At 36.1% G+C, this 109,887-nt stretch overlaps 7 protein-coding genes across 9 annotated transcripts; 4 read left to right on the forward strand and 3 right to left on the reverse strand.

Annotated features, from left to right (window-relative positions):
* The first annotated feature begins 4,810 nt into the window (after positions 1 to 4,810).
* LOC147763117 (uncharacterized) lies at positions 4,811 to 8,525 on the forward strand. The gene is made up of 2 exons (XM_087008888.1): positions 4,811 to 4,997; positions 5,469 to 8,525. The coding sequence occupies exon 2, from the start codon at positions 5,501 to 5,503 to the stop codon at positions 8,030 to 8,032; it is 2,532 nt and encodes an 843-aa protein (XP_086865014.1). The 5' UTR covers positions 4,811 to 4,997; positions 5,469 to 5,500; the 3' UTR covers positions 8,033 to 8,525.
* Positions 8,526 to 9,737: 1,212 nt separating this feature from the next.
* On the forward strand, positions 9,738 to 15,428 carry LOC106174603 (uncharacterized). Its single transcript, XM_013556235.2, has 2 exons — positions 9,738 to 9,927; positions 11,067 to 15,428. Exon 2 carries the CDS (start codon positions 11,116 to 11,118, stop codon positions 13,618 to 13,620), a length of 2,505 nt encoding a protein of 834 aa, XP_013411689.2. The 5' UTR covers positions 9,738 to 9,927; positions 11,067 to 11,115; the 3' UTR covers positions 13,621 to 15,428.
* A 381-nt stretch (positions 15,429 to 15,809) lies between these two features.
* On the forward strand, positions 15,810 to 20,719 carry LOC106174602 (malignant fibrous histiocytoma-amplified sequence 1). 2 transcript variants are annotated; one of them, XM_024077570.2, is made up of 4 exons: positions 15,810 to 15,979; positions 16,225 to 18,633; positions 19,112 to 19,317; positions 19,790 to 20,719. In XM_024077570.2, exons 2-4 carry the CDS (start codon positions 18,149 to 18,151, stop codon positions 20,086 to 20,088), a joined length of 990 nt encoding a protein of 329 aa, XP_023933338.2. In that variant the 5' UTR covers positions 15,810 to 15,979; positions 16,225 to 18,148; the 3' UTR covers positions 20,089 to 20,719. The 2 variants fall into 2 exon arrangements, with proteins under 2 accessions (XP_023933338.2, XP_086865015.1); XM_087008889.1 differs by having other exon boundaries at positions 19,112 to 19,313; positions 19,790 to 19,976.
* Positions 20,670 to 24,279, reverse strand: LOC147763118 (uncharacterized). Its single transcript, XM_087008750.1, has 2 exons — positions 24,267 to 24,279; positions 20,670 to 24,014 (listed from the first exon to the last, which is right to left on the reverse strand). The coding sequence occupies exons 1-2, from the start codon at positions 24,277 to 24,279 to the stop codon at positions 20,809 to 20,811; spliced, it is 3,219 nt and encodes a 1,072-aa protein (XP_086864876.1). The 3' UTR covers positions 20,670 to 20,808.
* Positions 24,280 to 25,689: 1,410 nt separating this feature from the next.
* Positions 25,690 to 71,269, reverse strand: LOC106159289 (protein zer-1 homolog). Of its 2 annotated transcripts, none has more exons than XM_024077563.2 (17): positions 71,191 to 71,269; positions 69,045 to 70,073; positions 68,299 to 68,490; positions 56,068 to 56,176; positions 51,964 to 52,107; positions 37,356 to 37,414; positions 36,984 to 37,046; positions 35,954 to 36,008; positions 34,388 to 34,441; positions 33,657 to 33,812; positions 33,122 to 33,283; positions 32,645 to 32,692; positions 32,338 to 32,405; positions 31,800 to 31,988; positions 31,064 to 31,161; positions 30,485 to 30,617; positions 25,690 to 29,936 (listed from the first exon to the last, which is right to left on the reverse strand). In XM_024077563.2, the coding sequence occupies exons 2-17, from the start codon at positions 69,920 to 69,922 to the stop codon at positions 29,867 to 29,869; spliced, it is 2,478 nt and encodes an 825-aa protein (XP_023933331.1). In that variant the 5' UTR covers positions 69,923 to 70,073; positions 71,191 to 71,269; the 3' UTR covers positions 25,690 to 29,866. The 2 variants fall into 2 exon arrangements, with proteins under 2 accessions (XP_023933331.1, XP_013390971.1); XM_013535517.3 differs by lacking the exon at positions 71,191 to 71,269 and adding an exon at positions 71,012 to 71,183.
* A 167-nt stretch (positions 71,270 to 71,436) lies between these two features.
* Positions 71,437 to 84,499, forward strand: LOC106173206 (TBC1 domain family member 13). Its single transcript, XM_087008130.1, has 15 exons — positions 71,437 to 71,469; positions 71,571 to 71,644; positions 72,130 to 72,170; positions 72,607 to 72,668; positions 75,422 to 75,518; positions 75,778 to 75,860; positions 76,131 to 76,293; positions 77,121 to 77,249; positions 77,640 to 77,706; positions 80,368 to 80,469; positions 80,892 to 81,035; positions 81,828 to 81,909; positions 82,716 to 82,773; positions 83,143 to 83,236; positions 83,510 to 84,499. The coding sequence occupies exons 1-14, from the start codon at positions 71,450 to 71,452 to the stop codon at positions 83,203 to 83,205; spliced, it is 1,185 nt and encodes a 394-aa protein (XP_086864256.1). The 5' UTR covers positions 71,437 to 71,449; the 3' UTR covers positions 83,206 to 83,236; positions 83,510 to 84,499.
* Positions 84,500 to 93,711: 9,212 nt separating this feature from the next.
* On the reverse strand, positions 93,712 to 109,310 carry LOC106174604 (LIM/homeobox protein Awh). Its single transcript, XM_087009313.1, has 6 exons — positions 108,875 to 109,310; positions 105,982 to 106,163; positions 104,570 to 104,781; positions 101,301 to 101,441; positions 100,758 to 100,940; positions 93,712 to 94,792 (listed from the first exon to the last, which is right to left on the reverse strand). The coding sequence occupies exons 1-6, from the start codon at positions 108,989 to 108,991 to the stop codon at positions 94,704 to 94,706; spliced, it is 924 nt and encodes a 307-aa protein (XP_086865439.1). The 5' UTR covers positions 108,992 to 109,310; the 3' UTR covers positions 93,712 to 94,703.
* Between the last annotated feature and the right edge of the window lie 577 nt (positions 109,311 to 109,887).

The following is a 109,887-nucleotide window of genomic DNA, read 5'->3' on the forward strand; positions in this document are numbered from 1 at the left end:
CCCCACATACACAAAATAAGGGGTGCAGCCACCAGTCTTGTGCTTGACAAGCTGTAAAAATGCAATCAACAAGAATTTTCAAAATATGCAAAAAATATATATAACTAAAAATGGTGCAATCAAAGTTAAGTTCATTGTAAGGTAGGTCAAAGGTCAATTTCAAGGTCACAGTAAATTGCCAGTATATGACTTCCTATCCAACTTCAATAGTAACTATGGACCTATCTCTGCCAGTTTTGGAGATAAAAGGGAAGCAAAATTTGCAAAGTTCAGTTCATGGTGAAAAGTAGGTCAAAGGTCAATTTCAAGGTCACAGTAGGATTGCCAGTATATGACTTCCTATTCAACTTCAATAGTAACTATGGACCTATCTCTGCCAGTTTTGGAGATAAAAGGGAAGCAAAATTTGCAAAGTTCAGTTCATGGTGAAAAGAAGGTCAAAGGTCAATTTCAAGGTCACAGTAAAATTGCCAGTATATGACTTCCTATGCAAGTTCAATAGTAACTATGGACCTATCTCTGCCAGTTTTGGAGATAAAAGGGAAGCAAATTTTGCAAAGTTCAGTTCAAGGTGAAAAGTAGGTCAAAGGTCAATTTCAAGGTCACAGTAAAATTGCCAGTATATGACTTCCTATTCAAGTTCAATAGTAACTATGGACCTATCTCTGCCAGTTTTGGAGATAAAAGGGAAGCAAAATTTGCAAAGTTCAGTTCATGGTGATAAGTAGGTCAAAGGTCAATTTCAAGGTCACAGTAAGATTGCCAGTATATGACTTCCTATTCAACTTCAATAGTAACTATGGACCTATCTCTGCCAGTTTTGGAGATAAAAGGGAAGCAAAATTTGCAAAGTTCAGTTCATGGTGAAAAGTAGGTCAAAGGTCAATTTCAAGGTCACATTTAGATTGCCAGTATATGACTTTCCTATTCAACTTCAATAGTAACTATGGACCTATCTCTGTCAGTTTTGGAGATAAAAGGGAAGCAAAATTTGCAAAGTTCAGTTCATGGTGAAAAGAAGGTCAAAGGTCAATTTCAAGGTCACAGTAAAATTGCCAGTATATGACTTCCTATGCAAGTTCAATAGTAACTATGGACCTATCTCTGCCAGTTTTGGAGATAAAAGGGAAGCAAATTTTGCAAAGTTCAGTTCAAGGTGAAAAGTAGGTCAAAGGTCAATTTCAAGGTCACAGTAAAATTGCCAGTATATGACTTCCTATTCAAGTTCAATAGTAACTATGGACCTATCTCTGCCAGTTTTGGAGATAAAAGGGAAGCAAAATTTGCAAAGTTCAGTTCATGGTGATAAGTAGGTCAAAGGTCAATTTCAAGGTCACAGTAAGATTGCCAGTATATGACTTCCTATTCAACTTCAATAGTAACTATGGACCTATCTCTGCCAGTTTTGGAGATAAAAGGGAAGCAAAATTTGCAAAGTTCAGTTCATGGTGAAAAGTAGGTCAAAGGTCAATGTCAAGGTCACAGTAAGATTGCCAGTATATGACTTCCTATTCAACTTCAATAGTAACTATGGACCTATCTCTGCCAGTTTTGGAGATATAAGGGACTAAATGTTATAATTTTGGAGTTACCATAATGTGCCATAAATTTCCTACAGAAAAAATTAATTAAAATAAAGAAAAGGTCATTTTGGTCAAAGTTCTTGAAATGGGAGGTTCTCTGAAGTTGCAGAAGTTTAAATTTGATAAAATAATGTCATTTTTGACCACAAGTTGTCTGCTTTGCCAAGCATTATGTTTTATTTTTCCGGAGTTCAAAATTTATTATCCATTACCGTACTGCACATTTTTACGGAAGCCGACTGGTGCCATATGTTGAAAAAAAAAATTATCTCGAAATTTCGAGATAGCATTTTTTTTGTTCAAATTTCAAAATACTATCTCGAAATTTCGAGATAAATTTTTTTGCTCAAATATCAAAATGCTATCTCGAAATTTCGAGATAATTTTTTTTTTGTTCAAATTTCAAAATGCTATCTCGAAATTTCGAGATAAAAATTTTTTTTGTTCAAATTTCAAAATAGTATCTCGAAATTTCGAGATAATTTTTTTTTCTACATATGGCACCAGTCGGCTTCCGTACATTTTCCTTTCACCACCAATATGTACTTTCTGATACAGCGTAACTCGAAAACCGTATGGAATACAAAAAAACCGAGACCAACTCCAGTGTTGGGCTTTACATGCTCTACAAAATGCAAAAAAGAATGGGTCTCTAGCATTAACGGTTCCCGAATTAGAGACAGTTTTCAGTTTCGGTATCTTATGGCCGCTACTCCTGTGAAAATGCACCGATTGACCCCAAATTCACGGAGATGAAAGATGACCTGAAGGGTAACACTTTCCAATAATATTATTGGTTAAGTCTGTGTGGCGTCTGAATAACAGGGCAAAAAAATTTTTTTTCGTAAAAAATTTCATTTTTTTGAAAATTTTGACCCATTTGACCTTGAAGTAAAGGTCAAAGGTCAAATCCGAGGGTATATTTGAAATCTACACATATGACTTTTGGAAAGCCGTCTATAGAAATTTTTCCCGTAACTCCTTCTGTAGGGTAGATAATTAGCATTTAATTTTGCCATTTTTAGACAAGGGTGCATTGCAATGAGTGCCACACCCAGACCCCAATACCGACAAAGCCCAAATTTTACGTGGAACGAGTTGAGATTATAGGTGACCTAAATCCATGAGATGGGTACGGGGGCCCTTACCGTCTAGGAGGAGAAGCGGTAACGGTAACATGGCGGCGGAGCCGGCGGAACGGACCGGACGGGACCGAAACCATGTGTACCGCCAGCACTAACGCTGGTGGTAAATTTTTTTGTTCAAATTTCAAAATAGTATCTCGAAATTTCGAGATAATTTTTTTTCTACATATGGCACCAGTGGGCTTCCGTACATTTTCCTTTCACCACCAATATGTACTTTTTGATACAGCGTAACTCGAAAACCGTATGGAATACAAAAAAACCGAGACCACCTCCAGTGTTGGGCTTTACATGCTCTACAAAATGCAAAAAAGAATGGGTCTCTAGCATTAACGGTTCCCGAATTAGAGACAGTTTTCAGTTTCGGTATCTTATGGCCGCTACTCCTGTGAAAATGCACCGATTGACCCCAAATTCACGGAGATGAAAGATGACCTGAAGGGTAACACTTTCCAATAATATTATTGGTTAAGTCTGTGTGGTGTCTGAATAACAGGGCAAAAAATTTTTTTTTCGTAAAAAATTTCATTTTTTTGAAAATTTTGGCCCATTTGACCTTGAAGTAAAGGTCAAAGGTCAAATCCGAGGGTATATTTGAAATCTACACATATGACTTTTGGAAAGCCGTCTGTAGAAATTTTTCCCGTAACTCCTTCCGTAGGGTAGATAATTAGCATTTAATTTTGCCATTTTTGGACAAGGGTGCATTGCAATGAGTGCCACACCCAGACCCCAATACCGACAAAGCCCAAATTTTACGTGGAACGAGTTGAGATTATAGGTGACCTAAATCCATGAGATGGGTATGGGGGGCCTTACCGTCTAGGAGGAGAAGCGGTAACGGTAGCCGTCCGGCGGAGCCAACGGAGCCGGCGGAGCCGGCGGAGCCGGCGGAGCCGGCGGAACGATCCGGACGAGACCGAAACCATGTGTACCGCCAGCGCTAACGCTGGTGGTACAATTATACTACTTGAAACTATATGCTGGCGTTTGGTTGGATTTTGTGGCCAAAAATTCACTTCACATGCATCTCTAACGGGTTACGGGGCTCGGTATTTTAGGATTTTCCTGTCCGCTTGGATAATGCGAATTCAAATATTGTCATGCTATGAGATTATGCTAAAATATATCAAGGAGAATTTGCTAATTCGAGCTGGTGACCCAATTGCAGAGTTCTGGGGTGAAAACATTAATATTGCTTTCAAACAGATCTCCCTCCCTTGAACTACTTTTATGAAGGCCTACATTTAGGAAAGTAACCTTTTTCCTATTTTCTTCTTTTTTATGAAATACCCATCTTGATTTGCAAAAAAAAAAAAAATAATAATAATAATAATAAATAAACACTTTTAGGGCACAGACTCCCTTTTTGTCGCTTTATTCATCACCCAAGTAGATTAAAGGGATAATAACTCTTCGTATGAGATCTATATTTTATAATCAAAACATCATGAACAACTCATAGAATTATAATATATTGCAGTTATAGCTATTATAAACTGCAGTTATAGCTATTATTCTGATATCTGAGCTTGTCTTTAGACCACATGACCTGCATTGATGGCTATATTCTGTTATAATCTCTTAAGAGATTATAACAAAAAAAAAACAAACTTTTTAGAAAAAAAACCAGGGACTAACTTTGAATGTAAAAATGGATTAATTAACCATTGGTAAGTATGGGAAAATTGTTGTTTACTCCAGGAAAATTCATTTTTTGGCCATAACGAAGTTATTATCCCTTTAAATGCATAGGTCGCCAGGCGTAAATCGCCAATTTTGCTGTTTTGTAAAACTTGAGATAGCGAACTGTTTCCGACGTAACTTTGTCACTGTAAGTCTGTCTTGTCCGAGCTCGTCAGAAGCTTACCTTTTCTTTTTTTTAGAGTCTAGACAAATACCGCAGGTGACGAAAAATGTTTATTGTAGCCATTACCACCCACTCACCCACGCGCGCACACACACACGCACACACACACACACCACAACCACCTCCACCATTCATTTTTATCAGCTTTCGCCAAATGGGAAGTACATGTAGGTCCTCATCTGTCACGTCATAGGGGTACTCCGCCTGCATTGCTCCACATGTTTCAGTTCTTTTAATGTGTATTATAAATGGATGTTTGGAGGTGAGCTACACGCATCTAGCAATTTACGAGAAAATATATAGTGTATATTGTTTAAAGATTTACAACACATGCAAGAGACATGATACACTGCGAGAGATAGGAGCTACTATTATAAAGAGACGAGCTTAAAACTGAAGGTAAGATTGCTTGATCTCTCTCTCTGTCTCACTCTCTCTCTCGCTCTCTCTCTGTGGGGCCGTATTCTGCTAGGAGGGGGAGGCAGTTGTCTCCTAAAAGGTTTTTGAAAACAAAGGTCTTTATAAAGTGGTATAGTATGTTCCTTTTCCTTAAGTTAGTATCTACCACAGGCAGTATCGATAACCTGCTTAGATGGCATGTATTGTAGGCCTTCAAGCAGTGTTAACAGCTGACCACCATAAAATCTGCTCTAACCCCCCCCCCCCCCCCCGCCCCGTACGAGTTTTATGTTAAGTCGACGTCGTCATAATTAGTGGTTTAACTTGTTCCAAACTACTTAAATTACTTTGTTTCGACTTCTTAACGGTTTTTAAATACTTGAGCAAGTGATGATTATATCAACTGCTTAAATACCTTAAAGTGTAGTTATGGTTTTAATGTGACCATGAGTGTATCTAATTTTGTTACAGGATCTAATAAAACTGACAAACCAACATTAAAGATGGATCTGGCAGATGATATATTTAGTGACGTGTTTCCGGAAATGGAAGTCGATTGCGCGTCCGCTTTTCATCACAAGAAACGCGATGAAATGTGGTCCGCTTCAAAACTCTTTGAGGAGGCACTCCGATCTGGAATCAAATTGCCTTCAGACGAAGTTGTGATTTTATATGAACTTGCGACTCTAGACATCTTTTCGGCAGATTTCGAACTCGGTTTGAGCAGGTATGAAGATGCTCTCTTGAAGGCGAGAGAAGTTCAGAATCCCTATCTTGAATGCGCAGTGTTGTTTGGCTGTGGTCATTGCTACAATAGCCTCAAGCGCCACGCCGACGCGACACGCAGCTTTCAAGCACTTGGCGACATAGCTAATGTCCTTGGAAACGATTTATTTCAGGTGGTCTCACATTGCTGTTTGGCTAAAAACTATTTCGATGAAAAATTGAACTGGGTAGATAATGCTGCGAAGCAAATAGATTTTGCAGAAATTATACTAAAAAATACATCTCATGACTCCAAATCACGCCCTATCATGGCGTTATTATGTGCCCGTGGACGGCTGCACTTAGCAAAAGGCAGTACCGATCTTGCGCTTCAAGCACAGCATCTGGAAACAGCCAGGAAATATTTAGATTTTGAAACTCATTTATCAACCCACTTGACCAACAATGATCGCGCGAAGCTATTCAGCTGTCAAGCGGTAATTTATTCTCTAATGTCATCGTATACCACTGCTCTTAAATTTGCGCAACAAGCCCTGGACGTGGCTGAGGGTTATTCTGCCGTTGGAGAGTCAAACGCCGTCTTAAGTTCTATTCACTTCAAGCTCAACAGCTCAGAAAATGGTTTCAGATGTGGTGATGCGGCTCTGGCTAGTTTCAGAAGAGCGGATAACAACATGAGAGATTTCGAGGTTAGCTTGCAGATAGTAAACTCCTACTTAAGTTTCAAGGGTTTCGATCCCACACAAATGTTCCAACTAACAATGGACGAAGTTTCCAAATTGTCTGCAAGATATGTAATGCCAGCTACGACCTTCATCAAAACGTTGCAAATGAGACTTACAAGCGATGTTCACAAACTTGCTTTTGCAGAGCTCAGCAACGAACTGAGTGAGCTCATTCAACTCATGTTCGTAAACATCGATGATCTTAACACCGCCTTGGGTTGTGCTGAGAGTACGCGAACAATGTCTTTGATCAGTGGCATGGAGAGAAGGTTTAAGGATACTTCTTCGGATTTTGACATTCTTCAATTATTGGAGTCAAGCATCGCCTCTCCAGGAATGCTCAAAGTAGTCAGTTCTTGTTCTGACAATGCTGTATTTTTTTCTTTTATGAGAAACCGTTTCTTTGAAGGCTTTGTGGCCTGGATCTTTAAAGCCAATCAAGCAGTTGACTACCATAACTTTACAAAGTACATCTCGACAAAAGTCATCCCTTGCTCTAACCAAGTTTTGGAAGATACTATAACGATGCTACAAAGAAATATTGCCACAATGAGTCGTGAAGCTGGGGTTGCAAGTAGGGATGCACGATTTGATGAGAGAAACGCTTTAAAAGAAGAGGACCTAGAAATTGGAGAGCGTTACCGAAGGGGTTCTGCAGACATCTTGCAAGAACTGTATAGGATTTTATTCTTACCTATAGAGAATGAATTGCCTGTCTTAAGATCGTATAGTAGCACCTCTGAAATTATCTATAAAAGACTTTTGATTATACCCAACGCACATCTTCTCCTTCTACCCTTCCCAGCTCTAATGAATGAAAAAGGACACCATTTGTGTGACTTCGTAAACGTGACCGTCGCCCCTTCTCTGAAACTCCTTGCCCACTTGAATGACCTTGCCCAGTTGAACAGAGGTCCAAGCAGATTCCTGGTAATTGGTAACCCCCTAACTCCACCAGGGGCGAGGCTTTGCACGCTCCCTGGGGCCGAGAGGGAGGCGAGGAACGTCGCAGCGCTGTTTCCAGATACTGAGCTGCTAATTGGGAAGTCGGCGAGAAAGTACTATGTTATGGAAAAAATGGTGTCAGCAGAAGTCATCCATTTTGCATGCCATGGATCATGGTCAGAAAACTTTTTGGCTCTCGCTTCAAATAACCCCAGTTATGATTCTCAGAACGTCACTCCAAGAAATGCTGACTACAGATTGACTGCTGACGAAGTTGCCCAATTGCCCCTCACAGCCAGATTAGTTGTCCTGAGTGCTTGCAATAGCGGTAGAGGAAAGGTAACAGGAGAGGGTATCATAGGCCTAGCGCGGTCATTTATTGCAGCAGGTGCACGTGCCGTGCTTGTTGCCCTTTGGCAGCTGCCAGACGACGCCACTGAGCTGATAATGACGACATTCTACTCCAAGTTTAAGGCTGGCGAGTCAGCGTCATCCGCTCTGAGATTGGCCATGGAAGACGGTCGTCAGAGGAAGAGAAATCCATTCTACTGGGCAGCATTTTATCTTATAGGGGTTGATGTGCATTACAGTGGGGCAGTTTCAGAGAAAATTCAGATGTACATGTATGAGTCCGATTGATACATGTAGTACCAAAATGGACACTGATACATTTCTTTGGGCGTAAAAAAACTAGACACATGGAATTGGGTTCTTTTAAAGTGAAGGGAATCTTGTGGTTTTCTTGAACTTCAAATGAATAAAATGAATACTGTATATATAAAAATGCAACTGGTAACTCATGTGCGAAGTCTGTATGCATGAGGTTGAGATCAATCGGTACATTTCGAAAGGTTAGTAGCTGTAAAGTGCCTTATGCAAAATAAATAAATAAATAAATAAATAAATAAATAAATATAGATAAATAAATAAATGAATAAATTTTAAGGAAGGTAATAGTCAAATTATCCTCTGCGGATATTTCAGTATTGCGCGAATGATTGTTATCTCAGAATACTACAAGGGCATTTTTAAGTGATTTTTTCCATCTTTCTACTTTATAAATGCATTTACCCAGGAAAGCGGTGTCGGTCAGTGGTACCCGATTAAAGATGTAATAAATTCTACAAGCAGAGATGATTGTTATCCATGATATACGGTAATGCAAAATTGCCATATCAACAGTTCATGAGGAGTAATTCCAATTCCAATGAAAAACTCTGCATGTCTTGTCTTGCATACTTCCTGCAATTCCCGTACTTACCGAAAAGCCTCTGCAGAAGGCACCAGCTATTCTTAATTGCTATATAGGTCTACATGACAGATATTCCAGATATGCAGAGTCACGTTTATATTCCTCTGTGAGGCTTTATTGACGATATATTATTTATTTCTTGAAGGAAGAGTACAAGTAGTATCAAGAATAATTTGCACGCTATTTATGATATACAATGGAACGCTAAATGATTATTTAGAAACGTGTCGTACAAGGTAGTCAGCAAGAGACCTTCTAGGACGTTTCATACTAAAATAAGTTCATTGGCGAGAGGGCTCCTATTGCTTTCAACCATGAAAATAAGAAAATAAGAGCGCTTTAGGATTCAAACATCGCACCAGCTGGATTGCTCCAACTGTGGGAAGGATTCTTGCTTCAGTGTATTCAGCTTAATAATCTGATACGCCTCCTTGATGGCTAGTGGATAATAAACTTTCTTGTGTGACGAAGAGTGACAGATTGCACTGAGGAAGAATCTTCCGCAGAGTTCGATCGATCCAGCTAGTACGATGGGCTTATCTGAACGTTCCCTAAGATAACGATTTATATTGTAGTCCCACGGCTACACACAGCCTTCGTTATCATATTGATAGAGCTTCTGCGAATTGCTTCTGCTTCTGCTGTATAATTTATCTGTGACTGAAATACAGACGTATTTCGCTAATCGTTTGTACGGAAATATTGTGCGATTACTTGTTAAGGCACCCTTAGCCCCTTCCCAGTTGGTGAGTGATACGTACGTATTTGATTTGAAGAAGATGTATTTAATTAGACATAAAGGATGTAAGGTGTCGTCAGACATAAACGCAAGATATTCCATAACAAATAAACGTTAAAAATTAGATTCCCGATAAACAGAGTCCCCTATGCTCTCTTTAGCTATATCTAAAGCTACGTACGCTTTGAAGATGGGGTTGATATAGAACTTATCACAGCATTTTATTAATTTTTTTATCATTTTTAGGTCACAAGAAATCCGTTTCTTGCTTGCACTTTGAAAAAGCAACAGAAACTGGATCACTGAACAAAAGTGTTTGCTTTTACGTCATCAATGTACTCTGCTTCCTTCCTGTATGTCTGCGATTAGCATAATGGGGTCAATGATATTGGATGTGAGGTTGGCACGCATATACTAGAGTATACTGGTATATAGGCCTATTACCTAGGTAGTATTCATTTGTTAGCTACCGGTACCTTGCGTTAGAACATATATGTTTGTTCGGGCACTTAGAAGTGGCCTTAGGTAACTGGCATTGTATATGTAAGTATTAAAAGATGAATTTTTTTTGTTTTCCATCCCAATACCGTACAGACTGCTCCGATTCCTTAACATCCGGTTACTAATTTTAACTGCAAGCAGACTCAGAGCACAGTGCTTAGCCTTGCTTTGAGTCGTGCTTACGCCGTTTATCTGTCGTCACAGGAATGATATTTTGGTTCCTCCAGGAGGCGAGATGGAGTCCGTGCAGTGAAGTACCGTTGCGGTCAAGCTCTCTTGTGGCAGTTTCTATTTTTGTGTTAAAGATCGCGACCCTAGGTGTGCGGATACTAAGCACTAGGCCTATATTGAAATGGTCTTGTTATGCTATACTGTATATATATGTTTTATTACTACAAAATAAAAAAGCTACGCACAGAAACAGCGTGTATATCCGCAGTAGCTATCCATGTTTTGTCTGATTTTATTGTTGATAAATGGTCTCTCATATCCGAAAGACGCCATAAAACGCCATGTCTGGGGGATTTTTCTGAATTTTTCCACCTCCTGTGTTTGAAGAGTTTCTCGAGCGCGTGAGCCTAGTGAACTTTCGTATGTCAACTAAGATTTGGGAACAAGGAAGCTAGAATTTTTGATGCTTTGAAAAACACTCGTAGTCGGCTACAGCGTAATTGGCTTCTGTAGGTCGACTATGACTTAGTGTAGTCAACTAAGAATATTACATTCAATGTTGAACAGGGGCTAGTTCCGAGACTGACAGTAGGCTACAAAAATGCGAATGCTTGGCTTAAAACATCCAGTTACATCAACGGTGTTTGTGACAATATTGATAGGTCATTGAATCTGTTTTATGTTTGGGAGCCTGAAATAAAAGTTTTTATAAGTAAGTTTGCATTTACACCCTGAATGCCTGTTACATGTTTCAGCAACAGCATTGAAAAGAATTTAACATTCAGAGTTAGAAGTAAAAGCAACACTTTCTAGTATATCACTTTACTAAAGATGAAGCCAGCTTAGCTTAAATGACACAGTGTTTGCGTTGTCAAAGTGTAATTGTTAAAACTTCAAAATTATTCATTGATTTAACTATTTAACCCATTGTCCTAATTTTTTAAAAGCCTCATAAAAAGTCGTGTTTATCGTTATCCACATTTTGCAACTAATTATAATTAATTTTTTAGGTGGAAACACTGCACAAGGGATATACTTCCTCAAAACCCATAGATAAACATGGAACTGATGGAGGACCTGTTAAGCCATGTTTTCCAAGACATCGATGCAAATCATCTACATGAGCCAACAGTGCAGTTTTATGAGGAAGGATGTACGTCTACGATCTCAAAGAAATATGAGAGGCTTCTTCGTTCTTATTCCAATTCACCTATGTTAGAGAGTGTGTTGTTATGTAAACTCGCCCGGATTGATTTTATGGCGACGGAATACGAACTTAGCTTAGACAGGTTTGAATCAGCGCTTGACAAGGCAAGAGACCTAAAACATTCGCAATTGGAATGCTCCATTTTGTACGGTTTTGGCAACTGTTATCTTCAGCTAAAACGCTACAAAGACGCAATACAAAAGTTTCAAATAATGGGTGAGATAGCAAGTAGAAATGATGACCAGTTTTACCAGGCAGTTTCTCACTGTTCTTTGGCTAAAAGCTACGCGAGTCAAAACGAAACTGAGCTTGAAAAAGCTTCACACCAAATTGAACATTGCGTCAAAATACTCAAAGGTACCCCAAAGAACTCGGAACATTTTTCAACTATTTCTCTTCTTTGTGCACAAGTACGACTCCACGTTGCCAAATCTGCCATAAATCGCACCGCAGCTGAACGCCAACTTCATCTTGCAAAACAGGATTTGCTTCAATCGCAGATGGACAGTATCACTGTAGAAAAGCAGGCTGCTATATGGCTGTGTCTTGCACAGATTCATTTAGCCCTGTGTGACCATGTGACCGCTCTACAAAATGGCATCCAAGCGGCGGACAATGCGGTTTCAAACACAATGAAGGGAGACTGTTTTGCATTGTTGAGTATCATTTACTTCAGATTAGGATGTCGGGATTTGGGGTTTCGTTGTGCCGACCTGGCAGTGGAGATCTTCAAAATGCTTAACTATCAAATGAAAGTGTTTGACATCAATCTTAATATCTCCTACGCGTTTTTGGAATTCAAAGAATTTGACGTAACACATCGATACCAACTAGAAGCAGAAGATGTGTCGAAAATTACTGGATACTTGCAAGGCGCCACTGTTTTTACAAAGTCTCTCCAGATTAGACTTTCCAGTGATAAACACAAGCTTGCCTTCTCTGAACAGAGCAGAGAGGCCAGTGAGATTCTTCAGATGATTCACATCAACAGGGATGAAGCCGACGAAGCCCTTTTTTGCGCTGAGAGCACCAGATCGAACTCCTTGATAAGTTGGATTGAAACCAGGTTTGAAGACGACCCTGATAAGCGGCAAATTTTGAAGTTCTTTGCAGTAAGCGTTTCGACGCTTGGCATGATGAAAGTGATTGAAGAGGTCTGCGACACAGGGATTATGTATTCCTATATCTCCAACAGGCTTTTTAATGGATTTATTGTATGGATCTTTCATACTGGAGATAATGAAAAAAGGAACAACATACTAACCAAAGTCATCCCTTGCTCTTACCACAAACTTCAATCTACTATCAAGATGCTGCAAATGACCATTGCATCCAAGAGTCGTGAAATTGGAATTGTGGGCCGGGACGCATTCGTAAGAGATCGAAACGCCTTAAAAGAAGATGACATTGAGGGAGGAAGTGAACACAGTTTGCAAGGGTCGTGCGCCATTTTGCGAGAACTCTACACAATATTATTAGAACCCATTGAAAAGGAAGCTCGTATTATTCGAGAGGAACACAAGAGCAACGGAGCTATGTGGCGCCTTTTGATTATCCCGAACTCGGAATTATTTCTTGTCCCTTTCCCTGCTCTTGTGAACTCTTGGGGTCAATATCTATGCAGAATTTGGAAAGTTTCTGTTGTCTCTTCTCTTAAACTTCTGTCGCATCTTCGCGGTCTAGCATTAAAGGAGGACAGTCAGAAAACCTTTCTAGTGATAGGTAATCCTCTTACCCCTACAGGAGCAGGTCTTTGTTTCCTCCCTGGAGCAGAGAGGGAGGCGAAAAATGTCGCAGCGTTGTTTCCACACGCCAAATTGCTTGTTGGAAAGATGGCAAGAAAGAACATTGTCATGGAACAGATGAAAGATGCGCAAGCCATACACTTTGCGTGTCATGGATGTTGGACAGAAAGTTATTTGGCGTTGGCATCGAATTCAGACGATCTTGAAGAATGTGCGCAACCCAAACACTACAGACTGACCGCCGATGAAATAGCACATCTTACGCTAAAAGCCGGGCTAGTTGTACTGAGTGCATGCAATAGTGGCAGAGGAAGGGTAACGGGGGAAGGCATCGACGGTCTTGCGCGTGCGTTCTTCCTTGCTGGCGCACGCGCAGTACTTGTAGCTCTATGGCAGCTACCAGATGCCGCCACTGTGTCAATAATGACATCATTTTACTCTAACTTTAAATCAGGACAATCTGCGTCATCGGCGCTTCGCCAGGCCATGGAAGACTGCCAACAAGATTTCAAAGACCCATTTTACTGGGCAGCTTTTTACCTTATGGGTGACGACGTGTACTATAGTAATGCAGTCCCCGAATGGCTTTTATTAGGCCACTTCCCGTATTGATGACGACTTATTACAAAGACGTTGAAGGCACAAGTACATGTACATGTACATTCTGATGGTTTTGTGCACATAAACATTTTTGTACCGTAATTCTTTGATAGTGCAGAAGCGCTTAGCAAACTCTGTGCAGCAACTTTAATGTAGAGAATTCTTCGTTAAGTATTTATTTACTTCCGTGTGCTGTCAGGCTCTTGATTTTCTGTGTGTGTGGCGTCACGTTCAGTGATGAGTTCCCTTTTGTAATGTTTGCGTTTGGAGAACCCTTTGCCAACAATTATGTTTGCTCCTACAGGCAACGCAAAAATGATATTTATTATTGAAAATAGCACACTTCAAGGTCACGTTGAAAGTCATTGTAACTTTGCTGGCCACGAATAAACTGAGACTGATATAGCGGTCCCTATGCACGGTGAAAAATATTGCTACATATGTATATGCACTTTAACATTGTGTGTGTTCTACTTTTTCTAACCTTTTTGTCATTTCTATATGCCTTCAAGTATTTTATTAATTTTTCGTTAATTTTTTCCATTTAATATATTGTTTGATTTACTGTGGCAGCTTGACCCCCCTCCCCCCCCCCCCCCACCCCCGGACCGGCCTGGTGCCCTAATAACGTACGTGTTTAGTCTGCTTATTTACAAGATTCCCACTCTATACTATGATGTTGTAAAACAGGCACAGAGACACAGCGCCAGGCTAAAACAACTGCCTTCCAGCAAACTGGTTAAGGTTTTTGTTACCCTTTGTTATCCAAATACAGGAAATTAGTATTTTCATGCATCTCATTATTTAATAATACCTCTATCTTTGTGCTGATTTAAAACAATAAAAAACCTTGAAAATATAAAATATAGGCGTTAATATTTTTTTCGTTGCAATGTATAAGTATAGGCAACTCAAAGCTTCAATCATCACTTCAACACCTTTCTATTTTGAGGTGAGGTAGCAATCACATAGGGGCGTATCTTCATCCCTAAGAAAGATTTTGTCATGAAAATTGACAGATTGGACCATGAACGTGTGAGCTACAGGTGCCGTCGTTTTTGTTATGGAGGAATCAGTCACTAATTACAGATTTTCATTAAACGAAGGGATTATTTGGCTTTATCAACGATATGAACTAAGCCTTTTAAGAAAAATCGCTGGCAGGGTTTTGGAGTAATAAATGGTGTCATTAAATTTGCGTTTGAACGGTGATCGTGGGTGCTCAGGAAAAAAGAGAAATTTGAAAAAAAAAAACGGGTTTTCAGTTTTTTTTTTATTCTCAAAATCGCAATTATGACGTCACCCGTAAGATAACATAAAATATTAATATATAGTCACTGAACACTGAAGATTTATTTATTACCCAAAAGAATGTATGTAAGGCAGTAAATAAAATATTATTATCCTGTCAGGCCCTGCGCTGTCATGTTAAATTAGAGATAAGTTTAAACGGAATTTGATAGCCTTTAGAGATTTCACAGAAAATGAATAAATATGATGAATAAAAGTATCACTCTACTTCATATAGACCCTACATTGGTTGTGCCGTAATAATCAGGAGACCATTGCAAACACGAAAGCATCCACTTCAAGAGGACGCACAAACCAAAACAAAATTCCCTAAGTCTATTTCTGTGTAAATGACCTATTTTAGTGTGCAATGCAAACTTTGTACACTGTTATCGTTACTTTTCGGAAGTAGGTCAGTATTATGCGCTGCAGTCTCACAGAAGCCATGATTAGGTGTAGTAGGGGATCGTAGACGTTACACACTGAACGTGAACTCAAACCTTAACACGTCAACTTTAATTAAACGGTAGGTACACGAACAAAGTATCGAGACTCGTGGTGACAATAGACATGTAGTACTCCTGGTGAGTGGGTGAGAACGAAAACTAGTAGTAGTAGGATTGTTAAAGGGGTCAAACGCTACATTTTATAGTAGGCCTACAAATGTCTGACCGAAAGGTTCGAAAGGTGGACTCAACCCATCTCTCAACTTTATGTTATGTCAGTTATGTAGGCCTATGTTGGTCGATCCAAGTAAAATTATCGGTCAGTTGTAGGCCTACCCAAATTATTAACATAGTAAAAAGGTTTGACGGTATTTAAATATAAGTGTGAACCCCTGTACGAAAGGCCCAGAATAAATGTCATGTAGGCCTATATGTCAAAATACTCTGTCTTATCAACACAGGAAGAAAAAGATTGCGCATGCGGTACACAGTCAAGTTATGCAGACGATAGCTGGTGGTTGGGAGGCTATAAATTTCCGGGACCACTATTTCACTGCCCAACTCCTTGCTGAATGCAACCAACTGGACTGAATGGCACGCCTCCTCCTGGAGTTAAGTAGAATACAGAAAATCAGGTGATTATATGAGTCCGTTGCCATTCAGTTTAGCTGATCGGACTCGGCGAGAGTCCCCTCAAAGTTGGGTCGGTCTACGTAGACCGATGGTTATGGGAACGGTGCCTTAGAATCATCTAGTCAAATAGAAGGATCTCAGAGGTGCGGTGTGCCCATTTTATGTCCCGTAAAATACTGTAAAATTAAGTCCTGTAAAATGTTTAACACATCATTAACATATGTACCTATGTTTCTATCTATTGCAGCTGCATGACATCAATATCGCTTTGAATAGGGCTTTTGCAAGAATGTCCAACAGACTTGTCAATTCCGAAAAATTGAAGGTACTCGAGTTGCTTTGGAGTGATCCACAGAGCGAAGCTTTACTGTTGGAGGTCGCAAAATGGGACATGCTTCGTATTGGAGACAAATTGGGGTTTCCGGAGTATCTAACACGATGTGCCAATCTTAAGACATTATGTGTTTGGGTTCATGATTTTGGCATCAGCATCCCTGAGACGGTTTTTGATTTGAATACTTTACAAGCACTCTTGATTTCTGCAGTGGACTTAACAGAGATCCCTCGTGAAATACGCCAACTTGCCGATCTGAAAACGCTATATATACAGAACGGTAAAATTACCAACATTTCAGATTTTATTGGTGATTTGGTTAATTTGAAAAGACTGTCATTCATGAAGAACAGAATAAACCTCGTTTCAATTGAATTGGGGAAGTTGAAACAATTAACATATCTCAGTTTTTCTGACAATAGTTTGGCTGATTTTCCCCTTTGTATATGTGAACTGTACAAGCTAAAGCACTTGGTGTTGACTGAAAATAAACTAAATATAATTCCGTCGGAAATAAGAAAATTGACAAACCTGGAAGGTCTCTTCGCCTCACATAATGAAATAACCGTTATTTCCCCTGACATTGGTAGCTTAACGAAACTCAAGTTTCTTGACCTTCGGTATAACCAGGTAGAAGTTGTACCGTTCGAAATTGGCTACCTTGATGCCCTTAAGCAATTCTGGATCACAAAAAATCCGACGAAGCAACCACCTCAAAATGTATGTTCCCAAGGCACGCAAGCTATCATGCGTTATTTAGAAGATCTCCGCCGCTCGGCAGCGATAGAGACCGCTAGACTTAAGATAAACGTTTTGGGCGAAACCTGCGCGGGAAAAAGTAGTTTTGTGCGATCTTTAGCAGCAGGAGAATCGCGCATGACGCCCATGGCGGATCGAACCCATGTGATCGATCAAGCGGCATGGCAACCAGAGAAAGGGATTCTGATAAGAATCAATGATTTTGGTGGTCATGACATCTACAAGTTAGCTCACAGTATATTCATGGACAAAAACTCACCCGTTTTCCTCGTCTTTGACATCAATGAAATAAATGAATCGAATAGCAATATCCTCCTTGGAACGTGGATTAACGTAGTCCTTTCTAAATCACCAAAAACGAAGATAATACTGATAGGTACGCAAGCCGACAGGTGCAACGACACCGCAATCCAGGTTAAATCTAAAGAAGTATCAGCTTATGTAGAAGATTTGCTTGTGAGGAGAGAGCTAAGCTTGAAATCGCAACTTGAAGCAGTGCGACAACGAATGGAAGAGGATCTGCCCTTTCAAGAGGCCTTTAAGGCGAAAAACGCTGTGATCAGTTCTAGTCTCAGCGAAACACCCGACATAGTTAGGTCCATCAAGGTCGTCAGTTCCAACTCGCTGAGTGGTTTCCAAGCGATACAAAAGTTGGCGGTTTCCATGGCAAGAGAAAAAGCAGTCATTTTACCGGAATCATGGTTCATCGTTACTGATTACGTGGAGAGGGAGAAGGTTCGTAAGACCGAGCCTTACCTGAAGAAGAGCAAACTCATAATCTACCTAGACTCTCTGGAAACCGAGAGCATCGAAAAAAGAGAGGCAGTGAAAGAAGTCCTTCCTGAGATTCTCCGGTACCTTCACGGTTCTGGTGAAATAATTTGGTTTGAACAGAGCCCTGTGCTTAGTGAGGTAATATTCCACAGACATGAGATCGTCGCCGGTTTACTGAAAGCCGTTTTGAGACACGACATGGAGGACTTGTTGGTCCATAGCCGCCCAGAATTCGTCCACCAGTTTTCCCAAAACCAAGTTTGGTTTTGCCCTCGCCCGGGAGGATATTCTGCACAGGGGTATCATGACTTACAAGATGCTGCAATGCCTCTGGAGGCCTTTTAATATTGGAGACATCGGGGCCAATGCAGTGATCGAGCTGATGAAGAACTTCGAGATGTGCTACTCAGTGGTGGTCAACAAGGTGGAATACCTGCATATACCATGGCTGCTAAATGAAACAGCACCTTCTTCGATCTCTAACAGGTGGCACCACCGTATAGAAGATCCAGACAACCAGGACCAACTAACTCTAGAACTGCACTTCGTCAACCAACCCCCGATAGGGTTCTACGAACAAGAGGCCGTCAGGCTGAACAAGTTCATAGAGCATAAAACTACCCGCGTTGACTGGAAAGACGGAGTATTTGTCGAGATGGACCAAAATACTCGATGTCTGCTGCAAAGAAAGGCCAACCATGACACCGGTGACGTGATTACTTTCGCGCTGCGAGGTTCTCACCTTCGAGATATTTGGAAGACTTTTTTGGAAGTCCATAGGGACATCAGGTAAATGAAATGCCTGAATGAAGCACACGACGACATAATTATTTATCAAGCATGAGTTTGTAAAAACAGAGATCTGTTGGATAAACAGGATTTGTTGACGGTAATGTGACTAGATGTTCATTTAATTTTGGTAATGATTTTCATGTGACCGAGTACAGTATGCATTAAGGGACCATTTCCAGACTATAACTGTACTAACTGTGGATCGATCTATCTCCAAGGGAATTCTCTCTAAATTGCAATCAACTTAAGCGGCTTAGATGTATGTCACGCCTTCTAGAGCTGCTAGGTGGTAATACATGATCGTTTAGCAGCTTCAGTTGGCGTGTCAGACATCTAAGCCGCTTTAGCTGAAAGCAATTTAGAGAGAAGCTGCTTGGAGATGGATTGGTCCTTTTAGATCGATCTAGGTATGGGAGCACAGTCTAAGATCCCACCATATATCAAACTAAAATGCTAATTTATATTTTCAAATTAGACTCCTACTCATCGAGGAATACCCCGGAGCTCAGTGCGACATGTTCTCGTTGTGTCCTCACTGCGTTAAGGAAGGTGTCCCAGATCCAACAAAGTTTCCGGCAGAGGTTCTGCGTGATCCGCCTTCTCAAGACATCACGAGTATCCCGTGTAGGCATTCCAAAACAGGAAGCGTGCCTGTATACCTCGTTTACCCGCAGAATGTATGTAAGTATTTTGTTTAGCTTTTATGATGTCGTATGGGAATAAGTAATTTCGAACTTTTTTGGATTGAAATATGTTTTAGATTATAAGTATAGAGTTTTAACTTTTAGAGTCGTACATGGCCAAAATGATAATTTTAGCTAATAAAAAGTAAAATCGCAGACAAATATGCTTAACGATGAGAACAGCATGCTTTGAGAATAACCTTTCTTATTATTACTACAGTTATTGTGTGTTTTATCATTTATTATCTGCTTATTTATTTTGTTTACTTATTCATTTTGTGCTTAACCATAATTTCTAATCGTAACCCCAGCCCCTAATGGTAACTCAAACCTGTAATTATACCAACATCAACTCTAATTCTAGTTATGAATAATGCTTATCAGCCAGAAACTCTCCTGAATTACTTTCTTATAACTTTAATTTAAATTAAATTTTCATTATTCAAATGATTTTTTTCTTCATCTTTAAGATCTTGGTCGCCGGATGACCATGCTTCACAAGAAGGCCTTAAGGTCAAACCGCTTGCAACTTGTGGACGACATATCTGACCCCTCCATGGAGGACATTGTGGCGCATCTTGGCTCACACGCCATCCTAACCGTGAGAGAACAGGAGTACGTGCGACAAAAACCTATCAGAGATGAAAAAGTCGAGGCCCTGTTAGACGTTCTGAGAGGGAAATCGGATGATGCTTTCTTTGAATTCTGCAACGGCTTGGACAACTGTGGACTCCGGCATTTGACAATCGCTCTTAAAAATCACGCTTGAGGATATGAGGAGCGACAAACTTTAAACTGTACTCTTCATTTCGATATCCCAAATTAACTGGTGCATATGCAAGGTGGGCAGTGTTGCTGTTGAAAGTAATCAGACACATGTAGGGCAACAAACAGCGAACTTATAAGGTTACGCTGTATGGCTAAACTTTTTTCTTGCAAAGCTGTTTTTAATCAATGGCATTGGCTTTTCGTGTCCATGTAATGAAAGGTACATATACTGCAATGATTCCGTTGTTATTTCACTTTTATTTTCCTTTTTCAAGTCTTGCTAACTGCTTGTTGAATGGCCACAATATCTATCAAACTGAAGATAATAATATTAAGAAATGTTTTTATATTATTCGGCGTCGGCTAAGACTGGACTAGATCAGAAAACAGCTTACGGCAAATCCTTTAGGAGTCCAATTTCTCTTTCTAATTTTGTCTTACCAGAGTTTCCTTACCACCTTTTACATTGTTAAATAAAGTTACGAAGTTACTTCAAATGTTGTTCAAAGGGTGCTTATATTACTCTGGTACCACAGAAGTTAATTTATTTAATATTAATGATGACAAATATATAACCATAAATAGTGTGACTGTACTTTATTAGCAAGGAATAAAACGAACTTATCCGTTTCTTCAGTTCTTTTTAATTATGTTTACCAAAAATGTCTTCATCGGTATCAAGTATATATAAGAAAACCAACTTCGATCAGTCAAAAAAGTTTTAGGTAGAACCTCTGAATTTATCGGAGTACAACTTAAATACAGATTTCCTGGCAATGTAGGCAAATGAAATGAAAACGCCCTGCAATGAGCTCAATATGACAAAGGGGTAACCAACTTCTGGGATATTTAAGTACGCATTGATGTATCCAAACAACCACGTGCATCCCATGAGTGTTGTCATACGAACATAAACACCAAGCAAGTTTCCGTCTTTTGGACTTCCTAATCTAGCGGATAACTTGGTGGTTGTTCGGTGTATGCTACAGGCAGTTACGATGAAAAGCACTGTGTTAAGTAAGCATATGATTCCCACGGGTACAGCAAACCCAAACAAAATGCCAAAAGGATTCCCGATCCAGCATGCTTCACCTTGGCCATAGCCGACTTTGAACGAAACGCATTCGCAGTTGTCGAGGGCCGCCATGGTCAAGACGGCCAGCAACGAAAAACCCCAGCCATACAGTACATAGGCACGATAACGCCTTCTCTTCTGAGCGTCGGTTGTGATTGTTGTGGCAGACCGGAAAGTAAAGAGGAGATCCCAAGTCATGCAGTTCATCCAGCAAAATGTGGCCAGCCAAAAATAATGATTGAACATTGCGGTTACTTTGCAAACGATGCTGTTGATCGTCACGTACCCGGCAATTATGAACAGAAGCTGGGCAAAGAATAATGAGGCAACCAAGTTCATCAGTGATTTGCCTGGGACAGTACGAAGTTCTGGGAATATGCAATAAGTTATAAACGTTATGATGAGGCATATCAGTGACAGAACACTACAAACAAAGGTCAGAACAGCCTGAATGTGATAATGAATAGAATGTTGAACGTGGTGGCGGTGTCTTTCGGTGGATGTATCCCAAGCACTCCTGCATAAATACAAGGTACCATTCGCAATGCTGTAGGTATCCCTTCCGAATGCCTTATCCTCGGAAATAATCAACGCATGGTCTGAGGTGTTCGACAGAATGTATTCCTCGGGGCTGAATAGTATAAAAGATGTGCAGTTTAAAGGAAGTATGGCGCTGCAAACACTAACTGTTGATACAATTGCCGGCAATGGCCGTGATAAACTATTGATGCCTAGGGGATGTTTTCCCGACTGGAGTTCAATATCAGTGTTATTAATGTTTCTACGCCATGAAAGCAAAATATTCACTGCCGTGTCTTTAAAACTTTCGTCGGCGACAGTACCGTTTGCGTTGAAGAAGGTTTGGTTCCAAAGCGCCATAAGTTTGCCTTCCTCGGCAGTTAGATTGTCACTAAACAACGAACAACAGGCATCGGGTATTTCTGGCCTATTCATTAATTGTACAGAGTAGAACCACTCACTCAAGAAGGCTTCGCTTATACTGCCGAACATGCTTTTATATACTGATTCATATATCTGTGGAAGAGTAGCTGTTTCATTGTAAATCAACAGCTCCGCCACTGTTAATGACGGTGCAGTTTCATTTTGATTGACAGAGCATCGATCCCATGGAATGGACCGGTGTCTCAAAACGTCGGGAATTATAGTCCCTACGAAAATATGACAAATTTCCTGACAGTCGGTTTGCGTACGGTTCCGAAGTGCATACCCAGAAATGTCGTTCTGAGAGGGTATTTTGCACGTGCATGTAAGGTACAGATAGCTCGTGTTAGTGACGTTTTTTATGGACGGGAGCGAGGCTGCACACATTTCAAGTGAACACGGCTTAGGCGCAGGGTTCCATTGTTCCTTGCACTCATGCTCCAGGGAGAGTTCCACCTGATCTGGTCGGCATTTGTATTTCCACACTTCATGCGGAGCACCTGTCAGAGATCTGAAGGAAAACAATACTGACAGACTTATCAAGCCATGTAGAGTCTCTCGATGAAAGTCTCTTAATAGGATCCGAGAAAGGCAGCTGATGGAATTGAAAGGAAATCCATTGCAGAGGGCACAGAAAGAATTTTTAAAGAATGTTGTACGCCATCGATTTGAAACATAAACAGCATTCCTGTACAATTGGCAGTGTTTTGCCCATTGAACCGCTCTTTCGTCATTCCCTCTTACACGTTCGCAGATGCTGATTACGTTTTCCGGGTTATGAAAAGGCTGGGTGGCGCATTTACGGGCAGTGACATTCTGCAGTACATTTGGAAGTTTACTTTTATCTGGACTGGTGTAGGTGATCCAGCAACCTGGACTGCGGTACGCGTAATCAAATAAAAACATATGTCCAAATGGTCGTATACGGCTCAGGACAGAAGAGCCTGCTTTGGAACAACTGACATTAACTTCCCACAGATATATGTCTTTTTGTGTCAAACCGTGACATAGTGCGCAATGGATGTTTTTGTACAACAACCCATCTGTCCCATACGCCGGCGGGGAGAACACTTGGTCATTGTCTTCGGTACAGAGTGTACTCAGTTCTCGATTGGTATAAGCGGGACATCTTGCGACCGCCTTGTAGAAACTATTCTCATCTGCAAACTTAACACATTTCATGAACATATACTTATCGGTTAGCAGCGATTCGTTTTGATTTTCAAGTTTAAATCTTGTGTATTGGAAATCATACCAAGGATGTGCATCCTCTGCATTTATTCTGTTGATCCCAGTGGTGGGTTGAGTGGTAAACACTGACATAGGCGCAGGCAGTCGTGCTTTGGCTGACAGTGAGCGTGACGAAACATTGGGAAACAAGGTTGTAACGCTCTGGTCTTTTTCATTTAACGGAAGTGGGTTGGTAGTAATATTGATTTGCCTATCTTGGTAACTTCTTCCTTGATAAATTCGCTTCTCAGTAATATCGGTGTCTATCAGAGCGGAACTCGCTGCTGTAATATCACTCCCATACACGTTGTCTTGCTCATAAAGCATTGGGTCTGTCACACTCCTTACAGAAGTTGCCTCACTCCTGCGCAAGGCTTTTGATGTAGAAACAGATGGAGTCTCTCCCCCGCGAATGTTGCGGATATTGCTTTGGCGGGAAAGAGTATCTAAATCACTTTCTTCGTCCTCGTTTTCTTCTGTCACAGACTGACTGCTGCAGTAGTCGTAATAGTCTACACAACAGTCCCCATAGGAAACACATGTTTTGTCGCAAGCGCATGCGCTGATACCGGCGCCTCTCCCACAGGAATCCTCACAGGAGGAAGAAAAAGCCTTCGGAAAGCTAATACCACAGATAAGGGCGTCTTCGTTAAAAAGAAGAGTATGGAACCCGTCTCTTTCTGAAAATATCAAATGGGAATTAGCGTCATGAAGTTCCTACTTTGGGTCCAGAGCAACCTGGTTAAAATGTCTAAATTATTAATGGGAATCAGAAAGTAACATACATACATGTAGTGTATGTAAAATATTAAAATGGAAACTCCATGTCTATAAAAGACGTCAAAATCGTGGAAAAGCAAAAAAAAACACGAGAAATTGTAATTATTCCCTTAAAAAGTGTAATGTGATTTGAACTGAGCAGGTTAACTTACTTATTAAATTCATTACGTTATATTTCACATTACACATGTGCAAATGAATAGCAATATTTATATAATACTATAAAGTTGTTTTGATAATTAACGTAAAAAGAAAGGTTTTATTTTGTAAAAAAATTAACCACGTTGGCTATTCGATATAATTATCAGCCTAATTTTGATATTGTGCCTGAGTAAATATCTAAACAATAAGAAACTGAGAGGCAATAATCCGTCAACTTCTTAATGAAGCTTTTCTTCTGTTTTTGAAATAATAACTCCCGACTTTACTTGCTGCTGCCTTTTTTAAAAATCATTATGAAACTGTATTTATCGTTGTGCCTGTATTGTGCGCTGCACCTACACAACTTTTCTAGGTCAATTCTAAAATTGTACATTGAATTGTTTTGTTTTTTTAATGACTAACTTTAGATATGCCACAAATATAAAAAATGAATGAAATTGGTCGACTGTTTAATATTTTGCCATCCAAATTTCTGATCAGATCCCATGACCAGGTGACAACAATAATACCCTTACCTTCTTCACCAGATACATGTACTGGCAGCAAAATACGGAAAAGCAAGCCGCAAAGAAAAACCAAGTGCATCGTTCTTTTCGCAAAAGAATTTCAGCTTATTTAACTCACCGAAGAAATGGTGTGATTTATATACCCTCACAACAGCTATTTCATCACAACTCTCCACACGCACCCCGAGTTTCAGAGACCATTGGACCCTCACGACATAATTTCCATTAATGAAAAAATTCTTCTTCCGTTTCCAGTAAATGACAGAGGCCTATACATTATTTTACCTCTGACAGTCAGGGTACTGCAATTATGATTTTGCAGATATCTCTTACATCTTAATATAAATCATGTGCGCTGGCTTTGTGACATGAACACCGACATAACACTTAGCTGTGCTTTATTAATCGAATCATCATTTTGATAACTTGGTTTTACACATTTGATAGTACGTATGTTTCACGCTGATTGAGTTTACGCTACTTAACGACGTGCGTCTGGCGTAACTAGATCTGGTCAGTCTTTATCTCGCGTTCACAGGCTGGACGTCATAGTCACTGGACAAACACTATTATGCAATACAAATGCGATGCCAATGTTTTAATTTTAATTAAAAATGCTTCTCTGTCTCTTTTTCAATTGAATCTCATTGATACCAAGGATCACTTTCGAGGGTACGGGGTGGGGGGTGGGGGTGGGGGTGGGGTCCCGGTCCCCGCAATCCAGCCGCCCCTTCTATTTACGGTTCCTAAAATTTTCCGCGCGGAAACTTGTCAAATAACTATCAAATACAGCTTTGATAGTCTTTTTTTCATTTTTTTTTTTTTTTGCTCTACTTACACGCAAACAGGTTTAACTTACAGGTACATGCAGACAAGAGAACAAACATAAATCTTAGTTAACAATTGCTTTCAGTAATGCACATGCCTTTATTGATACATGCGTGCAAAAGAAATAAAATCTTTCGATTGCGATATTCCTCTACATAATCTACGTGTATATCACAATAAAACTTTCAACTGACTTTTTCAAAAACTCCAAGATTTCTCCTTATACACTGTAACAAATGGGGGAAGAAAAGAGCCAAATTTGAAAAATATTTTGAATATCGTCATATTCTTTACGTGGATAGTTCCATATATATCTACATGAATACAGAAACAATCAAAATGACTTTTAAAATCTTAACATTCCATACATATACATGTACAGTACTAGTAGGCCTTTGTTACCACATGTATTTGTACATATGCACAGGATGACTGCAAATCAAGGAAAACTTGACTAAACCTCATTATACTGTTACAGTAACAGTTTGCTATGTAAAAGCAGGCAAAGATAAAATAGCACACCAATATCATGAACTGGCCACAGGGTGGGCTTAGCCTAGTAGTATGTAACAAAATTATTGAATTGTCTACTATTTTAGATGCCCCTTATACCAGGGGTAAATATAACGTAACATAGCTACACATTCGTTTACAAGCATCAGTGTCTCATGTCTGAATTAACTGTATACTAACTGCATGTTAATCATACAAGAAAAAAAAAATTATGGATACACAATTATCACTTTCACATCATGTCCACAATGTTGCCAACTGAACACATTCAAGAGACACCCACCCATACATTTCATTATAAAGTCCATCTGCTGCAGAGATATTAGATCATGGGACATGACCAAAACAGAATGTTTTCCAAATAAGTTTTATAACTAGAGGATCAGAGAGGCGGTACCGCCTCCGGATATTGTACCACCAGCTGGAGTAAGCGCATTCGTATGGAAAACCAAAAAAAAAAAGGGACACCACCTCCAGTCTTGTGCTTAACAAGCTCTATAAAATGCAATCAACAAGAGTTCTCAAAATATGTAAAAAAAAAAAAAAAAAAAAAAAAAAAAAAAAAAAAAAAAACCATAACTAAAAATGGTCCAATCATGCAGATTTTGGAATTGACCTGTATTTTCCTAACATTGATCACTCCTGTGATTTTCTAGACAATAGACCTATTGGTTTTCCTTGAAATGTGTTATCATTGTTGCATCTGTAGTATGCTGACAAAAGAGTAAACCTTGGGCAACACTATGGGCATATCTCTGCTAGTTTTGAAGATATGAGGGGCAAGAAAATATGCAAAGTTAAGTTCTTGGTGAAAAAGTAGGTCAAAGGTCAATTTCAAAGTCACAGTATATGACTTCCTATTCAAGTTCAATAGTAACCATGGGAATTTCTTTGCCAATTTTGAAGATATAAATGCCAGAAAACATGCAAGGTGCAGTTCATCATAAAAAGTAGGTCAAAGGTCAATTTCAAGGTCATAGTTAGATTGCCAGTATATGACTTCCTATTCAAGTTCAACAGTAACTTTGTGTGTATCTCTGCCGTTTTCGAGATATAAAGGATAGAAAATTTGCAAAGTTCAGTTGATGGTGAAAATTAGGTCAAAGGTCAATTTCAGGGTCACAGTTAGATTGCAAGTATATGACTTCCTAATCAAGTTCAATAGTAACTATGGTCGTATCTTTGCCAGTTTTGGAAATATGAAGATCAGAAAAATTGCAAAGTGCAGTTCATAATGAAAAGTAGGTCAAGGGTCAATTTCAAGGTCACAGTTAGATTGCCAGTATATGACTTCCAGTTCAAGTTCAATAGGAACTATGGGCATATCTCTGCTAATTTTGCAGTAATTCACATTTTATTTTCACCACTGAATATTGCGTTATACTTTTTTATATAGAGCAACGCCTAAACCGTATCGAAAACAAAAACGTGGACACCACCTCCAGTATTGTGCTTGACAAGTCCTACGAATTGCAAAATTCAAAACGTCTCTGGCATTTACGGTTCCAGAATTTGAGTTTTCAGTTTCATATCTAATGGCCGCTTCTCCCATGAAAATGCACCTATTGACCCCAAACTCTCAAAGATGAAAGGAGACCCTGATTGTAACCCCTCACTATAATATGAGAGCATAGGTCTGTGTAGTTTCTGAAAATTGGTACAAACAAATATTTTTTTGCAGAAAAGTCCCATTTTTAGAAAATTTTGGCCCGTTTGACCTTGAAATAAAGGTCAAAAGTCAAATCTCAGGGCATATTTGGAATCTCCATATATGACTTTCGGTCAGACTTCTGTAGTAATTTTTCCCATAATTCCTTCGGTTTGGGAGATATTTAGCATTGAATTTTCCAAAATTTTGACAAGGGTGCGTTTCAACGAGCGTCACGCCCAGGCCAAAGCACCGACTGAGACAAAAATACCAGGGGGTTCAAGTTGAGATTATATGTGACCTAAATCCAAGAGATGGGGACACAGGTCCTTGCGGTCTAGGAGGAGAAGCGGTAACGGTGACTTGTATCCCACGACACCCTGCGGAGCCAACGGAGCCGGCGGAGCTCACGGAGCCGGCGGAGCCGGCGGAGCTTACGGAGCCGTACGAGACGGGTCGAGACTAAAACCATGAGTACCGCCAGCGTACACGCTGGTGGTACTAATAATTATTTAAACTTACAATAACAGGTATCAAATCCTCTTTCTTTGTTTGTTTTGAATAGTATTTTGAATATCATAATATTAATTCAACACCCTTCTGTTAAAATCTGCCAAAACAATCTTCCATGTGGAGAATCCATTCTTACTTTCATTCTGACTAGACTGAACAACTCAACTATCAACAGTTAAACATAAATACTCATAAAATACACTGTTATTCTGCAGTAAAGCTACACTGTACATAATATACTATGCAGAAATACAAGTGGGAAATCCATGCCAATAACATTTTACCTCAAATTCCCACTGAATACAATAGGCTAGATACAGACTCATATTAGAGAAACCACAGTATATGGGTCAGTTTCTTTGATACATGAAGTATACTGTGGGAGTAAGTTTGGCGTGGGACTCCAACAATAAGGCCAGCATATGACATCAAATAAACTTGCAATGACACAGGCGTTTTCCTGTGGTCATTCAAAAATCAAACCACTTTTCTTCACATTCACACAAAAGATTTTCCATTGCCTAAGATGTGAAATCTGGCTTTACCAATATGTAAACATACAAGTGTTAATAAGTCTTGTCTATGTGTAGTGGGCAGGTATTTTTAGGGATGACACACAAGAACAATTTAACTGCTCATACAGTGGTATTTTTGACTGCATTCTTGGTGCCCCATTTTGAAAAAAAAAATTTAGCCCAAGGACTGCCCTGTACATTTTAAAAGACCAAAATCTTATTCCACTTTGACCTAAATTAAATCAATGGTAGTCCAATTAATTAAACAATATTGCACGTTTCATGAAAAGAAAGGCAAGGCTAAATAATGGCTCAGACCAAAACTTACTTTCTGTGAATTAGAACATTTTAGGTCTTAGAGTTTAGACTACTTTTCAAATTCTTTTGTGGTTTAAAATAGAGGTGTGTGAATGTAAGATATGTTGGTTTAAATTTGGATATAATAATGACTCGAGATAATTAGTTTCTAGAATTATCCAATGCACTATAATACACATACGAAGGAAAGGTGTACAAAAAAGTCTTGTTGTACTCTAGTAATACAATCTTCACATATGACATATGAAAAAACCATTTGTCTTTATCATGACTCTGTCATCAAAGGATCATTTTGCTTGATAGCAACCAACTCAATATCCAAGAAATAGCATAACACAGCAAGCTAACAGTCAGGCCATTTTTGTATGGAAAAAAGTCCTCTCTGGACACAATATCCTTAGGTACTCAAAGGTTCCACTTTTTTCAGGAAAAGAACCTTCCTTGTGAAATTGCAGGCTACAGGCCTGTACAGTGTCCTGCTATTCCAGCCACAGTTAGAGTTACTGATTTCTTCATTTTGTTTCCCAACATCTTTTGGTTAGGGACAAGCTGAACCATCTTGACTTTCAGTTTTCATCCACAGCTGCAAACCATTTCATCTTGCTAGAACGTAGTCTGATTATCACACTCTAAGTCAATTTTAAGCAAAACTGAACTGAAATGACCAATTTCAAAGCCATGGCTACTATTAATGATTCCTCAAGCCAAGGCTGAAATCTAAAAAAACCAAGCCAGGTGTCCATGTTGCATCAGTCCATATCTCCATCAGAAGAGACGGCCTCCTCCCCAGCACATTCCATGTCCTGGCCATGCCTGTTCCTGAAGATACAAGACGGAATTTAAAATGTAATACCTGTAAATCATTATGAATATTGGTGGACCCGAAATTGTAAGAATCTAGGACTAACTTCAGGAGGGGGACAGCAAGGCCTGTTTGCATTAATTGCTCATACAAACTATTTATTTGGAGGGGGGATACGTCTTAAACTGCCTGAATCCCTCTCATGAATACTAATATCAATCGATCCGACTGCTCTAAGTCAAACTGTTCAAAATATTCCAGCATGCAAAAACAGATACTACATATTATGATATATTACATTTGTATAATGTTATTTATAACTTGACCTGGTATACATTTTTTTCAAATTCTCAAAAATTCATTTTGGCAGTGTAAATAAATCTTCTTTAAAACTTGTATTGCCACAAAACTGTATTTTAACTGAACTTTTCTAAAGTGAGCACTTCATTTAAGTCTCTTCAGTTGCAGAATTAGAAATATGCTCAACCCATACAATATTTTTTTTCTATTTTTGCTTTATTTTTGAAAAATCTAGCTTAAGAAAATTCACATAAATGAGACTTACTTATATTCCTTACACCTGGCTATGACATCAGAAGCCAGCGACTTAATACTGTCATAAAGCTGAGGAGTGGACATCAAACTTTCCAACAACTCAAGACCTTTCTCCTTCTCAACAAGTTTGCAATACTTTTCAGCTGAAAAAGAATCCAGATAAAATGTAACGTTTAATCATGTTGCTATACAAGAATGAAATAACTTCTAAACACTTTCTAATTCATTCACAATGCAGGTCATTACAAGCCCAGAGTTTCAGAGACCTCTAGAAACTCGACTCTCTAGTCTCGACATCCTCAGCAGTTTTCAGGAATGTATGAAACCTATCATGGTGTTCATCAATCAGATGGACTTTTATACATAGCTGACACCAATGACACTTTAATGAAAAATTTCCAAAGCTGCAAATAGTATCTTACAACATCTCGCACTATTTCTGCTGTCATGAATTTTGACCACAAAAAGTAGTCTAAAGAAATCACCAGACTGAAATACAGCTTGTCAGCACGTGTGTTTCTATTATTCGGTTAACTTTTTTCAAAGTTCATCCTACATCAGTGTTAACTAAATTGTAAAAGTTACTCACGATAAACTTTAGTGAGGTTGGCCAAAGCCCAGACGGCCCAGTGCATTGCCTCTGGAGTATGCCGGCACTTCAAAAGGCGTAGAATTGGCTCAAAAGATCTGAAATAGTACAAAGTTTTCACTTACACTCTGAAGATTATAACTCCACAATTACTTCTTAAAAATTGAGTTTAAGTGTAGCTTAATTACTCTGAGCAATGCCCACATTTGAAGCTTATACATTTCATTATTTAAGCTCAATTTAAAACATATAAGGTGAATAGGTTATTCATTTAGTGCCTAACTTTTAAAAACAGTAAGTAACTGTACCTCTATAACATATTTCAGTGTTTTATCATTTAAATTCATATGTTTTTCTTTTTTCTTTTTCATTTACCACTTAGGTATTTTCTTCCTCATCCACTGTGTGAAAACATTTTTAAAATATTCACATACCAACAAAGAAAAGTTTTAATGAAAATTTGATGCATGCTTATTTTTGAGAATCCTGTTGTCAATTCATCTAAATCCCATCAAGAATAGTTCAAGACTGAAGCTATCAGCAATGTCCCCTTGATTTGTGAGTAAAGTGAGGTGGGGACTTTTGATGTAAATGATAATGCCTCCCCCCCCCCCTTTCCCCCCAAGGCTGTATGAATTTAACTTTCATGAACATTTTTCAACATAGATGTTTACAGATTTAATTCGCATTTACAAATCCCTTTAATACCTATATAAACTGAGCTTAATCCCCTCACCTATAATTGATGTTCCTGTTTGTGTTCAGGTCCCACCTCTGGATTGCATTCACCATGGCTCGGAGCACCTGGCTACGGGGAAGATCCGTCAAGGTCCACGCCTCCGCTCCATCTGATGCCATGTGGGACAGTACACCCGCTGCGTTGTAACTTACTTCAATACCATCGCTGTCAGAATCCAGGAGAGCTCTGAAACAAATCAAATATGGTATTGATCTTTCCAATGGATAATCTTGATTTCTGTAGTTCAGAAAATATGCCAGCATTCAATAAAAAAACCAAAAAAACATCAGTTATTTATACAAAAGCACATTTACACAAACATACAAAATATATTGAACTCGTAAATCAAGAAACATTTAGACTAATATCTTTAACATTTGCTAGATAAGTCATGTCTTTATAAATTTATAGCATAAAACTGCTCCCCAAGTTCAAAATAAAAATGTGAAATCCTAGTGGGAGCCTTTGAAATGCCAAATACACTGTTCCATTTTTTCCTTCAATATTTCAAGTTGAATCTTTGTTTCGTACTTACTTGAACACTGACACATATTCATACTGCATCAGTTTTGGGCGAAGATAGTGAACTTCAGCCACATTACCCTGAAGATACAATTAAAACATACTAACTATATTCCACTTTATTTAATCAAATTAACCATCATACAAATAAATTCACTATTTAATTTCCAAATTCACCATTAACAATTACACAGCAGTTGATACACTTTCACAAAAAACTGGAATATAAAAGCTGAAATAACTACTGAAACATTTAATTATTATTGTATATATGTGCCTCCCACATATAGTTTGAATCCACTGAAACCTACTGTACTTACTATTAATCCCATCATGTTTCTCAGAAGACCAGATTTGTCCGGAAATGTCTGCAAAGATTAAGTTAAAAAACACTGAAAATTAAGTGTTTAAGACAAAAAGAATGCACACACATACACAAAAAATCAGTGACAATTTCTTTATACTCATAATTTTCAATTAATGTCTAGATCATAAAAACAATAATAAGAATAAAAGTATGACTATTTTATTGTTCAATACAATTCCAATAAAATGATTTTTCATATTTTTCTTGTCTCAACTGCTGGGCAACAAAAACTACAGTCAGATATTTAAGACTAGTTCAGGAAATCCATCCATTTCTCATAAAAAGGAAAGTCATCAATGGGCAAAGAATGCTTCAAGGCATACTCTACTATGAGTGACATAGCCAATTTGTTTACATGAATCTAAAAACACTGAAGATAAAGATATTTCTGAGGGACCAAAGACACTTAATTATCATACACTTCCCTTACCCTCAAACACTCCAAAAAGAGATTCATGCCATCTTTCTCGATGAAACGCTCACTGTTCTTCGCTGTCTCGTCTGTGACATTCCACATCATGCTCCACGAGATCTCCATCACCTCGTCGCAGACTTTGCGCCGCAGTCTGTCGCGTATGATGTCAAGCATGGTCTGCAACCACAGAGTAATAAAATTAATTTTTGCACTGAGAAAATGCAAAGAAGTGTTTAATGTTAGATATTTGGGAATTCTCACATACTGACTGAAATTATATATATTATATACTAGCTATCCAGTCACAGACACTGTTTTGTGGAATCTTTAATTGTCTAAAACAAATAAACTTTAAGAAATAATTTTAAATATTCATAGAGCAACTCTTATTTTTCGTTTCAATTTTGTTTTATACATAAATTGACACATATCTAGTTCTTCATCATAATATTGTAAGTCTTTAAATGGAGTCTAAAAAGGATGTCAGATTTTTCTATATATAATATTTCTATTCATATATATTTTATATATAATCAAACTACAGACATACAGTGATGGCTCCCAAGTCTCCCACTAACAGTTTCTCCTTGTCGTCCACTTTGCAGGCCAGACTGTTCAGAAGGTAAATACTGATCCTCTGGATGAACTCCTCGTGGTCACCCACTATGTTCAGAAGCAAGTTGACCACTCTCTCATAGGCAAACACCTAAAGAGGCATTTGTCAAATGATATTAGTGAAAAAATAAATGAGAATGATATACAAGCTGAGAATGTGGTAGGGAGATGGATTGTCTGTGGACACCAAGGGAAGGGGGAATGCTTTTTTTTTTTTTTTTTTTTTTTTTTTTTTTTTTTTTTTTTTTTTGGGGGGGGGGTATGGGGTGTCACGTTGAGTAAAATTGTCCTAAAAACAACTTATGAATTCAATATATTTAATATTTAAAAAATTTGTAGGATACCTATGAAAAGATTTTTTTTAAACTACAATTTATGACGAGTTTGGTTGTTTGTAAGTACACAGCTCTTAATGTCAAACAGCAAACTGTTGTAAGATGTAATTATAGTCATACTGAAAAATATGAAAATATAAAACTAATCTTGCTGGTTGCAGAGATGATAGAACCAGATAGAATTTATTGTGGTAGGTGTGATCCTATAAAGCATTTAACTCTTATCCATCCCCATTGCCTCCAACATGGTACAAGATGTCCCCCCTCATTTATTTAATTAATCATTTATTGGTTTTTGATCATATCATCATTTTCACAGAGAGGCACTTACCACATCCTGTGGGATGTTGAAATGACAAAGGGTAAGACAACCATTTCTCAGCATCTGAAAAATGTTAAAATAAAGGCTCGTAAGTTTTGATATACATGTATCAGTTAAGTCAAAAAGGAGCAAATGATATAATTATAAAAGAACAAATCTCATCAACACTGACAATTTTTGTTTAATTCTGAAAACTTTTCATGGAACCAAACATTCAGGCACCATTAGAACTGAACTGAAATGGCAATTTCTAAATTATGTGATATTGTGGAAAAAAGCTCATTATCTGTTAATGAACAAAGATTGATGCTTTTATGTGTCATACCATTCATGCCACTTCAATTTGTATGTAATGGTTTTTACATCATGGTTAAACATAATCTACAATGACATCAATAATTTGTTGTAAAACCTGTAAAAAGGTCCTCAGAAGTGAGAAGGTCATGTTGAACTTTGTGACAAGTTAACCTCATCCAAACTGACAATAAGAGAGACTGACAATTGCAATAAGTCAATACAAGTGTGATGCAAAATCAATACACCATTGTTGGAGATCAACAACCTTGATTTAGCCTGCCAAATTATGCTGAAGTTGGTAATTTCCAGGCTAAAAAATAAGGGATAAAACCCACACAGGTAGTGGACAAAATTGTTCCAAATCAAAACCGTTTACCAGAACCTTACAGATCTGCTGACCTAGCTAAGTTAATACTACGTCTGGAAAAACAGCAGAACTTTTCATCACATGCCCTAACAAGTTTCCTTAATGGAACTATTCATTCTAGTATAATGTAGCAAGCATTAGACAGTTAATGGATTGAGTGCTTTTAACAGTGCGTACCTAATTACACCTGCTAAATACATCTGAAGGCGCCATTAAAAAATTACGGAATTTGCCTTTGGTGATAAATGCATTGACGAGGAAATGACCATGTAATTTGCAACGGTGTAGTGTCAACGAGGCGCCTGAATGGACACATGTACGAGTGGACTACTGGAAGTCATTTTCTGAAATGTTTCTACAACTAACAGCCTTTACACTGCCAAGATAAACAGGAACTTTTAATCTTTCCACATTTTTATCTCCAATTGTTAGTGATTTTCCTTTAATGTCTGCAATAAATGTAGTAATTACACACAAGTTATGAGCACCTCAGCCATTCTAAATACCAGCTGTTTCAGTATTGCAAGATTTATTACTTTCAGGTTCAAAAAAGTCCGAGTTTACACAACTCATCACTGACAATATTGAACATAGAATGTTTTCATATATTACATACAAACTTCAACATGCAGCTTAAATTTCACCAATCAAATTCTCTCCAATTTGGTGAGTGATTAAATATTTGCCATGGTGTTATCAGCGTTCAAGCATCCAATAAAAGAGCTTGTTTGTGTCATTTTACACAGTAAACTAACAAAATGACAGTAGCATATTGAAACACAGTCAAGCAGTCAGCCAGTCTTCTCCCTCCTTCTCTCTCTCTCTCTCTCCCTCTCTCTCTCTCTCTCTCTCTCTCCTTGCACAACAAAAAGTATGCAGGTGAAATATGACAGACTTAATAAACAACTCACAGTGTCCTCATCCACATGATACTCCATTGCATCTAACAATGCCATCACTAGACGTCTGAAAAAATAACAAAGTTAGGAAAACAGGGTGAAAACTAATGAAAAATTGGTAAATTTTATATTCAGTGTTTCTCCTGGTTTTAATATGGGTTGGTTATTAAAGATTGTGAGCCAACTTTCATTAGAAGAGGTAATGCTGCTCAAAGTAAACAGGTCATTGTTTAGCAAAACGTTGTACACGTTAGCACCTGCAATCATTTCCTTTTAAACCAAGATTTCCAAGACTTCAGGCAAGCTGAACAATATTCTTGTAACCAATAGTTATTCATTTATGGGCAAAAGAAATATTGTAACACAGGGGGCATTACAATCACAGTTTTAACATGGCAGTCAAAAGACCCTTTCACATAAGACATGCAATCTTTCGTGTTCCAGCTCCATTTTGCTTTGAGATATTGACAGCTTATAAGAACGGTTATTAAGTACAAAAATTACCTAGTAAAATGGGGGTCCCACACTCAACTGACCATATGACTTTTAAAATAGATATAGTTTCCGCTCAATGCCACTTTGCTCAATATCTACTATACTTTTTTGGTCAGGCCCGTAGCCAGCAATTTCAAAAGGGGGGGTTCTTTTTCTGAAAAAGTGGACCTTTTCCCATAAAATCGTAATATACCTAAATAAATTTTTACCCAGAGTGGACCTTTTCCCAGCAAAAGGGGCGGTTCTTTCTAACCCCCCCTGGCTATGGGCCTGTTGGTGTTAAAAAGCAAACTCTGTGAAAATGAGTGCCATCTTCTAGATCTGTAGCATTTATTACACTGCATGACTCTTTAAACTAAATGATTAATGTGGAATGCGACAGATAGAACAATTGATGTAAAAAGGTCTACAAAAAATCAGCCATGGATTTCAACCGTTACTGTTTTTGAGCAGGGACTTGACTGGGCACAATCACATCCTTTTAAATCTGGGAATCCCCCACGTCTCTGTGGAATTGCAATAAATGACTTTTTTTTTTTTTACTTACCTTCTGTTTTTCACATTCAGGTACCCCTTTTCACTTCCTTTTACAATGTAAAACAGGGAAGCACTAAAATTTAAAATATAAAAATTTTAAAAATGACAAAATTACTTTTGTTCTTAATTCTTTTTCTACCTTTGTTTATTGGAGAAGGTGGAATGAGGTTCGTGATTCACAAAAAAAAAAAAAAAAAAAAAAAAAAGCAAACCTTTAAATCAATATTATCATAAAATAACATACACTGATGGCAAGTTTGTTTCAAGTAACAAGTGACTTAATTAAGCATTCTTATATATAATTATTTTTTTAAATAAAATTTATATAATATTCACTTCAAAATATATTAGCCAAATTAAAAAAAAAAATTGCTTTCCACACCTTCCTGAGATCTGTATGCTCCTGTCATGGGGCTGTCTCTCCATTGCATCCAATATTGCCTAAAATACAGGTAAATGGCACATTTTAAATAATGCCAAGAGTACACATAATCACAGTGAAAAAAAATTGATAGTAAATTGGAAAAAGAGAACTACAAAAAAAAATATACTGCATTTAAGCAGTCTGGCAATATTCATAATATCTTACTCCTAGATGTGACCAAGTGACAGAAGTTAAATGCTAACTGAACTCAATTATTGATTTTCAATAAAGCAAAAGAATGGTAACTGTTAAAAAAAATTAAACTTCAGAAGTTTTTTAAACTGCCATCAGGTGGTATTAAAATTAAAATGGGAAAACTGATAAAAAGATTACATCATTTTTTTGAAATTATCATTTTCATAGTAAACCCTTTCCTTTCATCATTATTTTCCTCACGAACACATGGGTGTCTATACTAAATGGCTGATTTGAGAACCAAAATGTGCAGACAAGTGTGACATGTTCCGATCTTGGCACAGCATATCAATTGGCTGTAAATGTCAGATGTAGTAACAATTTGTACACCTTGTTGCATTTGAAAAGAGAAAATTCTATCCGATATTTTAATTCCCTGGATTGCACATAAATAATACAGGACTAAGATCATGGAGAGCCATTCATTTGCAAGTTCACATAATGTAATTAAACCTCTAGGAGTATGTTTGCATATCACAATTTTTCCCTAATGCTTATATTAAGATATTCCATCAACTTTCAATAGCTTCCGTATTGTATAATTACAAAACCAGATTACAGAACAATTCAATTGCCCTTTATGTAATCTGGTTGCCTCATATGAATATTCCATGCACGTTTCCAGGGCAAATCAATCCTTGTCTTAACTCACCATATTAGTATCATAATGTCGTGTTTCGTTTTCAAGAGATCAGTATATCTATTCACTTGACAGACTAACTAACTCATACATTTACTGCTCTGGCAGAGATCTCAACTGTCCTAATATAAACAGCCGGAGCCATCCAGATAGCACTGCGACTGACCAAACTCTTCTTGATAAAACACACAGTCCTTGGGTATATATACTATATACAAGATAAAGCAAAAAAATAAAAAATTAAATTAAAAAAGTAATAATAAAATATATATATATTTATCAAAAGTGAATCCTGTAGTCAGAAATATTGAAGTCAATTAAGATACATTTGCTGTGAACCTCACTATGATTATAACTCGGCCACCTAAATGATTTTACTAAACTATGATATATAACTTGATTATAATTAAAAAGATAAGGAGTTTCAGAAATATAACTTGGCCATAAAACAGCATTATGATTTATTTATTAATTACAGTCTAGATGCAATGAAATCATGCTATAAATTGAACATCCGTGGCTTTCGATGCAAATCATGCACTGTGCTGGACAATTCTGAGATTGGCTGGCAAGATGCAATTCATTGAATTGGGATGCATTTCATTGAATTGGACCATTGGTGGCTTCCCAGTAGCTATAGGAGGACAAGTGGCCATGGGCCAGTAATGGTCCCACAGAGTGATGACCAGCCGGAGTCAAATATGGGTCATTTGAGCATGAGACACCAACAGATAGGGCCGTCAGATTGATTAACATGGCTGAAGGGTGTTCTTTCATAAATCTTAAAATTGTCCACAATAAAATGATTGCAGGAGGAGCCACTTTTGCTCACTTAAACCAACAATTTACTGTACCTAGACTAATAGTCACTATATCCAAAGACATTCTAAGGAATTTGGAAGACATGAGTAGAAAGATCACAATGTAGAAAGTCAGTGCATAAACACCTCTAAAACTAGAGGATCAGAGAGGCAATACCGCCTCCGAATATTGTACCACCAGCTGGAGTAAGCGCATTCGTATGGAACCCCCCCCCCAAAAAAAGGGATACTATCACCAGTCTTGTGCTTGACAAGCTCTATAAAATGCAATCAACAAGAGTTCTCAAAATATGCAAAAAATATAACTAAAAATGGTACAATCAAGCAGATTTTCGAATTGACCTGCATTTTCCTACCATTGATCACTCATGTGATTCTCTAGACAAAAAGCCTATTGGTTTTCCTTGAAATGTGTTGTCAGTGGTGCATATATGCTGACAAAAGAGAAAACCTAGGGGCAACACCGAGCACATCTCTCCTAGTTTTGAAGATATGAGGGGCAAGAAAATATACAAACCTCAGTTCATGGTGAAAAAGTAGGTCAAAGGTAAATTTCAATATCATTGTATATAAATTTCTATTCAAGTTCAATAGTAACCATGGGCATTTCTTTGCCAATTTTGCAGATTTAAAAGCCAGAAAAAAAGGAAAAAGCAGTTCATCATAAAAAGTAGGTCAAAGGTCAATTTCAAGGTCACAGTAAAATTACCAGTATAAAACTTCCTATTCAACTTCGATAGTAACTATAGACCTATCTCTGCCAGTTTTGAAGATAAAAGGGAACGGACATTTGCAAAGTTCAGTTAATGGTGAAAAGTAGGTCAAAGGTCAATTGTAAGGTCATAGTAAATTGCCTCTAATGACTTTCTATTCAAATTCAATAGTAACCATGGGCGTAGCTTTGCCAGTTTTGAAAGTATAAGCATTAAAAAAGTTGCAAAGTTCAGTTTATGGTGTAAAGTAGGTCAAAGGTCAATTTCAAGGTCACAGTAAGATTGCCAGTATATGACTTCCTATTCAACTTCAATAGTAACTATGGACCTATCTCTGCCAGTTTTGGAGATATAAGGGACTAAATGTTATAATTTTGGAGTTACCTTAATGTGCCATAAATTTCCTACAGAAAAAATTAATTAAAATAAAAAAAAGGTCATTTTGGTCACTATTCTTGAAATGGGAGGTGCTCAGAAGTTCCAGATGTTCAAATTTCATGAAATAATGTCATTTTTGACCAGAAGTTGTCTGCCTCGCTAAGCCTTAAGTTTTATTTTCCCGAAGTTCAAAATTTGTTATCCATTACCGTATTGCACATTTTGCTTTCACCACCACAATGTACTTTTTGATACAGCATAACTCGAAAACCGTATGGAATACATAAAAACGGAGACCACCTCCAGTGTTGGGCTTTACATGCTCTACAAAATGCAAAAAAGAATGGGTCTCTAGCATTAACGGTTCCTGAATTAGAGACAGTTTTCAGTTTCGTTATATTATGGCCGCTACTCCTGGGAAAATGCAGCGGTTGACCCCAAATTCACAGAGATGAAAGATGACCCGAAGGGTAGCACCTTCCAATAATATTATAGGTTAGGTCTGTGTAGTTTCTGAATATCAGCGCAAATAATTTTTTTTTTGAAAAAAAATTCTTTTTTTTGAAAATTTTGGCTCGTTTGACCTTGAAATAAAGGTCAAAGGTCAAATCCAAGGGCATATTTGAAATCTCCACATATGACTTTTGGATAGCCGTCTGTAGAAATTTTTCCCATAATTCCTTCCGTAGGGTAGATAATTAGCATTTAATTTTGCCATTTTTGGACAAGGGTGTATTGCAATGAGTGCCACACCTAGACCCCAGCACCGACAAAGCCCAAATTTTACGTGGAACGAGTTGAGATTATAGGTGACCTAAATCCAAGAGATGGGTATTGAGGCCCTTACCGTCTAGGAGGAGAAGCGGTAACGGTGAGATGGCGGCGGAGCCAGAGGAGCCGGCGGAGCCGCAGGAGCCGGCGGAACATGCGGGTCGGGACTAAAGCCATGTGTACCGCCAGCGCCTACGCTGGTGGTACAATAATCACATAGCGTATAACAAAACCACAGAAAATATCTAAACACCCAAAAGACCAACAAATTATCAAAAAACGATCACACTGATGGATTGCTTTGCATTGTTTTATATTGATTCTTTTGAACGTTACAAACAAAATCATATATTATCCCCCTGCTGAAAGTGCCAAAGCTTCACCTCATGGGATCTTCATTTAAGTGCAGCAAGCATGCAGTTCCTTCAATTTGCTGTCATTTTCATTCAAAACCCAGTACTACCCTGTTTGACCTGTACTAGCTGGAGTAGTTTTGAAATTTGTGAAATCACTCCCTCTACCTCCCCCCCCCCCCCCCCTTGGCTATCACAGCCCAGCTCCCAGAGATTGGCCAACACAAGGAATTAAACCACTGACAACAGTACCTTGACTTGGTTGTAGACATACCATTATAACCTGTTGCTTATGTATGCATTGCTTGGTGCATATCAGTGTCATACTTGACAACGTTAAATATCATAAAACTTGACACATTAATAAGATTTCAGTAAAGCTTTCTAAAAACATTGGATTGACGAAAATCGATGGATATACATGTATTAGACTGTGTGCTTCTGAAATGCAATGAGTTTCAGGGTCGGATTTAGGGGGTCTTCTGGGTCTTCCAGAAGACGGTCAGATTTTCAAGTTTACATTGACAGGTATCTAATTTTTTTCTGTCGGAAGACGGTCAAAAATGAAGGTCCAATCAATACAGACAATTTGGAAGACTGTCAGAAAATGTCTCTGGATCCACCCCCGAGTTTGACAAAGGTACATATATTAATGTTTGTGTTTAGCCAGAGTCCATGAAGTGATCAGTAACTGGCCAAGGCCATCTTACATTAGCGATCAGCGAACCATATATACAAAACATTGCTTGGTCTGTTAGAAGACTAGATATTCTAAGATCGCATTCACAACGAGTTGAGCCATGGCTTTACAAATCCTGGAACTAAATATGGCGGACGTACATGAAAGAAAAACCGCCTAATCTTTTAATAGTCTCTCCCCCTCTCACACGCCTTCCCATGCGTCGTCCCTGCGGGGGGACAGTCATTAAATCTCGACTCCATTGGGACGACACATGGGGAGGCGTGTGAGAGGCGGAGAGACTATTAAAAGATTAGGCGGCTTTTCTTTCATGTACATCTGCCATATTTCGTTCCAGGATTTGTAAAGCCATGGCTCAACTTGTTGTGAATGCGATCTAAACGTGCTAACACTAAAACTGCAGGGTGGAGTTTCTGTGTATTGGACCACACTCAAATGCTACACTAATCTTCTCCCTCAAGCACAGTGGCGATATCTTAAATGTCAATTCATCAAAAGGTTACTGCTGCAATAAATCTCCTATCCACATTTTCCATGTAACTGTTAGAACAGAAGAGATCTTCTTGTTGCCGTGACCATAGAGGAAGCTATAAACAGGATAGAGTCACAACATTCTTTGGCAACAAAAAAATTGTTGTCATAAAGATGCCAGGGATTTAAATTACACGTAACTTGGGAATAGGTCTAAAAATATGCTCTCCCCAGCAATTTATTTAAAGATTATTGATTCCTTCATTTCAAGTGAATGAGGTATGCATGTTTAACTGCATCAATAAATAAAAATAAATGAATAAATAAATCATAAAAGAGAATAATTACTTAATTAAAGAAATCCTGCTATTAAGACATAATACACATTGAATGCAAACTTCAGCCACTCCCAAACTATTCCAAACACTGAATTTATTACAGCCTATGATTAATCTCAAATATGATTAACAGATATTTTCTGAGACATAATTTGATGTTGAGCATGAATATGACAACAATTTTTATTAAAAACAATTATGTAGTCAGTAAAATGAAGACTTGTCAGAAAAAAAAACAGTCTACCATAATTTTTATTATTGACAATCTCAAGTGCCAAATATAGTGTGTACTACAACTATGTCTTTTCTCATGTTTTTGGAAGGTTATATAATCCATTTCAAATATAAGAACTCAGATCACTACATTTCGAAGTGAAAGAGTAAAATCATAGCTAGGATGGTTACCATGTGTGATAATGATTCACTACGGAGTTTGACCAAAGGAAACCTAGCTTCAAGAACAGGACTGAGACACTGAACTATCCACATCAGTACAAACTAGAAATAAGATCTGCCAACTTCTGCTGGATGTAAATGACAAGAATGTACTATGTATTAAAGGGTAAATATTTATAATTAGTAGTACATGCACAGTTCATACAGCAAGCCAAGAACAAATTCAAGAGTTTTCAAAGGAACCATTCAGAGTAGATGATCCGAGTACTAACTGACCTGCCGACTAAATATGATCGACCACATGTCAAAAGCAGTGCTGTTGATTCCCGATGGTCTCCCCGCCTCCACATGTGCCATTAAATAGATTAAATCTTAGCTCGGAGGTTTAATTGCTAGGCCCATGCAGCGACGACATGGGTGGGGGCCATCATGGAATTAGCAGCATCGCTTTTGTAGTGTGGTCAGCCAAATTTATACAGCGGATTAGTTAGTACTTGGATCCTCTATGGCCGCATTCACATCGAGTTGAACCATGGCTCTACAAAGCTACGACCTAAATATGGCAGATATACATGAAAGGAAAACGGCCTAATCTTTTAATAGTCTCTCTGCTTCTCACATGCCTCCCCATGTGTCGTCCCAATGGAGCCGAGATTTAATGACTGTATCCCCACAGGGACGATGCATGGGGAGGCGTGTGAAAGGCGGGGAGACTATTAAAAGATTAGGCGGTTTTCCTTTCATGTACGTCTGCCATATTTAGGTTGTGGCTTTGTAGAGCCATGGCTCAACCCGATGGCAATGCGGCATATTCTGAATGGCCCCAATGACTTTTGAGGCTCTAAACTGAAAATGCAAGTACTTTATAAGGAATTCTTGAATATGAACGAAGGATCTTAATGTCATTTATAAGTACACACACCAAAAAAAAAAAGATTTATTATCTTCATATCTTTACATGCTGATGCTGAAATACAGTTTATAAGCTACCATGAAACATGAAAAGAATCAAGCAGTTTTCAAGTCGGCATGAACCCTTGATGGATGATATATCTATGTTTTAATTGTATATATACGAAGCCAAGGAAGATTCTCTGCCACAAACTGAGGCTAACAAATAAAGCATTTGCCAAAGAAGTATCCAACGACTAAAAAATAAATCTCCAAGAATGGCAAGCCTTGCTGTGAAAAGAACAGTGCCGGCCCAACACTGTCAATGGAGTACAGAAAAAAGTGTTGGATGGCATATGAGGGTGAAAGAGTTCTATTTAAACATGATACAGAATGCTTATGATATAAGTTATAACATAATATCATGTAGCAATTACATCACAAGTATTCTTTATCATGTAAGAGTTCAATTTAAACATTACAGAGAATGCTTGTGTTGTAGATCAATACTCCTTTTGTTCTGGTGGATTTAAAGTCATAATAACTCTTCGTTTTGGCCAAAAATTGGATTTTCCTGGAAAAAACGGCAATTTTCCCGTACTTACCAATGGCCAACGACCCCATTCCTGCATTCAAAGTTAATCCAGGGTTTTTTTCCTAAACGTACGGTTTTTTGTTAAAATCTCTTAAGAGATTTTAACTGACGGAGCTCTCTCTGAATTTGCAAAGTCACTGGTGACCTACTTAAAACCGCGGGAAAAGCAGACAACAACAACACTATATAAGATTCATGAGATATATTCGTCTTTTTGTTAAAAATGCATTTATATCTACAATGTGTGCCATTCTGGGCTTTTCGTTATCCGACGCACTGTACAAAAACTCGCAACTTACGTCTGAGGGTTGCCCGCCATGTTATTTTGGTCTCGAATGAACGCGAGAATCCGCTCGACACCATTACGTCATTAGCAACGAATGCACTTGTCGACCGGAAAAAAGGGATCGAAAGCCCTATTGACAAGCACAGATTTTAGTTTTCCTACAATAACGGCCGTTTTAGTGGTAAAATACAATAGAATATATTTCCATGCGTTGTTTACAATGTATTTCGTGCGGATTTTTGAATCTCAAAGGAAGAGTTATTATTGCTTTAATTACCAACATTATTAATATTTCTAATTTCTCACCAGAAATGGTCTCTTTGACCCATTTTGCCTATAAAAACACATTCCTCTATTTTCTAAATTGAAGTTATCATTTACCCTCCCCCTATATGTTTATGTGTAAACTTAAGCCATAAAAAACTTTCCAGAAAGAAAAAAAAAACCCTGCCAGTAAATGATTTATTTCTTAATGCGACCATCCAGGGTATAATTCATCACTGAATGCAATGGGGATCAATTTCTTTTATCAATCATCTAACTCTCAGCCATCCATCAAATTATGATTTATCTCCTTAATCGTAGAGCCGTGTAATTAACCACTATAAAGCCAAAGCAAAATTAGACAGCAAAGCTGGTAAAAGGACAGTAACACTCTTTGTTAACAGTAATCATCCATAATCATTATCTTTTATGTTAAATGTAGTTAAATGTAATGTGACCAAACAAATGTATCAAATGTATGATTTCTTATTATTATTATGAGTATCAAGACAAAACAATCAACTGACAGTACATGGGAATGTTTAATTATAACAATTAGATTGGAAAGATGCTGATAATACAGAAATACTCCAAGTGAAAAAGAGAAAATATATAGTAGAGATAATATTGTTGAGTAAAAATAGACAGCTAGGCTGTTGCTGGACATTTAATTATAATGTGAACATATTAAAAAAAAATAATGTCAGTTTTGTGTGGCATCATATGAAACGAGAAAATGTGTAAGAAATCTGCCTTTCAGGGATAAAGATGATTGAAAGTTATGTGCCATGAATAAATCCTTAGCAATATAAAACAAGTGAATCCACAGTGTTGAGCAACTGACTAATTCAACAGAACTTACAAGAAAGCAAGAAACTCTCTATGAAAATTTCCAAATATCCATGGAAAAAATTGTCAACTTTAATCCTCTACCACAACATAATCATTACCCTGTCATAGTTTCAGGTCCTACTATGCTCTAAATCTTGCAAAACCCATTAGTTTTATGCTAAGACTGGGTTCCCATACCTAGATCGATCTAACTGGATTGATCTATCTCCAAGGGGTTTCTCACTAAATTGCTTTCAGCTTAAGCAGCTTTTATGTCTGGCACGCCTACTGAAACTGCTAAACGATCATAATTAATTACCCCTTAACAGCTTCAGTAAGCGTGCCAGACATCAGAATCGCTTAAGCTGAAAGCAATTTAGCAAGAAACCCCCTTGGAGATGGATCGATCCACAGTTAGTACGATAGGGTCTGGGAATGGTCCCTAAGACACGAAACTTGGTGCCATCTTGGATGGTTCTTCTTGCAGTAATTCAATGAGGGAGGAGCTGCCCCTGCCCAAAAAATCTGCAATCAACATCTATGTATGCCTATTATAAATTTTGAGCACGATCATTCTTAAATGAAGTTGGAAATGTGGCACATTCTTTAAAAGATGTCTTATTTCACATGAAAGATATTATGTATGTCCAGTCTTATTTCACATGTAGGATATTATGTATATCCAATTAAGAAAAAACCACTCTGCAATTCATTAACGTAAAAGCTATTACGATACCATTGTGTGGGGGCTTCTACTTTGTTAAGGCTTAATTAGAAATGCCATTAACACTATTTGAGTGAAAAAAAGTAATCAATTTCAATTATACTAAAACACTCCTGCTTCTTTTTAGCTGTCTTCATCTTAATCCCATCAAAACAGAAATCTCACCTCAATCTTAAGGTCTTTTATCTCCAGTGGTATGCTTAAGTGGAGGCTTCAATTAGGTGACATTTTGTAATATCCAAGCTATTAAAATGTTAATCTCTCAAAGTGAACTGCTACAACTACTGTATCTCAAAAGTAGACTATCAATTTAAAAGGGACTTGAGCTTAAATTTGGATAAAGCACCGTGTTACAGTTATACAAGTCAGTTCACTTGTGCTGCCACTTTGGTTATTTCTGTATAAAACAATTGTATTGCATATATAGAAAACAAAAAGCATAAACCAGATCACAATCACAAAGTTAACCATTATATCATATAAATCGTCATCTCCTGGCAGTTCATGGAATGATATATGTATTTTATATCCGACTATAAAGTCATTCAAAGAAAATAGCCAGGGTGCTTAAAACAATCAAGGAAAACGAATCAAAACAGTGACATTAGTCTGTTGCTTGTATGACAGCTATGTGTGCGATATATACATAGGTAAATGCAATAAAGATTGTTCTGAATGGTTCTTTATTAGCTGTGGAAATCCCAGCTGCAAAATTAATGTAAAATCTGTAAGCAAGCACTTCAAACTTCCAGAAATAATCAATAAATCTACGTCTGGTCAAGAGCACATAGGTTAATTTAATGGGATATTTGGCTCCTGGGGAAAATGCCAACATTTCTTCACATTTAATAAAGACACCATGCCACTGGTCATTTATCAGTCAAGGTAAGAATTGAAAGCAAACGCATTTTTTCCATTGCTATCTGAGACCTGTTCACTTAAAGTAGTTAAAAAAAACCCTGTTAGCAATTATTTGTTAACAAGAAAACACCTAATTCACCAGATATGGTAAAATGATTTAGTATTAACCCTGAAGGTGTAAATAAGCATCAGTTTTCTTTATTTCAACCAACAATGATAAAATAGCAGTAAGAGAAAAGTGAACCCAAAGTATTAAGTCTACTGAATATATTAAACTGCATCAATTAAATCATAAATTGAGTCAAGATTTCAAATTTGATAAATCAATAATTTCCAACATAAATATGGGCCATTCATAGAGAAGAGTTAGAAAAGTGAAGAAATCATCATTACAGACACTTAAGATGACATGAGATAACTTTATTATCATATTTATACTAAGTATAAAATGAAAATCTTCGTGATCTGTAAATAACATACCCAACTTCTACCAGGTAAACTCCAATTAACAATTACATTAAACTACATAATAAGTTTAATTATACTTTGATGTAAGGGGGTTATTAACTATCATTAAGCAGCTTCAGTAGGCTTACCAGATATCTAAGCCTCTTAAGATGAATATAATTTAGCAAGAATCCCCTTGAAGATAGACCGATCCAGCTAGATTGATCTAGGTATGGGAATGGGGTCTAAGCCTTATATTTGTCTACTTTCATGTGCCATTTAAGGTGACATCAGAGTTATGGATCAAGAATGAAATTTCATTTCTGGACAAAAAAAAAAAAAATACTTATGTAACACTGTAGGTATAATTAGCCAAGGAAGTGCCAAAGCTTGTCAGCGGTAGATTATTACAAACTTACAAATCCAGTTTTAAAAAAACTCATCAGAGCAACTCTCAAGAGGATCCTGTCCGTCAATCAGCCGGCAGATAGGTTTCTTTTGAAGTAAATGTGTCAATTAAGTGAAGCACTGAATTTTTTTTTTCATAACTGGTGTTAGAACATGAAGTGAAAAACACAGAGGGTAATCGCAGCAGCACAGCAATCTCCTGTTGAAGAACAGAAATTAACTGGCTTACGCCACGGGTGTTGCACATACCACATATAAATCAGCCATGGTACAAGTAAGATACAACACTCATCAGGAAAGTACATGTGGTACTACCCTCTACCAGGGCCACAGATTGATTTTTTTACAAGATATTCACATATATGTCTTTGGTTAATTCATGAAACTTTTTTTCACTGCGACTATGCTATGAAATCTCAAGGGTAATTATAGGACAGGTAATTAATTGTTAGCAAAACTACTCAGGCACTGCCAATTCACAAGTTCCTGCCAAATCCCTCGGACTGCAATTAAGGCAGTTAATTGCTGGCTTAAATTGCTTGATTTACTGTACTAAATCTGGGCGGTATAACCTTGATTGGTCAATGAAACTAAAAAGCACAGAAAACAACTTTTAAATACCATACTAGTCCACCACGAGCAAAAAGGAAGAAAAGCAATCAACATTGGATATTATTAAATATTTTCAAATTTTTATAATGTGCTTTGAATGTGGTCTAAGTCCCACATGTAAAACTGACCTGTTACATTCATTTCCAGTTTGATATCCAGATATATTTTCAAAATCAATTCTGAATTTTGCTCTGTGCAGAGGACATACTGAAAACTACATGTGTGTGATCTCAAATTTCAATATAATTTCTCACCTAATGCAGTTTAAATGTTAGCCGCAAAGCCTGCTTTATCTTTCTATGAAAAAAATCCCCTCCCTGCTCTTTGAATCTAAATCTCCCCTCTGGCAGAGAGAGATAGCATGGACAGGGCAGACAAGGTGCACCCTGAATGGGTTCACATCTGTCACTTGCTGTGCGCCTGGCACGTACAGTGGTTGAACCAGATTTCACTTTGTGTGAATCTACCTCATTTTTTTCTGCCAGACAATCTTTTTATTGAGGTATTTCAAAGTATTTATCCAGACTTTATAATGAAAACCCAACTACTTCTACAGGTCTAAGCTTAATTCTTTCTTACACCAGGGACAGATACAGTCGACCTGCACTTCAAATGCAACATTTATAGTGATTAGTCCAGATTTTTTATCAATGTGAACCCATTTTGCAAATAGTCAAAGGCATTTTAAAATATACCAGACAGTGGCAGGAAGCGAATTAACTAAGACAGACTGAAAAATCAAATACTGGGTAGTTTAGTGGCTTCATTCCATCTTTCATGTTTAAACCCTCATATTCATTTATTTAATATTTCCTGCTGGAGTTTACACACAGGGAAAATTTCCAAATCATATCTTGTACGAAATCAAATAGGGAATGATTCACTGGAACACTTGGGTGCAAAAATAGACTAATTTCATTTGGTAAATATGTATATGGCACTCTATCAAAAAAAATCTTAGAAAAACTGATTCCAGTTGGAATTCATTGGCACACAAAAATTGACAAATCATATCTTGTAGGAAATGAAATAGGAAATGATCCTCTGGCTTGTTTGGGTGGAAAAATTAATGAGTTTAATATGAAAATACATGTAGCACTCAATCACAAATTCTTTGAAAAACTGATTTGAACCAAATTATATTGATCCACACAAAAAACAACCTCAAATCAACAATGTCAATAAAATGAAAAATAATTTTTTTAATGGTACTGGTAGGATTTATTGACAAAGTACAGTGTAACAAATTTAAGTAATTCTTTCTTACCATTACTTTCATTACTTTTGCTAAATTTCTATTTACCATTGCTTTTGCTTTCTATTTTTATATCTTCTGTGCATAACATTTCAACATGACTTAAAGCCATACCCCCCGATCAGTATCTTCAAGATACACCTCTTAACCAGTCATCGTGGCAACAATGAAATTAACCAGCCTGACATGAATTGATTACTACGCATATTGTCAAACCAGAACCTGGTGTTTGGTAGATATTCATTGATTTCGTAATTATAGTACACGAAAAAAGGGCAAAAAGTTACACGCACTCCCAATAATAATCTCACTCTAAAAATGAAAATATAAATCAAGCACGTAAAGATCAAAGTATGATAGGCCTAAGATGTTATTTATGTATTAATCTTTTTTTTTTTCAATGGCATGAATAGCAGTAACTTCCAGTGTTTCTTCTAACACATGATAATAAGTAATATATATGTAGACATGCAACACAGTCAAACAACTGAAGCATGACAGAAGTCTTATATTAAGATTCATGTTACCTAGAAAGTGAAATGAAATACCCTGTAAGGTATGAAAATTATTACTACTGTAGAGGAACACAAAATGTACTCCGGAAATTTATGTGTAAATATCATTTTTTTTTGGGAGGGGGGGGGGGGGTGATGTAATATAACCTTGCGGTATTTCTATTCAGAACACCATGTTGGCATGTGGTCAGGTTTACCTGCAATACTTTGACATATTTAGTACTAGCTTAATATGCATCTTTAATTATATAAAGCAGGAAATTGAATTTACAGAACTGAATACAGAAGTAGAATTCTGAAAGATACTAAGAACAGCAGAGTTACAGCTGAGAGACAGAAAATGAAGAATGAGCAGCTTCTGAAGCACCTAGATGTATTCAAAGTTCAACAAAACGTAATCAAAAGTATTATAAAGAAGAAACTGTCCTGCAGAACCATGCAATTAATGTCCAACAAACTTTGTCATAAACAGAAGATATTTTTAAGTATAGCATACATATACAAGCCTGACTGACATAACTCTTTCTCTCATTTCCTACATCTTCTTACACCCACCCCCACAACTCAAGAAGTCTGAGGCACTGAACCATTCACAAAATGGCTAATGATAGATACATGCTTGTCTCACTGTCTCAAGAAAAAAATACTTCATAGTATCCAGTTATCCTCTTGGCAAATGACTATCGGAAGAGCTTCAGCGTGCCCATCAGATAACAACTCCATAGTTCATTTGCCTCAATGGAAGAATTAGAGAATAGATGATCGACATACACCAGAGGATTTACTATGCCTACTGCTGATAATCTGTCTAAGATCATCTTAAAAAAAAAGGGGAGATAAGACGTCTCGCTCTCATTAAAAGTCATTAGATCAGTGAAGATGAAATTGAAGTCAAGACCCACCCCTCTAATTGCAGGACGGAAGCCAATTCATCTTCAATTTTCCAAACTCGACCTCATCTCTTGACCCTTTTTTAAGCAGAAAATATTGATGTCAGTGACACTGGCCTTACTATAGTAATCGGCCATTCACCTGAGAAATATCTCAAGAATTTGGGCCTCAGAACTTAACTTACCAGGACTTTTTGACATGTAAACTTACCATCAAAGCATCTCTCTGTCTGGTCACCAGGTCAATTCTAAAATGCTGGTACAGGTGGTTTAGTGCCTTCAGCAGCAGTTTGGGCTTGTCTTGGTACACCTGCACGCTGAGAATGATCTGGTTCTCGTTGTCATCTCCCGTCACCTGGAAAGATGAAGACATTTTTCTTAATATTAAAAGAGTTTGTTTCTTTCCAGTATACGCCCCTGATTTTTTCCTTTTTTTTCTTTCTTTTTCTATCACCATTACCTAAAAAAATTAGATAACTCAAAATATTATCAAATACAATTATTTTAGTTAAAAAATACATAAGATAACACTGAGGACAGGAAAACTGTTTTTTTTTTATTGTCCCTTGAGTAAAGATGGTGATAAAGTACATAATTTCTAAAAAGACTAAACTTGTTTTACCAAAGAGGCATGACTTTCATTTCAACCCTTCATCAGTCTAAGAAACATCAACTCTCAAAGGTACAAAACATGTTTAGTCTCTTAAGAAATTATCTACTTTATCACTATCTTTCTTTACTTAAAAGAAAAACAGAAAAATTTTTTTTTCAAAATGTGTTTAAATATTGTATGATTTATGATACCATAATTTACTACAAACCGCCGTGTGGGGGACCACCAGAACCAAGTCCTTCAAAATCAACTGCCGCAAAGAATCAGGAACTAAACTACTCAAACCTTACTAATCAAATTAAATCTTGCAGCATATTCTCAAGAGACATCCCCAGCTTAAAATATTCAAATACGACTGGGTATCCAGCAGTCTGCGGGGTGTGGGTGTAAATTGTTGGGAGGCTAAAAAATGGTTTGAGGTTACTCATATATATATATTTTAAAGAAATATTTTCTTCAACCACTTTCCAATGCCTTCCTGTGTGCCCTGGTCATATTTCAGAGTCTCGAGGAGAAAGTTGGATTTGGACAAGAAGGGATGTACAAGATGTAAGGCTGAGTTTTTGTCTGCCACTGCTTTTCTTAAATCCCTCTTCATAAGTCCCACTCTAATTAAATGAGAAATATTATTCCATAAAACTTCCTTTGTGAATATCATAATTGACTCCCTTAATCCTCATTCATAATTATTCTATTTAATAAGTGCTTTAACAGCTAGGGCTACACAGTAAAAGTTTCAGAGCTACAAAGGTGTACGTTTGTAGCATTTTCTGTGCTATTGTTGTATGCAATTTATAGCATAGCATCCCTTAGGAAAATGAAAAGTTTGCAGCAATACTGCAGCAAATTTGCAGCAGGCCTGATATTTTTGTTAGGGATTCTATTTCAAGAACATAGTTAATTCTTCCAAATAAAACTTACAGAAAACTGAGCCCAAAAGTATCATATTATGGTTTTGATCTAAGTAAATTCCAACAAAGCTTTCTTTATTATTTTACATAACCCGGTTTTTCTAGATGGTTCCTATTCTCTATATCAATTATTGAGTCAAACCACTTTCTAAATACCAAAATAAATTAGTAAAATACAAATGAAATATATATAAAAGGAATTGACATTTTTGTATTTTAATCAGCCAACTATTATCATGACCTGGTAATGTTACCACAAACTTTTACTTGCAATTGACCATTTTCAAAATCCGACTATTTCAATTTAACAAAACATACAAACAATAATCTTGAGAACTGCTCTTAAGTTTCCAGTGTAACAACAAACTTGGAGCAAGCAGTGGAATCAATATATATATATATATATATATATATATTTTTTTTTTTTTTTTCATTTTTTTTTAAATGTCAATGGAATGTTTCTTGCACTGAAGAGAGAGTTTTCTACAGACTAACACAAATGTCAGTCTAGAAAGTGTAAAGTACATTATAATTACAGGACAGGATGTGGGGATAAACTGACAACTAAAGCAACAAATTTTACATCATATCTGGGAATTATTCTGGAAGGATGGACTGTGCAATTAACCACATCCATCAATCACTGCCCAGTAAAACTGATTTAATTCTAAACTTGGATACAGTAGGGAAAGCTGACAATCATACCAATAATGCCTATAATCATCTTACATTATTCTGGGAATGTTTGACAGTGCAGTTCATCACTTTTTACTGGCATTTTGCTCTGACACAAATAGCCAAACAAAGCTGTGAAAACGCATCATGTTTACTAATACGCTGTAAATGCCATTTCATGTCTTCTTGTAGTCCATCTTTTTATTTACTCGAGGTCAGCCACAATCATCAATTACACAAAGCTATTATCGAAATGTTCTTGGAGGTCTTAATTCTAACAGATACATCCAATATTATTTACTCTCTAAGAGGCATTTTTAAGAGATACTGGAATGACTTGTACTCAACAGTCAAAAAATGCAGCTTACATTTTGAGAAAATCTGCAGCAACATTTAAAAATGCTGGATTCCACAAATACTGCAATGATAACATATATAAAACTTTTTCACTATAAAAAGGCATTGGCTGCTATCAAACACAATTTTCATAAGCAATATATATTTCAATCCTGGAGTTTACCGGTTTTAAACTGGTGTATTAGGCTAATAGCAAGCAACCAAATCAGTATTAATACTTGGGCCCAGTATTTTAGGAAGTTATGTGAGGCCAAAAATTCAAAATGAGAATATTACACCAACTTTCCATTGTTAATTTAAACAAACATAACATGAATCTAAAAAACATCAAGGACAGACAATTTGTCAGAAGATTAATCAAAGACAAAAAAATATACCTAGCTTTGCCACGATTTATGAACATGAACACATATTAATACACCCATATACATTTTCATCATACTTCCATACATCATTCTCTTTCATCTTTGTTACTATCATTATTTATTCATTATTTCATTTATTTTTGTATACAGGTATAAACTCAAGATCACAGATTCCAACAAATTAATTCTGTGACTCATAATCTAGGATTGATCATAGAGGCAACATTCAATGTTTACACTCCTTTCTATAGTTAGCTTGACTCCTACAGCTTTATAATACTTTTTTTTTTATTTTGCATTGCATCTAGGAAATGTTTAAACATCAAAGATCAGAAGTCATTATTAAGGACACACAAAAAATACAGGAAAAAAAAACAATAGCAAAGAGACAGCAAAGTGAATCAGTCAGACCATTTGTCTAAAAAATCACATTTTCCTCACTGGCATTTGAAAGTCAGTGACAATGACCCCTGATGGGTATATAAAGATCTTTTGTTTGCAGACCAGTAATGTCAAATGGATTATCAGAAAATATTATTTTGACTTCGTGACTTTTTGGATAAAAGACCACCAATAATCCCAAAATAACACAACCTTTTCTGGCTGCAGAAGCAGCAACACAAAGCACCATTCTTCTACAAAAACCCAACAATAAGAAGTCTTCTTTCAACAACTTCTTTCCGACTTTCATTCGATCTGACCTTTTCTTTTAAGCGAGACTAGAGCAATTATCTCTCCTCGGCCTCTAATGTGATGTAAGATAAGGATATCGGGGAGACTGGAACAGCGAGTGGCACGTACAGATTCATGCTGAGGTTCACCATTAATTTTTGTCTGGCAAAGAAATCATGGCAGTGTTTATAGCCAGGGTTGTTCAACACTGGAAAACAGCTACACTTGCAAGGTTAGATGTCAGTTAGTGGTGAATGTCCATGGCCAATGCATGGCCAAATGCAGTTCATAGTCTCTTTTGCACGGGGACTCCAGCTCCTGCTTTACGGGACAGAACAAACTCAGACAGATGGACAGACAGGCAGACAGACAGACAGACAGACAGACGTGGACACACGCACACACATACACCATACCATAGCATTGTAGTATTATTCCTTTGTCCTATACATATTTGCTTGGTTGCAATGTGAAATGTAACTCATATCATCACAGTTGAATAGTATGCAGTCTCCCTAATGATGACTAGTTAACTCATAAATCAGCATTCTAACTTCACTTGTAAATGGAAATTATACCGATAAGAAAGAAAAATTGAGTCAATTTAAATTGATTTTGTCCCACTGTCATTAGCAAGCTATGAAATATGTTTGGTTAATTGACTGTTGACTAATTTGTTCTAGTGATGAATTGAGGGATGGAAACACTTGCAGGTGACACACCTTTAGGGCAGGAATGTTCTCCCTCCTGCAGGCTTCGTGAGCACAGTTGAGAAGTCCGAGAAACTCCAGCCTTCTGCCCTCTAGCCCTGGGATGCCGCACGCGTACAACCTGAAACAGATATAATGATAACTTGAGAACTAACATTACAACTGGGCTATACTTATAAAATCACTTTTAAAATCACCTGCCATTATAGTATACTTCTGTGTAGTTTTATAGAGTGAGAGATATCACACAGAGAGAGAGAGAGAGAGAGAGAGAGAGAGAGAGAGAGAGAGAGAGAGAGAGAGAGAGAGAGAGAGAGAGAGAGAGAGAGAGAGAGAGAGAGAGAGAGAGAGAGAGAGAGAGAGAGAGAGAGAGAGAGAGAGAAAATGAAACCTGAAGTGTGTCTTTCACAATTTTTATAGGACTGCTTTCTAAGAATTAAACTGAGCTCATTTGTGAATTTTTTGGGGAGATAAATGTAGAATATGTAGATTTTACTTATACCACATGTCAAAATCAAATACATTGCTAAAAGTTTATTTGGACTAATCAAAAAGTTGGGTCTTAGCTCTTAAAATGTAATTTTTCACTTCTGTTTACACAATTTTCCTTTATCTTCAGAAAAAAAGTACATACAAACATATGCAGAAACATATGACACATACACACAAACACAGAAACACACACATGCACCTGCACGCACATGCAAGACATTTTCCAAGCACACACAACAAACACATACTTATGACAAAAACATAATATTCAAGAGAAAATGAAATATTTCTGTTATTTAATCATTTCTCTTTTTTTGTACATTCAGTTCTTTGTATCTCGCCACATTTTGCATACTAAATGTAATAAAGTATCAAAGGAATGGAAATAAGCCTGATATTTCCATATCTTTTTTTTTTTCCTTCTCCCATTTCAATTTCCTGTCTTTTCCAATCCTGTAACCCAAGTTATTAAACTAGAGCCTCAAAGTGTTCTTGCTGGCAATATCTTTTAAACCACCATAAAACTCAGACATCCCAGCTTGCTTATCACTGGGGAGTTTTATGATGTGTTTGTATCATTACGCGTGTTCATTACTTAACCATGAATCTCTTTTTTGATCCCTAGAAGACAAATACAGAAGAACGGTTTAAGCAGCTCAATTTTGTCCCTTTGAAAGCAGACCTTACAGTGATATATTTCTGAACGTAATTTTTAACCATAGAATCTGCTTCGCAATTATGCCCAAAGGTTGGCCAGGATTCTTTTAATTAGATGTGTCTGTTCTTTCTTTTCAGCTACATATCAATGGCAATTTGTTCCGAATCTGTTGAGTCATTCTCTTTTTATCTCATAAATATTCCGTCTCGGTGCATTACCTAATCTGATGATATGCTTTCATCATCATTATTATCCATCATTTCTTCTAATCCAGGGAGCAATCTTCATTCAGTTCTCGTCCTTTATTTTATATCATAACTCCTATTCAATTATTCATGATTTTTTGCTAGAGAGTAACCTGGCATAGACTAGTACTATCAAGGTAGACCTTCGATAACTGGTTCCTTACCATTGAATCTATACAAGGGCACCTGTCTGTAAAACCCCAAGTGGGTTGCCTCATCAAAGGCAGCAGACTTCATTTGCTTACATTTTTAACAACCAGGTATATACAAAAGAACAATTTCTAAATCAAAAAACACCTGGGCCCAGTTTTATAAAGGACGTTTAGCACTAACCAGTGTTTAACCCTAACCAGACCTTAACAGTCTGTTAGTTAACTGACCTTTAAATAATTATTTAATCCAGTTAAACACTGGCCAGTTAACTAATTGGTTGTTTTCCGTCAGAAGACTGTATATGAAACACAATTTAACCATCTTTTAGTTAATGGGTGTAAGGAGAATTTATCCACTGGTTAGGCTTATCCACTGGTAAGTGCTAAATGCCCTTTATAAAACTGGGCCCAGATGAATAAGTAATTCATGCATCATTATGGTTTTGGCACATTTGAAATTTCTCTGAATGGAAATTCGATAAAAAAGTAATTTGCTTAAGTTGTACAGACAAATTATGCTGTGATCAGCCCAGATGGTCTTTACAATAATTATCATACATAACCTGTCAAACCTAGAATACTTCTATTGATTCAATAAATTATTCAACAGTATACTTTTCATTCAAGAACATAGTGCTAGGTACCCTTTTATCAGTGCTCTTCAACAGGGTTGAATATCAAATTACTGTGGCTGTTTTCATGTCCAACTTGTGTTCCTACTAAGTACAGATGTCTTTATTGTAACACTAAGGTTTGATCCTATCATGTAATAATGCTGGTGATTGGGGGGGGGGGGGGGGGGGGGGGGGGAATCCCCTTTCACTAGCATATACATTCCATAGCATATACACTCCATAAACCTCACTAGCATATACACTCCATAAACCTCCACATGAGAGTTCTAGTGCCCCAATCAAAAGTAATCCAGTTTACTGATCCTATCAAGCATGGAGGGGGGGAGGGGGGGGAGGGGCATTGGGGTAGCTCCCTTAAAATGTTACATTATACAAGGCTATTAAGATGTCAATGTCTCCCAATATTTCAACTGCGATACACATAAAGGGAATAAAATAATCGTTAAATGAGTTTACAATGTAATGATACATTTTGTTAACATGAGTTATAAGAAGCAAATGAATAAATCAAGATCTAAGAGATAACACTTTATATTCTAGCACAAAATCCTTGCAGAGAAATGTTGATAAAAATTTCCTTTTTTAAAAAATTAATGAATTTATCAAATATGTTTCATCATCTCTTACATTTTTTATATATTTCAAATAAATAATTTTCAATTTTTAAACTCTTCACTGGCAAGACTAAAAAAAAGCAAATTCTAAAATTTTGTGTCATCAAAGAAAAATGTTGATGAAACTTGGCTTGTGCATGCGTGCATATCTTAAAGTGCATGCGCGTAGGTATCATATTTCTTAAATACCTAGTGGCTGTAATCAGCAAACTAGAATGATTGACTGGTTCCTTTGAAATCCCCATTTGGTTAGCACTGCTCCCGCTAAGACAACCGCAACTAATAATAGCCTTTTTACCATTGTTCATTGCATCACTAAGTGTCATACATTTACTTTATAACTGCGGTTATTTTTTTCCAATATACTTATAAACACAGTCTAAATGAGATGAAATGATGCTGATCTTTTAAAGCAGACAATTCATTTTCAGTAGCACCACCTACGGATAAAGAACAGTTTAAAACCCAGCTGCAATTTTCCCATCAATTTTCTTCATTGATGGTGGCATTTTTGAGAAATCGATTGAATAAACTTAAAGACAACCCCCATCTTTGTTTGCACGATTGGTGCTTATAATAGAATCTCCTTTATTTCTAATTTAAGTCAATTAAGGTGAAGTAAACTGTGAACAAATAAAAAAAAAAAAACAAAGAGCAAAACCACATGGGACTAATTCATCTGTAACAAACAGGAAATACTTTTTCAAAATCATCGAGAGAAAAAAAAAGTACAAAATTCCACACATCTTCACCCCAGATGTTTTGAAATGCAATTCATCAATCATACCTGATAAAAGGATGCATGTATCTAAAGACTGCCTGAACGGGTCATGAATGGTAAATTAATTAATTGTTTTTGCACATGGTACATTTAATTACTTTGTCACACTGACAGAAGTGAATATGCGGCTGCATTTATTTCAATGATTTCAGCAAATTGACACAGAGTCTGCTTTATATCATTTTTTCCTACTTTAATTTTATGTGTTTTTTTTAATCTCTCTTTTTTATTTAATCAGTTTAACTACGTATACAATGTTACATTGTCACAGCATATTCTGTGCATCAGATTTGCAGCATAATTGGAGAAGCCTTGAAAGTGGATTAAAATGAGGCTGCAATGTCCACACAAACAAACCCCCGTCATAACCCCGGTTCTCAGACCAAAACTGCACATCTCCACAAGCTGCATATTATCAGGATGATGAATGTGAACCCTTCAATATTTTCTTTGAAGTTTCCAATAGTACAACTGCAGGTTACTGGAAGGTATGAAAAACAAATTAAAAGAAGTGGTAAACATGGCAAGAAGGTCTTAGCAACACCTAATTACTCCACAGCAAATGCTAGGTTCATACTAATTTGCCATGTAGGAGATGATCTGTTTTGACAACATAATGAAATTTGCTAGTTATCTGCTAATTCATCAACTGATAGAGAAAAAAATAGTTATTGGGCTGGTAAAAAAAAATATTTATATTAACCTCAGAAGACATGCCCTTGGCCACAGGGAGTTCAGAAGGGGGTGACTTTGAACCTTTTTGCCAGAAAAAAAAACAGCTTTGGGTAAAAATGTGATGTAATAACATGACGACATTATTGGTAAAAAGCCCACTTTCATCAATAAAGCCTCCCCCTCTTTGAAATTGCTGGCTTTGTGACGTGCAGAGTACATGCATCACGGAAAAAGGTCTGCACATTTTTTAACATGGGAATAAAAAGTTAATTATTCAATCAAGCTTGTGCAAGGAAACATTCCAACTTTTCTACATTTATTTCAATTTCCATTACATTAGTGCAATCAGGATATCCTGTTTGTGAATAACTTGTTTCCTGCTCTTTTGAAAAAGTACTCAGGATTCAGAAATTGTTTTTTTTTTTTTTTTTTTTACCATAGGCTTGTGTTGCTGATCTATGGCTTAGCTAAAAGAAAGCCCTCAAGTATAAGAATCTCATCATCTTTTTTTTTCTCCAGTGATAATGGGTTTTTTAGAAGACCCAATCTTTTTGAATTTTAAATTGAACTAAATAAAACTGCTTTTCAAAAAATCCCATCACACTTTCATAATTGCCTACAGAATCAATTCAATTTCATTCATTGCATCCTAAGCTTTCTGATTGTGCACCCAGTCACAAGATACTAATCGCTCTGCACAAGGCAAACGCAGCACAATCTTTGACAAACACTCAACCGCGGTAAATGTAGATTGGCAGTAGTATGTAAATCACACTTCCTGATTATTTGCTATAAAAACCACAAGCCTCCCACTTATTTGCCAAGGACCAGCGATCAGACAAGGACCAGCGCTCATACAAGGATCCCTGGGATTCTAGCTGGTATTATTCCAACAGAAAACATATACCTTGGTGCCTCAGCTCGAGTTCAGCTAAATTTTCAATCTGTCCCTGTTGTGAGGTATGGAAAGCTTTTAATGGTTCAAGCCTAATGTTGCTACTCTATCAGAGTAGGCGAGGGGAAAAACAATTACGCCCAAACAGTTCAAAGTTATTGCATAAACATACAGCATCTGGGACTGGATATACATGGAGTTTCATTAAAAAAAAGAGAGAAGAGAGCAGGATAAAAGAGCAAACGGTACTTTTTTCCAACTGGATATCAAGTTGCAAGAGCCAAATGTAGGATACTTTTTCCGAAGCATTTTTTAAGCACATTGTCAATACAGAAAGGAATGTATAAGACAGATTGCTGTTGAATCAGTTTTTATTGACCAGATATTGAAATTCTTTAAAGTGACTACATCATTTATTTATCAAAGTGTGACACTAAACAAGAAATAGTGTGAAAAGAAAGAATTCCTAACTGGGGATCAGCAAAAAAAAAAAAAAAAAAAAAAAATCTAACTGAACTTGCTGCAAGCTAGAGGCATTAGTGTCACAAAAGCAAAACAAACAGGTAATTTATTACGAACCACAACAACTTTATCTAATCTGGTAAGGATTTGATACAAAATCCACACAAATAGACTGTGATAGTGTTACAGTTTGATACAACAGCATCAGTTTTTAAATACCTAGAAGAATTTATTACAACTGAAACCTGTTGCCGCGCCTGCAGCTGACTTTAACAAGCTGACAGGGAAAAACACTTGCAATCAAAAGTTTATGATTATTGACATGGACAGCCACAAATCTAGATTGCATTTCCCTGAATGAATAGTGCTGGAGACATAGATATGCATGGATTAAATGCAGACTTCTTATATTTCAATTGGTTCAATACTTCTGGGTAATGCCCTCACACGTAACCATATACAGTGCCTGTTGCTACTCTGAAAGACCAGAACACCAGACAGCCTGGAACTGACCAGACTGGGCTCCATTAACTAAAAAAAGACTCACCACAGGGCATCAGTATACGGAAACTGGAGAGTCAGATTCTTAGATATCAGCCAACCCGAATAGGATCCATCGGATTCACTCACAAGTGAGTTTTTAAATGCTCAGTTTGATTCAATACTAGGAGGATATCTTAAGCCATTTCTAACAGCTACTTATTTCAATGATACATCCGTCACAAGTGACTTAGTAGTGACAACAAAGGAGAGAGACAGCAGGTGAGAGACTGTTTTAGATCAATGATCCACAATCTGATTGATTCCAACGGGTAGCAAAGTTTTGCTTTGTCAAAAAAAAAAAATAATAATAATAATAAATAATAAAAAAAAAAAAAATGAATGGCTGAACACAGGCACAGCATCTTTTGGGAAAGAAAATATGAGTAAATCCTTAAATATAGGATACAATTCTGAAAGGCAAGTTGCCAATAACACATTTGACAATTTCTGAAATACTTGGAAATGTTATTTCAGACAGAAACAGCTGTAAGAGTGGTAAGAGACAACTTCTTACTACTTTGAAACTACTTTTTACTACTACGAAACTGTAGCCACCTGGTCCAAAGTCTCAACGCTCTAAATTATTCATGACAGGAACAACCAAAATTAGCAGAGAAAGCTACATTCAGAGGAAATACTTTAATAGTGAGAACAGATTAGAACTCTGATGGGAGCCTTACAAACTGTTCTGAACTCAATGGACAGAAAACTTGAGGTATAAACTTGGGATACTGTAACCAACCATGGCAATGCTCAAAGGAAGGTAGGCTTTCAAATTCAATACTTGCATTGGTTTAAACTGAGAATTAGAGGAACAAATATACAGCCGTACAAACTGCATAAAATCTTGAGTTGCATACAGTGTTAGCAGCCTCAAACATGTATGACAAACTGACTGAGAAAAAGTGTTGTGTGACATTTGAACATTTTGACTGTGTATACCACAGGTGCCCCTAAACTGTATCATAAAGTGTGAAGTGCAAGAGAACAGTTTGCCACTAGAAATACCACTGCTTAAAAAGAACTGTTTTATAAACTGAAGATATCCAGCTTACCATCAAGTCCACCAGCACATATGGTGCCATAATATATAAACAATAATAAAACAGCTGGCAATACCTTTATTGGCATTGGTCTGATAAACAAACGCATATCATCATACAACTATTTCTTCCATATAATAAGATGGTCAACAAAGGACTAGCTGGCTCTTTGATATGTAAATATAATTAATGCCCTGAAGGTGTATGATCAACTGCGGCCAGCAAGAACCACTGGAAACATCAGAACTGCTAAAAGCTGTGCCTCATAGCTGTATAATTAATAATATATTTACAACAGCCATCAAGATTCCAGAAAGCCATCTGCTCAGTTCTTGCAGAGGAGTGGCTGCATGTGGGTACAGAATTTCTCATTTGAAACAAAGAGAACATATATTAAAGGATTACTGGACTTTATAGAGGCAGATCTGGAATTGAACAAACAGACCACTCTTCTGACCAACTGTAACAAGCTTGGGGATGACCAGTGCAGGAACATGGCCAACTGGATGCCACTGACAAGAGGACAAAATTGATATTACCAACTACAGGACAATATGACTGAGACAGTGGCCTTTTCCACTTTGAATTCTTCACAGGTTAACGGCTCCAAACTGGAGGAAGATGATGACACCACCTGTTGGTCAATGTTACAACCATGTTGGTGCAACGCTATATATGTCATCTCTGCCTTTGCCGTAGTCGGAAACTTGGTGACGCTGATGATCATTCTGAACAGTCCCAAACTGAGACAGCGACCCACTTTTGTCTTTCTTTCATTTCTGGCAGCTGCTGATTTTGGCGTCATGGTGGAGCTGTCTACTTTCTGCATTGTGGATAAACCTATTCAAAACTCTATCCAGGAACAACAGTGCGTCTTCTTTAACATTGCCAACTGGATAAATGACAGTACATTGTACTTGTCCTTTGGCTTTATTCTGCTCGTCACCGTACAGCGCTTCACTATTGTCTACTTTCCCTTTTGTGGACCCAAATTTTTCAGTCAAAAAAGATCAATTCATATAAGTGTGTTGACGGTAGTTATTATATTCCTGTGTAACCTATACGTATGTTGGATCAAAACGACAGATACTGATGGGCTTAAGTGTACCGACAACAGCCTAATGTTTAACATACGGATGTATACATTTTTTGCGATCACATCATCAACATGGATTATTATGCTGATGCTATGCATCGCCATTATGCATAGACTGCATAGGCATCACATCAACCATAACATACTTCTACGGTCTGGGCATCAGTCTAGAGGATCCCGCGCAACGCTTGACCACTATAATCGGACACACATAATGCTAATGACCAACGTTGTTGCCTTCATTGTGCTACAGGGACCTGTATTTATTATCGACTTTTTGGAAATAGTTTCAACATTTTCTCTCGCCATCCCTGATACCATACGCGAGGTGATATTCCTGATCAGCAAACTCAACCACTGTGTGAATTTTCTGCTATATGTTTTGACTTGCAAAGAGTTTCGCAGTGAGATTACCAAGTTTTCTGTAGAGTGTAAACACAAGAGACAAAAAAATAAAACCAAGGAGTCTTATTGCGACACTGCAGTCAACCTACCATCGAAAAGAGCTATGAAGGAACTACAAAATTTCAAGTCAACAGTTGCTAATGTATAAAACAGGTGCCATTTGAGTAGCGCCATAGCTCTGCAGTTACAAAGTCCATACTGAATGATTGGCCAAAAATGATATAGAAACACGTTCATAAATAATAGTATTATAACTGAAAACAGTCCCACAGACACAACCAAATGTCAAATTTTATTTTTTCATATGTAAATATATAACACTTTAGAATATTTAAGCTGATACATTTATGAACAAATTGTTTATATTGAATGGCAAATGAAAGGCAGAAGATTTATTAATCTGCAGACATAAAGAGGAAAATGGCCAAATATTAGAACATATGTCATCAAAAATGTAATAAACAATTGTACAAATGTGAGGAAATCTTAATCCTGTTTTATGTTGGCATTCTGTATAGGCAATAGGTTTGATTTTAAAGAAAAGAATTTCAGAGTATGCCATATAGATGTAGGTGAATAAAAGCTAGAGAATGAATAATAAAGAGGTTCATTTATGTTAAATTTATTCATTTGTAAAAGAAAGTAAAGATATATATCCTTATCATGCCTTTGTAAGGCTTTGTAATAGTTATCATTACACTGACTGTACCTCTAGAAAAACTGCAGCTGTAGCTTTAACTGTGAAACAAATAAATAATAGCATGTTAAAGTACTAATACATTTAGCAACTAGAAGTTCAGCAATCTTAAAAATCCGCTTTAAGTATATAAATGATAACAAGGATCTTAATTCTAATTTTCATTTTAAGTGAAAAATTTTATTTCAAGAAATTTACATAGTATTATCATGCAGTCTTGTGTCAAGAAACCAATCTTACAAAACTATTTAGATTGTTTCTCAACACAAGGATCTATGCCTTAAAAGCAAAACATTGCTTCCTTCTACGAATAATGAATAAAATATAATTATAAATTGTCCACGCATTACATTTTCTGAAAGTGTGTTGCACAATCTTAAGCCCCATTTCCATAGATTAGATCGACCTACTTTAGATCGACCTAACTCCCTGGGGGTTCACGCTAAATAGCTGTCAGCCGGGCGGACACGAAAGTTAATTATCCTCTTACAGCTTGTAGTAGGCGGGACGGACATTTAAGTCGGATTATCTGAAAGTAATCTAGTGAGACTCCCCGCGGGGATAGATCGATCTAAAATCTATGGGAATAGAGCCTTATTGCAGGCACAACAGCCATAGTTTTTAGAGCTTTAATATATTTTGTACTTGTGGTTTTATCAATCACTATGCATCACCTATATCAGAACTCTTAACACCTGGAAAAAAAGATTACAAAACCACCTCAAAATACTCCCGAAGTATGATTCAAGATTACACCAGACTGTGAAAACTTGTAATTGTACTAATGGTTTTTCTGACTGCTGGAGGCCAAAACTTCTTACCAAAAGGTTCTTAACATCAGCATTTTGCTCGCAATGGGTGTCTTGGCAACAACTTAAATTTTTATGATGACATAACGAATACAAATAAGGTAATGTCTGTAATCAACCTGATCTCTTTGCAGTCATACCAATATTTAGGTGTTATATTTCAAGTCAAAAATTTTAATCAAATATATTTGTTAAGACAGCCAACATAGCATAACAATGTGCAGAGTCTGGATATAAATTGAATTGTACAAAATACTGTATGAAAAAAAAACATTTTCAGTTATCTGTCCAGAATTTGTAAGATGGAAGAGAAAGCAAAATTCAACTCTATATCTTAATTGCTTAGTTTTGTTATTCCATAAATCTTTATCTTAAACCAAAAATCTGTCTCAAAAATCAACCTCACACACATACACACAAAAAAAAGTAGAAAGTCTGAAGAAAGCAATTTCCCTAAAACCCAAACATTCCACCTGAAACCTGAAGTGTGTCTTTCACAATTTTTGTAGCACTGCTTTCTAAGAATTAATAACTTACAAGTTGCAAAACAGAGAAAATGGGTCAAAGTACCTCCACAGCTTCACATCAATGCTATTTAATAACTTTCTCAATCCAAGTTAAAATCAAAAACCTTTATTTGGTTTCCTTAACATCTTGTGAAGAAGAGCCTCAACTCTTTCTTGTGAAAATCTTAAATTACTAATGCACCAAGAATACACAGGCATTTAGAAATAAGAGCAAACAGCATTAGACAGTAACCAACTTGACTTTTGAGTGCTTATTACAAAATTCTCCATTTTACATCTGCACCTTGTTTTTTATCCGTTCTGATTTTCCTTCATTACCTAGTGTGTATTTCTAACTCTTATGCATTATATTTAATTCAGTGTTGGCATTCTTAACAAATTTGGCAGCCTTCCTGACAAACAGTATAAGGACCAAGAGGCAAAGAGTCAAATCAATCTGCTATTCTGATTCAGGACACACGTTTGTTGTAATAAATGTGCTCATAATCACTGTGAGAGCAAAAACCATACTTTTGATGAATGTTAAGGTCAAAACTGGAGGGCAACAAGCCACTTACTACGACAACTTGCCATTTGGATTTCCACAATCAATTTGCACATTTTGATAAATTTCCTGAAAAGTGCACACTATACCCTTCATTCTGATAGGCACATACAAGTCTACACGGGCATCCAATTAAAGCCACTTACTATGATATCTTGTAATGTGTGATATCTTGTAATTAAATTAATGACATGATTGCTATTTGCTTTAAGCATCTTAGGCCCAATTTCCATAGACACCATCAGTTTATGTAAGTCGCTTGAACTTTGTGGATACTCTTGCTGAATACAATCAGTTTAACAGATTAACAAGCCAGTTTAACAGATACAGAAAAGCCGGTGATTATACCATATTACACTGAACAAGAGGAGGAGTGTCATTCGGTTAAGCTGACTGTACTCAGCAAAAGTCCCTCCAGAGTTGGATTTATCTACACAGACCTATGGTGTCTATGGGAAAGGGGTCTTGCACACTATGTTTTGTAGTTATATAAAAGGAATGTACAGATATCCCATTAACATCCTGAATAATCTAACACACCATTGGGTGACCACCACATATGAGAGAGAGAGAGAGAGAGAGAGAGAGAGAGAGAGAGAGAGAGAGAGAGAGAGAGAGAGAGAGAGAGAGAGAGAGAGAGAGAGAATCAGTTCCATTGTGTTAGGTGTGACACAATACCTGCAGCAGTTGTTCCTGATGGTATGAGTAGGACTGATTGTGCTAGGTGAGAACAGACTGTTAGCCAGACAGCAGCAGTGATTGCTTTTAGTATTATCAAAGTCAAAGTATTGATTTGTTTGCATTGCAGTGTGCCATCTATCTTCTTTTTTTATCTGGCTTAATTTTACAACATTCCCCGCATCAAACAACTTTGCTGGAATCAATAAATCAATGAACACCAGGAAAGTCACACAATATACTCACTCATAATCATACAGAGCTCACACACAAACACACACAAAATACCCACTTGTTTTGGGCAGCTGCTCTTCCTTCCAATTTATGGGAGACGTCCTGGGGTTTCTCAAACCCGGCCAGATTGGTTCCTGACAGGTCAAGGGAGGTCAAGTGGGGTAGCTTCTTGACCAGGGTGCCCAGGCACTTCACCATATCATCTGCATACATCACGGGATTCTCCTCACACTGGGACAGATCAAGGTGCCTGAAAATGTGGGATACATTGACTTCATGGGCTGATTTCCATTAAAATTATAGGTCTATGTAGATCGATCCAACTTCCTTGGACTCTCGCTGAATGCAATCAGTAAACAGATTAGCTAACAGGCCTCCTTTTAGCATTGACTAGAATATAGAAGAGCCACATAGTGGTTACTAGACTAAGTACAGAAGTACACTGGAAAAAAAGGGGAGGCATGCCTTTCAGTTAAACTGATTGTATTCAGCAAGAGTCATAATGGATTTGGATTGATCTACGCTGACTGACAGCTCCTCATGCCTACAAAAAAAAAAAGAGATTAAAACTTCCTCTTAATCTGCCATTTTATGCAATAATTTTAGGACTGAAATTTTTAGCTACCTGGGTAATATTTTTCACATCAAACATTTTTCACTAACATTTTGCCAAAATTCACTTCATCATCGAGCAGCTCTGATTTAATCAGCATTCATTGACTTTTCACTTCAAATTCATCATTTGAAATATTTTTTTATGACACCACCTCACTGTTGGTACCAGTTGCAAGCTAAGTTACTTACCTCAACTTTGTCAGCTGCCCTATATTCTCAAATGCCCCTTTAAGGTTATCAATAGGAACACTGTACAGAATCAGGGCCAACAACTCCGTCAAGTTTGTCAAACAATCCATCAGCTCTACACAGATATGACAATGCGACAAATCCAGGTGGCGCAGCTGTTTGAAAGGCGCCAAAATGGTGGCAATCATGTCGTGGCTCCCTGACATCTTAAGACCATGAAGGCTGAACGCTTTCATCTCTACGCAGTCAAATATGTAATCTTTACCATATCCCGAAGGTGACGAAGAGGACTCCGACTCTGATTCTGAAAAAGAATTGTCTGTCTCCATGTTAGGCACATCTCCTACAGAATGAACATCACCAGAATGCCCCATTACTTCTGCCAGTGAGTCCATTTCATCATCAAACTCGTCAGAGAGTATTCTGCATGACAGATCTATGCCGTTGAGTATCTGAACCGAGTTCCCTATATGCAGCACCTGCAGATTTTTCCCATACTTATTTATACCTTGCTCAATGACAGCACTAGTCAGGTTGGGACACCCAGATATGTCCAGTTCAACGACATCGTGCTTAAGAAGCCTGGTCACTAAATCGTCCATAACCCAACTGTCTCTCAAATTTAAATGTTTTAGGTGAGTGTGTTCAGTGTTCTCAAACAAGCCAAGAAACCCATCTAAATTACTGTCGTAAGTCTCCTTTCTGTATGCTTTCAGTAGTCCCTCGCATAATTCCAGAGGCAGGCAAATGCCATCCTTTAAAGACAAGTGATTGGTTTTTTGGTCAAGGTTACAAAGCACTCCTAAATTATTGGCGCAGTATCTCATACAGAGGCTCTGAAGAGTTTCTGGGTCATTTTCGGACCATCCACCTGTCATGATGCTGCTGTTGCTAATTAAACCTCAACCTTTAAATGGGACTAATTGATAAACTTCAGCATATCTTGTATTATCTGCTCCTTTTCAATTAGAGTCCTTTAAAATGCAGCCAAACCTTCTTTAATCATTGTCATGATGCAATATATAATGCCTGTAAAAAAGAGAGACAAACAGTATGATCAGCAGGATGTAGAATTTAGTGGGTAACATTTTTGGCTCAAATATATCTTGCATTTTGCACATTCAAAACAAGAGTTTACATTTATAACTTTGTTTCAAGGACAACTGACCCACCAGGACAGAACCATGGGATGTGATAATTAAACTTGTCTCATCTTCTGTACACTCATAACTCAATTTCAATAAAAGGAGTGCATAAAATTTAACATGGACCATCATTCTGTAAGTTTCTTTACATGGTAAAGCTAGCTATCAAGTTGGATTTTTTTTCTGAAATTGTAAAATACAACTTTAAAGAGTCACAGTTCTGTCCGTATTGCAAAATGAACACCATGGAATGCATGACGTCCAACAAAAGAGACTATATATATATATATATATATATATACATTTGGCAGAAGACCTAAAATAGGCCTTTTCAAGGGTATTACTAATCTGGAATTAGGTGCAACCATCAATATGTGTAGCTTGTATGTGTATCCTACTGTTTAAGCATAAAAAGTAGTGACCATAAGCTTGTCATACATGTAACAAATATTCATAAATAAATATCAGATTTCACATTGTGAGCAAGCATACTATTAAGGCCCACATTCTGACAATAATTTTGTCGCAGTTATTCAGCTAGCCGACATTTTGCATGCAAAAGAAGATATCACCTCAATGTTTACCACATGTTTTAACACTTCTGCAACACTCGCTGACACTGTAACTTACAGATATCCCATGCAATGGTTTTCGACTTTTTAAGAGGTCAAGAAAATTGTCAGTTTGCGAACTGCACGTTTGCATATACACACTGCAAAGCGCAAGCCAAGAAAAATATTGCCTCTATATAGTATACTCGATAATATCTAGTAGACACAAAGCAGACAATTATAAAACAAGTTTAATGTTATGATTACGCACCGAAAAAAATGAGGTCATTTATTTAAATGCCATTACGTTACTTGCAGGAACTGCCACTTATTTCAATAGATGGTCAGATGTGCAAAAATCCAATCGAAATATATCACAGCAGACTAGCCTCAAGTAACAGCATTACATTCCGTGTGTCATATGTATATCACAAACCACTGCTTACGTACTTCTTCACAAGTTCCCTTCCCCCGAACTCTCCGGCGACACTAGACCGGAAGTGAGACACAGTTCTCTAAAATAAATAATTGATTACCAAAACTTTTATTTTTGTTTGCTTCATTATATTAGCTTTTAAATGGACAATGTGGTACCATACATCACTATGTATTTTATATAAATTTTCCTAGTCGTAACTTGTACAGAAAATAAAGTTATCAAACATAATTCTACTTGATCTTTTATTTAGTAGTCACCCATCACAACATCATGGCGGCCTACAGGTTAAGGTACGATCAAGAGTTTTCCACAGTTGTGTTACCATTTCCCTATGTTATTTATATGTGTAAAGCTTTATATCGAGCTTTTAATTGATATTTTCGAATTGTAGGGTCGATGAGTTCAAGAAAATCTTGGAGGCAGACATCATCGACACTTTCAAACTTCGGCAGTTCTGTTTCAATGGTAAGGGGGAGGGGACCACTTCACTTTTCCTTTTATTTTGTTCACTGACACTAATGTGAGTAGTGATTGTCAGGATTTTCAAGTGTGTCCTCATTTGGCCTTTCTTGGCAGATATGCTCCCTTGAATGCACCCTTAAAACTTAGGTTACAGGTGATGTATTAATAAAGTTATCAGCTTTGTAAAACTGCTTATCAGTCTTGTTCTATTTAACTATTTGTATAAAGTATTTGTACAAGTTTTTAATCACACAATCACATTGAAATAGCATCTGATATGCTAGATACACAAAGCTCTTACTGCCATTGGCTGATTTTTCCTTTCTTTTAATTTTTAATTGTATATAGTAAGAGGAATCTGTTTGGTTTGATTGGCCATGCAGCTATTCTCATACATACATATACATGCCAGTACTTATTTTTTAATGTATTTAGTGTGAGATATTTTCTGTTTTTTAATGTAATTATGTTTTTAATTATGTTTTAAGGATGTCCTCATGAAGATGGAATCCGGGCTACCTGTTGGAAGGTATGTGATACATTGTATTTTGTTTACAAATGGACTGCCTGATGTGCATTGCTATGTGGCCAGATTATTTAACATAGACTGATAAGATTTTTTATCTATATTAGTTGTATTATTCCTGGTCTAAGCTATTCCAGTGTTAAACACATTCATACTTGTAAGTTACAGTTTTACACATCAGTGGAATTTATTAAATAACTAATCTCCACAGCCAGTAAAACAGCTATCGCTTCTCTAGCAATGTACAGTTATTAAGAACAAAATAGCCTTAGTTTTAGCATAACTCAAGGAAGTAGACATCACAGTTAAATACCTGTAGCATTCTGGTCAGCCCAAGTGATCTCCAGTATTACATCTATTATAAAGCTCATCAATTGTCATATTTCCTGTATTTCTTATGTGACAAAGGACATGTCTTTCTCTTATTTTTTGCTTTTAGATTTTACTTCACTATCTCCCTCCAAACAGAAAGCAATGGCCAGAGTTACTAGAAAAACAAAGGTATGTCATTATTTCTTTGCTTGTCTGTCAGTTTTTACTGATATGATGACACAATAAAATTTGAATACAAAAGCTTTTTAAAAAGAAAATGAATAGTTTGGCTGGATCTGAGGGCTAAAAAGTGATTGAATGGCCTTATGACAATGAGCATTATGTTGTAGTGCTGCAGTTGTACTGGTATTTTAGAAGCTCTACCAGATGATTTCACTACAAGGAACTTTCTATAAATTTGTGTCCTGCGCGTGGTTGAGTTCATCAATTAACCATGTTGAAGAAGGCTCCGTTTACGTAGCTTTCTTCTTTAATAGCCAGGCTTTAAAGTTGTCAGTCTATCAAAATAATCTGCTAAAGCTGTAGTACAAACTCTGGGTTTCCATACCTAGATTGATCTAGCAGGATCGATCCATCTCCAAAGGGTTTCTCGTTAAATTGCTTTCAGCTTAAAAGGCTTAGATGTCTGGTATGCCTACTGAAGCTGCTAAACAATAATTAATTATCCCCAATCAGCTTCAGTAGGCATGACAGACATCTGAGCTACTTAAGTTGATTGCAATTTAGTGAGAATGCCCGTGGGGATAGATCGATCCACAGTTAGTATGATAGGGTCTGATCTTGATGTGAAAAGGCCTAAACATAAATGTATGTACTAGTAAGGTTGCATCAGGTGGGAGAATTTTCTCACCAATCGCAGTGGATTGTCAATGGCATTAGCTTTTCTGGGAAAAAAGATTACATTAGATGAGACACCTTTCTTACCAATCACATCCTGTTGCCATAACCAGCTCAATTTTGTGTAGTTTCATTAATATAGTAGCCTTTCAAGATGTATAAAAAGTGTAAGGGTTGGTGTTATATGCTAGGAATTTAAAGCAGGAAGTATATGTGATTTGTAAATTTTTAAAATTATTATTATCAAAAAATATGTATAACTGGACAATTAAAATGAGTGATATCACTGTGTCACTAGATTATTTATTTATTTATTTATTTATTTATTTATTTATTTATTACTGTGATTGACAACAAACTGTAAGTTATTAGTTATGTACAGTACATATGTTCAATGAGGAAAAAAATTATACTAGGAATCATTTGTCCACTAGGTTTGAACATTCTACCTGACATTGGCCCAAAGATGATTTACATGTTGTTAATTTACTAAAAAAAAGGAAGATATTTTGTTTTTTTGATGCATCATTTTGATAAAAAGTAAAATTTACTTGGTCAAAAAGAATTTTTGATAAATGATCACAGGTTACTGAATAATCTTAAATGTTTCCCCATGATCTGTCATGTTGCCTTTTGTTCGACTTGGAAGATGTGACACCCACGATATTGTTCTGTGTAAGGTTTTGAATGGAAGACTAGAATATTAACTGTACATTTTAAGTTAAACAATTGATTATAATGAGCCCAAATTATGGTTGCTATACCACTTGAGGATACTACTGTGATATTAGATTAGCTTCTTGTTCCTAGCTGTATTAGTGTTAATGGATTCAAGAGCCAAGTTGCAGTAGTTGTGGGTATTTTTAGTTGTGTGATTAACACTTGCGTCTCTCAGGAAACAGTTATGCAGATGTATCTTTTAAAATATTATCTGCAGGGATATGGAATACTGGGTATTATTTGGTGACTATGTAGTTGAAATTGATTGAGGAAAGATCTTTATACCCAGGATTTCCAAGTTTGAGGTTACATGGAGATAGACATAACATTTGCTTGTCTGTCAATAAAAGAACAGGAAAGCATTGGGAATGAGAATGTTTCATGGCATGTTGAAATGAAATCCTGGATACCACAATGAATATTGATGGTCTTTGATTCTTTGCTGTTCCTGGTATTGAGATTGGTATTTTGTCTGGTATCTTCTTATCAAAAACAACTTGTGGATTCAAACTGTAGTTTTTAAGCAAAGGTGTTTTATATGCTAATGAAACTGAAATCAAATTTTTTAATCACAAATTAAGGAAAAGGGAATCAAAATGTCATACAAAATCACGTAACTTTAGGTTAACTTTTCACATTTGTTTATATTGGATACCTCAAAGTCATATCTTCAAAGTGTACATAACATGCAAAACTACTTATGTATTTCCTAAGTCACACCTTCAAGATGATAAAACCTCTCTACAAAAAGTGTGTAACATTTTTAAAATCTTCAGAGAGACATGGCAGTGTAAGTGACTGGCCAGTTATTGAATATATATAAATAAGTATAAAGTCTTCAATGAGAAATGGTATAAAAGCATGGTATAAATAGATTTAATAGCATAAAAGTACAGGAACAGGTCGAGAAATTATTCATAAGTGGGAGAATTTTTTCAGGCAAGTTCTGTTTGGTGGGATATGCCCAAATTTTTTTTTTTTTTTTTTTGGGGGGGGGGATACTTAAAGAAATGAGGATTCCTAGGTCATCCTTTATAGTTGTTCATTTATGTCAAAGAGGAAAAATTCAGCTTTTAAGTAAAATTTAGAAAAGTATTGTTTCACTGAAAATATAAAACCACTGAAACAGGCTTTGGATGCTGTATAATATTGTCCATCATTTTTAAAATTTTCAGCTCCAATCATGACCGCAGCGTTTTACTTCATTTTATTTTTCACCTGAAAAAATAGCAGGTGCTTTTAACAAAACCAGTTAATATAATAATTAGAGTAATATGTCATCTGCATTGAATGCATTTAAATGTCAGAATATATAATAAAATCAGAATAATATAGAAACCCACTGTCATACATGCAATTTTCAGAGAAATCTACAGGCATTTCATAGATGAAATGATTGTCCAGCCAGGAGCTACTGCATCCAAGTCTGACCAGAGGATGGACGTTACATTTGAAGACCATGTAAGACTTGGGTTTCAGATCTGTAAAACTTCAGTTTACGAAAATGTGGTTTGTTCCCATTACATATAAGCATGACAAATAAAAATATTTTATGAAAAAGAAGATTGTTTGTCTCAGACCATATTAAATGAGCATTTTCTGCCTTTTTTGCCTTTGAGCTTGTAACTTAGCTGTATTTCTGTATTGTCTGTGTGTGTGTCTGTCTGTCTGTTTTTTTAGCCGTTTTGCGTATATATACTGATTTTTATGATCACTGCAGCCTTTGAACCCTAACCCAGACAGCCAGTGGGTAACTTACTTCAAAGACAATGAAATGTTGCTACAGATAGACAGAGACTGCAGGTAACTTATGGAAATTGTTATATTTCATAAGATTATATGTGGTCATTTTTGCTTTAAATGCAAAAAAAAAGCATTTGTACATCTCTAAATGATAAAGTCTGCTTTAGGCTATTAATGTTCTATTCATTTATACTGAAGACAATGTCCTCTTAATGATGATGATCAAAAGCTAAAAGTTTCTTACACTTAATATTATATACAGATTTTAGTGTTTATTTGTTTAAGTGAATATGAAGTTTTTAATATTATTTGTTGTGTTTTTTTTTCAAGGCGTCTTTGTCCAGACTTTGTGTTTTTCCAACGTGCCACAGAATATCCCTGTAAAGAGCTTACACAGACATCAGGTGTAGAAACTTTAAGGAAACGAGTGGAGCAAACTGCACTTAAAGCTGAAACCGTGTCCAAAAACAGATTGGGAATCACATTATCCAATGTAAGTTGTTTTAACTACGTTTTGTATTTTTTTTTTTTTTTTTTGCATGTTGGCATCAGCTGATAACTTCATGAAAATGCACACACACTCAGACACAAATGTTTTTTATCACTAGATTGACAAGAAACTTAATCTCTCTGGTGTTTCTGTACATTATATTTTTAAGCTATTTTAGCAGCAATAATGATACATATATTATCATAAGCAGTTGTTTTTATGGGTATGTTATAAAACATTAGAATATGTTATTAAGGATGTAAGATTTATGCTAATCCCTGTGTCAAGACTCAGCTAGTGAGGTGCAGTTTTGATATTAAGATCATGAAGAGTTTAAAGCTCTAAGAGCTGTTAATTGGGGTATTTGTTAAATAGCTACCTTAGGCCAGGAACTTCCAGCTTAACACCTAATTTGTTATATGCGTGTGTTAATTGGCTGTTTCCACCTTATTACCTACCAGTAGGAGTTGGAAATGCGGAGCACTGTAGAATTAGATCTAGTGATTTATAGACTGATCATCCAGTTGATCAGTCAGTCAGTTTGTTGGTCAAAGTATCCTGGAAGTCAGTAACAATTATTTTCCTGTATTTTCTGTTTGTTGCTCTTTCAACCTTGCCACTAAGATGTGTTTTAGATAAAGTATAAAAAAGCCTTTGGCTTAGAAAAATTTTTAATATGATCGGTAGAGCCTGAAGAGAACTTTATGTAAGACACTGCTTTTTTTTTAATCCAATTGCAGAATTGACTCGCTGAATGTTAGATCACTGAATTGGGATTAGTGAAGAAACCAGACTTGAAGTTCCAGTATGCTGTTTTTCTTTTTTTCCAGGAGTCAAAGAAGCGGTCTTTTAGTGAGGAGTTTGTGGTGTTACCAGATGGGCAGGAGGCCCACTGGGAGGTGGTGGAAAGAATGCTCTTCATATATGCAAAACTCAACCCTGGACTGGCATATGTACAGGTCACTTTGTTGTTCATTGTTCAGTTGTAGAGGATTTGTGTACACACACACACACACACACACACACACACACACACACACACACACAAAGAGAGAGAGAGAGAATTTTTTTCCTCTGTGTAACATTTTTTTTCTCTCTGTGAAAATTTTTTCATTCATATTCTTCTACTGAGAAAAGGAAATAAAAATTGCACCTATTGAGCTCTTTGGAACTAAAACAGTACAGACATAAATGAAGAAAAAACTGAATAGTATATTCAGATGAGATTACCTGGTGATTTACTTTAACTTTTTGACATGAAGTTATTAGATTTGGCAATTTTACAATCTGGGTATCTGAAGACATTTCTTAAAAACTAGCTTTTAATTAATACCTATTTTAATCTTCAGGGTATGAATGAAATAATGGGTCCCATATACCACACATTTGCCTGTGATCCAAGACAGGACTGGAGAGGTTAGTTTTGTGTTTTGATATTAAAAGGATAACAACTCCTCATATGAGATTTGAAATTTCACAATAAATTCATTACAACCAACACATAGGAATTTAAAAATTTGATTTTACCACCAAAACATCATTTATCTGTGCTTGCCGTCAGACCATGTAGTCCTATAGACCTTTTTCATCTTTTGCGGAAATACGAAGTGCGCATGAGAGGAACCGCGTGCCACAGGGGTCATGGTAGTCCTCTGCTGTTTCCAGCATGGCAATGCTAGGTGTAGATGATGTACAAGGTGCGCATATAAAAAGGTCGTTTGAAGCGTGCACTGCTTTCTGTCAAACTAAAAAGGTGGCTGAAACACAGAAATGCATAAACTGTAGGCAAGAAAACAGCTATTTGGACGGAGAATCAAGCAATTAAATTTTTTTTCTCAGTTTAAATACGATGCGCTGTACAACTAGACTTCACCTAAGCGTCAGAGCCTTGGCTGCACTTTCAATAGTGATGACGAACCAAAGCTTCAGAGTTCTTTTAAATGCTTCCGATAGTAAAGATATGCGAAAGAGACTCGTTATTTTTTTATATATAAAATCAAAATAGCCAGTAGACTCGTACACAGCTTTCAAGAGTGTGGACAGGTGCGTAGGCCTACGTCTTCACAATATTACATGTATATATGCAAGCTGTGGCAATATCACCTCATTTACCGGCAGTATCAATTCATTACGATTTTTATGTCTTGTTTGAAGGATGTCTTAAGAGATTTTTGAAGTGATAAAATGAAAAGATTCCCTGCATTGTTTGACTCGAACCTACTGTGTATACAAGTAAAACTGACACGCAGATTGTTCGTCGGTGAACTGATTAAATCATTTGGTACCTGATAAGGCATCAGGTGTTCTTGTTCAATTGTTCGGTAAGGGGGCGGCCACAACTACGACCTTTCCTCTATAATTAAAACCTTCTAATTATAAGTGTTAAATAGGTGAGACAGGAATTCTCGACTCTTTCCCAGACGATAATTAAAGTTTACCGTGTCTTACTGTAGTATATGTACAAAATTTACGACAGGTAAAAAATGTCAGACTTTCGGTCTGACAAGTATGAAAATTTTGTCAAACTGAAACAAAACCGTCAGGCAAAAACAAAATTATAGCAATAGACCAAATTATTTGATTTTTAAATGTTTTCATGCGTATTTTCATCGTTTTCAATCAAAGACAATAAAATCATTCAAATGAAATATTTTCCACACATTTCATACTTTTCAACTATCTAAGACACTTAAATATATGTAGGCCTACTTTAATACTAAGCATATTTGTATTACTTTACAAATACGTTGTTAGATTATTTTTATTATCCATTTTGTCTTTTCCATACATGTATTATGCACGTGTAGCTTACAGAAAGGCTTTTCTGCATTTTTTTTTTTTTTGTAATTAATAATATATGCCCATTGAATTTTCCAATTCTCTTGTCATTGAGTTCAGAAATAAATAACTTTTTATTTTGCTGATAACGCATTTAACAAGAGCCGATGTGCTTTCTTCTTTGTATGTCTTTGTTGATCTTGATAATATGCGCCCCGTTTATACAAATCAGTAATACGTATACGGGACTGGATACATGATAATAAAAATTTTATTAACGTCTCACGTTAAAAAAAATAGAACCCACCCTACTAAGGGTTATGAGAGACTAAAACCTGTGATAGGCCTACTACATTTAAAATGATCACTTATCAATAAAACACATACAAAAAGGATATTATATACAAAACTTTTCAAACCTTCTCTTTGTTGTTACACAAAAAGTCGTGAAAGTTCTTGAATTTTTTGTAAGTAGAATCCCCATGTAAAACTTCACAGCTTTTATTTTCTTTTTCCATAATCTCATGCTTAAAGTCTTTTCTTTCTTTTTAGGCCCCTATTCTTCAATTTTTTCTTCAGATCTTTATAATGTTTTTTCTCACATTGTTTACCCCCGAGTTCTATTTGCCCATAGTTAGTTATATCCGTTGATTAACTAAGCATTTCTGTTTTTTATTAAAGCACCGTTGATCTCCTAATATTATAGTTTTTCTTCCCGCCTTCGAAATGTTCAGCGCAAACGCGGTGCCCTGCTTTTGATCCAAACCTGCTATATTTTCCTTTCTTTCTACCATATTTTTCATTCTAACGGGTTTGTTGGGAACCTGCTAAACCTCATGTGCTGATCTTGCTTAATGTTATTGTAGCACTAGCAGCGGGACAAAATGCACGTAAACTCAGCCATGGTTTTTAGCACCGCTGTAAGTGTTTCGACATAGCAGGACTCCCCTACCCACAATGCAATTTCCATTTCGGGAAAAGATGAAAAAGGTCTATACCCTATACCCTCCACAATAATCTTTTGAGAGATAACAACTACAGTAATCTCTTAAGAGATTACTTCTACACACTTTTTAAAATAACCAATTGACTAACTTTGAATGTTGGAAAGGATTCATTAACCATTGAAAAGCATAAGTTGTTTACCTCAGGTAAATCTGTTTGATTGCACCTTTCAAAATGAATGGTTCTTATCCCTTAAATTCCGTACACAGTTGCAAAGACCGTGGAGTAAATTTCATTGTAAATCTTAATACATGATGAGTTCCTTTTTATTATTATTAATATTATTATTTACAGAGAATGCAGAAGCAGATGCCTTCTTTTGTTTCACAAACCTTATGGCAGAGATCCGTGATAACTTTATCAAGACGTTGGATTTTGATTCTTCTTGTGGTATAGGTAGGGAGTGAAATATCTAAATTTGAAATCTTTGTGTACATGATTTATTGACCTGGTTAAAACAAAACTGGTAACTGTCAAATTGACATTACAAGACATTTCAGCCAGTGTCATTTTTGACACACAATGTTAAGGGAAATTTGAAGGCACTGGTCATCTTATGAAAATCAGGGTGTTTTATTTATTTATTTGTTTGTTTGTTTGTTTGTTTGATTGGACTTTTTTTTCAATAAGTGAAGAAAATGGAAAATGGCCTCTCCTTCTTTTTCATCACTTGGTTAAGAAATACATGTAGAATATATTTCAGTAAATATAACTCAGTTTGTTTCACTTTATATATATATATATATATATATATATATATATATATATATATATATATATATATATATATATATATATATACACACACATACATGTAGGTGCTGAAATGAACAAGCTGATGTTACTGCTGAAGAAAAAAGATCAGCGTCTTCATGCTCAGTTGCGAGACCAGGACCTGAAGCCTCAGTTCTTTGCCTTCCGCTGGATTACCTTGCTGCTGTCTCAGGAATTTAGTCTTCCAGGTGACAGAGTTTTTTAACTACTGAACTTAAGTTAGGGTTAAGTTCTTTCAAAATTTAAGTTTACTCAACTGTAGTTTAGGCCTATAGGCCAAGCATACATCTATTACAATAATGATAATGAACTGGCCAATATGGCAACAGCATTATATTACAAACGTTATATAAATTCACTTATCTAAGCAAAATTCTCATTCATATTGTTAGCATATTATATGTAGGCCGCCTGGTTAAGTTCTAAATGTATGCATAGTTTTCATCTTGTTCACAGGTTACTGGATTTCTTTTTTTTTTTAAATACAGAAATACACTTACCTGGATATCTTTGATTTTTAAATATCCAGCTGTAAAAGCACATTTAAAGCAAGTTGATCTGCAAACTAACAGATCCACAGATCAGATATTGCCAACACACTTAAAAGCTTGCCCCATAATCCCCTAATAGACATTGAATTAAGCTGTCAAGTGGGTTGGCCATATTGAATCCACGGGTCTGTTAGTCTGTGGAAAAACTTTGGTTGTGAATGTGTCCCAAGACATAAGTCTCTCATCAGACAGACAATGTCTGCAACTTTGCCATTTTCAATCCATACATCAGATTTATTTATATACTAATGATATAAATGTTTGAGTCCTGAGAATATATATATATATATAATTTTTTTTTTTTTTTTTTTTTTTTTTTTAAGAATTTATTTAATCTTTCGTACTTTTAGATAGATATGTGTGATTTAATACTTGGGATAATTAACAAATTGTATATTAATTGTTATATGGATCTTTTTCCTCCTTCAGATGTTATCAGATTGTGGGATTCCTTGTTTGCTGACGGAAAAAGATTTGAATTCCTTCTGTATATTGGCTGTGCAATGCTCATGTAAGTACATTTATGTAATATTAGACATGCAGCAGTTCTTATATATTATTTTATAAAATTTGTTTTAGATTTCCTCTATGAATGCATTGCTTGGTTCCAGTTATTTCTAGTGTGAAGACTACATTTTCTGTAAGAATTTTTAGTATGATATTGTAATGGTCCATTGAATATTTCATTGGCAGTTTTGAAACATCCAGATTTTAAAAAAGTAAAGTAATTTATAAAAGACTTAGTATTTGTTTTCTATTAGAACGAGCATTAATTACCTTTCAGTGCTACATAATAGCATATACATCAATTATTTTAAGTCAGTTGATGTTTGTATATATATATATCATTCAAGTTGTATTGCGGTTATGAATACGTAACATAATAAATGAATGTGATTATTTAAGTAACTTTTCAAAATCAGAGCATATAATCAATGTTTTTCAGCAAGTTTTTTTTTTGGAGTGAATGAGAGATTTTGAAAAGTTACTTATATAATCACATTCATTTATTATGTAATGTAACCGCATTCCTTTGTTACCTGTATGCGCGATAAGGCGCTAACATCACACGTGTATATTTTGTGCGACGTTTCAGATTGACCGTTTAAAATCAGAGTCTTTTTTTTTGTATTTAGATCTGTTTACGCCCCTGATGAGGCCTGCGGGCTGAAACAGATGTAGGGACTAATGTAAATTAAAATTGAGAGAACAGATTAACTTTTTTTTGTTTTCTTGTCTTTCTCTCTCTCTCTCTCTCTCTCTATATATATATATATATTAGTATTATATAACTCGGCCTATCCATATATTTTTTAGTCACCTAAGAGAAGAATTGTTACAAGGGGATTTCACTGTAAATATGAAGCTAGTGCAGGTAATCAATTTTTTTTATATTTTGGTTTTGAATATATTTAACTTTAATTTCTTCTGTTAACATTATAACTATTGTCAAATTGTCATCAAAATGTCTTCATTGGGCATTTGGTCTGAATCGTTTTCAAGATCATGTTCCAATATCTGTCAGTGTCACCATGATGTACTTATTTTGTGGACAAAGAACATTTTAACATAAATTATTGTTTTAAATGTCTTTAAAAGTATTATGATTTGATTTGATTGGATATTTTCTAAGTGTTTATTGTAAGGTGCATTGAGATTCTAAATTTATGGAATGCACCACAAAAGAAATTTATTATTATTATTATTATTATTATTATTATTATTATTATGCCTTTGCTTCTAGAATTTCCCTCCATGTGATATCCAAGCCATCTTAGATCTTGCAGTGAACTTGAGCAAAACATAACAGCTTCCATACCCATTATTGGGCTTTATAAGTAAGTATAGTACTGTTTAATAGTATTCAATCTCTATGTGTACTTATTTAGATATTTAATGCCTAAGGGGATAATTTTGTGTGGAGAACAAAGAAAAAATAAAGGAATTGAAACCTGTTGTCGGCAATTATATAAGAAAATGCTGTTTGTCCATAAAAGAGACCAGGGAGCAACAGATTGGGATTTCATATGCAATAATATGTAAAATGGAATAGGTGTTAATATGCATGTAAAATCGTCATCATTATTAACAGGAAATGTTCTTCCTTTCAGCCTACTTCAACGCCTGGACAGCCTTCAGTGACATTATAAAGGGCAAGGTTGCAATATTTGATGCCGTAATGCTGGCAGTTTGTGTTTAAAGAAAGGCCGAGCCTTTCCAGACAGAGGCTGTGTAAAATAAATGCGTTAAATGTATGAAGGGATGCAGGACATGGCCCGAATAGCTTTAATATCCAATATAAAGACTACCCATGCAATGAAGGTTGTTTATAATGGCTAGCAATCACTTACTGTGATGGTTCTTCACACGTAAATGTATCCTATGCCACGAGTCAAAAATGGGTGGGAAAGCAATTTGCATAAAATGCATCGTGTTATTCTCTTGTTGAAGGGATTTATTATATCATTCAGTGGGATGCATCTGCAGTGCTTAATTTTTTTTAATCACGGAGCACAGGGATCAAGTGACATAGACCAAAGTCTTGTGTTAGGCAAGGTTTATACTTATGAGGTTGGTGTTAATGATGTATAGTTAACTTTTCCAGTAGAAATAGTTGACTTCTGTTTTCAAGGTTATATTATTGTTAGGAGTTCTAAAGTTAATTTGGGGTTAATTATCTGTATGAACTGGGGGCTAAACTATGAAATAAAGCCGCTGTGTCTCTGAAAATGTGATGTATGTTCCTGCTGGTGTCACCAAACTGAAAATGAATAAAAATGGAATGTTTAACACTTAGTTATGGTAAATATAAACTGTATTTAAAGTAGAATGGGTGCGTGTTCAAGTGCTCAAGCAAAGCTGCATAAACACTCGATATGCCTTATTGTATATTCTCTGCTCAAGTACATCTACAGATAGGAAATAAGAAAACAGATACTCGTATATTGGTGCATGTGCGTACATGCAGGTGCATTCGTGATTGCATGCTTCACATGCAGCACACATCAATATTAAACACAATAACAGTGAATGTATCATAGTCTTGTACACTTATGTATAGCAGATTTTAAAAAGCAAAGAATAAAATATATGAATTTGCATATCAGCACATTTTGGTGAAGGATGAATTTTGATCATGTTAAGTTACACTGATTCAATCATCTGTTGAAATGCCCATGTCCAATTTCGTCTATGAACAAAGCATTTTTGTCCAAAGTGTATTTGTTTTGTTTGGTTCTGATGTAACTCAAAAACTAAGACACTTGAGTATATATATGTTTTAGAGCCCACTGATTCCTATAGACACCAATGGCCTATGAGAATTGACCCAACTCTGCAGGAACTCTCGCTAAATGCCTCCTCTTGTTTCTAATGTACTCATATAATCACCAGCTTTTCTGTATTCAACTTAAAAAGCCAGGAGTATACATGTCATTAAGATAGGCTGATTGCAGGCCTTCAACTCTCCCCTCCCCCCATCCCATACATTTTCACATTTTCAGCCCTGCTTACTATAAATTTAAAGTACTTTCAGCCAATCACCATCTTTTTTTTTTTTTTTTCATTTGAACTTCTAAATACATTATGGCAAATTTGTTTTTTGCTGTTGCTCAACCAATTTTGAGGTTCATATCGAACATGTGAAGTTACTTGTTTTATGAAATAAAGTTATAATAATTTCAACGCCGTGTTGAATTTTAGCTTATTATTATATACAGACACAAATGTTTCTGTACATTTAGCTGTAACTTGCATCTGTCGTCGTGCACTTTAAATGGAAAACCATTTTAACTTTTGTTTTCTAATTTACAGAACTGATGAATATTTATAAAATACAGGTTGGAAAGTCAGCTTGATCAGACCATTTTTACAAAAGTTATGTTATTTTTTTTTCTTTTTTTTTTTTCTGCATATATGCAACATTTATAACACATTTCAAGGAAAACTGATAGGCCTATTGTCTTGAAAGTCACAGGAGTAATCAATCTTACTAATATACAGATCAAAAGTTTGAAAATAAGCTTGATGGGTTCAGTTTCGATGAAGTGAGACCTTTTGCATATAAAAGTGGTTTTTCCTCATATTTGATTCTTAGGCAAGTTTACAGTCTCATTATTGAACTAATCAGATACATAAAAGTGTTCTTTTAACATTTTCTGCATCTTAACAATATTGTTAGTTTATTATATAAAAATGATGGTAAACCTGTTACCATGTACGTATTGTGTAATAAAAGTGTCATAAATGGAAATAAACCCATATTATTACAGTTTGTCAGATTCAATCATTCACTATGTTCAGAATCTCAGAATGAAGCAAATCGTTCTATTTATATTTTTCCCATCTCAACAATTTTCTTAGTTGACATAAAAATGGCAGTAAATTGATTACTTTGTTGAAAATGAAGTTGAAAATGGAAAGACTCATTTAAGACCAGTTATCTCATGTGTACATATTGGTGTGACTTAGAATTTTCATGGGCCTGAAGACCTTTGCTAGTCACATTTTTTAAATATCCATGTTACCTACAGTGCATTATGAAAGATTGGTGGTGATTATGCTGTTAAGCATTATGTAATTATGTTATATTGTATCAACATTGAAGAAATCCCTATTTTGGGCATTGCCGCCATAGTGACCATTAAAGGAAGACCATTTCACTAACTCTTCTCAAACTTACAGGAAAGAAACATAGGACTTAAGAACAGCTTTAGCTGGAAATAATACTTTTTTGTGAAAATTTCATTTTTTACATATTTGCATTTTCAAGGTGTGTGACTTTGAACTCTCATGGGCCTGAATCCTTATGCTTGTTACACTTTTTACATACATAGGGATTACCTGTTGTGCATACTAAAAATTTGATGTTGACTTTGCAGTTAATCATAATGTATTATTGCATCAGAATTGACAGTAGCCTATTTTATGCATTATTATTTTCTCCTTTTTGTCTGTACATTTGACAGCTTTGCTGCCTTGTTATAAAATATCTAAAAAAAATGTCAAATGTTTTACATAACAATTTGATTAAGCTGTACATGTACATTACCACAGTACATATATGAACTTTTTTTACATATCAGGTAGATTGATGGTTTTAGAATATGTTCAGACACCTGCTTAAAATTATCACTACCTTCCTCAGGTGACTTTTAAGTAATCTGTCAAATTATCAACCATGAGAGAGTGATAGATTTTAAGCTGTGTGAAACTGTACACCTGACATAAGTCGCGTCTTCGTTTACATTGGTTTATTTTTAAAAATTGTGCTAAATTTTCAAAATTGAAATAAATTTATCTGTTCATTGTGTCTTAACAATTATAAAACAATAGAATGCTATTAAAAAATCTAAATATCCGTCAAACTCTACACATTTAGGGTGCTTTCCCAGAGATTTAGATCGATCTAAAGATTAAGATTTAGATCGACCTAACTCCCCGGGGGTTCACGCTAAATTGCAGTCAGCCGAGCGGGCACCATAGTTAATTACCCCTTTACAGCTTTTAGTAGGCGGGACAGACGCTTAAGCCGGCCAAGCTGACAGTAATCTAGTGAGACTCCCCACAGGGATAGATCGATCTAAAAATCTATGGAAATGGGGTGTTAGAGAGATGTTGCAAAAGAAAGGAACCCAAGACAAGGATCCAGGGTCTTACCAGTTGCAGCCACAAATTGGAGACAGACAGTTATATGTTCAGTAGTCACATATGGAGTGCTGTTTTTAAGAATAGATTATTGTTACTCCTATATTGTATTATATATTATGTATTATAACAAGGGTCTCTTTGTGCTCTTTCGATTTCTACCCCTTTTTACAAGATGTTTCTAATATTTTAATTGTATTAAGTTACTCGTTAAGGTATGTTAAATATCAAGCATCATAAATGAGTTCGTATGATAAGGAAGGGCAAAAAAGTGAGATTAGGGGCAAGAGGAAATGTGTACGGATTATCCTTAAAACATCCTAAACATCCTTAATTCTTATTTCTAGAGTGTCTCAAGGGAGGCACCTTCCTGTGCAGTTGCCCAAATGCCAAAAACATTCAATTTCAATCAGCATGGTGATAAAGAAATTAGAGTTGCTAAAAGGTAGGGCCTAAGCTAAGTGGTTTTTCCTTTTCGGGCCAAGTAAAATAAGGTAGTGGTATGACATTGTTTAATTCAAAATTAAAATGTTACTACTAAAACTATTCTCAAACCTAGACAATTTTTTAAAAATAAGAAAGCAAGTTCGAAATATATTCAACTTTCAGTCAAGAAGCCTAAATTTGATGGCACAGAGAACAAAATGTGTAAAACTCCGTTCGGACAATCATCTTCCTAAGACTTGTCGTGCAATGCCCATTCTTCTTCTCTATGTGTCATCACCGATGCGGTGTTTGACGAACTTTGATATTTTGCCAGAGGTTTGTTTCTCGCCATTAACCAAGGGTGTCTTGCTGGTAATTCAAACTTGTCAAGGACGGCCTTTCGTTTTCTGCCTCGGGCACTGTTGCAAGGTATTCTACCACTAAGGCTAAGATTCTTCAATCCCTCCTTTCTGAATGGCCCAAGAAATTTGCTTGTATATATAAACTTCAAAAAAAGAAATAGCGACTTATTTTCTAAAAGATATTATTGATAAAGCATCCATTTCATACGACAAAAAGCAATTGGTTAAGTGTAATAAACTTTGATTTAAGATATTAATACTAGTACTTTCTTATGTATAACCGTTTATAGTTTTTGCCTTTTTATGTTGTTAAATGGACTGATCATTCCATGAAATATAAGCCCTAACTGAATGCATTATTGTATAATATTATTATAATCATCATTACATATCATATCATATCATATCATATCAACTTTATTATAAATAGATGAAGCGTATTTTCACCCCGCTTTTGATACTTTTCCTTCTGGCGTCTTCATCTTATTCATTTATTCAGTCTAGAATTTGTATTCGAACACCATTTCCAGGTTCCTTTTTCAGTACGTCTCTCGACGCCTGTTCTAAAACTTCGATACATTTCTTAAAATTAATGATGCTTCAGTCTTATTAGTAGACATATCAAAGCAACATTACAACATTAGCTATCAAACAAGGGCTATCAACAGGGGCGGATCCAGAGATATTTTCTGACAGTCTTCCAAATTATCTTTCTTGGTCCATCTTCCATTTTGACCGTCTTCCGACAGAAAACATTAGATGGCTGACAATGTAAACTTGAAAATCTGACCGTGTTCCAGAAGACCCAGAAGACGGCCTAAATCCGCCCCTGATCAATCCGATTAAACACATATGTGCTTTTAAATAGCACTACATAGATAGTAATTGTACACATGTGATGAATCATAGCTTTATTAATTCAAAATGCGACTGGGGGACTCATCTACACAGTATAAGCTTGTTGGAAAGTTTGTTTCATTTCAGGTTTTTGAACAGACGTGATTTAAACGTATGTCTACCTTTGAACATAACACCATTTACATTTTTTTACCATTTACAGGTTTTAAAATATGCTAGCGTTAACATAATCAAGTTCACATTTTATTTTCTGAAACCGCGCCGCACAAGCGTCCCATCACTGCTTACAATAATTTAAATTTCATCTTTAGTTTGGTACAATGTAGTTATAATTCATTCTCATTTGTCTTAGTGCATTTGTTTTCTGGGACATTGCACATGCGGTAGCTGTAACTTAAACCAAATGTTTAATGGTTTGTATGTTTGATAATGGGCAAGATCTATTTAAAAAAAAATCCTCACAAATTTTCATGAATTTTTTCACGATAGAACATTTTTTAAATATTTAAATATATAAATCTTAAGAAGTGATAATATTTTTTCCGAATATGGAAGTCATAATTTTTAAGCTCATTCGGAGTCCTCTTCGGTTGTTTGCCATTTCCTTTGGAGGTGATTTCAGCTCTTGTACGTAGCGCTCTTTCCTCCAGCCCGATTTCCATTGTAATGGTGTTAATATACAGTGCGTCATTAAATACGTAGTTTGCCCAAACTTATTTAACGAAAGGAATTACGTGTAATTATTTTTGACTCCGATTCATAAGTTCTTCTCCGAATTACATGAAGACGACAGAATGCAGCATTTCATTACAATACAGATATACCCCCACACATGGTTCCGCATTGAAACTTGTGGGTCACGAGCTTCATGCAGATTACATGAAAAACCTGATGTATTGCTCGATGAGCACTGCCACAAGCGATTTTCCAGGAGCTTAGCTTCCAGGTGCAAGGATTGCCTAGGCAAACACAATTCTTTGAAACCCATGTGCAAAGGACACGAGGTTACAGCAAGGTTATCAACTAATTTAACACTTGAAGGTGGTTTTAAATTGTTATTTTAGAGCAGAATCGTTGCTAGCAAAATTATCGAAATTCAGTTGTTTTTGTTTGTGCCATAATTAAGGGAGGAACATTCCTAGAAGAATCCACAAGTATTTGACGAGTAAAGCATGAAAAATGGTAAATCCTAGAAACATAAAATAACATGCTACTTCCCATATTTTTCTTTTTTTTCATTTTATTATTATTATTATTATTATTATTATTATTATTATTATTATTATTATTATTTTAAAGAAAGGTGTGCATTATGAGTTGTTTCAATAAAATCAGGGTCCACTTTTACGAAAGCAAATTTAGTCGAAAATACTAAGACATCAGTGAATGATCAGGACAGGTAAAAATTGAAAATAATTCATTGTGTGTGGACTTAAAAAAATACGGCATTGTGTGTGGATAAGGGAGTTAAAAAGGAATGTCAGATAAGGGAAATGGTTCTTTAAGTTCCCCAGCGGCAATCAGGACAAAATTTCACAAAGGCGTTTGATGCTTTTCTAGCTCTTTGTTGTCTGTTTTAAGATACACATGAATCCAGCATCAGTGGAGCGTGGATTCCCAGTAATGCACATAAACCACTTATACTAGTATCTTGTACGACTAAAATAAGTTCCACATGCCAAGAGATATACCAAATAAATCGCTCCATCAATCACAAAAGAGCTGTAAACTGCTCCTTTCTTTAAATTTAACCTACTTATCTCACCTACTTTTTGGCCCCATTTATATACAGCTTAGAAAGGTAGCAGATATATCCAATCAAATATCACTTTCAGGTAAAATTAAACAATGTCTTTGGTAATTCTCTTACTTAAACCATTTAAAACTTAATGCTGGCATTTGGTTGGCTTTTGTGACAAAAATTTGACTTCATATGCATCTTAAAAACAGCGAATTTATTATGAGACGCGATTGCGCCGAAATTGACCTTCTTTTTCTTTCTTACTGTTAAAACTGTTTGTGCATTCTCAAATAAGTAACAGCATATCAAATTAAGAGAGAGAGAGGGGCGATTCTTAGCAGCTTGATATATATATATATATATACACCTGTATATCACATCTATGAAACTGACAAATGAATGGCGAAACTTAAGAAGACCAAGAACTGAATAAACCGAAAACAAATTTTCACGGAACAAAAATATTTTATTTCAGATGTCTTATCAAGGCATTTAAATATCAATGTAATTTTTGTCAACTTGTGGTTCTTATTTTTTGAAAAAATTTAAAAGACATTTATGCAAATTTATGTTTTGGCTGAGACTAAATTGAAATTCAGTTTCACAAGCAAAATGAAACTAAATAGGTAAACAACTGTTCTGCCAAACAAAACTCCACTTATGATACTATGTAGGAACTACAAAACGCATTTACACCGTTCATTTCCCCATGGCCAGGATTTTAAATTAGTCCTCTCAATTGGTCTAATTTTGATGTCCTTCATCGAGCATTTTAACTAGAGAAGACTAGAAAAGAAATGAAATTAGTAGATTTGAAAACACGCACTTAAAAGAAGCCCGACTATAATCAAGATATTTTCAAAATTTTGTGAAAGCCAAATCAGTTCGTTAATCTTTTATACCTTTTCTAAAAGAAAATGAATTCGCTGTAACTGCACATTTTGTTACTGAACTTCATACATTTTAAGAGTCGATTTCTTTTTAAAACAGATATTATGTCCATGTAAAAATAAATATAACCTGCCAAAAGGCAATATTGAAAAGAATTCTGGCATAATGCCAATTACATGTAGCACCATCATTGCTAGGCACAGCAATAAATAAGTTATATTGATGCAATTAAATCCTTTTTTTCTTCAATCGGTTAACAATAAAGATGAAACAATAAATACAATTGCAACATTAATAAACATATTTCTGATAAAAAGTAACAACACCTTAAACTGAAATCAAATAAAAATAAACGCTAGAGAACATCCGGGCATTAAGAAAACCCCATGTGGCATCTTTTCATAAATCATAGACAATAAGTTAACAATTAGGTGCATAACTGGATCGGTAAAAACATAAAATCAACACTTATTACGGCGCTGAATAAAATATCCATTACCAAATGTGTTTTGTTCATGTTACACATCTATAGTTCGCAATGTTAATAATGAACTTAAATTTGTACACTGGGACTCAAGCATTTGCCTTAGAAACTTGCCTGAAATTTGCCTTAAATAGTAGAGGCTGTGATTGAAAGTGATACGGTAATTACTTTAAATTTTCAAACAATTTTTCTTTTGCAAATATCTGACTTTTTCAGGATTGATTATTATTAGTTACTCATAAAAATGGACTTTGAATGGATTTTGAAAAATACAATATTGATAGTTTTAAGTATTTTCAACAAAACATTGCCTTTAGAAGTGATTTTTTCACATCCATATCGTTTAAATTTGAAAAGCAATTACCGAAGATATACATGTATGGTGCAATGGGTCGAGAAGTGATAATAATCTTGTCTACAACAATTAACGATACGCATAAATGTTGCAAAATTTTGCTTTACAAATGATTGCCTTCGCATAAGGACAGCTTCATTTAATTAATTGATGAGTCTATTGATGTCTAATGCAGTTTTATATTGCAAATTCTTAAATTGTCACGGGAAATTTTTTCCTTCGCTGACTCACTAAACGCAATTTATGAGTCCGTTTCTTTTATGCTTGGAATACTCCCATATACCATATACAGTGTCAACAATTTTATCAATAAATATTTATAAATATATCTATATATACATTATATTGTTAATCTTTACAATGAATTACTTGTAGAAATACCACAAACCACAGCCTCTATCGATGGCCATAAGATATATATTAATGTGATGCAACTAAATTGTCAAAAGGAGCTAAATCAAGAAACTTATCATTTCCACCATAAGGACAGACGAGTAGCTGGCTGAGCAAGACAGTCAGCAATCGATTGCTTAGCATTAGAGAGTCTCCTTTTGTGATACGTAGATTTTCCCATTGCATTCCCATTCTTATGTTTCCCCTTTGTTCAAGGTTTAACTTCCAACTTCATTTTTTTACGTTGAAAATGAAACTCCTTTTCTGTTGATTGTTTTTCTCCAATTAGGCCAAGAACATTTATGAAAAAGCAGGAAATGTGTTTTTAACGTTGTGTCTGAAAATCCAATCAAAGGCTTTTTGTACTGCACTCTGAAAGAGGGGCGATGATTTTTAATAACCTTGAACACGAAGGGAAACCTTGGCGAATACATGCGTGCATTAAATATAGGCTTTCCTACATTTAGCAGTCAAAGAGGCAGCTCGGTTGATTCATTTCATCTTATTAAAGGATACATGTGATAATTTCTTAAAATAGTGTTAGAACTAATGTTTCAAAATGACCGTTTTTTGCTCCAGGAACAAATTAATTGGGGCATATACAAGAGATGTATACATTAATAAATGCATATATTTTTTTCACTTGACAATTTCAGGAAATGAGGGTTTTTAAAAAAAAGGAATTTGACGCGAATATTTGAGTTCGGAACTCAATAGTCTTGATGAATTCCAGTTTGATGCTAAAATCTGACGAATTGCCTCTTTGTCGTCCACTAATCAACTTAAAATATCATTGTGATCTACGTGTCGTGAGCGTAATATGAAAACTGAAGATGAAAGTTCTATACAATGTGATGTCACCTTTTTGGGCTGAAGCGTAATAATAAATAAGTATAATAATATTAATCATATCACGTTACAATATGTGCATCATCAACATGGAAGAGAAGTGTACTTCATTAAATAAGCCTATCTAATATAGTTCATCATATAAATTAAATCCGTGCCCAGATTCATCTGAAGATGTTACAGTAAAAACCGGTCAGTAAAAGTTAATGAGAGACTGGACTACCATTACCGTAACTTAAATTTGATCAATTAGAATTTTTCAATTTTTTTCTACATACAAAACCAATGGATATTTTTTATTTTAATACTTTGAACAAATAGTATTGCACATTAGCATAATATATGCATTTTAAAGGTTACAACAGCTATTCCACCCTCTGGACTTCAATGACCGTCGAAATGACATTGAATTGTTTTGCGATAAAAGCTAGCGAAATGCATACCACATTTTAACTACTTATGATCTTCCATTTGTGGCCTCTTTCATGTCTGAGTCAAGGTACGCAGTGATTAAAGTTAATAATGCCCCCACAGTTAGCACTTAGTCCTTCCATGTAGGCCTAAACATTGTATACTAATGCAGGGGCGGATTCAGGATTTTATGGGGGAATGTTTTTACGTTCATTGCCCAAACATCTCTTCACACTGAAAAAGCCCCTCCAGTCGTTCTATACGTCTTTAGATTTATTATACTCTTTTTTGAAGAGCTCCAAAATCAACTGTTTAATCATCCAATCAACCGAGCCCCCGGAACCCTGAGTCCGTCCCGAAATGTCTAAATTTAAAGGTATTCTATACGGGTTTAAACTACAGAATGGATTTTTCTCGTCGATTTGAATGTCATGTCTTCCTGTTCATTTCAGAAGAAGCTAAAAACGTCAGTTACTTTTATTTGAGGCTTTCTATAGTTTTTTTTTAATTTCTGAAATGGGAAATAATAAAAAAATTGCAGGATATATAGACATTAAAAACTGACTTTGAAAAATGTTCAAACGCGTACAGCGTACCTTTAAGTTTGAACGGTGCAAAAAAAAAAAAAAAAAAAAAAAATCCATACATTTACATGCCGTGCACAATATAACTGAACCTATGTATCTTAATTCAACACTTGCCACATACAAAATGGCAAGCTTAAAAGAATAACAGCAATTTTCTGCGTTACCCCTATCATGCCCTATCTCTTTTTGCTGGTATTATGTATATAATGTTGTGTTGTTGTTGCTGTTGTTGTTGTGTCCTCTTCGATAACCGATGATTTCGTATAGAAAGTTACCAAATGGACACAACATGGACAGACGACTCAATATCCCATTTCCAAATCCATTTCAATATCGATTCGGCAACCATCGGATGACCACGTGTTCTCGAGGTCAAGGTCAAGGTCAAAATCTGAAGAAAAAAGTAATAACAAGTTATATGTACGGACCTTTAAGGATGTTTCTGCTAATTGTTAATTAAAAGCCGTATTAATGCGAATCGCTTCGTATCGTCTGCAGGTGTAGTGTGTAATTTTTAAAATGTAACGACAAGGTTAAATGCAAATTAGTGTACATTAATTGTAGTTTGGAAATTAAAATCGTAACTTTAAGAAAGGAAACAAAAAATAGCGTAGCATGCTAATGTACGGAAGATGAAAATATTCAAATAGAACTTAATTATATAATTGAAGAAATTAAAAATTGAAAAAGATACCATTAATTAATAGACACTTTATTATTGGTGCCAGATTAATTTAGGTGTCGTTTAGAAGGTGCCCTTTTTGTTGTTATTATATTAATAACCCATTACCTTTTACATTAGGCCTTACCTCCCTCGGACTTCAAGTAAAACGTGAACATTGCAAATATCTACTCACTTTCCGTCGAAAACCGAAGAATAAAAGTCAAGGCGCTGGATTCTGTAAGGCTTAATTAAATAGTCTTTAAGTTAAGTATCCATAAATAATTTTATTGACTTGGATCACAGCGCGACTCATGAACACGTTAATGAACGAAAGCAGAATAACAAGGGGTAAGTTGAACCATTATACTATGTATACAGTGAAAAAGCCAAAATCGTGAATCAGTGATCAACACACTTTTGTGGATGTAGAGTTGACCCAAAAAGCCCACAAAAACTCGAACTCCACATTTTGATTTTTACAAACACTATCCGTTATAAGTCAATGCTTTACTTTATACTCTACTGCATGGTACTACCTTTGACTCTCAAAACGTTTTCCTCGATGGCCTTTATCACATACCTGTCACAATGAAAAAAGTAAAGGTCATATTCACAGCCAAAATTGATTCGCGGACTAACAGATCCGCGGATCGAATGTGGCTAACCCACTTTTGAAAGAATGCCGCTTGATCCCTGCGAGGAATCTAAAGAGTGTCTATCAAGTGGTTATGCGGCAAGCTTTCAAGTGGGTCGGCCATATTTGATCCGCAGATCAGTAAGTCCGCAGGTAAACTGGTTGTGAATGCTGCCATAGTTTAAATGATGCATTGCCAGAGAGAAGCGTTGCGGAGCTTTACCCCATTGTACTCATGTCTCCTGGGCACTTGCATACTGTTTTCTCAGTCTCTCTTTTCCATTATTATGCAGACAGAAACCATTCACCATGCTGTGGTAGGAGTATATAATTCTTGATATACATTTACAAACAATACACCAACCATGGACAAATCGCAGTATGGCTTCACCAAATACCAAATGGGCAATGGTACCATAAACTAAATGGTTCAACTTGCCCCAAGGTAACTGGTTCGATCTTACCCCTATTTCACCATACCAGAAGCTGAAGCAAGATATGAACAATTATATAGGCCTGTAATAAGACCTCATACCTGAAAGAGACGAAGTTGAAAACTTTTAATGGCGTTTCTGACATTTTTACAAAAAATCACATGGAAGTAATTTACAACCAATTTCGCCCATTTCCTTTAAATGATCGCCACTCAACTCGCCCTTTAGGAATATACTGAGCGCGATTCAAAAATGTACCTTGCTTATAGTTCCATCAAGACCAAGTTCATTTGAGAAAATATCAATATCTGACTCCAGGTAATTCCGAAGGTGCTTCCTAAGATTGCCTACCTTTAAAATTCTTATAACAAAATTTTGATATGTTTTCTGGACGTTTTTTTTTCTTCAGACGTCTTTGGAAATGTTTCCCTTGACAACCTTTAAAAAAGTTTTGATGTCTTCTGTTCTTACTCCTATTTTCGTCAGTTTCAAACTTACTCGACGAAGGACTCGTGCATTTTAAGTATAAATAAATATATTCATCAGAAGATTTTATCTTAAACAAAGGTCATGCTCAGACATCAGAAAGAGGGTTTGATTTATAGATTAAAATGTGATCAATAAGCAGGTTAATACAATTGAAAAATGAAGTTGAAACTTTTCTTTGAAAATGTTATTTTTATGTGTGTTTGCCTGTGTATTTTCAAGATTTGCTAATGAATGGTTACTGTGAGTGAAGCGATTCGCATTAATAGGGTTATTAGCCTACACTAGATATACGCATACATAACCCATACACATATAGCTAACGTAGGCTAATAATCTTATTAATGGTTATATACATATATATAATAGCCATCCATACATTAACAAACTTTAAAAGGTTACGCAGCAAACATACAGTGGTTTTTCAAGACAAGTTCGTCATTTCACTGTTCAGTGTGCCTCGTTCAGTTTGAAGAAAACCGACGTGTTCTTAACTAAATCCGACCTCATTCTGCCAATAAAATACATCGGCGAAAAATATTACTTGGCGTTTACCTCACCAAGCTGCCAAAAAGTTTTTTTCTGTAAACAATATTTATATTTATACTAAGTGTTTCTTCTGTATCGTTGACTTCATATGGTCAAGTTCTTCAAGGATGATTCAAATCTTGGAAAAAAAAGACAATTATATCCAAACCCAGTGCTTTGGTTTTGTGCAGGACAAATTCTGTGAATTACATAAATTAATTGGAAATTATAGAATTGTTTTACAAAGCTATAAATATGTGATCTTAGTTAATGAAGTTGGTGTCAACTGCTTAAGCCTGGACAAGCCTTAAGTTTGGACAGTTAGTAAAATATTTACGTTAATACCAAAATGAGCAATTAAACCTTTTCTTCTTGAGAGTGCAGCTTAATATATGGAAAGCGTTTAAAAGAAAAATATTTTCATCGAAGTAATACAACTTTTAGATCGAACTTGCTACCAATACTTAGCGACGCCACACTTCTTTTATAGCTTAAACTAATGGCTTTTGATACAGATAATACTATTCTCACAGGTGGCAACTTGAGACTTTTAAGGTGCTGACGGAAATTCTAGCTGAACGACAATAGCCCAACATTGGCTGACCTTTTTAACTTTTTGCCGTTGTATTTAACAATGAATATAACAGTCTGACAAGTCAAAAACATGCAAATAATGTAAAAAATGTGTCACTGGCATGTCTCAATGGTTCACTTTTTTGTGGGATGTCCCAAATCAAGTTATTATAACTGGCCAAGTGACCACAAAATTTTGGATGGCCGCTGTGGATTTTGAAATCTTTGTTACGAGACAAATTTAAATACCACTAAATGTTATAAAGCATACCGTTTACAATGTTTCAGCTAACTTATAATTAAATTTTTGGTGCTACTAGCAAAAAACTGGAAGCTGAGTTTGTGCATCAGAGCTAAAATTGGCAGAAAGATTAGGCTTTTAAGGGATGCGTGATGTAGGCCTTTTCATAGAAGAGGACACTAAAATCCTTACGTTAAGAATACTATGTATAAGCATAGACTCAAAGTTTTAATCGTCAATGAAACCCACCTTTCTATTTTAAGGTGAGATATCAATCGGTATGGCGCATAACTTCATCGAGGAACAAAATTTTATCACAAAAACTTACATCGTCGACTACAAGTGTATGAGCTTTACCCCCGTGCCGCCATTTTGGTTTAAACCTTTTTGTTATTGTTTATGAACCCCTAATTACAAATTTTCATTAAACACAGGCATTATTTTGCTTTATCAAACATAAAATCCGAGCCGAGGCTTTTAAGAAAAATCTCTGGCGGGTGTCATTAAATTATATCTAAAATGTTCGTGGTTGCTCAGGCAAAGAAGAAATTTTAAAAACTCATTTTCCATTCTCACCCCGAAATCGAAATTATGACATTACCCGTAAGAAGAAAGTGTGTAAATGTTAATTGATTTAGTCGCTGAACACTGAAGATTTTGTCTGTTATCCAAAGGAATGTATGTAAGGCAGTAAATAATTTTTTTGGCAGTATCCTTAAGCACTTTTTCAGGATTTGCGTCTCATTTATTTGCAGTGGCTGACAAAATTTAGTTTTTTTATATTTTCTGTCAGACTGATAAGACCCAATTTGTCAAACCGGCATGTCGGCATAGATTCTTGGTAAGTTTGGGAAGATCCTCGTTTACTCCTGGAAAATCCAATTCAGGCAAAAACAAACAGTTGGTATCCCTTTAATAGAAAGAATTTTGATATATATTATGTGCTTTTATACGAGTGTCCATGTAACACTCGAGAGCTTTTCATTCCCCACATTCAAAAGAGAAACTAAGTTGAAGGATTTGGGACATATGATTTTTTGTGATATCCTCGAGTGATTTTCTCTATAACATTACAGCTAGTCTCGTCTTGACAATAGTTTCTGGTAAATATCTTTCTAATTAGTCGGACCTGTAAACTGTTTCTCGCGAGAACAAAACTGTTCCAAGATATAGGATTTAATAGTAAATATATTGAAGAACACTAAAGGGGGCCTAAAACAATTAAATGCAATACAAAATACGTGTGTATATTGTGTCAATTCGCATAGTACGAGAAAAAGAGAATACTGTAATTTAAAATGGAATCACTGTTCCTTGATGGTTAAAATTTTTTTTCTTTTTTTTTTTTTTCTTTTTTTTTTTTTTTTTGCGTCAAGCCTTAACCAAGCGATATGATACAGAAGAGAATCTTATAGCATTTATATTAGATAGATAGATAAAAAAAAATCCCTAGGATTTGCACTGTTTGTACCTAATGTTCACGTATATGCTTATAGGCCAGCCTGTAAAACGTATTCGTCTATTCTTTCTTGCTTGGTTTACTCGCACTATATATGTACCGAATGAACCTTATTTGAGCCCATGAGGAATGTTCAGGATATTTCGATGACAGTTACACTTATAATTCAATTATAGCACGCATTCTCCCCTTCTGGTTAGTCGGTTAACATTATCGACTGCGTTCGCTTCTGCGGTTTTCGGATCACAATATTATTGCATAATGCGCAGAATGTGATTACATCTGCAGTTTTGCTTTCTCGACAACTTCTATGTTTCTTTACTGAATGCAGGCTTCTTTATAATAGAAAAAAGGGTACGAATAACCTTTTGCATATTAATATTTATCACAAATATGCCATGATTCAGTTTCAATAAAATCTTCATGTAGATACAATTGCTCTGCTGGTGAGTGAATCTATGCGAGCAATCACGTCGTATTGATTTCCAAGCTCGGGCCACGGGGAATTCCTTCCCACAGTACGGAAAGTGTAATCCGTGGGCCAGCTGATACCTGGCTTATGTAACACGTAAACAACAATCAATTTCCATTATAAACACGGATATTATACTATCTAAGTAAAGATATATATTGATCTAGATACGATAACGAAATTACGAGCCCATTAGTGGAAAAAACAATGCAAATCAGATCTTAATTACACCCTTCAAGATATGTGTGTGTCTGACGTTAATTAAATCACCTAGGGGCTAATGACTGAGATAGCACGGTTCAGTGCAAATAATTATGGTCAAACAGTCGTAAAATAGAAAGGCCAGAGTTTAATTTCCTTACTTCAATATAAGGAAAGGACGGCGAGTGCTAACATTGTTTTATTACGTTGGATGTCCAGAAAAAATGACACGGGTGGGAATTTGTATTGAATTTTTAATCAGTTGGTATAAGACATGCTTCTCACTATCAGTGGACAGCTACGTGCTAATTACCGTAACATCCAAAGCGTTAATTAATAACTGTCCCTGTTATTCCTCCAAGTCCGAGTTCTCAATAGTCAGAAAAACTGGACATTCATAACAGAAAATCGCCTGACTAGTTTCAAGATGAAATCACAACTAAAAACATCATGCAAAAATTAACTGAAAATTATTGTATCAAAATAATTCAAAATAGAATAAATGGTTAAATAAGTGCTTTAATGTAAGCAAGAAAATTATTTCAGATGCGAGTTTAGAGAGAGGGAAAGGAATAGAATTAGAGAAAGGGATTTCAGTAGTGATAAAAACACCAAAGATAAGTGTATAGTTAATCAGAACAAGCATACATACAAACATACATACCTTTTTCTACTTCGATGTCGTTCTTATTGATATTGTTGTTGTTGTGCTTACTGCTGTTGTTATTACTTATGTTCGGCTTTGTCTCTTTCTTGTCCGATGGTGATTTGGCTCCGCACATTTGCGTCTTTTTCTGTCTTGCTCGAGAATTTTGAAACCAAACCTGTGTGACACGCTTGCTCAATCCTGGAAAATGTAAGGGAAATATTCTCATGGCTTTGATCTGCGTTCTGTAAATTTTCTTGTAAGAGATGAAAAATCTAAACTACATAATCCAGAAAAATACAACAGATTAAAACCTTTACATTTTTTAGATAAACGAGCATCCTTTTTTGCTAATTTGATTGTCGATGACATATGCAACATTTAAAACACGTTTTATTTAGTAGACAAATACGAACGACACAAGAGACTTAACAAAGAAAAAATAGCAAATTTTAGTCTGTCTGACTTGACTGCCAAGGAGAACACATTAAAGTAATTATCCTTTATAAATGCATCCATTTTGCAATATATTTAATAGGAAAACAGGTATGCATATTTTACCAGTTATCTGAGCTATTCTCTCGAGTTCTTGTCCGTCTGGGTTGCTGTCCACCTCAAAATTGGCCTGCAGCACGTGCAGTTGGTCCTCGGTAAAAGTTGTACGAACGCGTTTGACTTTATTTCTAGCAACGTGGTCATACTCTAAAAATGATATAAAATTACTTGAATGAAAATATTAACATAGCACTGATGATTATACGCCTTCCGATTATCATTTACTTTGAAACTATCCTTTTTTTTGTTTTCGAACAATTTTATAGAATATAATGTTGATAATTGTAGAGGATATTAACGTGCTTTATCCTTAGTTACATTCTTGACACTTCTATTACTTAGTTCAGTGAAGTGGACGCCCATTATGCTTATGGTTTTATTTCTTTTTCAAGAGAGAAGAGGATGGAAGAAAATAGCCTGGTATGTATAATGATACTTTGTACAAACGAGAAGTGTTTAAGAGCACAAAGACGAAATTGGAAGAGGTTGTCCAGTTCGCTCTTTGGCCCACCCTTTCCAGCAAAATGCACCTGATGGAATTGAATTACATTCTAAAAGATGAAAACGATTGCATAATAGCACAAGAGGTAACATCTGAAATATATTTCTAATAACTTGGTCACAGCAGCATTGTAGAAGAAAACTGTGTTGGGAAAATATAGCAATTTTATTTCAATATTAAAAGATAGTTCAAGCACTAAGGACAGACCACTCTCTGTTCACTTAAAAAATGAGAATTTTTCAGCAATAAAAATCGCACGAAACCGTTTTCGCCAAAACACTTGATAAAATGATGACGTTTTTATATGCCGGAAATTGAACGCCTGGGTGTGGTATTTTAACATCAAACTTTTAGCCTAATCATCTGTTTCGCAAATCTCATATTCAGAAACTTCAGGTCAAGTCTCTTTTACCGTGTAATAAAATTAAAAGAAGAAGAGACCATTTTCTTATCTGAAGTACCTTATAACGCATGCTTTTTTGATAATTTGCGTACTTCGCGCGTATTTCACATAGGAGACAATGTGATGGATTTCCTGTTGATAACTATTTAGATTTTTTTTTAAAGCGCGCTTTTGTCAAAACCCTCTCCACTGTACATAGACGTTTCCGTTCCAAAACGAATGCGCTTTTCACTGTGAAAGAAAGTGCTTATTAAAAGCCTATTAAAGATCACTAAACATATGTGCCAAGCTCTAGGGGCAATTCAAAGCCCAGATTCTTTTTAGAAATTGGCTGCCTCAAGTACATCACATTTGTCAGCAGACTGGCAAGTATAACAAAGGATCAGTATATTAGTTCAGGGCCACACCATTGAGAAATTAAGCCCGGCTCGATGCCCACATTATGACAATTTATAAATATCCATTTAAGGGCACAAAGAGTCAATAGGCGGGGTCCAAAGATGGGATTTTCAGCTCAGAAGAAATCACGGCGCTGGATAATTGATTTAAATCGTATCGATTTTGGCCCAATGACATTTGCCAATAACAGGTTTAACTGTGTAATCAAATTTATCTTCTTCTGGAAGTAACAAACGTTTCTCGATACCCGTCTACTTGACATAAATTAGTAGAGCGACGCGGCCAAAAATTAACTTTAAGGGCATTTGCAGGGAATTGATTCAATCCGGCCTACAATGCCGTGCCAGAACCTTTAATATAAAGAAAATACTAATAAATTTCTATCAAAAATGAGGCAGCGTTAACGTTATATTGCCAAAATGATATCCAAATTGTATGCATATTAAATCTCCACGAAGAGCGTTTTGAAATACATTGCACGGTTAAGAGGTTTCTAGCAAACAGTGCAGGCTGAAATATTTAAGTCTTCAAATAGCACTGTTTAAGTACACTTGCAAGTTCCATATAAACCGTACTCCTCGAATTTTTATCTTGACAGTGAAATGTTATACGGCTTCATCGTTCTTGAAATAAATAAAATTGGACAATCTTTTTTTTTTCTCACCAAATTATCTAAATTTTTGAATCCCGGTGTGGACTGAGCAGACTGCAGATTTTGAAGCAATTTTACCCGTGGCAGTCGACAAGAGAGACAGCGAACGTCCCACTAGAAATATGACTTCACAGAGTCATATTCACAAGCAGTCTGTACACGTACATGTGTGCATATTCAACAACAGAATATGAGTTACAGAGAAGGACAAAATGTTCGAAATATTCAACGCTTCTTAAGTAAATTATCTTGGTCTGTTTTGTTATCACTTTTAGGGTGTGTCGTTTCTAGTTTTATCTAGGGTTCTATAATCCTAGTATAGCTAAAAAAAAGCCGCTGTCCAGAAGGAGTCCTGGGCTCCGTATCTCGAAAGGTTCGCTATGTTGCGCACGTGCGTTTAGTGTCTCGATTCCATAACCGATTCTATTTCGAGAAAGGGGTCATGGAATCGAGACACTTGCGCACGTGAGCAAGGCCCCTGCACTTCCGTGGCCACGGGGCGGCCCCAGGATTATATAGAGGGGTTTCTACTTTCAAACCCTAACAGTATTGCATGGGCATGAGTCAAGTGATTGAAACATATTACCAGACTTTAAAACCTCTCAGTAAACGACGTAGCCATGGTCGGTCTTTGAAAGTCATATTCTACTGTATGTATGTCATTTGTAAATCAAGTAATATTATACTGCTGATTTACTGCTATGTAAATTGATTTTTAGTATAATAGTTTTCATGAAAAAAAAAGAACTTGAAGGTAGGAGGAAAATTCTTCGTGTGGTTAAGAAAGACATAAATATTAGGGTTTGATACTAAGGATACCGATGCTAAGACTGACGTGTTAATTTTACCTCCTTTGATTTCTCAACATATCCAAAGTAATTCATGATAAAACCTCTAAATTTGGATCATTCACTTGGACGGATGATCCTAACATTATCAGTCCACAGAATGTGAATATTTCATAAAACGCAAAATTCTCAGCACAATGTTTCTTTAAATGTAGAGCATAATGAGTTGCGTGTTAATATGTTAATAACAGTACAGGAAGACAAGGGAGGAAAGGAAATCAGTAGGTGGAAAATGTTAAAGCGTGTCAGTTTTCAGTATGATATTTTGTTATTCATAATGTCATTTGTCTTCCATGCAGTTTGATGTACGATATATAAAACATGGCGTTGTACCTAAAAGTAGTTGAAAGAGGCTGTAAAATGCAAAGAGAAGATCGTATAAGTTAGTTTGGCCGAAGAAGTTTTTTACATGAAATGCCAAATCGAAAAAAAAAAGAATGCCGAATAACTATAAATTAAAAGTGAACATACCTTTATCGTCCCCTCCCTCCAACAGTTCCAAGAAATGTGCCTTGCACAGCAACCTTCCCTCGTGGAGGGCGAATTCCTCTCCAGTGGACAACTGACGCTTACAGCTATCGCAGGCAAAGCAGGCCAGATGGAACGCTTGCTCCTTGGCCCGACGGACCCAGTCGTTGGACTGAATGTTGCGGTTACATTTCCCGCAACGAGCACCAAAACGCCTGCAAAATATATATTTTCATCTTTTTTTTTAGTCATTAGAACACCAATAGAGCGTTTTTGATTTGAAAAAAAAAAAAAACCCTTAATGATAATGTGTACAACCAACGATGAAATACTTCTGCGAACTAGTAGTAATTACGCAATTAACGTATTCACAAACGCAATTAAAACTTTTTTCCGAGAAAAAGCATTGACAAATTTAAAAACAAGAGCAAATATAATCCTGTAACGTTACGACGGCTATTGATTTGTATGCCAATATTTTTAGTTTATTGATAAAATTACTTGCAATCTCAAAAGTGATCATAGGTCATTAAGGGATATGAACAACATTTATTGTAGGCTGATCGCTCTTGTGGCGTTCCTTGACTTATATTGTAAAGCAAACTTAACGCGTAGCCGCCCACCCAAGTATAGCAGTAAACCATCTTATCCAAGTACAGAGACGGGTCGAGCAATGATTCGTGAGTGCGAGAAAAAATTTTCCCTTAATATTAATCTAAATACATATCAACAGTAAAAAAAATATACTACTTACATGATAGTGAATTTATTTTTATAAAAGCAAAATCTAAAAACAATGGTGAATGTTCCATAGCAACGAAATTCCTTAAATATATGTACATCCATTTAAATTTGTTTTCATTGCATGTAAGTTGGTTCCCTAAGAGGATCGAAAGCCAAATCACTATTTTTTTCAAGGGAACTGTTTCCTTCGTTTCTCCGTTAAGTTAGTTCTTGCTCAAACTTTTGCATAACATTTTTACATCCTCTTCCGGTGGCCAAAACAGGATATGTGTCTTAGAAACAACACCAGAAGAGTGGTTTTAATATCAGTAATGATGACAGCCTAAAAGAACGCTTCGGTTAACTTAAGGGCATCGGATGGGTACATGTAACAATAACAGAGCCAAATAATAAAATCAAGAGCGATACATATAAAATAGCAAAGACTCATATATGCATACAGCAAAATATTTCCCAATCTGCACTTCAACTGCGTCAAAAATTGCCTCTCATAATTACAAGTATTGTAATGTTGATAAGCGTGTAGACTGTGGACGTCATCTTGAACTGTGCCTAATGCCTCAATGTAGATTGAGCCCCGGAAAAGGGGACGGATGCTTTTTTTAGACTGACAGGATCCGCTAACCTCAAGGGGCCTCTCAGAACACGTGTTTATTGGATCCTACTCCTACCTTAGGTAGTCCTGCTTGCAGAACAGGCTATTCTCCTTCACGTAGCAGGTCTGCTGGTGATCCAACCGACACTGGCAGACGGAGCAGTACAGGCACTTGGCATGAAACGATCGGCCACACACTCGAAAGATGTACTGGTCGTTGATTTCGTCCCTGCATTCGTAACACATATCACCATTCGTCTAGAAAAAATGAATGAATGAATGAATGAATGAATAAATGAAAGGGAAAAAACAAATGGAATGACGACACGTAATTAATACATATGTGAATGAAAATGAATTACTGAACAAACAAGCGAATGGATGTGATAGTCTATGATCACATTCTAACAAACGTTTTATGTCCATTTGCGTAATTCCATGTGTCCTTTAAAAATGTTGTTTGAAGGGATGGATATCCTGAAAAGGGATACTTCACATATGTTTTATCGGTTACAAAAGGGGAATAAGATACGAACATTCTCATCTTCATTCTCACACGCTAAGCCGTACGTCGGGGTTTTATGATATTTTGGGATAAAACAACGATTTAAGAAACATTGAAAATGCCAATATGATAATGTACTGTTTATTTTTCGACAAAAAAATTTACCTTTGAGGATATTTTTCTTTCAAGACAAACGTTATTAATTTTAAGATAGAATAAAACTTTATGAAAACATTTTCTGAGAGAATGCATGCATGTATGTATGAATGTGAGAATGTGAGGTAAATGTCACGGTAAATGTCACGGTAAATGTCAACTGTTGAGGTCTTGATATAACAGACCCACCGTTGGCATAACAATCATGTTCATTATTCTCCATTTCCGCATAAGTACTTCAGTACTGATTTTCAGTGAAAATGAAACTAGCACTCACAAAATGGAGACCTCCAACCACTTAATATTCTAATTTTAATTTTAAAATCTATTAATCAATTAATGGGTCACCACCAAAATCTAAAATCTAATCGATTTTAAGTTAGCCCATTTCTGATCTTTCCTGTAAATTACATCAAAATCCACCCATTACTTTTTGAAGAATGTTGCTAACAAACGAAACCAAACGGGTCCAGACGACAATCCAGACGGCCAGCAAAATCTACTCATTTGTTACGTGGTCAACTCTCATCAGTGTCTGAAATATTTCAAAATTTCATGAAAATCCTTTTATATTTTTGCCAATAACAGTAGACAAATAGCGGACAGACGCACAGACACACAAACGGCGCAGGTAAAAATGAACGAATTGCACGCAATCCAAGAAGTGGAGCGTCTGACCTTCCAACGCAAACCTAGCGCAATGTACTTTATGCTCAGTGAACATCTACCTGTTTCAAACACATAATAAAAAAATAAGAACTAGCACAATATTTTTAACAATATCATTTTAGTGCATGCTCACTTTATATTTATACAAAATGCATTTTGATAGGGCATAGAAATACACCACACAGATACGTTTGTTCTTGGCAATATAACAGCAGGTTCGAACGAGGAAATAACGGTTTCAGTAGAGAAAATAGTAAACAAAAAGGTGAATTTGAAAATCAAGTTTTAAGCTCGATCATACTAAAATCGTGATGATAGATAACCGTGGCATCCCACTGTCTTCTTACATTAAGTAAGTATCAAATGAAATAAATGTGATATATTGAAATTAATATGTGGTCTTGTTAATGTTTGATGCACTTTCCATGTACGAAGAATTTAAAAAAGTAAAACCGTTTAAACCGTGGGAAATTACTGCTAGAAATTCTTTCTAAATTACTCAAGTAAGCCATTTCGAATGTATCCATAATTCACAAGCATCGTTTCGGTATTTCAAATGTCTGCGCAATGTCTGAGACATTAATTGCATAGGTTACTCATCATCAAATTTCGTTAATATTCACGTGATATGCCATAAACCTATGGAGGGTAAACGAACGCCGATACTTCAAAACTCATATAAACTTCCTTTATCATTTTTTAACCATTCACTACGAACCGGTAAGTTGCCTCTTAGAGGCTCAGTGAGCAGACCGTTGTAGATTATTCCGGTAAACATTTTTGCCGGGAAAGAAAGGCACAAGTTTAGATATTTCGTTTTTTTTATTTTATTTTCTTGATTTAATACAGATTACAGCACGCAAGAACGAATGCTTTTTTATTTGGCAAAACAACCGGTGAATGACTATGCAAAAAGTCTTCCGTTGTTTCATGGTTAAAATTGCTATAATCGATTGTGCACTAAATAAATAAATCACCAATATACATGTACCTTATAATTAACCATCAAGTGTTGACCATAAGCCGTAAGGATGACTTGAGACTACAATCCAGTTTTTCGTGCTGGACGACGCTGTGAGACCGTGATACAACTGGTCTTAAAGAACCTTTGACCTTTGACCTCTCTCAAAAAATTCAAAATCTAAACACCATGCAGAATTAACCAAATTCGTCTTTATTGATAAATCGGACCTGCTTACATCTGACATTGATATATTGACGCTTGGACGCTTGAGACACGTTTGTATTTTGATGTTTGGTATCGAATTTAGACCACATTTTTATGAAATATATTTTGTAAAATATTTTGTTTCGCAAATATAATCTTCATTCGAGTTCTCTTAATTATGCCCAATTCGCGTTTAAACGTTGTGAAAATGATTTCTCTTGACTGACACCATCTAGCATAATGCTTGAGTAAAAGACACATACCTAGACAATCTACTTTCATTCCAAATTAGTTTATTTTTTCATAAACAGCTTAACACTGCCATTTATTTTTGCACTGAGCAAAAAAGAACAAACGCAGAATAATACAACGAAATAAAATATTCCACCGATTTCATTGCAATGGAGATTATTGTTGGCATTTATTATTGATAATTAATTTTAAGAAGACAACGAGGAAAGAGGCACTTACTTTAAATATCCTAAAAGGTGACAGCGATTCCTCGTCTTGCCCTGAGGAGCCACCCATGTCCATATCTCCTTGTTGATCGTCAACATCTCCCGAAATACTCGAATCGCCATCGGACATTTTCGAAAAACAGCACGATTTTATTTTATGCAATATCCAAGATAACTACAACCGTTCCCTGTGAAATTCCCGCAGCACAGGTTTTCTATATTTGAGGAAGTACTTGGGTAACCGTTTAAGTTGACTCTATGTGAAGAGCGCTCTGACTGTAATACCACTACCGGACCTCGACGCAGCGCTTAAATATCCTCTGCAATATTGTAGTTATGAAATGCGGCCTTCACTCTATCTGCTTTTAAGTCTTTTAATCCTCATAACATTGTGTGAAAAAGTGAGAATCAAGAACAGCTATTGGTTCGGGAAGTCTTCTCGCCCCCAGATTTGTTTCAAAATGAAAATATGTCTTCTCACGAGCTCACCGCCTCGACGTCATCACAGTTCCTCCCACTATTCTTCAACAACCAATCAGAATGATCAAGACGCGTGCCATCTGTTACGGTTAGCATATCAAGGCGTGGTCTTGCCGTGTGTCGTGCCTTCGGTTTTTCAGCTATTTTCCTCAGAACATCTGAAGAAGTTAGGATTCCCCGAACTGATAAGACTGAGTGTTATTTGATGGTTGCAATTGCCAACTGGGGCTTATTCTATACTCAATAAATTGTCATTGACTTTACAAACTGCTTGTACATGTAGCACTTAAAATCAGAAATAAACACCCTCCTCGACCGGACTGGAAACAATTTAATGCGGCTACCAAGCATTACGAATACAATTTTGGGTTTACTCTGAGACAGGGTTAAACTATAACCCCCCCTCCCCCTCCCTCAGGCAGGGTCTAATCTTGGTCTAATAGTGTGAAACAGGCCTTACGGTTTTATCTCAGCAACTACGAAGCGGTTTGTGAAATAGGACCTCAGCTAATGTTTAATATTTGGTACATCATTATTATTTATTAA

Source organism: Lingula anatina, chromosome 3 (genome assembly GCF_051362555.1).
Source record: "Lingula anatina isolate TDL-2025a chromosome 3, LinAna3.0, whole genome shotgun sequence".
NCBI classification, from domain to species: domain Eukaryota; kingdom Metazoa; phylum Brachiopoda; class Lingulata; order Lingulida; family Lingulidae; genus Lingula; species Lingula anatina.

What these genes read in the sequence shown, in the direction of transcription:
- LOC106174602 (XM_024077570.2), top strand. Translation starts at nt 18,149, where the DNA reads ATGACTTACAAGATGCTGCAATGCCTCTGGAGGCCTTTTAATATTGGA. An exon ending in GAAGTCCATAGGGACATCAG is followed by an intron (nt 18,634 to 19,111) that starts GTAAATGAAATG and finishes TTTTCAAATTAG; the next exon opens with ACTCCTACTCATCGAGGAAT. An exon ending in CGTTTACCCGCAGAATGTAT is followed by an intron (nt 19,318 to 19,789) that starts GTAAGTATTTTG and finishes TTCATCTTTAAG; the next exon opens with ATCTTGGTCGCCGGATGACC.
- LOC106174603 (XM_013556235.2), top strand. Translation starts at nt 11,116, where the DNA reads ATGGAACTGATGGAGGACCTGTTAAGCCATGTTTTCCAAGACATCGAT.
- LOC106174604 (XM_087009313.1), bottom strand. Translation starts at nt 108,991, where the DNA reads ATGTCCGATGGCGATTCGAGTATTTCGGGAGATGTTGACGATCAACAA. An exon ending in TGCAAGCAGGACTACCTAAG is followed by an intron (nt 104,782 to 105,981) that starts GTAGGAGTAGGA and finishes TATATTTTGCAG; the next exon opens with GCGTTTTGGTGCTCGTTGCG. An exon ending in GGAGGGAGGGGACGATAAAG is followed by an intron (nt 101,442 to 104,569) that starts GTATGTTCACTT and finishes TATCATTTTTAG; the next exon opens with AGTATGACCACGTTGCTAGA.
- LOC147763117 (XM_087008888.1), top strand. Translation starts at nt 5,501, where the DNA reads ATGGATCTGGCAGATGATATATTTAGTGACGTGTTTCCGGAAATGGAA.
- LOC106159289 (XM_024077563.2), bottom strand. Translation starts at nt 69,922, where the DNA reads ATGACAGGTGGATGGTCCGAAAATGACCCAGAAACTCTTCAGAGCCTC. An exon ending in AGAACATTCCTGCCCTAAAG is followed by an intron (nt 52,108 to 56,067) that starts GTGTGTCACCTG and finishes TCATCTTTCCAG; the next exon opens with GTGACGGGAGATGACAACGA. An exon ending in GAGACTTGGGAGCCATCACT is followed by an intron (nt 33,284 to 33,656) that starts GTATGTCTGTAG and finishes CTGTGGTTGCAG; the next exon opens with ACCATGCTTGACATCATACG.
- LOC106173206 (XM_087008130.1), top strand. Translation starts at nt 71,450, where the DNA reads ATGGCGGCCTACAGGTTAAG. An exon ending in TCGGCAGTTCTGTTTCAATG is followed by an intron (nt 71,645 to 72,129) that starts GTAAGGGGGAGG and finishes TTATGTTTTAAG; the next exon opens with GATGTCCTCATGAAGATGGA. An exon ending in TCCAAGACAGGACTGGAGAG is followed by an intron (nt 77,707 to 80,367) that starts GTTAGTTTTGTG and finishes TATTATTTACAG; the next exon opens with AGAATGCAGAAGCAGATGCC.